At 44.0% G+C, this 144,179-nt stretch overlaps 3 protein-coding genes across 5 annotated transcripts in view; 2 read left to right on the plus strand and 1 right to left on the minus strand.

Annotated features, from left to right (window-relative positions):
• The first annotated feature begins 3,100 nt into the window (after window positions 1-3,100).
• inpp4b (inositol polyphosphate-4-phosphatase type II B) lies at window positions 3,101-70,776 on the plus strand. Of its 3 annotated transcripts, none has more exons than XM_031559494.2 (18): window positions 3,101-3,425; window positions 11,163-11,274; window positions 13,938-14,007; window positions 19,170-19,317; window positions 24,918-25,048; window positions 32,388-32,492; window positions 34,800-34,908; window positions 43,352-43,535; window positions 48,538-48,837; window positions 50,685-50,823; window positions 56,094-56,269; window positions 58,747-58,870; window positions 60,445-60,571; window positions 61,750-61,890; window positions 63,040-63,137; window positions 63,749-63,861; window positions 65,650-65,804; window positions 69,501-69,698. In XM_031559494.2, the coding sequence occupies exons 1-18, from the start codon at window positions 3,340-3,342 to the stop codon at window positions 69,676-69,678; spliced, it is 2,496 nt and encodes an 831-aa protein (XP_031415354.1). In that variant the 5' UTR covers window positions 3,101-3,339; the 3' UTR covers window positions 69,679-69,698. The 3 variants fall into 3 exon arrangements, with proteins under 3 accessions (XP_031415354.1, XP_031415355.1, XP_031415356.1); XM_031559495.2 differs by lacking the exon at window positions 69,501-69,698 and adding an exon at window positions 70,305-70,776 and having other exon boundaries at window positions 3,104-3,425; XM_031559496.2 differs by lacking the exons at window positions 3,101-3,425; window positions 11,163-11,274 and adding an exon at window positions 11,866-12,095.
• A 41,687-nt stretch (window positions 70,777-112,463) lies between these two features.
• Window positions 112,464-117,901, minus strand: znf330 (zinc finger protein 330). Its single transcript, XM_012818867.3, has 10 exons — window positions 117,770-117,901; window positions 117,297-117,462; window positions 116,614-116,633; window positions 116,378-116,448; window positions 115,548-115,624; window positions 114,969-115,095; window positions 114,420-114,524; window positions 114,153-114,199; window positions 113,931-114,048; window positions 112,464-113,009 (listed from the first exon to the last, which is right to left on the minus strand). The coding sequence occupies exons 2-10, from the start codon at window positions 117,414-117,416 to the stop codon at window positions 112,714-112,716; spliced, it is 981 nt and encodes a 326-aa protein (XP_012674321.2). The 5' UTR covers window positions 117,417-117,462; window positions 117,770-117,901; the 3' UTR covers window positions 112,464-112,713.
• A 102-nt stretch (window positions 117,902-118,003) lies between these two features.
• The window catches only part of rnf150a (ring finger protein 150a), a 26,340-nt gene continuing 164 nt past the window's right edge, over window positions 118,004-144,179 (plus strand). Inside the window, exons 1-7 of the mRNA XM_031560513.2 lie at window positions 118,004-119,219; window positions 132,182-132,432; window positions 132,736-132,807; window positions 133,239-133,321; window positions 133,571-133,667; window positions 133,999-134,209; window positions 139,993-144,179. The exon at window positions 139,993-144,179 is cut by the window's right edge and continues 164 nt beyond it. Coding sequence (XP_031416373.1) covers window positions 118,766-119,219; window positions 132,182-132,432; window positions 132,736-132,807; window positions 133,239-133,321; window positions 133,571-133,667; window positions 133,999-134,209; window positions 139,993-140,111 — 1,287 coding nt within the window. The 5' untranslated portion in view covers window positions 118,004-118,765 and the 3' untranslated portion in view covers window positions 140,112-144,179. The remainder of the gene's footprint in view (window positions 119,220-132,181; window positions 132,433-132,735; window positions 132,808-133,238; window positions 133,322-133,570; window positions 133,668-133,998; window positions 134,210-139,992) is intronic.

A 144,179-nucleotide genomic window follows, 5' to 3' on the forward strand; every position in this document is an offset into this window, starting at 1 on the left:
TGAGCGAGGGGTTGTGGAGCATATTTGCTGGTATTTGTGTATTTGTAGGGTCTGTTAGTTTATGTGTGATCTGTGAGTGAATGTGTCTGTGTGTGTGTGTGTGTGTGTGTGTGTGTGTGTGTGTGTGTGATATTTTTGTTTTGTTTTGTTCTGAGAGAATAGCATTGAGGGCCTGTGAAGAGGGTGTTTAATAAGCTCTGAGTCATGAATGCTGACACACAGGCAGTGGAGTCTGCTCAGCCGTTTAGTTTTTAATGATCTCACTCAGAGAAGCACTTAGCGCCCGACGCACTGACAGGAAGCTTCACGCGTAGAGCAGCACACACATTCATGCACAGTCACATGCATGCATTCAGAGACACACACACACTCACATCACCACACACCACAACCCCCCTCCACCCCACACACACACACCTGCTTTTATGTGACATTTATGTTTGGGTCGATACAGACCAACCGGGTCCTCACCACTTGTTTGCCAAAAATAAAACACTGACTCAAACACACACGCACACACACACACACACACACACACACTGCACGTTTTGAGGGGAAATGTTGTGGGCGTCAGGTTACGGTAAACTAGCTGGGTGAGCCGATTTCGAGCACTGCTGAGACGCCTGCCTGTGATGTTGTAGTTCTCAAGAACAGCGAGCCTATTTTAGCTTGCGGGGGTTTCATTTTGAAGGCCACGTCCAGGTCTTGGGAGGATCAGCAGTTTCCCGCGTCCTCAGCACCCGCAGCCAGACACCTGCTGCTGGGACTACCCGGACCGGTCCTGTGGGACACCCGGGTCAGCCGGGGATAAAGATGGAGCCCAGAGCCCAGCAGGGGACTGGCTAGGTCAGGCCCCAGGCGGCAGAGTCCGGAGGGATAGAGTCTACATGTAACTCACAGAGGAGAGAGGGGGCTGCTGCGCCACTGAGCAACGCCTGATCCCCATGACAGCTCCGGGGGCTTTCTCTCTGCACTATAGGCCTTTTCCCAAACCTGCATACTCTCTCATTCTTTCTCTCTCTTTCTCCCGCTCTGTCTATCTCTGTCTCTGTCTGCCTCTCTATCCTTCTCTCTCTCGCTCTCTCTCTCTCTCTGTTCTCTTTCCCTGTCTCATCATGCTTATCAGAGAGTCAGTCTCTCAGCTGACTGAGATCCAGGCTTTATGAGTCTGAGTGATGTTGCTGATTTGATATGTAAGGCGGCACCCATAAGGTCAGTGGTGTTCGTGCAGTTTAAATGGCACAGACGTCATGTACAGCATGATGAATAAATGCATACAGGGACTGTGAGAGAGTCTGAGAGTTCAGAATGGTGGAGTCTAGTGGATTTTTTTTTGTCTCATTATTGCTGTCTTTAACCTTCATCTCTTTTATTTGATGTCTTTCTCTTAATCCCTCATTCATTCATCCTCTCTCTTTATGTGTCTCTCTCATGCACACACACGCGCGCGCACACACACACACACACACACACACACTCACATTCTCTCTCCCAGGATCCAGTAGTGAGGGCTTACAAGTAGGTTTGATGAATCGAGTCCCAGTGATGTATGCCATGAGATGGTTTGTTTGGAAAGAAGGGGTGTGGGTGTGGGTGTGGGTGGGTGGGTGGGTGGGTGGGTGTGTGTGTGTGTGTGTGTGTGTGTGTGTGTGTGTGTGTGCGTGTGGGGGGGGGTGGGGGGTGTACCTTGACAGAATGCTAACAACCCATCTTGTCAATACCAGTGGCCCTTATCACCTGGCGTTCCCCCCTCCTCTCCCGTCACCCCGCCAAGCGTGCGTGCCTCAGGCCACAACCCCAGGCTTCAGAGGGGCTGACAGAGATATCTCTGACATTTCGCATTCAGTGTGGCCATGTGACTTTATCAGGGCAAAGCTCAGGGATGGCCACGGCTTAGCTCCTGAATGTGACATACGGCTACAGTTTTCTAAAGGGCTTCACTGTGTGTTTTGGTGTGTGTCTCTGTGTGTGTGTGTGTGTGTGTGTGTGTGTGTGTGAGTGCGTTCAGATACAAAGTTGATCATTTAATTTAATTTGTATGAGACAGAGAAATTGATAGTGGGGGTGAGTTCAGGAGTGGTGCGTTAGTGTAGAATGAGAGGTGACGTTTTCAAAGTGTTGTCATATTGACGTTTGCCAGTGGTTTGGGTTTGTGCTTGTTTTTTTAAAGCTGAGTGATACATTATCATATGAATCCAAATGTTGATGCGATTAAAATTAAATGGAGAAGTGAGCTGGTGAGAATGGAGGAGGCCACGGTTGTGCTGAAATGCCAGAGCAACAGGTCTCTGTGTGTCTATGTAATAGGATCCCTTCAGGTTCATCTATGTTGATTTCTGTGCATTAGTCTGTTTGCGTATGCATATGAGCCTGTGGGTGTACTTTAGTGTGTATAGGTGCCCAACCTCAAGCCCATATGTATGTGCGTATACAATATACCCAATGTTGGAGGCTATTACAGATATGGGGGAAGTACAGTGACAGAGCAGTGGCTGACTAAGAGCATGATCACATGTCCACCATACCCTACTAACACTTCCGTTTCCTGCCACACATGATCACACACACACACACACACACACACACACACACACACACACACACACACACACACACATACACACACACAATATTTCCCTCTGTTGCTCTCCTTTTCTCACACACTCAAATTGTATTATCTTTGTTTTCTGTTCTCTTACTGCCATATGTGCAAAAACAAAGCAGACACACACGCACACGCAATCTCTCTTTGAAGCTTGCTCTCTCTTTGTCAGAAATGCACTCAAACTCTTGTTCTGTCTCCATTTTATTCTTTTCTTTTTTCTTATCCTCCCTGATACTTTCAGGCACACACACACACACACACACACACACACACACACACACACACACACACACACACACACACACGGGGGGCCTGTGAATGCTTGATTAGCGCAGTGTAAAATATTCATGGCTCTGTTTTAGACGTGTAGCTGCGGAGCCCTCCTCTCCTGTGGGCTGCTGCTGTAAAGCCCCCCCTCCACCGCCTTTTGAGGGTCGCGTAACGCTCATAGAAAACTCCTCCGGGGTACTTTTAGCGCTGCGCTCAACTGCGCTTCTCGTAGCATCCCCCTCTCCCATTCATCTGCCTCTCCCGGGCTGCCTTCCTTCATGCTTAAGATGCTGCATGACCACAGCACACATGTGTAAGCCTTGCACTTGTCACTCAACAGCAGATGGGGCAGCTTTGATGGGCAGCATCGCTATTGAAAAGCTCAACGAGTGAAACCGATAGCAGCTGGTACTCGTGAAGGTCGGTAATGGACAGTGGTAAACAAGAGGCTTTAAGGTGTGTTGATGTGCCGTCAGTGTTTCTCACTGGTGTCCACCAGGCATTCGCAGAGAAGAAGAAGAAGGTTGCTTTGGAGTTTCATCATATGCGGGTAAATATTAGAAACACGTCCTTGCTTGTGTATTGGCATGGCTGCTTGAACTTGACAAGCTTATGGGCTTTAAGGCATACGCTTTAGTCTCAACATCTTACTTGCACAAACACACACGCACGCACACACGCACAAACACACACACACACGCAAGCACACATACACACGCGCACACACGCACACACACACACACACACACACACACCTGAGGTACCTGAACGGTGTGTTGTGGTTTGCGTTTTAGCTTGATAAAGGATGGAGGACATATCACTGCCTTTGATTACTCACGGAAAAGACACTGTCACATGGAATAAGCAAATTAAAGTGTTTATCTTAAGTCAAATACTGTTGCCATAATGTTCCAGTAAATGGAGGTTAAATTTCACAGAGCCAAACGTATATGTTACATGTGTCTGGAGACACCTATGTTGTGTGGGAATTTAGCTTTTTAATGCGTAAATTTAGCCTAACCTGGATTAAGAAAATTAGCTTGTTAAAGGAGATGTCATCGGCTGATTTACTAGCAGTCCACTACCATGAAGAGGAATGAAATTATAGGCTCCTGCCGCAGTTATTCCAGCGTAGAGTCAAACAAACATAGTTCAGTTGAGATAAATTACGTAGAGGCAAACAAACATAGTTCAGTTAAGGTAAATCACGTAAAGGCAAACTAACATAGTTCAGTTGAGGTAAATTACGTAGAGGCAAACAAAAATAGTTCAGTTGAGGTAAATAACGTAGAGGCAAACAAACATACTTCAGTTGAGGTAAATAAGGTAGAGTCAAACAAACATAGTTCAGTTGCCTAACTCTTGCAGTATGAATGCACAGTTAGCATTGCTGTTATTCACATTTAATTTTCCAAGTTGTATGCAAGGGCTTTTTAAATACAGGCTGGCTTGGTTTGTTTTAAGAAGTCTCCAAAGTCTTGCTCCTCAGTTTACCAAGTTTTTTGTCTCCAGATAAATGCAGGTTGAGGTGTGTTTGAGCAGGACATGGAGGTTGGTTGAGCAGGACATGGACAATTCAGTTAAGACGAGACCCTGCCAGTGGTGTTGTCACATGTCGTTTATTCAATAAATCTGTCATATAGTATGGTGTCTATATTTTGTTCATTATGGTCTTGACCAACGAAAGCTGAATTGTTGTGTAGATGTAAATGCTATTATTTTAAAAGGTGTATTTAAAATGGCTGCCTGATTGGGGGGCATGGTGGCTGGAGTGTCCCTCTCTGGTGCTCTCTACCCAGCCTGAGTGATTGTTAGTATGGGCTGGAGGTCAGTGTCTGGGTGCCTGGTCACACACAGAAACAAGCTCATTCCATTGCCATCGATCCACATTTGGTTTTCAAATGCCGCCTGCCAAATGAATCCATCTCTCTCTCTCTCTCTCTCTCTCTCTTTTTTCTCTGTTTCTCGTTTTTCTCTCCCTCCCTTGCTCTCTCTCTCTCTCCTTGAGGTAATGAGAGAGCACATTAAGGCCGGTGCTAGGCTTCATTGTCCCAGCCCTCTCTCCTGAAAAGCAATTTGCTAGTGAGGACCACCAAGCCCCACTGTTGAATAGGAACAGAGAGAAAGCTAAAGAATGAACTGAAGGCGGTTGCAGAATGGGTGTGTGTGTGTGTGTGTGTGTGTGTGTACATGTATGCCTGCATGTCTAGAGATAAATTAGGGACGCACGATATTGAATTCTAGCCGGTATCCGATATGCCGATATTTACAAGCTCATTTTGGCCGATTGCCGATGCCATACCGATATATACACCTCTGTTTTTTAATTGTTGAAAAGTCTCTCTTGTACTAGAATGAATCTGTTATTATGATATGGTATTGCTGTAGATACGGGACATTAAAAACTTGATTTGTATCATTTTAGAAATAGACATTCACTCATGAAACTATTGAAATGATTTCAAATATGGCCAATTTATTTATATTTTCACGTCACAATTTTCATACTTGAACAATACCAACTTGAACAACTACACTCTGGAAATGCAACTAGGCTAACTTGGCAAGCTAACGTTGGTTAACTGACTTACAGTTTAATAACATCCCTTCTAGGATTCCTAGACTAATCTATGTAAGGTTATTACCAAGTTAGCTATATAAATTCCATATATGCAAAAGTAAGCCATGTACAGATAGCGTGGGCTCGTGACATAACGTTTCACATCCCGTCAAATGAGATCATCAACTTCGCTGGTGTCACGTAGCATGCAAGCTAACCAGCTAGTGTTGTCTAGCTAACTAGCAACTTATGAACTTCTATTAGCGTGCGACAGGTAATGTTGCAAAGCGTTTCACGCGGGTGGTCTGCATCTATGCATGCAACCTACGTTACGGCCAAGCTGTCGTCTCCTCTTCCATCTCCTGAAAAGTTTCCTGACAAATAGCATGTCAACATCCTCTGATACTATGAAGTACTGCCACACAGCCGACGTGTTGAATTACGTTGTTGGCGCTCATAGTAACCAAAACATTTGCTTCGCGTGCGCATAATTTGAACGTCACTTTATCGGCCAGGTACATCGGCAGAAATGTTCATATCTGCAGATGCCGATAATTACGTTTTGAAGCTTTTATCTGCAGATACCGATGTCGTGCCGATATTATCGTGCATCCCTAAGATAAATACATGTTGTACATGTATGCATGTGTTAGTATATGCATTACTTACATGTTTGTGTGTGTGTGTCTGTGTGTGTGTGTGTGTGTGTGTGTGTGCATGTATGTGTGTATGACTGCAATTGTGAGTTTCCAGCAAGTTTCCTCCCCAGTGATTTGCGTCACCAGCCAGTGTTGCATCCCTGAAAGCAGCTTTCAGTGTAGGAGCCCAGGGAGCCCACCGCCGGGCAGCCTAATTAGGGCTATTGATTATTTAGTCAGCTTGAGTCGCTCGGGACTCCGCTCCATCACAGAGACAACACGCAACAGTAGTCTGCGCCACTGTGTGGAAAACAAAAGAGATGAAGATAGCCCTTGACAGGGTCCTGGGATCGCAGAAGAACGCCTGACGAATGACCTTTCAAAAGCTCAAAATGCATCTGTCAGCCCCCTCTCTTACCATTCTAATGATGGATAATGGACTGTGGTTAAAGACAAGTTAACGTTACACCGCTTGTCTGTGTGTAAGCTTGTAGGTCATTAATTTAACATGCAAGACTAAATTTAGTCCCCCACTCTACCTCCAGCTTCCTCTCTCTCTCTCTCTCTCTCTCTCTCTCTCTCTCTCTCTTTTCTTCTTTCCAAGCCCACTCCTCCCCTGCCTCTGCTTGTCTTCATAAGAGTTAGTAGACGGCACTCAGTTAGTAGTCCCTGCTGCGACTGGAAGCCGTCCAAAGCCTCCATCTGCTTGACTTGTCTCCTGGTGATTCCGACTCTCGCTCAGAACAAAGCTGGCAGTGTTGTCACATTGATTGAGCCCTGCCTGCGAAATTAAATTATTGCCGAATCACGCACAAAGAAAGAGATGGAATGAATGAGGGGTAGAGAGAGAGAGAAAGAGTTTGGAAAAGGGGTGGGGGGGGGGGGGGGTGCTTGTTCATTTCTGGTAAGAGCTTGCGTCTCCCTGACTGCGGACCCTATTCCTGTGATTACAGCTGCATTGTAACATCTGTCCTCAATGAGACGGTGCTAAATTTAGCCCTGTCCAGCCCTTATATAGGTCACCAGTCAGAGGCAGCCAAGGCGTTATTGGGCTCAGAGCTTCCATCACTGATGAGGTCTTATAGCTTCCTGGCATAAGCTTGCAATTGGCCCGGCTGTGTCGTTGCAGAACATTCAGGACGCCCTGAAGAGTTGCTGCTCTCCTTCCGTTGATGAATAAAGAACACCCTCTCTTTTTCTCTCTCTCCCTCCGTCCAAGGTTTTTCTCTCTGCAGTGTATTTTTACCCTTGGATGTAGGCACCAGTTCTCCTATGGACATTTAAAATGGGCACTCTACCTGCACTCAATCTGTTTGACGTTTGGTGTTGAACATTTCCCTTGTGCACCTCTCAGGCTCAAAAACCCTATTTGTTCTTCCTCAGTAGCCGCGGGGGCAGGATGATGGACTCGTGCTTCTGACTTGCTGATCAAGCTGAAGACATGCCTGCCATCTCTCTTCTGGTCTCCTTTGTTTTCATACTTGACTTTGCTATTTCCTGTGTGAGCTTTGGTGGCATATATGAACTTCCTGCCAAGAGTGTTTGAGGCATCTCTCTCATGTGGAACTGGTATGAAACAAAGCCAGAAGACCATTAAGTACTTTGGTCTATGCCACCGCACTTTGTTCTACTCTTAATGTATATATATATATTTTTTGGGGGGCTGTTCCTACTGTTTTTGGATAGTTGTAGTATTGTTATGTTATATGTTGTTGTTGTGTTATATGTTGTCCCTCGTCACACCAACAGGAGAAGCACTCAAAATTTCGTTGTATAAATACAATGACAATAAAGGCTTTTCTATCTATTTCTATCTATCTATTAAGACCTTCTTGTATCTTGTACAGGCCTACTGCACCTGCACCAAAGTGATTTAATCACGTTAAACCACCAAGATTTTTTATCTTGTTGTCAATATGCCTTTAAAGCACCGCAAGTTTTTGTCCTAGAATCATAAAAAGAACACCCCCAGAATAATTTTATCTTCTATATGCCTCTTGTGCATCAATGTTTTTTAGTTAGAGGAAATATACAAAAACATCAAGGCATGTCAGACAACCAAAAATAGTCTAACAGGCCTTAGTCCCCTAAGGGTTAACAGTCTATCCATGTGTCTCACCAACGTTTATGTCTTTTTGCTGTTAATGTTTTTCTTCCAATATACACTAAAGTCCTACTCCTAATTTCCTTGTTGGCTGTCACACTTCTTACACCTCGCATAAAATGGCAGTATTTAAGCTTCGGTGAAATTGACTGACCTACTTCAATGACACATATATTGCACTAGCACCATATGCTTCATGCCGTTATTAGGTTAGCCAAGCAGTGTGATGTGTTTAAGTGATTTAGGAGTGATTCAAGTCCCACGCTGGAAATGGCCCACCTCAGCTCTCCCCCCAGAGGACCCTCTGAGCAGCTGGCAGTTGTCGAAGTGACTCAGCATTTAATTGATAAACTGAAGTTATAATAGGTGTAGATAGTCACCTCTCATTTGCCCTCCTGCTGTGCTGTAGTTGCAGAGTGATGAATCAGTCTGCCACTTGTGAGCTTGGCACTCCTTGCCATAAATTAGATCTGGCTTCAATTTGATCAATCACTTGCATTCTGTCTCTACTGCGAGCTGTTTGCTCCAGGCTCCATTATTTGTCATTTTCGAGTGGAGGTCAAGAACTTGTTTAATGTAGCAAATTATTGTGCACTTCTTTAATATACTCAGAGGTGAGCATGATGCTGAGCAACGGTGATTTCCTGTTGATGAGTTTGACTGTAAGGCTAACTTTAGTAAGCGGATGCTTCACCTAGGTCTAATTTTGCTCGACAGAGCAACTTTTTCGTCAGTGGACATATTGAGCTCACAAGCCAGGACTATGGTCAGCAAAGATTTGCTAGAAGATTTATCCTGCAAGTCAAACCTTTCAGATGTACTGTTCTTATGTCACTTGCACTCTCTCTGCCTCCCAGCAGCGGGTTTGATGTTTTTTCCTGCATTTTTTTCACTGTTATAAGATTACACACTGCCATTCACTGCAAGAACAACCTCATGACTTGTGGCCTCGCTTGAGGTCCTCTAATAACTGCCTGGGTGATTTTTCTCACACCGCTTGGCTCAGGATGTGGCACAAACCCAGCAAGCTGCGGGGAGAAAGAATGGCAAGCTGTCTCAAAGACAAATGATCTGAGGCCAGTGTTTACCGAATGAGTCCACAACATGTCAAGGCAAGGGCCATTTTGGACACAACTGCCCTTTGACAGCATTCAATTCCACTCAGGCAAAAACACAACACGGACAGGCTAAGGAGGTAAGGCACCCTCATTTCACTGAGGAGGAGCATTGCCCGTAAAGTATTTAACACGATAGAATTAATGTGTAAGGTGCATCACAAATTTGTCCAACAAAATCAAACAAAAAAATTCGCTTCATAACTGTGATGGTATCTTGCATTATGTAAAACTCAAAGCTCTCTGATTAGCTGTTGTCATAAAGGGACCCAGGCCAATTAGATTTGTCAGGGCTACGTGTTTGGGTGGGCAATCTGCTGGAGTCCCAGTCGTGCCAGCTGCCGCAGGGAGGAGAGTGGGAGCCCCAGGATACTCCACAGCAGCTTCAAAGTTAATTTGAGGTCAATCACAAGCCCAACTGACAGATTCCCCTGCAATCCTCCTGCAATGCTGAGTCCTGCTCTGGGCTTGATTTGCTGCCGTTGAACCTGTGCCGGGGCTAATGTTAATCAGCCTGAAACATTCACACTCACACACAGACACCCATTCACACACACACACACACACACACACACACACACACACACACACACACACACACACACCACAACCTACTTACACATACATCCTGGCAAGCACACATGAATGCTAACACAGAAATGTAAATCCCAGTAAGATAAGTGGAGTAGAGGTCTTTGTGATGAATGCCCTTTGCTGAAGGACAGCCTTGATACAAGTAAAAAGACAGCAGAAGCTTTTCTTTTTCTGATGTCCTACCCACCACACACTTCAGTATGCAACTACTCCCCTTTATACCCACTTTACTCTCAAAGACATGTATCAATTACTTTATGCAGACAGCAAATCTCTCACGGCAGGCGTTTCCATGAGATTAAATGGCTAGGGGGTGTGAATGGTGTGCCATTGCATTGCTGTGAAGTGGACGTGATGTGTGGCAAACCGGTGTCCTATTACCTTGCTGTACATAGGCTATAAAATATGATGCATACCACCGATTGACCTGGCTTCTGATGGAAGCCCATCGGGGGGAGGGGGGATTCACTGAGAGTCAGGAGGCTTTATGGTGGTGGAGCTCACTACAGGTAGGAAGGGTGGGGGTCGCCAAGTGCATGAGTAGGATGCAGTATTGTTCCTTGTGTCCGAGTGAAGGATGTTGGAGGTATCTGATGTCAGGGTTTGAATCCATCAGACTGTTTCTCGGGGGCTGTCTGAGAGTGTCAGGACAGGCAAGAGATATGGAAGACAGACAGGACGCGAGGACGAAGGCCTCCACTCCACCTTTCTTTCTTTCTTTCTTTCTTTCTTTCTTTTCTTCTCTCCTCTCCCTTCCTGTGGTGCTCTTCTCAGCTGTGAGTCCACAAACACATTCAGACTTCAGCACCACACCCCATAATTATCCCATTCCAGAGGGGACAGATACAATTTAAAGCAGATCAGTCACAGTAATTGGGGCGGTGTTTGCTTGATGCACAGGGATCATTTTTCTTCATTTGAGGCGGCTTGCCTCTGTGTCATGGATTTCCCATCACCAGCGATGATTAGCGGAAGGATGGGAGCGCTAATATGAAAACTCTGCCTATCTGCTCTCGGCAAATATGTCTGTGCTATCTCACTGTCATTGAAGCAGTAAAACCTTGCTGAATCTCTAACTCAGCCAATCATTCTCTCCTATCCTTTATCTCTTTCTGTTTTTCTCACTCTTTTTGCCTTTTTTCTTCCCTTTCTCCTTCACCTTACCTTTCTGTCTGTGCTGTAGTCAGTTACCTCTGGATGCTTATCGTTTCTCATCTTATGCTCCTTGTTATTCACCATAGGTCATTTACCTTCGGCTTTCTCTCCCTCCATTCAGGTCGTCAGATGACTTGGCAGCAGCTGGTACAGTAGTGGTCAGCCAGATGAAGATGGGAGAGATTGAGGACGGAGAAGTGGACCACATTGCGGCCGATATTCAGGGCCAGAAGGTAGAATGCATTCTCCATAACCCGTTCACTCTATCCCCTCATCTTTGACACATGCGCTCTCTTTCCTAATCTCTCTTTCTGTCGGCCCTCCCTCCTCTTTCTATTCCATCTCTCTTTCTCCCTCCTCCTTCTCTTCCCCTCCTGCCCCCTAGTGGGCTGCCAGGGTAATGCCACCCTTCCTCCACAGATTCAATTACGTCTGTCAGTGTGCACTGTGTACTCCCCCAGCTGCTCTCGCTCGCACTAATGCTGGAGGGATTAGCCTGTCAGCGCTCGAAAGGCCCAATGAGATTCATCCACTTCCCCAAAGCCCATGGAGACAGCAGGCGTGTGGTCAATGTGTGTGCATGTGTGATTATGTGTCTGTGAGTGCTATGAGTATTAAGCGGAGTTGTATCACCGGTGGTGGAGATGTTGAAGGGGCTGTTCTGGGTTTTTGCTCTGCAATAATCTGGATTGCTCTCGGAGTGCATTAACTTCATAAGAGGAGGAGGAAAAAGAAGAGGAAGACCTCCAAGCCCGTTTGTGTCATCACCTCATCCAGCCTGCCATCTGCAACAGGAGGACCCCTTCATGGGTGTTGTGTACGTGTGTTACACTCCGCGACGTGCTGATCTCGAGTAGACTGGGCCGCCGCACCTGCCGAGGAGAGTGAAAGCAGGCGAACGTCAGGGGGCCGTTTCTCCAGTGAACGAGGGATGACTGACGACAGATGTGTGCCGGAGGAGAGCAGCTCAGCGCTCCCTCCTCTCCTCCCAGCCCGGGCCCGCCACTGCACTCAGCTCCTCAGAATGGGCTGCCTCAACGCCAAAAACAGAGTCGTATGTACCTCTTCCTCTCTGCTACTGCCACTGGCTTCTTTTAGACATACAGACAGGTAGATGTGACATCAGATACCACTAGGTCAGGTTGGGGATCGTCTTTCTGTCTCTCGTTTCAGTCTCTCTCAGATACTCTCCCAACTGCCTCTATAAAAACGTAATGTGTCTCCAGCTCACCTATTTAGGTGTAACTTGTGACATGGCTGTATGCTTAAGCATCTTTTTCTCAAATTGTGTCTGTGTGTGTATTCATGTATACAGGTGTGCCTTCACGTATGTATGCAAAGACCATATGTGTGTTGTGTGCGTCTCAGTGTGCAAATGCATATGTAACTGTGCGCGTGCGTGCCTGCATATACGGGAGTATGCAAGCTGGGGGGGCCCGGCGAGCTCCATCACATCGCATCACAGGGAATCGGGCTGCGTCTCCCTGACGATCTGCGTGTCACGCTCGGCGTCGCGTCTCGTTGAGCAGCTGACGCTGACACCGCTGAGCCAGCACAAAGAGGCTCAGCCAGGCTCAGCCCAAGCCCAGGCTCACAGGCATCTCAGCACGGTGCCGCCCGCCGCCCCGGCTCTCCTCGGCTCCTCGGCGCAGAGCGCCATCCTCGCTGGGGCTAAATCCAACCCTGAGAGCGGTGAATTAGTCGATCTGATACGCACCAGAGGGGTCCCAGTGTTGATTTGATCTTACTGAACGTGAACTGGGGTCAGCCCCGCTTGTCTGGCTTTGAGAGTAGGGATTACTGTGACTCTGCTACACCTCCCTCTTTTACCAGAAATGACAAACCAATGTCGGATTTACCCTGCTTTCTCTCCGAGTCAGAATTTCTGAATCAGGCTGAAGAGAGCAGGAGATGATCAAACGTATCTCACATCTGCTTGAAATTCTGACTCAAGCTCACTGCCTTAGACTGACAGGACACAAATCTCTCCCCCACGGAACCTGCACATATAACCCTCTCTCTAAGCTGAACTGAGATCGGTAATAGTGAACTAATGCAATGTGAAGGCTGTCCACCTAGCTGCTTTTAGAAACTGACCTAGGGACAGCTAATGTGTTGTGAAGGCTCCAGTTCCAGTCCCTTCCTCGGGCTGCTGCTCTCAGACGGGTTATGGGTCGCGGGAAATGCAGGTCCGGGTGATCGACGTGTCACCACTCACTTGTTCTAGTCAGAGAGGAAGAAGAGGCAGATAGAGGAAAGAAGAGCTAAACTGTGGGTGGCAGACAATAATAAATGATGGAAAATGAGAGATAGGAAACAAGAGCAGGAATAGAAGGCAAAGGGATAAAAATAAGGCGATGTAAATATTGGATATAGATGAACAGGATGACAGATGAAGAGAGATGGACAGGTGCAGTAGATAGATTCTTCCTGGGTGTGATTGGTGCACACTTGGCCTTCACAGAAACCCAAAACAGTACCTCCGTCGCAACTGGTTTACCACTCTCGCCTCTACACTGTGCCACCATAATGCTGTGCAATTATTTTGACTTCTTCTGCTCTTTAAAAGGCCATTCAGGACATAATGCCGCAACACAAGAGACATAATTAGGCCTTGTTTGTTTGTTTGTTGTTAGAATATGGCAGGGTGGCATGAGGGGGCTTTTGTCACTGCAGTTAAAATTCCACATGAAATCTACTCGCTGGCAGGTTGTGACATCATCTCTCCCGGCAGGTGTTCCCTGCTGGTGGCAGAGTCAGCTACAATTCAAAGAACACGGAGTTGGAGACGCTGTATGATTTTGGGAGAGAGTAATTGCAAAGCAGTCCTTATGCATTCATTTTTTTACATTTTAATTCTCTCTCTCTTTTTTTTTCTCTCTCTTTTCTTTCACAGTGTGCACTGGTGTGTGAGACACTGCACGGAACAACAAATGATAAAGATTACGGCCCTCTGATGAGTGTTGGTAAGTTAGCAATGATACACCCACACACACATACACACAGAGACTTTTTTTCAGACACACACACCACACACAACACACACACACACACACACACACACACACACACACACACACAAAGGACTTGCTCTCATTACACCTTGAATGTTACCCCTGCCCTTTGTTTCCATGGTTACCTTGTTATTAGTGCAAAGTCTGAGCTTAAGTCGCCCTCCACCTTCGATAAAATAGAGAATGAGAATGTTTTCCACCCTCAAGTTTTATTTTTAACACATTTTCAGTAATAACAACTTCAAAGATTCACAGTTCATAGAGTATTTTTTTTGGACTTGTGAAGAAATTTAGATTTCATTATTGAAACTTTTAGTTCATTATTTATTTAGTTGTATGCATGGTGGGGTAAGGGACAGGAAAAAGATGCATTTTGTCTACATCTGCACCCCCTGGGATCTGAAGCTTGTTCTCTCTAGAGTGTGAGTGCATTAGCAAAAGTAGCGTACAGTTGTGACTGCCTGACCATTATAAACCAAACTGTGATAATCAATAGCGTACAGTTGTGACTACCTGACCATTAGAAGCCAAACTGTGATAATCAATAGCGTACAGTTGTGACTGCCTGGCCATTATATAAACCAAACTGTGATAATCAATAGCGTACAGTTGTGACTGCCTGACCATTATAAATTAAACTATGATAATCAATAACGTACAGTTGTGACTGCCTGACCATTATAAACCAAACTGTGATAATCAATAACGTACAGTTGTGACTGCCTGACCATTATATAAACCAAACTGTGATAATCAATAGTATAGCACTACTGTGTACTTGCTTCAAAAGGGTATGAAAGCACTTGCTGAAAGACAACCACAAGCATTGTATGTATGTATGCCATGTTCAGTAGGAGAGCACACACCTGATGTTGCTGCGTCTGGCAGCGCATGTGCAGAGGCGTGCGGGCCCTTGAGTCTGAGTGCATTCAGTTGGGTCGGGCGGCGCCGCCAATGTGTCACATTGTGCTCAGGTGTTGCGCCATTGTGAGTCTGACCCCCATTACGCATTTCACTGGGACCCCAATACAAAATAGTCACTTTGACCCTATTACACAACACACAATCCCACGACAGACAATGCAAGAAACAAACATTTTTTTATACGAGGAGGAGATGGCTTTGGTAATAGACGTCTGCCTCTCTAAAATATCATTTCCCAGAACCCATTTCAAATAGCATGGACATCTGAAGCCCTTCATCATTACACGTCCTTTTACCTGATTTTGCCTCATTTGGTGAGAGAGTATATTGAGAATAGCTTAGGGAAGAAGTAGAATCATGAAGGCAAATCCCCCCTAATGCAACAGGGCTGTACTTTATATCTTTGATCTTCATTGGAAGAGTCTGGAGGGGTTGGGGGGGGGGTCTTCTTCCAAATATGTCATTCTGATAGATCTGTGCATATCATGAAGCATGTAGGTGTTTCGTACTCCTTTTCATCCCTTATCTTTATGTGTGTGTGTGTGGGCGTGTGTGTGTGTGTGTGCGTGTGCGTGTGTGTGCGTGTGTGTGTGTGAGCGAGAGAGTGCTGCCCTTGACCAACTTTTGCAGGAAGGAGATTTAAAAGTCTCAGAGGGCCCAGGCAATTAATTAAAGTTCATATAAAATGGTGATTACAACCAGGGGGCCTGCAGTAAGCGTAGCGTGGCAGATCTGAGTGGGGGGAGGACAGGGATGCTCCATCAAAACCCTCTCTGATGGGTGACCTCCCTCCAGAGCAGCACTCCCTGGCTCCTGCATCTTGGATCCTGTGATGGGGCCCCTTTGGGTTTCCAAAGTTTTTCATGTTTATATGTTTTCTATATTTGTGTGTGTGTGTGTGTGTGTGTGTGTGTGTGTGTGTGTGTGTGTGTGTAGTGAGCAAGCTCTTACCCTTGCTGGTTGTGGCTGTCAGTGTGTCATTGTCACAGAGCATCCCAGGCATTGCCCAGTGCAGTTAACTGACACCGTCCCTGCTGCTGCCGTCACAACAAAGCGCTCCCCGCAGACCACAGATTGACTAATGTAATTGAGCAGCACCAGCCTACGCTCACCACCCTCAACACCACCCCCCCCCCCCCTCCCCTTCTCCTGTGTTTCCCCCCTGTCTGTCATTACTCCTTCACAGGAGTCCTTCCTCTAAGCACCAGTGCTAGCGCAACGCTACGTTAAAGTCATCTGTTTAAGAGCTGCAGCAGCAGAAGGGGAATGCAGGGATCCTGCCACGCCATTGGCTATGGGATTAATGTGTCGGCAGAGGTGGTGGGTTGGTGAGGGGCGATGGGGATGGAGGATAGAGGTCAGAGGTTAATCCTCTTCTCCGGTGAGAGAAAGAGTGCCCGCTGCTCTTGATGAGGAAGCTCACCTGGCTCCTGTGGTGGAGGTCATCGCTCCCTCCATCTGCCTCTCTAATTTCCTCCCTCTGCCTTCTCTCTCCGTTTTTGTTGCTCCTTCGCTCGCTCAGATCACTTCCTCTGATTACTTTTGGTTAACTCTACTTCTCCAGCTACTCTTTGCTGGGTTCAAACCTGCTTTTGACCCAAGTGCAACGTGTCCAGTGTCCTTTTTTATCACTCCTCTCGTTAGAAACTAGTTTGAAACTGAGTAACAGTCAATTCCCCTGAGTTATAAACATCTGTAGACAACACACACACACACACACACACTCTCTCTGGCTCAGTCTGATATGTAAATGCTTGGTGTAAAGAAATTAAACAAAGTTAAGGTTGGACTACGGGTGCCATGGAGTATTGCTACAGCCCTGATATTGCATATGAGGCTCCACCATAGACCAGGTTTAAAAAGTTATCAAGGATGCAAAGGCTCAGAGATAGGAGATCCAGGTGCAGATAAGACCAGCACTTATGTATCCTTGTGTTTTTGTTGTAGTTAGCAATTTAGTTCACTTGCCTCCTGCCTAATTTCCTTCCGGTGTGTCCCAGAGTAAGATTTGTTCACGTTCACATTAAACTGTTTAAAAAAAAAATGTTTTTAACTTTGTAAGTATTTTTGTCAGAAATGTGTGAATGGTCTTCATCTGTGAATACAAATTTTTGTACTGGTAAATGTATGACCAGACATTTCTCTAGTGGCTGATGGTCTTGCAACCTCAAATGGATAGGTCTCGATCAAAGAGCTCCCTTTCCGGTCTTTCATTGAAGACTCACTTCAGTCGATGCAGAACATCTGAAACAAAACTTCATCTAAAGTTTTAGCAAACAGAGCACTTCTCTGAACATGAAGATTAGCTGTATTTTAATTTAAAAGTTTGATTTTTTTTTGTCAGTTATATCCTTGTATCATAGCATCACGCTTAACCCTGACAAAGCATTTGTGTTAAATGCCTGCTTCAATTAAAGCCCTTTTGCTTGTTTTTTAGTTTTGTGTTTTTCTTTTGTTGACTGTGGCAGCCTCTTGCAGTTTGTAGGTATGTATGCCATCAGCTAGGCTAACGGGTGACCCCAGCAGAGCCATGTTTACCTCCACGCGGAGGTATACATCTCAAAGAAAAAAGATTAAGCATCTCGTGTTATTTTCACACTCGTGATCCTCAGTCAGCCCCTCCTGGCAGCTGGAGTTGCCGGTACTGAGTGACTGGCTGCCAGAGAGAGAGGGGAAAATAAGTGAGTTTGAAAGGGAGGGAGGGATGGAGGAACAGAGGGAGAGAAACAGATTGCTTTTGCTTTTTTTCATCGCAGCCTGCGTGTGCTCCCGATAAGCGCATTAAACGCTGGTTTTGCAGTTCCTGTGTTCAGTCGCCATTATCTAGTGACGTTTTGCTGCTCGATGTCTGTCTACCTTACTTGTAGTCCCTGCTGTATGTCTCTGTCTCTCTCTCTCTCTCTCTCTCTCTCTCTCGCTCTCTCTCTCTCTCTCTCTCTCTCGCTCTCTCTCTCTCCCCTCTATTTTAGCTTTGCTTTGACTCTCTTCTCCTCTTTCTCGAGCTTTTTTAAACTTCTGCAGTATAGGGCTGAACTGCTTCTTCAGCAGTGCTATGTTGGGAAATGTCAAATGGAACCAACTCTGAGGGGTTTTTATATTTATTTGTTTCCCATCATGCATCATAAGCAGCCAATTAAAATGGAAATGTATCACCATAGTAATGGCTACCTGTGACGATGTGTGTGTGTGTGTGTGTGTGTTCCTTCAAACTAAATCTCCAAACGCCCGCACGCACTTGAGACAGGAGAAGAGTGAGCCAACAGGCATGCATGTATTAATGACATGAATTCACTCTGCTGCCACCTCTATGATGATGTACCACACACAGCAACAGGGTAATCACCTCCATCAAAGCCCAACTATTCCCTGGTCTCTGTCGTATTACTCCACTGGCGTTTCATCTTCCTCGCTTACATATTACCTGTCCCCCCTCCTCCAGTCTCCGTGTGACCCCTGCGGAGAGGAGGGTGCCAGTTGAAACTGTCAGGAAAGGGTTCGTGTGCTGTTGGCCTTGATGTCTTCAGCTCAGTCTGTCTTTCTCTGCCAACCCCCCTTCTTCCCTTCTCTCTTGTGCTATTGTCTCCCTTTTATGTATCCTCGCCCATGAACCCTGTGTTTAATGTGTGCTGTTTTGAATCTTCTGCTGAATGGGTCTTGCACTAAGTCATAAACCCTCACTGATTACCTCTCTCTCTATGATTGTCTGTCTGTCTGTCTGTCAGTCTGTTAAATCATACCACACACCAAGTCCTTTATTGTTGAATATCTAGTACATACACATACTAGTACCTGCATATTGAACGTACTCACAGCCCACAAATCACTTGCTGTTGCAGTCCACAATATGGTAATGCTTGATTCTTTGATTTGAAATGGTCTTTAATATTTGTGAGTGTTTCTGAAAGACTTTAGCTCTTTAAACCATGTACATAGAGAGAAATCCTGATATATTGCAGAACTGAAATTTATCACAGAACTATGCTATCAAATCCTGCAATCTGTCTATACAGTTCTCTTTTGTGTCACTCAAGAGCTCCTTGTTGAAGGTTTGCTGGTTGATAGAGTTGTTAAATGGTACTTCACGATCATACTACTCATATAACTACTCACACATTCTCTCTCTCTCTCTCTCTCTCTCTTTATCTGTCTCTTTCTTTCTCTCTTGCTGTCTTGATCTTTCTGGCCCTCAGTGTTCAAGAACCCGGTGTGTAAGGTGTACCGGTTCCAGACGGTGGACAGTAAGTGGATGCTGGTGCGTGAGCAGATGGGGGAGAGCACGCTGTCCTTCACCATCCCAAAGCAGCTCATTACTCTCCACATCCAAGAGGACTCCAGGAGGTATGGCCACCCTGATGAGAGAGAGAGAGACAGAGAGGGAGAAGTGGGAAGAGGGAAGGAGACCATGAGGTAGACAAAAGCCAATTAGATTCATAATTTTGGGGTGGTAGACAATAAGGGAAGATGGGGAACGCAGAAAGGAAAAGGGATGCCTCTTTTTTGTTCCAGAACAAAGGGGGCGGGGGGGATTTCAAAGACGGAAATAGATGGATACGAGCTATACTTAGCCACAGCTAAATTATTCAGGTCTATTTAACACTTCAAAAGATTTTTTTTCCCTTTTTCCCCGCACCCTGTTCACTTGCAAAGCGTCAATGTCTTTTGCTCTTCTTCCTTCCTCTCCCTCGCTCTTATCATCTCTCTCCTCCTGATTGTGTGGAGCCCGCTGAAGGGGCTGGGAGTTTGGCTGCGTTGGACTACAATGGCTTTTAGGGGCTAAAACAAGGGCGCTGTCCCAAAGAAGGAGGGAAATGAAAAAGGGGGCGGAAGAGGGTAGGAGGAGAGCGGGGAGCGTGTGCTTCTCTAAGTGCTGCACCTTGGCTAAGTATACAACATTTCAAATATGAAATGTTAGAGATAAAAAAAAGGAAAAACATGACAGAGGGAATGTGAATCGTGTCGGTCTCAGCGGGAATCTTTCATTCTGTAGCCAGGGACAAAAAGAGTGACTGTCTGCTTAAGTCTAACCCTGAGTGCTGTGGTAGTTTCCTGCGAGTAACACATATGTCAAACAGCACTAGAACACTAGAGCAGGGGAACACTCAAAGTCATGGCCACTCTCAGTATGGTGACAACACTGCAAAAATTCAGTGAAATGCTCGAAGCCTGGTAAGAAGAAATATCTTGTCAGACCAAAAAAACAATCATATATTGCCTTGATTTAAGATATTTCATTTCATACTAAGATTTCAATTTTTGCAGTGAACATGTATGATATTCACCTCAGTCTCAGCAGACGTGATCTTTAAAGTGTTCTTTTGGCGTGTCATTTTTCGACATCCAAGCATTTTTGCGATGCACTGACAAACCTGTGTATACAACAGATTTGGTTTTGCTGTAGCTCTTGTCTAGGGGTTAGACATGCAAAAGATGTAACAGCTGTCTGTCTGTGCGCTGTCTGTCATGTTTTCAGCCCCAGGGCTTTCAGCTGCTGTGGTTAAAAGTGTCCATGTAAACGAGCACATGAAAATGAAAATGTCATTAGCCCTCATTTGATCACACCATGGCCAGGACAATACCACTGATTGAAGCCAGACCAAAGAGTGGTTCAAGTGTCGGCCCAGTCCACGTTCATCTGGACTTTTGATGACCAGGAGACCATTTCCTTCAGGCATGGGAGCTCAGTGGTAAATTATGACTACTCTAATGGCTGTAACCGTCATATCTCCACAACAATTCAGGAGTACCTTTGGCACATTGAAATTTTACATGAAGTATAGTACATTTTACACTGAAGTATAACAAAAAAATCAATTTTGGTTGACGTGTTCCATAATACAACTGCTGTTTTCTTTTCTTGACTTCAAAAAGAGAAATGTGTTGGTTTTACTCAGAACAAATCTGTCGAATAGAAGCTCTGCTTTTCATCCCTGCTGTACATTTTTCTAATGAGGCATGCTCTGTCTATGGAGAGCCAAGTGTTACTGATGCAGTCACATGGAGGTGTTTAATGATGAGCTTAGCATGGAGGTGTTTAATGATCAGGTTAGCATGGATGTGTTTAATGATCAGGTTAGCATGGATGTGTTTAATGATCAGGTTAGCATGGAGGTGTTTAATGATCAGGTTAGCATGGAGGCGTTTAATGATCAGGTTAGCATGGAGGCGTTTAATGATCAGGTTAGCATGGATGTGTTTAATGATCAGGTTAGCATGGAGGTGTTTAATGATCAGGTTAGCATGGAGGCGTTTAATGATCAGGTTAGCATGGAGGTGTTTAATGATCAGGTTAGCATGGATGTGTTTAATGATCGGGTTAGCATGGAGGTGTTTAATGATCAGGTTAGCATGGAGGTGTTTAATGATCGGGTTAGCATGGAGGTGTTTAATGATCAGGTTAGCATGGAGGTGTTTAATGATCAGGTTAGCATGGAGGTGTTTAATGATGAGCTTAGCATGGAGGTGTTTAATGATCAGGTTAGCATGGAGGCGTTTAATGATCAGGTTAGCATGGAGGCGTTTAATGATCAGGTTAGCATGGAGGCGTTTAATGATCAGGTTAGCATGGAGGCGTTTAATGATCAGGTTAGCATGGAGGTGTTTAATGATCAGGTTAGCATGGAGGTGTTTAATGATCGGGTTAGCATGGAGGTGTTTAATGATCAGGTTAGCATGGATGTGTTTAATGATCAGGTTAGCATGGAGGTGTTTAATGATCAGGTTAGCATGGATGTGTTTAATGATCGGGTTAGCATGGAGGTGTTTAATGATCAGGTTAGCATGGAGGTGTTTAATGATCGGGTTAGCATGGAGGTGTTTAATGATCAGGTTAGCATGGAGGTGTTTAATGATCAGGTTAGCATGGAGGTGTTTAATGATGAGCTTAGCATGGAGGTGTTTAATGATCAGGTTAGCATGGAGGCGTTTAATGATCAGGTTAGCATGGAGGCGTTTAATGATCAGGTTAGCATGGAGGTGTTTAATGATTAGGTTAGCATGGAGGTGTTTAATGATCGGGTTAGCATGGAGGTGTTTAATGATCAGGTTAGCATGGATGTGTTTAATGATCAGGTTAGCATGGAGGCGTTTAATGATCAGGTTAGCATGGATGTGTTTAATGATCAGGTTAGCATGGATGTGTTTAATGATCAGGTTAGCATGGAGGCGTTTAATGATCAGGTTAGCATGGAGGTGTTTAATGATGAGCTTAGCATGGAGGTGTTTAATGATCAGGTTAGCATGGAGGTGTTTAATGATCAGGTTAGCATGGATGTGTTTAATGATCAGGTTAGCATGGATGTGTTTAATGATCAGGTTAGCATGGAGGCGTTTAATGATCAGGTTAGCATGGATGTGTTTAATGATCATGTTAGCATGGAGGTGTTTAATGATCAGGTTAGCATGGATGTGTTTAATGATGAGCTTAGCATGGATGTGTTTAATGATCAGGTTAGCATGGATGTGTTTAATGATCAGGTTAGCATGGAGGTGTTTAATGATCAGGTTAGCATGGATGTGTTTAATGATCAGGTTAGCATGGAGGTGTTTAATGATCAGGTTAGCATGGATGTGTTTAATGATCAGGTTAGCATGGATGTGTTTAATGATCAGGTTAGCATGGAGGTGTTTAATGATCAGGTTAGCATGGAGGTGTTTAATGATCAGGTTAGCATGGAGGTGTTTAATGATCAGGTTAGCATGGATGTGTTTAATGATCAGGTTAGCATGGAGGCGTTTAATGATCAGGTTAGCATGGATGTGTTTAATGATCAGGTTAGCAAGGAGGCGTTTAATGATCAGGTTAGCATGGATGTGTTTAATGATCAGGTTAGCATGTGCATTTGGAGGGACTTTCGGTTCCTCAACACCCCCTCATATGTTTCCCCATTCACTCCCTGATTCTTTTGCTGTTCTCCTCATCCGAGTTTACATGTCACAGTCTCTCTCTCTCTCTTTTTCTCTCCCTCTCTTCCTATCTCTCTCTCCCTCTCTCTCTCTCTCTCTCTCTCTCCTTTCCTCTGTGTCCCTCAGTCAGATGATAATATTATTATGACCCCTCTGGCTGAGAGAGAGCAGGCCACCCTTCACTTTGCTGCCTTAGAACAACACCACCTGATTAAAGGGATACTACTCCTTCTGGCTGCTGCTGCTGCTGACAGCCATCATTTACACTGTGATTCCAACCCCACAGCCCGACACCGCGCTGGAAAAATGACATGTTTCCTCTGCGCCACGCCGCGGACCATGCTTCCATGGCCAGGGGGGAGAGAAATATTGAGCAAAGATAAAGATGACAGCGAGAAGAAAAGATGGAGAGAGAAAGACAGAGAGGCGAACAATTGTTGGTTTGGATTGCAGTGAGAGCCTGCACACTCCCTAAGAGCACTTCTATCTGACACGCTCAAAGCCACCTTGTCCTAGGGAAGCATTATCCGTCCTGACAGCCTGCAATGACCCCCCCCCCCCCACCACCACCACCACTCTCCCCACCCCACCCCACTCAACTCAGCCAGAGCCGTGCCTGTGATTGGGACCTGACCCAAGAGCTGCCCTCGCCTCCTGTGCAATCCGTCAGCTCAATCACCTCATAACGCCCACAATCTTATTATCTCTCATTCGGCGTTATAAAGAACAAAAAAAAAATCATCTTTTTTTCTTTGAAAGAATTAGGAGCTTCACTCTCATTTTGGAGATCTTAATCGCTCTGGCTTGAAGTATTAAGGGTACACATAGAACTGGAGCCGGAATTTACATGAGAATTAATCATTGTTCTCTATGGAAATTCTCTTCCAATTAAACAGGCGTCTGATCCTCTTATTAATGAGTCACATTAAAGTTGCCCCCTAAGCTGCAATACTGAGACACAGCCCACCTGTTCCACACCGATAAGCCCCTCCATTACCTATGTAAATCTAACTTTAGTTCTGCCCCACTGTGCAACTCCCCGCCGGCAGACCCACAATGCACCCGGCCAGTGCCGCAGCATACCAACAATACAGAACTACCCCTGGCGTGCTCGAGTGTTGTTTTTTCTTTGTTAGTTTCTCTTGGAAGGTAGCTGACAAATTGACTGGGGGGGGCAGCTTAATAGTCTCCTGTCTGCTGAGAAGTTTACTCCCTCCGCTTCGATCCTGGGCTGGGTTTAAGTGATTATTCCAAATAAGCGCAAAAAATGAAAATGAAAAACCATCTGGCTCACATATGAAGGGAGAAAGGGCATAGCATTGATAATACACCGTCAACAAAATCACTATTTCCTAAATATATTCCCACCTCACTTTAAGGAGATGAACTATGATTACTAGCCTATAGACTGGACTGATGTGCCATGAACACAGTAATTAGATTACGGCTCTTCTCATCCTAAACCAGCCCATTCTTTCCTAGTAGACTTGCCCAAATCCACTGTGTATGTGTGTGTGCCTTGTAGAGAAACAAACCAGTGCTTGTGTGCAACAGTGTCAGCTTGCCGCAGGCTAACATTTCCTCGCTACGATGCTTGAGACAGGCCTCACACTGGACCTCGCCATTAATGATAGCAATGTTGTACCACACTGTGCCTGCAGGCTGGAAAACCCACGCAAGAAGATAAAAGACAAACCGGCCAAGTAAAACAAGAGAGACAGGGAGAGAGAAGTGGGACAAAGTGAGCAGAGGAGAGATGACTAAATTGCCTATTACTGTTGATGGAGTCTGGCCGTGTGGGTATGTCTGTGTGGAGCAGGCTGCGTGGACTGAGGTTGTTCACTGGCTTTAGGCAAGGATTTACCCATTGATCTGAATGATTGCTCTATGCTGACAGCGGAGCAGGTACCAACTGAGAACAACACTGTCTCTCCAGCTGAAAGGCAAACTGAAAAAGAAACAGAACTGTGCCACGGAAGGACGTGCCCGTTTTTGTTATACTCTTGTTTACTCTCTCTCTCTCTCCCCTCCACCAGGATACAAGAGCTAAAGGACCTTGGAGAGCTGTCACCGCACTGGGACAACCTGCGTCGAGAGGTCATCACACGCTATGACCAGGTCATCAGAAGCTACCAAGAGACTCTGGAAGAGCTGGACAAGCTAACAGGTCAGTCTGCGCCAATGTTTAAAACCTCAAATGGCCCTGAATTGGATCCTTTGAAGTGAAACACTTCAAAACTGATATGGAGGAAAAGAAAGCATGGGATGGGAGGCATTTAATTATTAAGAATTGAGAAGTCATTTTAGTACTCTCAAGCAGAATGAGATAGGCATCCACTTGACTTGTCAGCTTTAGTCGAAAATAGAGCATGTCCTTTTTTCTTGACTCATCATTTTGCAGCAAATGTTCAGAAATGAGACTGAGTCATTTCAGAGATAAAGTAGAGCCAAACATGCTGAACTCAACAGTTCAGAATGTATTACAACGCCAAAGACATTCTGAACATGAGACAAACAAGGTGACAGTAAACGATAACATCCAAAAAGGAAGGTTGAAAAAAGTTTCCTTTTTAGAGACACTAAGTAGCTACCAATACACACACACACACAAACTCAAAAGCAACCACATAATTAAGCTCACCAAATAAACAAACACAAATCTCATGCATAAACACAAACACAAAAAGCACTCTCTTTTCCACGGCCCAGAACTCCTTCTACTCCTGGTTTTAGATGACAGTGCCTCGCCGGTGTCCTTGGTCGCCAAGCAGAACAGACTCTGTCTTCATCTGCATATCTCGCAGGGTGATCATCTGCGCTGCGTGCCTCTGCACTGCTGCTGCGCCTCTTAACTCGCCGCCAGGCCGTGTCTGGGCTCTGTAGAGATAGGCCAGGTGATGGACACGTCGGCGGGAAGAGCTTCAAAACTCTCGCTAACGTCTCTGGACTGTGAATCTGTGGCTGGCACTGACAGGCGTTTTGAAGTTTGACAGTAGGCAGACGGGGAGGGGAGGGGAGGGGAGGGGAGGAGGGCAGGGGAGGGGGAGGGGAGGAAATGAGACCTCATCGCTTTTTGATGGGCTGGGCTCAGTGCAAAAGCCTCAGGTCAAGTAGTTGCAGAAATGATTGGAGCTGGTCTGACTAATAGGTGAATAATTGATGAGTGTCGATTGGATTGGGATTCCTTGTCTGTCTGAGTGCGGGCTACATGCTCTCCGGAGGGCCGGTGTCGATTGGTTTTGTCGATCACTCTCCGGCCCCCGACTCTCACCTCCCTTTTTATGACTCTTTTCTCTCGCTCGTCTCCAGCGCCCTGGTTGTTTCGGTCTCTCGTCTCTTGTTCTCTGCTTTTTCTTTCGCTGTCTCGTATTCATTCTTTTTCTTTTCTTACTCTGTGCTTCACACTCATCTCTCTGTGTACTTCTTCTTGCTCTCTCTCTCACTCTCTCTCTCTCTCTCTCTTTCACTCTCTCTGTATCTCTTTTCCTGCTTTTGTATATCCTCTCCCTCCTGTTTGCTAGTTTGCTGTTGCTATGGCAACAACGTTTCTATTTGGATTGGTTTGAGGTAACAAAAGAGGGAGCAGAGTAATCTGATAGTTGAAGTGTCCATGCCTCTTAGGCTGTGACTTCCCCCTGACAAAATGTCAGATCATGGTTTGATGCTGTCCAGTGTGTGTGTGTGTGTGTGTGTGTGTGTGTGTGTGTGTGTGTGTGTGTGTGTGTGACACCCAATTCCATTTACCCAAATAGGCAGAGCCAGGCGGCAAGTACGTGTCAGCTTCCATGAGTCGTACATACATACTCACCCATGTATACACAAACATATACAGACACATTCACACACCTGTAAACACAAGCCTTCACAGAAACACATACCCTAATGCCACCTGTCTCAACATTCTTAATAAAGACTCTCTATCCTCCCCCTTAGCCCACCACTCTCAGAGAGCATTAGCATAAATATAAAAACACACACTGGCACGTGCGCATACACACACACACACACACACACACACACACACACACACACACACTCATACTCGAACACAAACACTCAACCACACACATATTTCTACCCATACTTAGACACACATATGTGCACACACAGAAACATGAATGCACAAACAAAGAAACTGAATTACATAGACACCCACACTCTGCTCCACAGTTGGCAAGCCCAAACCAGAAATAATATGTGTTTCATTGAGTTAGTGATTTCTGCTTGGGGCTCAATTGAATGGTCTGACTGTAATTTGCATCCAACCGCCATCGCACTCACACACACACACACACAAACTCACACACACAAACACACAAACACACAAACACACAAACAAACAAACAAACAAACAAACAAACAAACACACACACACACACACACACACACACACACACACACACAAACAAACAAACATACACATACACACACACACAAACACACAGTCATGGAAAAAAAGTCAGCTCCAAAAAAATCTGTCAGATTCAATTTTGTGGAGGAGATGGAATACCGATGGACAGTGCCATCCGTCTGGCCCTGGCGGTGGGGGAAGCTGATCATCTGGGTTGATCGAAGGGCAGGACAGAGCTCTGATGAGGTCTCAGTGAGGGGCCGTCACAGCGCCCAGTGACGGATGATGACGGGAGGGAGGGAGTGGGGAGGGAGGGAGTGGGGTGGGAGGGGGGTGGAGTGCGGTGGGAGGGGGGGTGGGTGGAGTGGGGAGCCTCGGGCCTCCTGACGGCTCCGCTGGGCCAGCTGCTGTGCCCTGCCCTTATCCGATTTGCTGTGTGGCAGCAACCTCACAGCTGATACTCTCCTCTGTCACTCTCCCTGTCTCTCTCCCTCCTCCTCTCTTTCCTGTGTGTGTGTGTGTGTGTGTGTGTGGATTGTTCACACTCTCTTTCTGTGATTTTGTAGGCATTATCCCCTCTCTGTCTTTCCCCCTCTACATCTGCCAGTCTCTTTCTCTCCAAACACTTCTGTCCATCTCTGTAATGTCCCTTTCGTGACATTAGCCTTCTTAAGACATGTCCTCTTCTCCTGCTGTCTCTTTTTTACTCTGTCTCTCCTTCACACACTCCCTCTGACTCCATCCCTCTGCTCCACAATGCACCAGTCTTGCTTTCTGTCTGTCTGTCTGTCTGTCTGTCTGTCTGTCTGTCTGTCTGTCTGTCTTTCTTTCTGTCTGTCTCTGTCTGTCTTTCTTTCTTTCTTTCTCTCTTTCTTTCTTTCTTTTTCTTTCCTTCCTTCTTTCTTTCCTCTCTCTGTCTCCTATGCGATGTTAGCCTTTCCTAAGGCAGTGTCTCCGGTGAGACGTAGTGCTAATCCCAGCCGCCCTGTGTCTGCAGCCCATTAATAATGAAGGCCACTGTTATTAAAGATGAAACTGGCTGTGTGGGCTGGGCGCCTACTGGTGGCTGGGCATTGGTGTGGTTTGCTCACCACTCAACACAAACATAGACACACACACACACACACACCCACACACACACACACACACACACACACACACACACGTTTAAGCATTCAGTCATACTTTCCATTCCATCTCTTTCCTTTTTTTTTCTTTTGTCTTCTCTTGAGTAGATGGGCTGATGACCAAATTGTTGATATTTCTGCTAGTTTTGTTCTGTAATTAGACCGGACTGCTGACCTGTATGCGCATTCGTGCGGATGCCCCTTAATGATGGCTTCCCTCTCCCTCTCTCTCCCTCCACTCTATCTCTCTCTCCCTCCACTCTCTCTCTCTTTCTCCCTCCCTTTTTCTCCCTCTCTGCACCTCCCCGCTCCTCCACATTCATGAATTAATCAGCGCCACTCTCCCAGTTTGCCGGCCAGTGGAATTAGAGTCTCCTAATCCTTTTAGCGTAGCGCGAGTCCCCCCCCCCGCCCGCTTCACCTTGCGTCTGCCTCGTCTCCACAGTCCCCGTTACGCCGCACGCACAGGAGCTGTAATCAGAGGCTGACGAGTGATTTGCCGGGGACTGGCGGACAGTCTGGATAAGTCCTTGGACTTGCAACGCAGGAGCTTTTGATAAGTCTCCACAGCATCCGTACGCCATGTTTTAAATTATGCTAAAAGATCTGAGCAGCTGAACTTTCGACCGGTGATCAATAGCGTTGCGTGTGTCTGTCCCTGGGATGTGGCCCTGTGTAGCACCAGCCCCTAGGGAGCTCATTAAAGCTCACACTTCCCCTCTTTCTCTTTTTACCACTCTCCCTCACCCGCACACTGTTTTAGTTCTACACCATCACTACACCAACACACACACACACACACACACACACACACACACACACACACACACACACACACGTATACACACACGCACACACACACACACACGCACACACAGCCCTAACTCACCAGCACGCACACCTTTGGACATAGACAGCACAGATCCACATGCATTTGCACGCACGCTCACAGACAGAGAAGAAGAAGAAGAAAGATGGCAGGAGAAAGAGAGATCTTTAAAGACCTGCTGGCTGCACAGCATGTGGGTGCTTTTAATAGAAATATAAAACCCTATCAGTGGGAGTGATGCCCCCTCACCCCCTCTCACGCTGAGCCGACTGGAGTGGAATCACAGGCCTCGCACATCCACCGGAGATAACACACCAGCAGGGAGGGCTAGGGGAGGGTTGACCTTCCACGAGTGCATTCTTTAAAAAGCACAGGTCTGGGCGGACTGTTTGCCCACCTTCCGTCCCTGAGGGTTTGCCTCTCATGCCAGACGTGCCCACTGGCCATCTGACCACCTCCTGCCGCTACCCCCCCCCCCCCACTCTCATCCACCAACCCCTCGCTCACCACCCCGTCTTCCCCTGGCCGGCCTCTCGGCTGCCCATCTGCTCCTCTCATGATCAGAGAAGGGATGAAGCCTCTGGAGCAGCGGTCTGATTCTACCTGGAGCTCAGCTCACACACGGATGTGAACTACGCCAGGCACAGATCTGGCACCGAATCTGCCGTGGGTCTGATATGATGTGCTTACTCTCATGAATAAACAGGGTGCAGACTAGAATTTGTCTCCGCAGAAAGGAACCCTCAGTAAGGTTCTTTTTAGAACTCTGAGGAAGGGCCTGTTTACAGAACCTGTCTGTTTACAGTGTTGGCACTGTGCTTGCCAGTCAGGTGAATGTGATGCTACTGCCAGACCTACCTTTTATTTGCTGAGCAGAGATTCCTTCTGGACTGGCTTATGGTGTGGTGGTGTGGTGAAAGCAGTGAAGGTGCACCGGTGAAAGTTCCACAATGCTGAGCCTGGTAGCAGGTTTTTGGACAAATCTTCTATTTGTAGAGAAAGACAGACTTAGACAGACAGAGACAGACAGAGAGGGGAGAGAGGAAAGGAAGATATTGTGGCTATGGCTTGCCAAGTGTGTGGGTGACACTTGAGGCACCATCTTAGCAGCTGGGGGTCACCCCCCTCCACACATACACACCCACACACATCCTGCCCTATCCATGGGCACACACCTGGGCAAACAGATGGGGGATCTGATGGGGGCTAATGTGTCTGCCACGCCTCGGTGGCCCGGCATCATTAGCCAGAGTCCCAGGTGGCTTCACCCCGATGGTGGCTTCACCTTTGCCCATGACTCAGACGTCAGCCTAAGAGGGGTGACATCTTACTCACAGATGGCATTAATATGTTTGCATGACATTGCACTGTTCAACAAAACATGGCGTCTGAAGTGCTCAAAGAGAAGGGTCAGGAGGTCAGCGTCGAGCCCCGTCACTCCGCTTTGAGCACCTGCGCCCATTAAGCTCTGTGAACATGTGGACGCAGGAAGCACACTGGCACAGCGAGAGCCTTGGTGCGCACACTCTCGTTTATGGCATTCCTGTAGATTGGCAGACTGTTTGGCTACAAACACCAGATCTTAAATTACCAAATGACTGCACAGTGACAACTGCTGCCAGCTCTGGATTAGCTGTCCAACACCAAAAGACTTTATAACCTTTTACCTGTTTACAAAATAGTCATGTAATTACCCAGAAGCCTCCCAAATAGAACTTCCACTACACTCTGTATGCTGGAGAAGCTATGACAACTCAGCTGGCAAAATAGCCTGGATAACATTGGGGTAGTGAGTGTAGCATCCACACATATGGCTTCAAAAATGCTACCTCATATATACGTGTGGGTCTCTGTGTGTGTGTGTGTGTGTGTGTGTGTATTTGTATCCGTGCATATATGTGTGTGTGTGTGTACACGTGTGTGTGCACGTGTGGTAGGGTGGCTGGAGGGTAACCAAAAAATGTTTTGGGAGGAATCGGACATTATTACTTCAGTCTACACTACACTACTCTACAGTCATTATTGCAGATGTAACTTCCTGGGTGTGAAGTGCTGTAAACGTGTTGACGGGCCGGTGTAAGGTCCTGAGAGCTTGAAGTGATCCTCATGCCAGTACCTCTCCTCTCTTCTCCTCTCCTCTCCTCTCCTCTCCTCTCCTCTCCTCTCCTCTCAGCTCAGCTCTTCCACTGCAAGCTGACACCTGTTGCACTGCAGTGCCAGCTAATCACTCGGGAAAGACCTCAATTACATCTTTAACTAGCAAGAACAGACTACAAAAAGGAATAAATTTAAAAAAATGAGTATCATTTGCATATGTCAGATATCAGCTGGAAGTATAGGGCACAGAAGGCAGGTGGTGATTTCCAGCCACAAAGACTCAGCTTTATCTTCAAGTTTTAATTGGATGTTTGTATGAAGCAGGTGGTGTGAAAAGCCACCAACAAATAAATACATATATTTGCTTGTAGATTAAACCCATGCCTTACAGCACAAATTAACAGGTCTTTATGGCAGGTTTATCGGAAATCTTATGAAATTATTGTTTTTCGAAACACAGTGTCCATAGAGTCCATAAGGGTATTATATAACTGTTTAACGAGCAAAGACTATATTGGGTCTAATTGGCATCACAGACCATCTCGGGTCTCATATCTTGATGTTGTTGGATGTGCAAGTTCAGTGTCAGGGATGAACACCAATGCTGCTCAACGTGCTGAAGCGGCCGTGCATGCTTTTAAAGCCTTCGCTAAAGCCCGGGTTTGTTGTGTTTGTTCTTTTGATGTTTCATTTAAATGCTTTGTAAATTTAATGAGGCCGTCTTTGGCGGCGCCGAAAAGTGCTAATGACATCAGTGGGATATGCAGTGGATCAGTGACTCCCTCACAGCTTACTAAGCTGTCTGGCGGTCCACCCAAGCTCACACTGAAACACCAGATGCGCTCCTCAGCCGCGTTAGGAGCTCTCTGAAAACATCAGATGGCAACGTTTGGCTGTGTGCGCGTTTTAAAAAAGCCAGATGGTTAAGTAGTCAAAACCCACACTATGAGTGTTTAAGCTCACCTGAAGGCCAGTAGCCACTTCCATGAAATGAATGCCTCGGTGAGTTGTGTGTCAGTAGGGTTAAGAACCTGTTTGCAACGTAATGCTAAAGGTCGCGCCTTGTGCTTAACTGGCCAACTTTTTTCTTGTTTGTGTTCAGGACCCTCGTTTAAGCCCAGCTGCAGCAAAGCTCAGAGGTATCTGGAGTTCATCCCAATCAACCTGCACACCCAGAGGATGAGGGTCACCTGCCCCAGGAGAACAGGTATGCTGCCCAGCTCTCTCTGACCCTCTGTGGCCAGCCTCCTCTCCTCTCTGCTGAACACACACACACACCCATACGGTACACACACACACACACAAACACGCGCATCACACAATGGCCCTGTCCTGCTGTCCTCCTCCTGAGATGGAGAAACTAAAAGCAAAAAGAGAAAGAGGGACCAAGGGAGAGCAAGAAAAAGAAAGAACATAAGAAAATCCTGGGGAGGTAGAGAAGGAACATGACACACACTGAGCATTGTACAAGAGGAGAGAGAGTCGAAGAGCATGTTAGACAGAGGGGAGGAGGGGGAGGGGGGTAGAGGGAGGCGAAACGAGAAGGAAAGTGTCTTGCTGTCTTCTGGAGAGTCTTTTGGGCACTGCCCTCTCACGCCTCACTTCCTGCCTTGTCAAGATGGTGGCAGGCGGCAAACTGTCAGCATGGGAGGGGTCACAGAGAAGGGGTGGGGGGTGGACTCTGTCAGCATGGGAGGGGTCACAGAGAAGGGGTGGGGGCTGGACTCTGGCTGCATGGGAGGGGTCACAGAGAAGGGGCGGCGGGGTGGACTCTGGCTGCATGGGAGGGGTCACAGAGAAGGGGCGGGACTACGGGGTGGACTCTGGCTGCTGCTGCTGCTGCTGCTGGGTGGACTTTAATGAAGGCAGACAGGAGGGCGACTCACTATTTCGGACCCCACACATCTTCTGAACAGAATCCACATGGGATGGCAACTCCTTCAGCAGATTTCACATCACACGCGCACACACACTCAGAAAGATACAGACACCCTCACACAGACAGACACAGACATGCATACACCTCTCTCCCTTTCTTCATAGCCTGCTACTGCAAGTGTCCAGTCCATTGCTGGCTCCGTCCACCTTTTAATTTTTAACAAAACATGCACATGAAATCAGAACCTTTGCTACAAACATTCAAATGAGACAGACTATAATAAATGTCACGAAGATCAAGTAAAGTCATCTCAACAGGCAGAGTGGAGCCCAGAAGTGGCGAAAAAAAAAATCAGGGCTGTCGGGGTGAACTCAAATGCCATCTCTGTGCTGGCTTTAGTCCATATCTGTGTTTCATTCGGATAGATAGTTTAAAGGCTGTGCATTCTCATCAGTCTTCAGGCACTGTCAGCGTAGGGCTTGAAAGTCACAGTGACTGCACTACATTGGATTGTATGCTGCATTGTGTGAAGCTTCTTCATCCTCTGGCTTTGATTGCCAGCATCTGTGGTGGTGTCCTGGGGGGGGGCGCTAAAAGGTTATGAAATCTATGCACGTCAGTCTTTTGATCTCGACCCTCCTCATTTGGCTCCACTGCTCCAGCTCCCAGTAGACCCCCTTTTATTTCAGAGGCGATGCGCACCGCACTCTTGTCTGCGGAGCGTAGGAAAATGACAGACCGTGTGTGAGTGCATCTCGTGTTTTGCCCCGTCTTCATCTACAAATGAAAAGGGAAAAGGGGGGGCGGGGCGTTCTGTCTATTGTCTATTGATCACAAGGAACATAAGACAGGATGAAAGATGTTCACCTTGGCAACCTGCCCACCAACCCCCCACTCTTGCACCTCTCCTTATGAGGAAGAGTAGTCATTAAGTGGTCAGTAAAATGACTAAGTGATGCCCCCTTGTGGCAAAGCATGTGAATAGCAACTCATCATATGAGCCCCCTCGAACTAACTGCTCCATGCTCCTGCCCCTGCATGAACACCCCCCCCCCCCCCCCCCCAGCCCCCTCCTCATGCCATCTCTGACCTCCAGATAGACTCCTCCAACCCAGACTGGGACTGTGCCAGATTAGTGCAGTTGTCTCTGTAAAACACCATGAGAGAGTACACACGGTACCTGGTCCTATATAATTACATCTGCATTCAACTCAACTGAATTGACATGATTGAGGAAAAGCAAAAATGCAGAGTTCATGGTGCTGCAGAGTTTATGAGTCGGATGAACACTGTTGCTCAAGATAGTCTGCTATGCTAACTCACACACACACACACACACACACACACACACACACACACACACACAATGGAGCCAGTTATTAACAGCGCAACACCATTTTACGACATGTAAGCACAATACAGCATGGCATGGCATAGCATAGCAAGGCTGTGGCGTGTCTTTTATTACCTGTGATGAACTATGGGTGAGGTTTTGAATGGGGTTGTATTTAAGTTATCTTGGGAACAGCTGCTCCTGCTACCACTACAGGCTGGAGACTGGGGTATTTAACTATGGGTTTGTGTAACAGAGGCGTCAGGAGGCTCAGCTTGACCTTTCAACCGTGTCCTCTGCAGATGCCTTCTATGACATCATCACAGTGGGGGCTCCGGCTGCGCACTTCCAGGGCTTCAAGAGTGGCGGGCTGCAGAGGCTACTGACCCGTTATGAGAGCGAGAAGAAGAGGTGAGCGCACTCTCGCACGCACACACGCACGCACACACGCACACACGCACATACGCAAACGCACACACACACAAACACACACATTGCCCAACAGAGAAAACGTGAAGGCTTGACAACATGGATACCCGACTTCTATCCTTTTTTAGACCTTTGTCAGGTTTTTTAATGGCACACACGACACACTGGAACACACACGTGCATATATGGAGGCGATATAGGACACACACACACACACACACACACGCAGGTAAGCCTGAGGTCGCGGTGAATTTATTTTCTGCTTTTTCCCATCCTGGACTGTCCTTCCTCAAGGACCCCCCAGGAGCAGTGGGCAGCTTGTAGCGCCCGGGGACCAAGTGAAGTGAACTGTCCATCTTTGGTCAGGGATGGACATGAGTTCTGTTGTTTTGCATGTTTTTTCTGTTGGGGTTCTTAGTGGAGGAAACCCCTTGTGAACACGGGGAGAACATGCAAACTCCACACAGAAAGGCCTGGGAGATAGCCCACTTGAGCACTGTGCACTCTGGGGAGGACCTGCCCCCCAGAACCAACAGCGCCCCATGTGGGAATCGAACCCGTGACCTTCTTGCTGTGAGGCGGCAGTGCAAGCAGTGCAAGCAACTGAGCCACCGTGCTACATACTAATACATACTCACACACATATGCACAATTCTGAGTGGAAGCAGACCATCACACATACACATTCACACATACGGTCCACTGAGCTCAGACACACACAAGGATAGACACACACCAGAGACACATGCTTGAGCAATTTCCATTGCGTACGCAAACTATTTACTGCATGTAAACAACCACACATGAGCACACACATACACAGCTCGGTAAGCTCAGGAGGCTTTTAGAAGACGTGCCAAAAGATGAAGGGATGAGAACTCTCATTCGCACACAGAAAATGAGAAATCAGAAGGAGGAAGTGTGGACACACACACACACACACACACACACACACACACACACACACACACAGATGATGGCAGACGGCATACACACATGAGCAGATGCTGAGCACACAAGAACAGATGACAGCACATGTGCCATCTTTCTGATACACACAAGTGTCATCCTACTCAAGAGTTATGGCGGGTGACCTCTGCGAGTCACCTTTTAAAAGCTACGGCTGGCTCCGATCCCCCAGTGTGTCCTCATCAGGCAGGAAGTACATGAAAAAGCAATCCAAAGAGAGAGAGGGCATGCGCTCAATTATCCTGCCCAGCCACCGAGGCCCCGGCCTGGGCACTGATCAACAGCCCACCTGAGACCCTCCACCCTTCACTTACCCTTGGAACATGCTTATCCTCCACCTCTTCCATCTTTCCCCCCATCTCCTCCTCCTCCTCCTCCTCCTCCTCTCCCCACCGCTTCCCCACGCAGCACACTCATAGTGCTGGTCTCCAACTGGCAAGGTATATAAATATCAGCTCCTTAATATTCCACAGGAACCAAGTGTCATGCTCACAAGTGTGTGTGTGTGTGTGTGTGTGTGTGTGTGTGTGGGTGTGTGGGTGGGTGGGTGGTCGGGTGATTGCGTGCGGCGTTCATATGCTGTAGACCATGTTCTTGGCCCCCTGAGGAGTCTCCGTACACTTCTGTATCAGCCATGATTCAACCAAGCCTCTGATTCAGTTCCTGCCTCCTCTCTTAACAATGTCACCCTCTGCATATTTCTGTTTTTCTTCCTCCTCTTCTTCCCCTCCCTCTCTCTTTGATGGTTCAGCCCTGTTTAATTAGAGAGACAGTGCCTGTCTGTTGGGGGCATGGTGTCTAAATCAGCAGCAGGAGGCTTCAGGAGGAGCTGAGGCAGAGTGTGTGGACAGCCTTATTTTTCACCCTGGCCTCCTCCCGCTCTAATAAGATATCTGCAGTCATAAAGTCTGCCTTTCCACTCCGCTGTTCCCCTATGCATCTCTACCCTTTGATGTAAAGTTTGTGGCAAATGCCACTTCTCTTGTGAGTCGTTATTTATAGCCATTTTTTTTGCCTGTGAACAGAAGCCGCTCCAGTCTTCGCCTGAACTCTTTGTGCTAGACAGTGTTTGTAACTGACTCTAGACCAGTCATTTGCTGGCTGTTGGCTTAAACTTTGATGTTATTTGTGAAGACTTGTGTAATGTCAGGACTAGTGGCTTGTTGCTCCGTGAGTGTTCGTGTTGACGGGATGTGTCTAGACCAGGAGAAAGAGGGAATGGAGCAGACCCTAACTGAGAAGGGAGGCCAGTGTTTTCCTTGCCTGCCCAAGCAGCCCATTTTTGTTGTCTGTTGTCTTTTTTTGGGGTGTGCCCTTGCAAATAGGTGTCTTCAATATAGAGAGACAAGTATGCTGGCCATGGAAGTATGTTGAGTTAACCTGTTGGCTCATACACATATTTGGGGGCTGAAGACATTGACTCTTCATTGGAGTGTTCTGCAAAGATCTGTTATGATTTGTTTTTTTGTGTGAACAAGCTGTAGAAGCCTCAAATATTTTTTTACCTTTAAGGTTATAGCCTGAAGACTTACAAAGGAGCGCCTTAGGACAAACTTTTAATGTTGTAAGTTCAACTTTCGATGAGTTCTTTCATTGTTTTAGACTTTTTTCAAAGTGTGTCCATTGTAAAATAGTGGTGTGGTGACTTTGTTAGTGTGTTTTCAAGCATTGTAGATAGAGGTTCTTTGCACCCTATGGTGCTTTTGCTCATTAGAAAGATCCAATTAGCTGAACAGGAGCAAGGAGTCACTGCGGACCGGGAGAGTTTTGGAGGGGCCCAGGAGCTTTTTCATGCCCAAGTGCTCATCCACAGTGGCACGAGGACGGGCAGTCTATCTCCCAAGCATGCCCCGGCGAAAAGCAAAGGCAAGCATATTCTCCCCAGAGTTCACTGGAGTGAAATCAGTTTTTTGGAGAGAGAGCGCGATTGTATGGGGATTAATGCACAGACGAGATAGAGCGCTTCCTCTTTTGTTTTTATGTTTGACTTGGCTAATGACTCTCTGTGGCTTCAATTTTTCCAATTTTCTGCCTGGCTAGTTGAGTAAGCCTCAGCAAAGCCCAGTTACGTCCAACCCCAAATCAAGTGGTTTGTCAGTCATCCGCCAAAGTGGAAAAATATTGCGTGCCATCACAGGTGACCACACAGGAACACGGATGGCTATGATTTATATTATTCCAAATTAATGTTAGGACTTAACCGTATCTGTATGTATTGAGTGGCCAATAGATTGCTCATAAAGACAAATCCCTGAGTAATATTCATCTACCTCGAGATACAGTTATGTGTAGTGATGTCAGGATTGGATATCTGCTCCATGTATAATGATATATAGTAAGTGCTTTATATGAATGCAGTAAGCCGTAAGCCCTACTGCAGGCGGCATAAACGTATCTTATTTAACTGAGATTTGTATATCTCTTCTGACAGGGTCGTTCTCCTAAAATGGCAACGTGATTAAAAAACGAGCAGTAGGCAAGATGTGAAACTCTGTCCTTCAAAGCGGCATTGATTAATCAAAGCAGAGAGCTGGACCGAGACAAAGCAGGGGAAAAGGCTAAGAGGAGAGACAGGGGAGCAGCGCTGGAGAAGAGAAAGGGATGGTGGAAGAGAAATGAAAAAAGAAAGGAAAGGTGTCGCCACAAGCCTAATAAAGAAGCCATCCATCTTTTGTTCCCATTACATTGTGCAGTTCAGAGGGGTGGAGGTGGAGGGGCCAGGGATGGGTAGTGGTGTGGGTGGGTGGGTGGGTGGGTGGGTGGGGCGCTGGAGCTGATCTCATCACTGATGCATTATGGCCGAGGTGCCATGGGTCACTCGCTCACTGCAGTCCGCCACGCACCGTAGCCATCACCACGGCAGCCGATGGGCCGGCCAACTCAGAAGGACCAATCAATACCGCCACATAAAGGTTCCCAGAAGCCTCGCTCTCTCTCTCTCTCTCTCTCTCTCTCTCTCTCTCTCTCTCTCTCTCTCTCTCTTTCTCTTTCTCTCTCTCTCTCTCTCTCTCTCTGCCCTGAACCTGGGCAGTTAGATCTCATTAATACATGCATATCTCTTTCTAGAAAGGAGGCTTTATTCCCTTTTAATTGTGCCCGGCAGGCATGGCTGAAGAGCCAATCCCTCTTTTAAAAGGCGCCTTCTGCTTCCCTTAAGGCGTCTACAGTCAGATGAATGTTTCTTCTAGGGCTGGATGGGGAGATGGCTGTGTGTGTGTGTGTGTGTGTTAAGGTCCAGGTGCTGAGACTGGTTCATGGTTACAGTACATACAGTGATGTAATTTCACCGTGTGTGTGTGTGTGTGCATGTGTGTATCTGTCAGTTCAGGAGGATGAAGTGGTTTTGTTTGTGTGTCTAGGGGATATTTGGAAAGAACTGAAACAGGCACAGCTCCTCTCTCTCTGGTATATCACACCTGTTATGTGGCCAGCTGTGTGTGTGTGTGTGTGTGTGTGTGTGTGTGTGTTGGTGTGAACTATTAGCGTGTAGTCTAACAACTATTGCAGGCACGGCTGGTCACCCTAGGAACTTGTCCCCAATTTATGAGGTCAGTGTGTGCGTGCGTGCGTGTGTGTGCGTGTGTGTTCTTTTTATGTGAATAATGAACATCAGCAGACACAGCTGGTCACTGAATATATATTGCCTCTGTTTACAAGGTCAAGTTTGTGTGACCGTGTGTGTATGCTCCATGTGTGCCAAGTTGGCTTCAGTCAACACAGGTGGTCATACCAGTTTTGTTGCCCTTATTTATGAGATCAGCAATGTGTAAGAGAGTACTGCACTGAAGGACACACCTGGTCACAACAAGCTTTCCTCACTTTATAAGGTGGGGGTGTATGTACACTAGGTTTCCACGTCAGCACTGTAGATATTCTAAGAAATTATAATTAGCCCTCACTGCAGTCAAATGTAAATACTGTGTGTAAATTGTAATGCTGCACAGGATTTCAATATTGTAGTACAGACTGTGCATACTGTGTATGCAGAACAGCTGTTCTTATGCTTACATCTCAGTGGTTAAGCATTACCCTACACCACCACCATCTTGTCTTCTATCAATAGTTTCTGTTCCTGATTGATCTTGTCTGGGACCTGTACTTTCAGGCTGTCAGAACCATAACAGTGCGATGCGCACTAAGCTGCTGTAGCCTTAGATCAGTGGGCACACACACACACACACACACACACACACACACACACACACACACACACACACACACACACACACACACACACACACACATGCACACTGGGCACCAGGCTGCTCCCATTTGCAGGCTCACACCACACTCTGGGGCTAGGAGAGACCCTCATTAATTCCCTCTCTCTTTCGTTGCTGTTGTCTATCTTGTTCAATCTAAGTTTCCTGCTTCTCTCTCTCTCTCCCTCTTTCTCTCTCTCTCTCTCTCTCTCTCCCTCTTCTCTCTCTCTCTCTCAATTAGTGATGTGCATATGTGGGACCAGAGCTTGATTGCGGAGACGAGCCTGTTGTTTCTCCCACTCATTACAATCATATACAGACTCCCATTGATCATTGATTATGAACACCAGGGGGGCGGTTCTCAGTCTGCTGTCCTTGAATGGGCAGGGCCTGCAGCCGGAGGCACGGAGGGGATGGACGTGCTGACTGCTCGGGTGCGAACAAGCTGCTTGGCCCCCTGAGGTGCCCAGAGACAGGAGGAGTTGCTTTGGTCCGGGTGGGATAATGTGTTCCTTTCATTTTGTAATATTCATCTCTGTGTCTCCCTCTCTCTCTAACTCGTTCTTTTTTTTCTCGCCCTCTTATACAACACTGTGAGAGGTTAGAGGACTAGACAATTAAGTGGCGCCGTGTTCTAGAGCTGCATGATTTCCACTTTGCTGCAGTAAATTGATCCATAAAGTATCCCCCTACTTGCTTGCATGGTTTGCACCCCGTTCCGTTTAATGGCTCTGGCCATCAGTTTAAACAGCCAGCAGTGTGGACTGTGTTGTGTGAGCCGGTTTGTTTCTTTTCCTGGCTGCCTTGCTGTTGCTCCGTCTGAAATCCCGGCCGTGCAAAAGCCATTGGACTGCCAGCCCTGATGATCCCCTCCTCGCTAACGAGACTCCCTGAATGTGAATCCCCAGCCCTTTCCCGACACTCAGAGTCATTATCCATCGTGCAGGTAAAACACTGGCCAATAGACCCAGCTGAATTATTCAGTTCCGACGGGCCCCCGTGAACGTTTTCCCACTCATCAGCTCAGTACTGTGGTGGCATGTTAGCGTGTTTGGTAATAGCCTCGGTGGTGGGCTTCGCTGACGGAATAACTTAGAGGCAGAGAGAGAGAGAGATTGGAAAAGATGGGAAGAGATAGTCAGAGACATGGAGACAGAGATGGCAGTGTGAGGGTACTCTGCTGACCCATTAGAATATTTCACCCCCATTTTGGAATGTGTTTTTTCTCTTTAAGCAAAGAGCTTTGATTTGCCACGAGCAGTGGTGGGTGGCTATCCTCCCGGGAGCTAATTAGACAGATGACTGGCCCGGCAATTCCCCCTACTGGCTACTAGAAAACCCTCATTTTACCCTTCTCTCTCTCTCTCTCTCTCTCTCTCTCTCCCTCCCCGTCTTTCTCCTTCCTTCATCCTTCAGTCACTCTGCTGCTTCCTCTCTTTGCTCCCTCACCATGGTTCTGCAGTGGTGTTGGGCAACAGGTGTGGCCTTTTGTCACATGTTTGATTGCAGCTGTAGGAACTTAAGCCACCCAATCAGAGTGAACAGGATGGCCACAGGCTCTGCTCAGCACGCCGCTTTGTTATTAGTCAGTCATGCCTGAGGGCAAGGCTGCAGGCTCTGGCCTAGATAGAGAGGGAAGGGGAGAGAGAGAGGGAAGGAGACTCACAAAGAGATAAGGTGCAGGAGAGCCAGAAAGATGGAGGGAGGGAAGGAAGGAAGGAAGAAGAGAAAAGCAAGGAAGACAAATAGTTCTTTAGAACAGACAGATTAGGAGAGTGAGAGGGGAAAGACAGGAACTGGAGATCAAAGACAAGGAGATGAGGGAGAGGAGGTCCATATTGAGATGTTAGAGCTGTAGCCTGAATGTTTTCTGATGGCACACCTCAGTCCCACAGAGATATCTATTGGGAGAAGATGAGAACCAGGATCAGTAGCAGATTTGTCAGTAATTAGTCATTGATTGTTTGTCGTCTTTTCTTCATTGGCCGAGATCAGTTCTTTCAGGTCTGGCATTAGGAAGACCCATAGAAAAAGTGTTTATGTGGTTTTATGTTTTTCCCAAAAATGTTGTTGTTGTTGCGAGTGGCTCATCTACCCAGCCTCTGAAAGCGCTGAGGTGTTGAATAGACCTCATGCTTTTGGGAGTTATTTGTGACTTGCCTCCAACCCGACAGATCAATAATCATTACTTTTTCCAAATGGACAACCTGATTACTTGGCCTCCAAAAGATGCATGAACCTTTTATGTAAGTTGGGCCACATCGATCCAGGAGGGAAACATGAATCTATTCCTAGAGTCTACCAGCAAATCTGTGGACCTCAGGAAAGTCAACGGATGGCCATTGATTGGGTCTACACACCACCCATTCGAACCCACATCCTCATCGATTTGGGTGTGTGGACCAATAAAAGGCGTAAAAAATAATCATGTCTCTGCAACATTCCTTGCGTCAGCTGCTGCTGTGTTGCATGTAACATGTATCTTACCCAGGACATTAAAGTGATTTACCCTCATTTAATGTGCACCGTCTCCCCTACAGAGGGCTCAATTAAGGGAGCCATTCCTCCTGCTCATCTGTCATGAGAACATGGCTAAGCCACTTAAACCACAAGCCTCGATTCAGAGGCAGACCCATCAAAGTGATTTTTTCCCTCTAACAAACGGACCCCCCCACCCCCACCCACACACACTCACTAACTCTCTCTCTTTCTCTCTATTGTCTTTCCATTCACAACCTTTAATCATTTGTTCCTTCGTTCTCTACCTTTACTCTTAAGTTTCTTCCCTATCTCTCGCCTACAGTAGGTACACACACACACACACACACTGAAAATGTGCTCATTGACATGTGCATCTACAAATACCTGCCAATACCAGTGTCATTAAACACTACTTTTTCTACAGCTGATATAGCCTCCTATAAGCATTTATTTACTTCATATACTGTGCCTCAACCTACCCAACTCTTGCATTGTGCATTGTATCTGTGTCGCTCTTCACTATTACTACACCTGACCCTCTCAATGCATCAACTTCTCACATTCACCACTGCATTATTTTTGACACATATAACGGAATCTGAATGTCGATATCCTATCTTGACAAGAGAGTAAATGTAATCATCTCTCTCTGTCTGTCTCTCTTTCTTTCTTTCTCTCTCTCTCTCTCTCTCTCTGGCTGTCTCTCTCTCGCTCTGTCTCTCTCTCTTTCTCTCTCTCTCTCTCTCTCTCTCTCTCTCTCTCTCTCTCCACAGCTACAGTACAGCGTACCAGTGTATCTACTACTCTCCGGAGCAGACGGCTAGGGCGAGGGATGTGCTGGGGAACCTGAGCGAGCTGCAGCCCCTCATCTCCAGCCTGGCCGACCGGCTGCTGCAGGCTGCCCAGCAGCGCTCAGCCGATGCCCTGAGGGACACCCTCAAGAGCCTCGCTGAGAAGGTGAGTCCCCCTCGCCCAAACCCACTGTCCTCAGCACTTCACAGCCCAGCAGTCACTCCAGCTAAGACAGGGGGAGAGACTAAGTGCACACAGGAAGTAGAAAGAGAAAAACACTTCCTGTTACATTGCGACCGAAATAAAAGTCCCTAAATGCAAACAGCAGCATGACATGTCACAGCCTGCCATAATTTAAGGGACAGCCACTAAAGAAAAAAAAATATTAAATAAATAACAGATTAAAGTCTTACTATTTTTTTTATCTTCTTTTTTATTTATGTATAGATGTTTTTCTTATTATTTGTATTTATTTATTTTATGCTTACACATATATTTTATTTCTTGCACTATAAAATGACATTACATTACATAAAATACTGCCATGCTGTAAATAGTCTGGAAATGATGGTATTGAGGAAATATACTCCCACTACTACCTACCCAGAAGTACTCTTCACTCCCCTATTCTCTTTACTGTTTCATTCTTTTCTGTCTTCATTCTCCTCATAAGAGAAAGGAACATCTGATGTGTCATCGTGGTTGTTTATGTATTTGTTTCTTTCTTTCTTTCCTTTTTGTCTTTTACATTCCCTTTGCCTTTCAGTTGTCGTTGTTCATCTCATCTCCTCTCATTCTCCCTCCCTCCTCTCCAACACTCCTTTCCTCTCCCCTCAAGCCTACCCACACACCCCATCTGAGGGCCCCTGCAGGTTCTCTCAACGCCCCCCGCGTGTTCCTTTAAAAGCACAATAAGTGTGGTGTCCCAGCTCTGCTGTCCTCTTTGCCCTACTGGTGGAATGAGATATGAGCCCTGCCCCACAGCACAGCAGGCTTAGAGATACCTTGTCCACCTCTGTGTGTGTGTGTGTGTGTGTGTGTGTGTCCTTCTCCTGTCAGTCCTGTCACTGTCCCAGGTGTAAACTGGTGCTTTGTCATGTGTTGCTGAACCCCCATCAGGTGTCTGTCAGCAGCTCATCACTCAGATTACCTCCTCACAGCAGCATCAGCAGCTTCAGGCTCCAGCTGACATTAAAGCCTTAAAGTGTGTGTGTGTGTGTGGTGTGTGTGGTTTGTGTGTGTGCGTGTGATTGTATCTGTATGTGTGTGCTCTGTGTGAGTGTGAGCCCATGTGAATGTGTCTGGATGTGTGTGTAGGACAAGTATGTCTTCATTAGTGTGTGTCTGTGTCTGTGTGTGTGTGTGTGTGTGTGTGTGTGTTTGTGTGTAGACCCCAGCAGCGACTCTTCAGCCTGGCTGCCACTGAGGCTGGGCAGGTTTATAGGCTCTGCTGTTTTTATATCTGCGTAATTAATGGAATCCATCTGGCCCTGTCAGTCTGTGGTTCGCTGCCGAGAGACGGCTGGTGTCACAGCAGAGCGGGGGCCCAATCAACTGCTTTAATTGGTACATTCACTCTATCAATGTCTCCAACACACACACACACACACACACACACACACACACACACACACACACACACACACACACACACACACACCTCTTGATTAGAAGAAGCGCCCGTGAAACAGCGTGGTCAGCGGTTGGCCCAGCTCTGATTGAAATGTCAAGCTGGGTGTTGGTGTGGGGTGATGGTGGTCTATGTGTGTGTGCACGTGTGTGTGTGTGTGTGTGTGTGTGTCTGTGCGCATGCCTGTGTGCGTGCATTCATGTGCATGAATGTGTATGAATTATTGTGTCAATGTGTGTGCGTTTGCTTGCTTGCTTGCCTGTGTGTGTGTGTGTGTGTGTGTGCGTATGTGTATGTGTGTGTGTGTGCTCGCGTTCAGCAGTCTATGAGTGTGTAGCCAGGCTGCTCAGCTTGCAGAAAGTTCACTCACAAGCCCCTGGTGTCCCATCCGTCACGTATTGGAAACCCATGGCCCGTGAAGCCTTCCGCTCGGAATGCAAGCTTGTGCTTTCCCCCACGCTGCCCGAGTGGCGCCTCCCGCCCCGCCCCGCCCCGCCCTGCACACCTGGGGAAGGGAAGTTGAAGGCCATGCTGATTTTCCCACACCCTTCTGCTGCTTGAACTGCAGTCAAACCGGTATCAGTGTCTCTCTCACAGCCATTAGACACACACAAACACACTCTTCTACTATCCATGGGAGGTCTGCGATGCTTTAGTCAGTCATCTTAAAGCAAATCCAGCACACAGCGCTGGAATCAGCATGGCGCTTTCCACCAATTAGCTGTGTCTGTCTGGAGCTCTGAGCCTGCTGACAGCTCCTGGATCAGACAGACAGACAGACAGATAGGCCCTGGTGCTAGCATGCTGTGAGGGGGGGGGTAAGTGGGGGGTTGGGAGCAGCAGTTTGCACTGCGCTAGCCAAAGCTTGGGGGCGGCCAGAGGGGTTTTGTCAGTGCTTGAGGCAGCAGTTTTGGCCAGTGCTAAATGATAAGCGACGCTTTTAGGAGCAAGAGCACTAGGCAGTCACTGGGAAAACACTGAAACACATTCAGTAGAAGTTCAGGAGCAGAGATTTATAGTGGTGAACCATCAACTGTTGGTTGTCCAAAACCCTTTGGAAAGGGTTTGGATATTGTGGTGGTGCTCCTGGTCGGTCCATACAAATCTGACGAGAGGTTCCATGATAACCCTGTTCCAGCTTCCCTCAGAATCCCTGAGTGGTTCTCAGTGTATTAAACACAATCCCTGATTGGTTCTGTGAACACGGAGTTGTTTGATTCTGTGCCACGAATTATGAAATGAATGGCAGCACATGGACAAGGTGTTACTTATTAACACTTGCTGGTTGTCTGGTAAGCAAACTTTCTTGGAGGAAGCCACAGCATAGCATGCAAGCCAAAGTAATAATCAAAAAGGGAGGATCAATAAGAGATTAATGTTTGCTTTTTCCTGAGTTTCTGCCCACAAGGAAGTCAGGGACAGGAAGGGAATGAATATAGACAGAACCCCAGACAGTACTGTGTGTGTGTGTGTGTGTGTGTGTGTGTTTGACCTCACCAGTCACAGACAGGATGCATAGAATGGTGTGCCCTGCTTTTGTTCATTCACCCCAGCAAATGCAATGAATAATAAACAGACTGATAGATTTCAAATTACATTTAAAAGATAAGCCAAGCTGAATTTGAATATGGATTGACACATTCCCCACATTCCATCAAGCTTTTGTCAGGGTTTTTTTTTATTTTATTTTCACCAGTTTCTGATTACTTCTATGCTGTGTGTGTGTGTGTGCGTGCGTGTGTGCGTGTGTGTGTGTGTGTGTGTTTGGTGGTTATGCGCTGCATATTCTCTATTCTCTGCTTTCATCTCCAGATGAGTCTATCAGGAGCTGAGAACGGCTTAATCTCCCTAAATGAAATGTTTGTGTTTTTTGAAAGCAATGAGCCCACTGTACATGGCTTATGGCGCCGGCCGGCTGTGTTCTTGATGGAGCTGAATAGGGCCTAAAGCTGCCTGGAATGATGTTCCATTCGGCTTGCCTCCAGCCTCCTTCAATTCAATTAGACATGAGAGAGCTTTTCGCCATCTTCATCACAGAAGGCATGGAGCTCTTACATTTACATTACATTTAGTCATTTAGCAGACGCTTTTGTCCAAAGCGACGTACAAGGGAGAGAATATTCAAGCTACGAGCAATAGAACCTCTTCTCTGGCGATGGCCATTTCAAAACAGGAAACAATGGGCCATGTTTTTTTTTTGTCTTTTTAAGTCAGGCTGAGTGGCTGTCGTTAATGAATCCAGACCCAGTGCGTGTGGAGTCGGCCGTGACAGGGAGGCCGGTCTGTTTTGAAAGATCATTAGAGCAGAGTGACTGTGATGTTGGGTTAGTTGGGTTAAGCTTTAAAATACGTCCGCTGCATCATCTAGCACTGCACCCTGCAGTTACACAATCAATCCATGTTCCCCTCCCACTGAATGTATTTCTTGCCAACTCTTGTCTCCCGCTCTCTTGTCCTCTATCTCCCTCTATTGTCCTCTATCTCCCTCTCTTGTCCTCTCTCTCTCACTCCCTTTTTTGCTCTCTCACGCATATTTCACACTTGTTTCCTCCTACATGGGGTTAGAGCACATTTTTGTTATGGTGACAAATGTTTGCAACCATTCTATCTCTCTCTCCATATCTCTCTCGCTCTCTCTCTTTATATCTCTCTTTCTCTCTATCTCTCTCCACCCCTAAGCAGCGCGCGTGTGTGTGTGCGTGTGTGCGTGTGTGTGTGTGTGCGTGTGTGCGTGCGTGTTTGTGTGTGTGTGTGTGTGTGTGTGTGTGTGTTATGGGCTCAGTGGTTAGCTTATTGGGATGCTAACTCAATTATTCTTGAGAGCCCTTATCAGTTCCTCCACGGAGCCTCGGCCCCCGGTGAGGATCGTCAGCATACAGTAGCGTATGACTGTGAGATCAAAGGCACTCCTCTTTCTCCCCCTCTCTGTCTCACTCTCATTTTCTCCTCCTCTCCTTCCTCTGCGGAGGCCTCGCTGAGGTGTAATTGAATTGTTTGTTGTTGTTGTTGTTGCTGCTGCCATAATGCGAGTCAGGAGGCTCATCCTCCTTTCTCTTCCCTGCTTTTTCTTCTCCTCTCCTTTCTATCTCTCACACTCTTTTTCTTTGTTGCTATTTTTCTTTATTTCCCCTCATCTCTCTCTCTCCTGCTCCCCTCTGCCTCCCCTCCTCATCTCTCCGTTGCACACGCACGCACACACAGCTCTACATTCTCTTTTATAACAAGTTTACTTTCTGAACAGGAGGAAGAAGAATGTGTGTCCATTGGATTTTCTACTTTGTCTATTTGTCATTGTTCTGTCTGTCTCTTCATAGTCTGGAATGCTTTCTCTCATTCTCCGTACTTCACCATCCCTCTCTCTCTCTCTCTCTCCCTCTCTCTCTCTCTCTCTCTCTCTCTCTCTCTCTCTGGGGAAGTTGTCAATGTTGAACTATGTGTTATAAGGGTGCAGTGATGTAACGGTTTAAATACTGGTTCAATAAACATTAAAAGAGTTTCAACCCCCCCCTTTCTCTCTCTCTGTCCCTCTCTCCTCAGACGGAGCAGTTTGTGCACGCTCTTAAGGATGAGCTGGTGAAGAGTGCTCTGCTGGCCCTGCACGCCGCGAGGCCCGGTTATGTCTCCAAGACCCAGACCCAGACCCAGAACCAGACGCCACTGCACCTGCGGCCCCAGACGCCCAGCCATCCCGGCCAGATGGGCCCGCAGCCAGACGCCGTCGTCTGCAACAATGTGGACGGAGCGCAGACACCCACCAAAGAGGAGCCGCCGGCAGCGGCACCGCTGGAGCGCCAGAACTCCATCCCACACCACAAAGAGTACGACGAGGAGGAGTGGGCAAGTGCTGCATTATGTCTCTCCCTCTCTGTCTCCTTCTCCTCCCTCTCTGTCTCCTTCTCCTTCCTCTCTGTCTCCTTCTCCTTCCTCTCTATCTCCTTCCCCTTCCTCTCTATCTCCTTCTCCTTCCTCTCTATCTCCTTTTCCTCCCTCTCTATCTCCTTTTCCTCCCTCTCTATCTCCTTCTCCTCCCTCTCTATCTCCTTCTCCTTCCTCTCTGTCTCCTTCTCCTTCCTCTCTATCTCCTTTTCCTTCCTCTCTCTCTCCTTCTCCTCCCTCTCTGTCTCCTTCTCCTTCCTCTCTGTCTCCTTCTCCTTCCTCTCTGTCTCCTTTTCCTCCCTCTCTATCTCCTTCTCCTTCCTCTCTGTCTCCTTCTCCTTCCTCTCTGTCTCCTTCTCCTTCCTCTCTGTCTCCTTCTCCTTCCTCTCTATCTCCTTCCCCTCCCTCTCTATCTCCTTCTCCTTCCTCTCTGTCTCCTTCTCCTCCCTCTCTATCTCCTTCTCCTTCCTCTCTATCTCCTTCTCCTCCCTCTCTATCTCCTTCTCCTTCCTCTCTATCTCCTTCTCCTCCCTCTCTATCTCCTTCCTCTCTATCTCCTTCTCCTCCCTCTCTATCTCCTTCCTCTCTATCTCCTTCTCCTCCCTCTCTATCTCCTTCTCCTTCCTCTCTGTCTCCTTCTCCTCCCTCTCTATCTCCTTCTCCTTCCTCTCTATCTCCTTCTCCTCCCTCTCTATCTCCTTCTCCTTCCTCTCTATCTCCTTCTCCTTCCTCTCTATCTCCTTCTCCTTCCTCTCTGTCTCCTTCTCCTTCCTCTCTATCTCCTTCCCCTCCCTCTCTATCTCCTTCTCCTTCCTCTCTCTCTCCTTCTCCTTCCCTGGATCTGCTAACAGAGGAATGTAAATGTGAAGAGGGAAGCCGGTGAGTTCGAGAGAGTGGTTGTATGAGAGATGGAGTGAAACAGAGAGAGAGAGAGAGAGATAGAAAGCAAAGAAGAATGCGTGGAAGAACACAGTGAGCTAGTGACTGTCAGTTTGGCAGCTAGTGCACAGTAGTGCGGCAGAGGATTAGAGGGAAGAGGGAAGAGCCGAGACAGCCGTCTCTTATCAGTGACCGTTCACAAATTCCAGCCCTCTTTCACAAACAAGCACAACCCCACCCCCCACCCCCCCAACACACACATGTGCACACACACACACACACACACACACACACAAAAGACGTAGCAGCCTTCTTCGCCTGGTTATTGCTATGAGGAACACAAATGACTTCTTTCTGCCGAATGGAGAAGGATTGTAGGGCAATCAGAAGTAGCCACTCTGAAGGCCAAAAGAGTCAGCCCCCTCATTGCTGCAGGGAGAGAGAGGAGTAAAGTCTTAACGACGGTTGTTACGCGGGTTTCGCACTGAACTGTTGCTGGACACAGTGCGCATGACCCTTGGAGTTGACCCTTGAAGAAGCAGTGTGTTTGTGATGAAAGTGTTTGCCCTCTATGCAGTGTGGGAGAGTAAACAGACAAACAACCCTGTGAATGAATGTAGTGGAGTGGAGCGGAGCATTAATTGTGTGTGAGAAACAATAGCCCTTTTTTGTGGGCTTTCCTCGAGGCCATAACACATCACTAATGAGCATCACCAGGCAGTGAGCTTCAGTCATCCAGCCTTAGAGAGCGCAGGACGGTGTGTCACAGGTTCAATCTGCACCATCACAGCCTCTCTGTCAGCAGCGTGTCCACGATGGTCACGGCCAGCGTTATATCATTCAGACGTCCGCTTTGTGTGTGTGTGTGTGTGTGTGTGTGTGTGTTCTAGAAAGGAATGCTTTTCTGACTGTAGTTTTGGTTCCTCTAGGACAGGGTGTGGGCAAACGTGGCCAAGTGTCTGAACAGTGTGATCGCCGTGGTGGACAAGCTGCAGGGGCAAGACAACAACAACCAGGAGTCCGCACCAGACCAGGCCCTCGCCGACGTCATCACGTCACACAACCCCAGTATGTGCACACAGGCTGGTGTACACACACCAACGCACACACACACACACACACACACACACACACACACAAACAACACACGCGACAAACACACACACACACACACCAACGGACAGACACACATACACACTCACACACATACACACATAAATGCACACAAAACACAGAGTCACAGTTCCCATCATGTCACGCAACCCTGGAATGCACACACACACACACACACACACACACACACACACTCGCACAGTTACACACCCAAACGTGCTGCTCTTTCAGCGTACAAGGCCAGTAAGCATTAGCGTCCATCCCCTCAGGAGAAAAAAATGTATCTGACATTATGGAGTTGGATTACCACACAGTTGTCATAATATTTGCCCTCGTAAACACTGTTGGGCACAACACATCATCAGTTGTCATAATATTTATCCTCATTAATGCTTTGGACAGAAGTCATTAGCTGTTGTCATATTTACCCACAGAAATGATCTCAAAGTTTGCTTTCCCCTAAACTGACTGACGCTTGGTCAGCTTATTCATTTTACACACACACACACACAACTAGCGTTTTAATCCTTGCTAGTGGTCCATGCACACTCAAGGCGGAGTCTCCCCCAAGCATGCTGTGCGAGCGGCTTTCATTTCATGGCAAAGCGACTTGACCTTCATGGTTGTCGGGGCTTCAGTAGAGTGTGTAGAGAGACAGAGACTCCATCAGAGCGCCCCTCGCAGGGCGGATGACTGAACGGCACCACCAGGCTCCCCACACCCCGCAGAGCAGAGAGCCTGAGACGGATGGAGGTCCTCTGAAGAGCACCGCCATGGAGCACAGTCTCTCTCAGTCTTATTTTAGTTTTGTGTGTGTGTGTGTGTGTGTGTGTGTGTGTGTGTGTGTGTGTGTGTGTGTGTGTGTGTGTGTGTGTGTGTGTGTGTGTGTGTGTGTGTGTGTGTGTGTGCACCTCCATGGAGCACAGTCTCTCTCTGTCATGCTCCACGCAACATCGTGTATGGGCATTTTTTTTATGTCTGTCTGTGTGCATGAGGGGGTTGTATGTGTAATTATTATAATAATAATAATAATAATAATTAATTTTATTTGTAATGCACTCTTCATTCAAAAGAATCTCAGAGTGCCAACATATTAAAAACTAACTATAATAATACAATAAAATTAAAATGAATTAACATAAGCATAATAGAAAACGTTTTAACATTTTAACACACGATTTAACACAAGGCCGGAAATGCCTTCCTGAATAAAAATGTTTTTAGTCCAGCTTTAAAGGAGTCCAGCGTCTGCGTTGCCCTTAGGTGGTCAGGGAGGCTGTTCCATAAGCGTGGCGCTGCCGAGCAAAAGGCCCGGTCGCCCATGGTGCGGAGCTTTGTTTTGGGGACGCGGAGGAGCGAGCTGTTTGAAGACCTGAGGGTGCAGGTGGAGGTTTGGGGAGTAATTAATTCTTGCAGGTAGGGAGGTGCATGCCCATTTATGCATGTATGGGTGAGTATAAGGACTTTGTAGTCAATCCGGAAAGAGACAGGGAGCCAGTGTAGTGAGTGTAATATTGGTGTTATGTGCTCATATTTCCGGACCCTCTTTAGGATCCTGGCAGCGCTGTTTTGGATGTATTGCAGCTTCTGGATGTTCTTGCCAGTGATCCCATAGAAAAGTGAATTACAATAGTCCAGTCTTGAGGAGATAAAGGCGTGGACAAGCTTCTCTGCATCTGATAGGGTTAAAGTGGGGCGGAGTTTGGAGATGTTTCTTAGATGATAAAAGGAGGTTTTGCACAGGTGTTTTATATGGTCATTAAAGGTCAGGTGAGGGTCAAACCAAACTCCGAGATTAGTGACTGTGGAGGAGAGGGGGATGACCTGGCTGTCGAAGGTGAGATGAGTTAAGGAGGATGACTGAACCTGGTGTGGAGTGCCAACAAGAAGGGCTTCGGTTTTGCTACTGTTTAGCTGGAGAAAGTTGTTGCTCATCCATGCCCTTTATCTCCCCAAGACAGGCGGTGAGACATGACATGGCTGCAGTGGGGCTTGGGGCAGTTTTGATATAAAGCTGTGTCGTCAGCATAACAGTGGAAAGACATCCCATGTCTGCTGATGACACAACCGAGGGGGAGCATGTAAATAATGAAGAGGATGGGGCCGAGGACCGACCCTTGCGGAACACCACAGGAGACAGCCTGATTATGTGAGGGGCTGCATCTTTTTCGATCCAGCCATCGGACTTTGTCAGGTTCCAACCCCTTATGTGAGGGGCTGCATCTTTTTCAATCCAGCCATCTGACTTTGTCAGGTTCCAACCCCTTGTGTCCGTCCTCACAACAAAGCCTATGTGCAGACTCTCACAGAAATAAGACAGACGGTCATTCTTTCACACACAAAGCCAACTGGAAGATATGAGGGCATACACACACTCCCACAAGTCAGGCGAGAGAGAGAGAGAGAGAGAGAGAGAGATGACACAGTTGTCAGAGTTCAGCCTTTATCTTTCCACCTTCATAATTACCACAGACCAATGCACTGATAAGATGCGTTAAGCCTGGCTGGGCAGGTGGGAATGAGTTGAGTTCAGACCTGAGCAACTGTGCGCACACACACACACTCCCACACAAAAGCAAACGTACACACACACAAACATGTACACACACACTCTCACACAAAAGCAAACACACACACACACAAACATGTACACACACACACACACACAGACTCTCTCACACAAAAGCAAACACACACTCACACAAACATGTACACACACACTCTCACGCAAAAGCAAACATGTACACACACACACACACACATGCGCACAAAAACACACATGCGTGTTCATGCACACAAATGCGCACAAACAGATTCAGGCCCTGGCTGAAAACACCCTAACATCACAGGTGGACACTGTGAGGAGGATGCAGACAGACACCGCTTGGGTAAACTGTGCATACACACACTGCACACACACACACTGTTCATGCACAACATTAGTTTGGCTGCACTGACCATAATACATTGTGAAGCAGGAAGTACAAAAATAAACTCAGAAAGCGTACACATTCGTTGTCCCTCTCTTGTCATGAGCTGATGCTCTCAGTCTCTTGCTCTCTCTAGATTTCTCTCTTTCTGTCTCTCAAGACCATCTACCAACTAAAGGCTAGTTTGTGGTTTTTTTTGTAGACACCACCGCCCTCTAGTAGCTGTTAGCAGGTATTGCAGGCTGTTTATTGACTGCATTCTCTTTCCAGTTTCGACCAACCTTTTATGTAAAGTCCTCTGAGGGTTGGTTGCTTTCAATTCCATCATGCATGCCTTTGGAGGATGTGGTGAAGAGCCACTCACACTGTCTCAGCACACCAAACCTCCAATGCATCACGTATAGTAGATGCTGTGCATTTATGTGTATTGAGAAACCACACTAAATGAATGTCTGCATTTCTCTGTGCGGATGTTTATCATCAGAGTTATCCTGCACTACAGCTGCCTGATTTCCATGATAAGGGAACAAGAAAAGACAGGAAGAGGGACATTGGCGTTCAAGCTGATCAGTTCATCTAATAAGATCAGATCATTGAGCTGGTGCTGTGGCACAGTCACTGATATTGACCCTAACCCTACACATCGCCTCCCTTCTGATCTCTTTTGATGTACCTGTCCTTGGATATATTTCTACATGTGTATAACACCTGGCATCAAACATTGCCACAGGAATCTTTCCTTTTCACTCTGGACCGCCCAATCAAACTGTGCGAGTCTCTGTGTGTGTCAGCTACTTGCTTTATGTAAAGAGAGACAGACTCTCTCCACCCGATTCCCCTCTATGTACAGTGGGTACGGAAAGTATTCAGACCCCTTGACTTTTTTCACTCTTTGTTTCATTGCAGCCATTTGCTGTGTAAACAAATCTCAGAACTCCAGGATATGTACCGGTTGTGAGCCTCCACTTGTAAAAAGCATTCGGAAGGAAACCCAAGCTGGGCAAGTGTAATCACAGCAAGAATCAGCATGGAACTTTTATTCTCAAGGCTCTTAACAATTCACTGCTGTTCCACAAGAGATAGCAGACTAGGGAGTGAGGTCGTCCAGCCAAGCTGTACATCAAGAGTGATGATTTATCATCCCACTCTTCAGGTTTCAGTCCTAACTTATGTTTCCAGTTAGGGTTTGTGTTTCACGCTGTAATAAAATGCATCTCACACCCTCTGCTCTCTGACCAACCTTGATACCTCCTCATCTCATACCAGAGATTTACATTTAGTCATTTAGCAGACGCTTTTGTCCAAAGCGACGTACAAGGGAGAGAACAGTCAAGCTACGAGCAATAGAGACCTAGTGTAACAATAAATACTACTTTACATAATAAATAGAAAGACAAAAATAGAAAAGAAAAAGAAGTGCAGGAATGTAACTGCTGTAAGTGCAAGTTAAGCACTAGTTGAAGTGCCAGTTAGGAGGGGAGGTGCTCTCTGAAGAGTTGGGTCTTCAAAAGCTTCTTAAAGGTAGAGAGGGACGCCCCTGCTCTGGTGGTGCTAGGCAGTTCGTTCCGCCAAAGTGGAGAGATGAGCAAACCAGTCTCGTCACTTACAGATTCTGGTGCGCTTTTCACTGTCTGTGTTGTTTCACAGGACAAACTGCACCACACATACACACACACACACACACACACACACACACACACAGAGAGAGACACCCCAGAAATTGTTCCAGAGTTCCACTGGCACTCACCCCCTTTCCCAGCTGTTCCATGATAATCTGGTGGCAGGCCCACAAGGCTAGACAGGACATACTACTGACTGGCTGAAAAGAACATGTTTTTTATGAGCATCTACTTTTGGTGTCATCTTCAAATTAATTCTGATGGAATATAGTCATGTGAAGGACAGATAAACACAGCTATTGTTCCCAGTAGCTGCCAAGGCTATGCACTACGTAGTTATTTGTTTTCGGGTCAGAACATCCCATAGAAAATGTATGAAAAGTCTTCAGAGCATGGCATTGCCAACAATATCACCAGAAGACACCAGTTAGCAAGCTTCTATCAGTGCCAGTTGGGCTGTTGGTGGCGTTTTTGCATGCTAGGAAGCTCACTGGTTTGAGACTCCACAATACAATGCTTCTTTAAAGAAAAGTGATTCTACTTTCCCTCTCTTCATTTCCATCTCTCTTTAACCCTCTGTCCCTCTTTCTCCTTTTTTTTCTCTCTCTACAACTGATTTGTTTTGCTTTCCCAAGTGATCATCTCTCTCCCTCCCTCCCTCTCTCTCCTGTTGTAGCGGGTGAGTGGCGTGAGCAGTTGTCTCCTCTGGTGGCGTCTCTGAAGGAGTGCGTGGCTGAGGTGGGTGACCGTGCCCAGAAGTCCATGACCTTCGTCCTTCTCCAAGAGGTGGTGTGCAGCATCCCACAGGGCCTCTTCCTCCAGCAAAGACGTGACGTAGTTTTCAGTCAGGCGGTAGGTCAGACGCCTCAGTCCTCTTACAAATACAAGGGAGCTGGCACATATGTCAGCAAATGTGCTTTGCCTACGTATGATACATTTCAGTCAGTCTTCAAGGATCCTAAACTAAAAACATACAAATTAACCAATGTTGTCCAGATGTGTTGTCCTTCTTCACATGTATGTGTACGTCGTCAACCTGATTCTCACCTGAACCACTCCTATTGACCACAAACTAGAATTATTCACTCAGAGGTGCTGCTGAGTATTAAACTCAGCAGCACCTCTGAGTGAATAATTCTAGTTTGTGGTCAATAGGAGTGGTTCAGGTGAAAACCCTGTAAACCCTGTAACCCTGTCTGTGCCTTAACCAATTTTGTGCGAAAACATTCAAGGTTAATCATCGACTGATATTTGCAGAAACACACGTCACATCTCACACACAGTCATAGTTTGGCTAAATTTGCTGACGTTGACCCGGTCAACCCGGTGTTGTTGAAAAGTGATAATAAAGGTTGAATTTTATAGGCCTATCATGTGAGGTTCAATATAATTCAATTAAATCGTATTTATTTATACTATATTATGTAATGTGGACTCTCTACTGCTCCACTTGTCTTTCTCTGTACAACTATGTTCCATTTAGGATTTCCCACGTAGAAGACTGTTCAAACACCCGTGTGGTATAATAAATATTTACCCTTTTCATGAAACAATTTGTTGAAATGAGGCAAACAAAGAGGATCCTTGGCACACACATAACATTACATGTACCACAGTAAGAGAGTTTCAACCCCATTTTCATGTTTCCACTGCCAAATCTTGTTTTAGTTCAAATACCTCAGTACTGACTGAAAATAAGCAAACAAAGAACTGGCCACCCAACTGGTCAGCCAATGCATTCAAGTTCAAGTTCAAGTTCAAGTTCAAGTTTATTATCATTTACTCATACAGCATTTATCAGTAATGAAATTCTTTGTGCTCAGTGTCCGTTCAACTTAGAGAATAAATAAATTAAATACTGGAGAATGGAGAAAAAGGGTAGGAAAAAGAGAAACAAATTGTAGTGCAAAAAGATATTTCAAGGACAGTTCAGCATCCTGATGGCATGTGGGTAAAAACTATCCCTGTATCTGCTGGTACGGGACCTTATACTCTTGTATCGCCTTCCAGAAGGCAGGAGGGAGAAAAGACTGTGGCAGGGATGACTAGGGTCAGAAATGATCCGCTTGGCCTTCCTCCTGCAGCGCTGGCTGTAAAGGTCCTGGATGGATGGCAATGCAGTCTTTATAATACGCTGTGCAGATTTGACCACTCTTTGTAGTGTCTTCCTGTCCTGGGCAGTGCTGTTGCCAAACCATGTTGTAATTCCACCAGTCAGTATGCTCTCAATGGTGCAGCGGTAAAAATTGGTCAGTACAGTGCAGTCCATGCCAAATTTCCGCAGTCGCCGCAGAAAAAAAAGCCTCTGTTTCGCTGTCCTTGTAACCACACCAATATGGTGTGTCCAGCTCAGATCCTCGCTGATATTGATACCAAGAAATCTGAAACTTTTGACTCTCTCCACAGCCGTGCCCCCGATGTGAATGGGTGCATGTTCTCCCTGCAGCCGCCTGTAGTCCACTATCAACTCCTTGGTTTTTGCTACATTAAGCAGCAGGCTGTTATCCTGACACCAGGATGTCATTGTTGCCACCTCTGCTCTGTAGGCAGACTCATCACCATTCTTGATGCAGCCGATAATGGTGGTGTCATCAGCAAACTTAATGATGGTGTTGGAGCTGTTAGTGGTTGCACAATCATAGGTGAACAGGGAGTACAACAGTGGGCTTAACACACAACCCTGTGGGGCACCAGTGCTGAGTGTTAGACTGGTTGAGGTAATGGTATTTAAGATCCTTAGGGAACAATTCGACAGCCACCTGGTCATTATTGGAAAAAAATTGGGACCAAAACACAGACACAGCTGCCTACCACAGCCAATCCATAATCTGAAATATAACATGAAATATAAGACGTCTCTCTTTTGTCGCTGACTAAAGGGGAACCTTTGTTACAAAACTGAGTAGAGAGAACGTTTACTAGCCTTAGTGAAGAAATGGACATCTCTTTCGAGATTGTGTGTTCTAAAGAGGAACCTGTGATCCCTTTTGAGATCATTTGTTTTTAGGAGCAGGATAAAGGCATGTCATGGGAGTAATTGTAGGCTATGGAACACAACTCACACTCTTCACCCCAACTTTTGTCACATAAAAATGAGCAGTTTGTTTTAAAAGATAGTACACAATTACCTCATAACTGAAAAAAATATGTTGGAGTACAATGCAGGCTTACAGATGACTTCCTCATAGATTAGATCCGGCGTAAAGTCCAGTAATTAATGATGCCGTGTCGAGTGATGGTGTGTGCTGTGTGTAAGCATGTTGGTGTGTCTTTCTGTGACGGTGTGTATGTATATGTGTGCTTCCATAAGTGTGTGTTTCTCTCTGCAGCTGTCATCATTGGCATGTGGCTTTGTGATGCGGCTCTATGCGGGGCTGGAAGATAAGGGCTTCCTGCAGCAGCTGCACCTGGTTGGTCTGGTGGCCCAGTTCGAGAGCCTGCTCAGTACTTACAGTAAGTACTCCTGGGGTCAGAGGTGAAACAAACGCACAGCTCCACACAAGGGTTCTCTTGCCTGATTGCTCGCTGCCACAGGGCTATTGTGGCAAGCCTTAATTTCGCTCATCTGACATATACTTGATATATAGCCACTGTTGCCACAGCTCATTCCATTGAAACTAAACAAGAATTCATGGACATGGGTAACATTTAGCTACTTTGCCAAACCATTTAGTCTGAGGCATTCCCATTCATCAGAGCCCGCTGATGTCCATGGAATGAACTGTTTTGTTATTACCCAAGTGGTAACAGTATTTATGTGTCGTGTATATGTCCAACAACTGAAACGAAGGCTTTCAGTTCACAGCGTGCTTTGGAACTGCCCTGGAAGTGGTGAGCTAAGTGGTTGTCACAGTGAAAAAGCTACATTATAGAACGACAAATGCTGATGGTTGAAATTGACTTTTGGGAGTAAGGTCTAAAGTGCGATGTTAAGCACCACAATAAATGGGCTATGGTTTCTGGGAGGAATTGGTCTCAGTCAGCTTCACTCCACCACATGGAAGATATAGACATGGCATGGAGGAAGGAAAGGAAATGGAAGGGAGGATAGAGGACTGTAAAATCAAAGAAGGCTGACAAAAAAGTTGAAAAGAGTAGGAATTGATGGACAGAGTAATTGAAAGAACAAAGGAAAGAAGAGTGAACAGGAGTGGCTAAGGATAAAGACAGCAAAGAGAGAGTGAAGAGGGCAAATATTGAAAGAAGGAGAGAAAATGGAGTAAAGCAGAGAGATGGAGTCTGAGAGAAAGTAGACTGCGAGGTATAGCAAGAAAGATGGAGAGATGGAGAGAGAGAAAAAGCAGAGCATGGAAGGTAACTCTTGATATTCCTAGTTATACAGTTGAATTGAGAGGGACAGAGAGAAGAGGAGCCTTGGAACCTTTTTTTTCTCTCCTTCTTTCAGTATTTCCCCTCTTCACTCTTCTTTCCATTCTTTTTTCACTCTTGTTCACTCTTCTTTCCTTTCTTCTTCCTTTCTTAACTTTTGCATTTCATTCACTGGTATTTCCTTCAGGAAATGCATATTATAGTTGATTGTTGATTATGCTATGCTTATACATTTGCTTATAAACAGTTTTAATTCTTGGAATGATTCCACCATTTTAGTCTGTTAGGGATTAGTGTCTCAGGGTCTCATGTACTGGTTGGCTGAGTATTCACGCATCATAAGCAGCAGTCTCACGCTGTCTCACGCTCTAGGGGTTTTAAGAGTCTGTTTCAGAGGAGTTGGCTCTGAGTTTGAGACTTGGGGAAGGCTAGGTCTCAATCTCCTTGTAAGTAATGTTTTGGAATATGGCATCAGATTATTGCTGTCCTTGTGCTGCTAGAAGTTTGAGAGGTTTTTTATGTAAACAGAAACAATAGCCATCAAACCATTTGAACAAAATAGTTTAAGTACTAAGTATTTAAGAGTGACAAAAAAAGGTGCAAATGTAAAACATGTCAAATAAATGGTGGTGTACAGCATTATGGTCATGCATATCAGGAACAGTTGTTGTAAAGATGTTTGATGATGTGTGTCATAGGTGAAGAGATTGGAATGCTAGAGGACATGGAGACGGGAATATCTGACCTGCACAGAGTCACGTTCAGAATCACAGAGGCCAAGTCTGACGATCCCTCAGACCTACAGCCGGTTGTCAGTGGCAGGCGGTAAGGCAGGGTATCAATGTGGTGTGTTTTCCCAGAGCTTTCTTAAGTAAGACATAGGCCTACCTTAACTTTTTTGAGGTGTTACCCAGAGCATCTTTAGCTAAGGCATACTTTCTCTGAGAAGTACCTAAGGTTGGACTGGAACACTCGTAGCTATATCTCAACACAGTTTTCAGATAAATGTCAGTGTCTGGAAGTATGCATTGGCTGTGATGTAGGACCAAGATATGTGTTGCATTACACTGTGTGCTTCATTAAATAGATAAACGTCAGTATAAAATGAATTATCCATACATTATGAATCCGTTGTAAATACAAATCTATGAGTAACATCCAGCCTACAATCGTCCTTATTTGGGATCTTTTTTATTTTGACTTGCATAGTATTTCTTGTTGAGGTTCTTTCTAATAATGATCGCATGCACTCCAATCTCACTCATGCTCAAACCTACATGAATGACAGTAATCGATTCCAGAAACATGGATCCAGAAGTTTACATAGGATGGTTTCTCTTAGTGGAACTCTCAAGAGATGGGTTGCGGTGAAATAGAACATCCTATCATCTTTTCCTAACCACTTTTACTTGACCTTGATGAAAAATGTCATGAGGTCAAGGAAAGATGTGAAGAAGTAGTCATAAGGACTTAAGAAAAGACAACCGCAGTGCTAAGAGAATCCCACTGCACTTACACTAAGCTGCATAATTATGTGAATGCATGCTGTTGATGTGGATCGTGTTGATCAGCTGTTGTTGCTGCTGCAAGGAATTGTGGGACAGCTTTATCTCCTGTCTTTTCGTAAAGGATGGTCTAGTGTACCCTATGCCAAAGGAGATAAGAACAGAAGCATTGAAGCACCTTTCCTTAATATTTAGAACATTTGAACGTTTCTTATCATGGCTGCCACTTATATACTTCTGGGTCATTTAAGCAAAAAAGACTATTTAACTGCAGCCATGGTTTGGGAAACACTTGTAGAAAAATAAACACCTTTAGAAGGTAAACCCTCTGGATCTTCGTACAATGCTGTGTATTACATCAGTGTATTACATCATGAAGTATATCGTAGCCATCCAATTAGCCAAAGTCCCAAGCGTCACTTTTCTATGTCTGCTCTTTCTGTCTCTCCTGTTGTTTGTTCTCCCTTTCTCCTCCTCTCCTCCTCGCTCACTCCTCAGAGACCACTACACTGTGGAGGTGCCGTTGCCACGGCAGTCATTCCAGATCATCCCGCCTGAGCTGCGGGAGGGGAAGCCACTACAGGTGTACCCAGTGCTCTTTAACGTGGGCATCAACGAACAGCAGACCATCGCTGAGAGGTATGCCAGCAGCCACTAAGGCACCAGACAGGCCCCATGCAAACAGTCTAGCGACAGTGGTACAGGAGGTAGAGAAGTCGGTTAGTAATCAGAAGGTTGCTAGTTCGATTCCTGTCGAAGCGTCCTTGAGCAAGACACTGAACCCCTAATTGCTCCTGATGTGCAGTGTGCCATCAGTGTAAAATGTAAAATGTGTATACATTGTAAGTCGCACATATGTAAGTCGCTTTGGATAAAAGCGTCTGCTAAATGACTAAATGTAAATGTAAATGTACTGTCTTGAGGATGTCATTTTACAAAACAAAACCTATACATGAAATGACATGTACGAAAATACGGGACAAAACGCGTTTCTTATTGATTCAACATGGGACGCAGCATTTTATTTTTCAACACGGGACGATCTCGTATTATAAGGGGCGGGTGGCAGCCCTATAGTGCGACCTGACGTGGGCGGAGGAATGTGTGCCTGTCATGGCAGTCTTCAGTGGACAGGTGCGTCTTCAAGGCCAATCATCCACAGAAAGTGACGAGGCCCAGACTGTTAGCCAGTGTTGTCGCTAACCACATCAGCTGCGTTCTTCTGTATGTGGATTACTTGTTCAGCTGGATTTCACTGTGGATGATTTTACATTTTCCTCTCGTTCTTTTCATCTGATATTGGAATAGGTGTCAATGCAATGCAAGAACATAAACTCCTTCAGAGGAGCAGACTCCTTAACATACAAAGGATTAAATCATTAAATCAAGTTGTAACCAATCATAGGAAACCTTACCCAGCCATGCTATATATATGCTATATGAACTATTTTTTCTCAGTTATGCTCTGCTGGTTAGGCTAACTATACTATACCTCATCCCCTAACTGAAAAACAGAAAAATATGCTCTCTTGCCATCATCGCCGCCTATCGTCACCGCCAACTAACACATGCTGATGATGGACTTCATGGGAGTGCAGAGTTATCTATTGTAACTGTGGTCATGCTTTTGTTCAAAGAACCAATCTAGCCAGAAGTTGAGGCAGAAAACTGATCTGGTATTTATCATAGTATCTCATTTGTGTTATATGAAGAATGTATGAAGAACAAGACATAACCTAATGTTCAGATCTGTAATAATTTGTTTCCAATTCTGCCACTTTTGTGCAGGTTTGGTGACATTTCTTTACAAGAGCGGATAAACCAGAGGAATTTTGAAATTTTAGATGGTTACTTCAAGACACTGAGTGCCAAAGTGCCATCAGAATGTGAGTCCATGTTACAGCTTTTCTGCTTTAAACATGTATGAAATGTAAACAGTGAAGTGTTGCAGCCTGTACTTTTTGTCCTTGAGACATAATGTTACCATACCAATGCAAGTCTGTCATATTTAGTATGAGGGAATTGCCAACCTCGCCCTCCTCCACACATCTGCCAAGTAGGCACTCCCTGCATACAAATTCATTTGTGATGACCCACGTCACAACCCATGATCTGACATAATAATAAGTCATAGTCATTTGCATGAGAATGTACATACTACCGACATCCTTTAACATAACATTTCAAATCTTTTCAAAAGGTTTGAATCTGAGTTATCTCATTTTTTTTACGTTTGTAACTTTTTTCATGTAATAATGTTTTCCTCATAGTAAAAAATGTATTGCAGCACAAAATCCTGTCAGACTTTGTCCCTCTGTCAAGCTCAGTCAAGTTTATCAAGGCCACATTCTAATGCTAGCACTGTTAGGCCCATGGGAACACCCTGGGAGCCTATCACAAAGATGTACCTTGACCTGTAATTGGTGATTAGGTGATGGTTCATATATTTGGTGATGATTAATATGATTAGGTGATGATTCATATATTTGTGCCCCAGGTCTGCCCTGCTTTCAGACACAGATGGATGTGAAAGAATTACTTGAAACCCTTGGCCAGAACGTTGTTACTAAGAAGAGGAAGAATGTGGAAATTCTCTGGCTTGCTGGAACGGTAAAGATTAAGGTCACAGATATGTTTTGTGTGTGTGTGTGTGTGTGTGTGTGTGTGTGTGTGTGTGTGTCTGCACGCACGCATGCATATCTCTTGGTGTGTGGGTCTGTGTCTGAGACAAATCTTGTGAATCCACAACATCTAAAAGCTGTTTAGTGTGAAAGCTTTGACACAATTGCTGAAACTTGTGTCCTGGAGCTATCAGCAGAGTAAATGAGCTGGCTTCACTTGCACATGTTTATTTTATGAAACAGTCATCCAATCAGTGCACTTTCACTTTCCATATTCAGTGTGTAGTCTTTAGTATTACTACCCTCTGGGATTGTCTGTCACATATATATAGCATTTGAAATATGGGCTCTGTGCTCAGCAGCAGATGTGTTCATGTGCTGGTGTGGCTGACACTAGTGTAATTGTTATGGCAGGAAAAAGAATGTAGGCTTGTTAAGAAGGAAGAACAGGTTGAGGACACTGAAGGAAGAGAATATGACAGGGTGGGAAGCTGCATAGACTACAATGTTAACTTAAGCAAAGCCTTTTCCTCTTGTACACTTGAAATTGCTGTGTAGCTGTATTTCACTTTTCTCTTGTGAACTCTCTTTTAAAAAGCTCCGCTAGCTTAAGAGCCATGTCTGCAACGTTGAAAATAACAGTCCTAAATAGTGCTAAACTAATTCAGGATATGTTTTAAGAAACCCTATTGAAATACTCAGTAGACAGAATAGGCCTATAGTTCCAGGTCAGTACACAGTCATTGGAAAGGAAGATAAATTGGCACGTTTGAATAGTAGTAAAGGGCTCAGTGTTTCAGTGATGAGTGGTGCGTGCTATCATGTTCCATCCTGCAGAACAGGTTTCAGGTTGAGGTTGACGCCAAACATTTCCAGTTGATTGCCTTCTGCTTGGTGTGAATAACACCTCGGCTACTTTGTAGCAGGTTCGACAGGCTGCCTGGAGCGTCAACCAGGAATTTATTGACTTCTGGGTATTATATTAGTGTTTTTTTGTATTCGGCTGACATACGTCAGCTCTCTTAACTTCTGTTGGATAGTGTGCCTATGATTGGTGTGTTTTCAAAATGATGGTCCAAAGTGAGCTTTAGCCTTGATGAAGAGAGATGGTATGGTTCCAATCTGGCCCTCTGAAACCATATAGTTAACAAAGGACTGAAGTGTGTTTAATGGGCGTTTGATTGGGTTTAGGAGCATTTCTGTGGTGCACCAGCCTCACCATATTGACATCAGTGGTGGACCATGTTTTTTTGTGGTTAGGCCTTCAATGTCTATTTGTTTAGTGACAAAAAAAACTATTAGGGAGGGACCCTACACAACCAAACAGTTATTGTTTTGTAAGTCATAAGAATGCTGAAGCCTTCAACCTGAGATAATCTCCTACAGGAGATGATGAGGAGGACTTCCTTGCAGATTTAGTAAAACTATCCATATTTTGGAGATTTGGTGGACAGTGATTTTTCCACAGTCAATAGGAAACTTATCTTTAACAACCTAGAGTTCATTTTCTCCAGTGAGTACAAAAGAAAGGTTGCTAACCTTCCTAAATTGTCAAAAGAGATGTACACTTACTTAGAAATGGTATTCAAACACGAAACACACACCCAGAATTGCTAGATCACATTTGACTTGGACAGGGTTTTCTACATCTGATACCAATCACAAGGGCACTGACCAGGAAACAACTCTGTCTCTTTTTTTCAGGACTTAAGTCCACATTCCTTTTCCTCACATTAATGAATCCTGTGGTGTCTGTTTGTTTACCCTCCCCTGCCAGATCTGCCGACGACTGAACGGCATTCGCTTCACCAGCTGCAAAAGTGCCAAAGACCGGACGTCCATGTCTGTCACGCTGGAGCAATGTGCCCTGCTAAGGGACGAACACCAGCTCAATAAGGACTACTTCATCCGGGCCCTGGACTGCATGCGGAGGTAAGTACTCCCTGAGCTCAACATCATATACGCCTATACACCTCCCATGTCTGCACTGCTCCCTACATCTCCACTTTACTGGTACTACTCATCCACCTCATCTCCATCCCTTCCTCGTGCGTGTGTGTGTGTGGGGGGGGGGGGGGGGGGAGGGTTCCCATCATGTCACGGCTTGGAGATCATCTTGTCCCCAGGCCTGCGCAAGACACACGACAGGCCTGGCCTGAGAGGCCACATTCTTTAATAATCGTTGTCAAATGTTAAAGCCATATGAAGTGACATCCGTTCGGGTATCACCACTTTTCAACTAGTTAAGCAAAGGAAAGTCACCTGGAGGTTGATGGTAGAGTTCAGATTTAGTTTTAAGAATAACCTAGGTGAGTGTTAATTTGTTAAAAGACAAAGACCTAGCAAAACGTTCATTTCCATCGGCCGCAGCACCTAGTCCATGTACTTGGGCACCACATTGTAATGAATCGGCCATGTGGAAAGATGTCCCTCATCCACCTGTGAGGAGGCCCCAGCCTAGCGGAAATGCTTCCAAATGCTTCCTCTCCTTTTGTCTCCCTGCCACTCCCTCCCCCAGCCGTCCTGATAGCATCACATCAGCTGGGGTGGTAGGCAGCTGGAGCCTTCACCAGGGCCCAGATGCACTTTAGATTGTCCACAATAACAACAAGAGATGCATTTCAACCAAGAAAATGCAAAAGTGTGGTTGCTCAACAGTGGCAGAGTCTGTTAACAGTAATACTTGCACTTAAAGAAATCTCCTGACCAGGAATCGAATGTGGGTCAACTGCCGAGAAGGCAGGACAGCTAACCAAACTGCCACTGATGCTGTAGCCTATACCAGCCAACTTGCTGACATTGTTTTCTGTAATTCAGAAATATTGTAATCCTCTAATTGCAAGCCTCCACGATCAAAGCAAATTTTATAAGGTGATGATATGTGAGTTATAGAGACATCAAGATTGTTACATTTGTTGGGACATTTTGTGGCCTCTAGACTCTAGCCAAGGACTCTAAGTCTGTTTTGTTTTACAATGTGATTTTACGATGTGTTCCCAGGACCCAAAGTCACCCAAAGTCTTTATACTGGGCCTTTCGTGTGAGTCTTCGTGTTCTGTGTACCAGTTGTTCACCACACTGGAGTTACTCTTTGCTTACTCTTGGGTTTTCTCTTTGATTGTTTGTTGTCAAGCAGCTTGAGCCAATTTTGGACTTGTTTTCGTGTTTACAAATTCCCTGGGATTATCTGCCCTGTTTTTTCCTTGGGATATCTTTTTGTCGGGATCTTCTGTGCTTTTGGATCAATTCTTGATTTTGGAAATTAAAAGACCACATTTGTTTTCACTAATGTGTGCACTTGGGTCCTACATTCCTCAGCGTGACACACACTGGTTTAGCATTCTAGCTGCCTGCATTCATTCCCCGACTCCATCCTGACAGATATATGTCTAGGGGCGGCAGTGGTACAGGAGGTAAAGAAGTCGTTTAGTAATCAGACGGTTGCTAGTTCGATTCCCTGTCGAAGTGTCCTTGAGCAAGGCACTGAACCCCTAATTGCTCCTGATGTGCAGTGTGCCATCAGTGTAAATGTAAAATGTGTATACATTGTAAGTCGCACATATGTAAGTCGCTTTGGATAAAAGCGTCTGCTAAATGACTAAATGTAAATGTCAATGTAAATATTTTACCATTCATTTAAATGTGAAAAAAAATAGGTATGAAAAATTACAATAACAAAAGAATAACAGGGCAGTGCAAACATTTGTACAAGAGCACTACATGGGATCAGGACAGACACATCAGAGTTGGAAATGTTGATATCTCAAAAGTGATGTCAGAAGCTGAAGCGATGCCAAAAAATAAGTGGAATAAGAATACGTAATAAATAAAACTTCAGAAGATCAATAGTGTTATTGTTTACGCAAGCACACTAAACATAATAATAAATAAAACTTCAGAAGTGTGATGCTGTGTGCTTGAGCACACCTTGAACTACCCTCTAAAGAATCAGAGTCAGAATGCCTGAAATGTTTCAAGGATAGGTTAAACTGACTGAATGATGAAGTTTGAATCAAGTTCGATCAACGCTCTGCTCCTACGACACTAGCGAAACACGGCTGAACCATAACAAATAATAGAAAGTCTATCGCTTCTGTCACTACTACTGCTTGGTCAGTGTGATCCCCACCTTAAGCTACTCTGTCTCTGTAGGCCTACTTACATTCTAACAGTTTAATTGGAAAGACATCACAATTACAAATTGCTGAACATTTGACTTGGACAGGGTTTTTCTACATCTAATACTAATCACACTACCCAACAGTAACTTGAGAAGAGTAATGTGCCACATTAGTGACTTTTGTCAACAAAAGACATCTTACACTGACGTCTTGTCTGTGTACCCTGCTCGGTCTTGAGCCTGGTATAATTGGCTTTTTTAGTCTTCGGGCACTATTAAACTGCCCACATTATATCAGACAGCATTTTGTGGAAGAGAACAGCGGAACTAATGTTTTATGGCAAAATAGCCTGATTTATGAATGGATAAAAAAGGCTTTTTGTGCACGCCTAGTTCCATTTTCCCAATATGCCAAAGATAGTTCATCAGTACTCACTTAGATTCATAATGTCTGAACTTTTCCAGATGAATTAAAGCAGTGGTTCTCTCATGAACTACTTGGATCCTAGTTCTTTAGGGTGTGGCTGTGAACACTAGCAATGGATTATTACACTCAACATATTTTGCTCGGGGGCAAAATTGTACATAGATTCATTTGTCATTGTCTTTTGAGCATCAAGTCAGCCTTTCATTAAATAAAGCAGTGGCTGTTGAGATAAACCGGTTTCCCTATAAACCTCTGAAGGACCTCAGTTTAGTATCTTCTGTAGATATTTATTTCATATAATGCTTATCAGTAGTTTGTGATGCTGCAAGTGCTGTCTTAGACTTTGGATTCAGATGGCTTGTAACCTGATGAACACCACTACCTCTCTGGAGAATTCTGCTGCTGCCAAAGACTCTGCCTGATTCATTATTCTATTATAGGCCTTTTCCACCGACAGGGAATGGGTTCTTGAACCAGTTCCGTTCAGGATTCTTTGAACCGTTCCACCAGTTTTGAGCAGAACCATTGTAATCAAGGATGCGTCATCAGTGGAGTGCGTTGCACAACGCACAATGGAAGTTAACAGTAGTAGCAACCCACAAGATTACCCTCAAGCCTTTGTCCCTCTATTTCAGATATTTTTTTCCCTCCAAAATTTGGTGCGCAAACCAGAACTAGTTCCTTGTTGGTGGAAAAGGGGTATTAGAGAGAAAAAAAAAGAAAAATGAATGTTTCTGCGTGACTAGTCTGAGGGGGGCAGCGCTAGGAGCTCAGCATGTGTTCGCTTCCACCACATCCTCCATACATGCTCATATTGTCTGTGATTGGTCATTCTTAAAATGAGTGGACCTGCCCCATCTATGTGTCATCCCAGCCAGCTTCCTGCTTGCCTGCCTCTGTGTGCATGTGATTATGTATTTGTGTGTATGAGCTGGACTGAGAATGCACTGTAGTACTAACACTGTGTGTGTGTGTTGGTCTGGATGTATGGGTAATGTGTGTGTGTGTGTGTGTGTGTGTGTGTGCGCGTGTGTATGCGTGTGTGTACGCGTGCGTGTGTGTTTCTTCTTGGCTCGCTTAGCAGTCGGCTGGCCCAGGGAGAAGCTGCTCAATGGGATGACCCAGAGGCAGGCTCAGTAGCCAATCACAAGCCGGCCTCTCGCCACTTCTACCCAATTGCCCTTCTGCTCGTCAGCTCTCACCTGCTGGTGGTGTGGCTGATTTTAAGTCTTGTTTTTCTGCTTGCAAAATATCAATAAACTTGCTGATCATGCCATGACAACTGACTCGTTCTGTCATTTCTCCCACGACCAATGCCAGATCTACCGTTGGCCTTTGATACCTCTCACAGCAGGGAGTTTACATGTGTTTGGTGCTAGACACACCAGCAGAGGCTCTGAGCTCCATTCCCCCTCTGTTACCAAACTGTACTCCACCCGCAGGGCTGAATGTATCTGTTGAGTTTTCAGCCACAGGCCAGTCTCTTTGTGATAACTGAGTGAACGTCAGACGAATATCACCGATTTCCACCAATACCAATTACAGATAGAGTAAGGAGATTACACATCAGTGATTCATTCTGACCTGTGAGCTGCTGTACCTCTGCGACGCTGGTGTCACACACACACACACCTGTCATCTATACAGCCTCAGGTATGCATTCAGGCAGATCTTACTGAATACTGACCTCAAAATTCCACTCCAGTTACAGATACAGATTCCATCTATTTTACAATACTAAGGTGTGTACTGGGGCAGGGAACTAGTATTGAAGGTTTCATTTTTAAGTACATCAGACATGAAAAAAAAAAACATTCTTCTTCTTTTTTATTCTTTTTTTCTCATTTTTTCCCCTCTTCCCTAACCCCCCCACCCCCCACACTAGAGAGGGATGCCGAATTGAAAATGTCCAAAAGAATATTAAGTGCCGCAAGTATGCATTCAACATCCTGCAGCTGATGGCGTTCCCCAAGTGCTATCGGCCTCCTGAGGGGACTTATGGGAAGGTGGACTCCTGAGATGTGGGCCCAGAGCTGCATTCCTGTGTCACTGACCACAGCCTGTTATGAGCCGTGTGGGTGGGTGTGGTGGATGTACATTTTCTAATGGCTTAATGCATCTAACACCCACCAGCAGCCACTGTTTCTGGATCACTTCGGTTTAAATCAATTATGTATATATCATTTCTGTTGCTTTTTAGTGTATGTCATTTTTAGTGTATTTGATTGTCTCTACTTTGTTGTGTTTTTGTACAGTCTGGGTTTATATTTCATTGCTTGTGTTTGATGGTTTTTCTTGGCAATGTTCTGAACCCAATCCATTTTTGATTTCACAGTAAAATCATATCTCCCCAAAAAGAGCATTCAAAAATCATTTGTTTTTCATGTTGAGGCATCACACATCTCAACCCATTCCATTTTCAAGTTGTGCATGGTACAGACATGTTATCAATTCCATGAGCACTAAAGCACTTTACAACCATGTAAGGGACTTTGAACATAACAACATTTATTGCTCCCTTGTTTGTTAACTTATAGAGGGGGTTTTGGTTGAATATGGATTCAGAAACACAAAAACAAACCATGTATATATATATATAGTCCAGCTCATTAAACATCAAATGCACACTTCAAATCAGACTTGGTGCAAACCTTTTTCATACACCTTATGAAAATGAATTGAATACTAGATGCTAAATAAATGTACAATTAAACGTTGTTGAGACACTACAAGCTTTTAAGTAAACTATAACCAATTCACCAATCAATTACCTTTTGTGTCCAACTGAAATATAGCTTTGTCTCTTAAATGAAAACAGTATGCAAATATATATATACAAGTAACCCATATGTGACAGTTCAAATGAAAACAGTATGCAAATAATATATATACAAGTAACCCATATGTGACAGTTCAACAGACACCTTCTTATCCTAACCAAGCGCTTGGATACTAAATACGTTGGGGCCCAGTTGTCACGTTGGTGCACATAGTTTGCGCAGGCTGCTGTTACACAGTCCCGTGTCGCTATCCTTTCAAAGTCAGAGTACTCACGCAACCTCGCGCTGAAGATGGCGAAACTCTCGCCAACAGCAAACCAGGCAGTAGAATGATGGCAGGCGATGTAGGCTACTCTCGCTTTGAGATATTTGTTGTCCTCTCGTCCGGTATTCTTCCGCGGCACACTCACGAGCAGCAGGGTCTTCTCAAGCGTCACAGTCCAGACTCACACAACTAGCAATGATTTTGAGCAGATCTGAACTATGGCGAAGACCACGCTGTTGTCGTTGGTCGGAAATCACAGCTTCACCGTCGATGAAAACAATTATTACTCAGACTAATATAGATAAAACAAATATACTGCACATACAATTCTTAACTACTGTATAATATTTGGGCCAACTAAAAGTTTAAGTCTCCAAACACTAATGGGTTTAAGCTGAGCAGGAACTTAGCTGCATAGTCTCTCGGTCTTCCAGAATTCTGGGATACTTAGCTCTAATGTAGGAAACTAGTATTTTGAAAGAAATGTATAATCTAAGTTCTGATTGGCTTATAACCAACCACTATGAATAAAAGGGAGAACGAATTGGTTTTAACATAGAAAGGTTAAAGTAATGCATCATAGCTAGAAGCTAAACTAAAGAACTCTGGGAAACTGAGTCCTGGCACCTGGTTATAGCTTAGTAATGAAAAAGCAGTATAGGCCGCAAGGTGAACCACGAAAAGTCCTTTAGAAATCGAATCCCGCTCCACAGGCGTGCATCTACACAATATTTAGTTCATAAAAAATAAAGAGTCGTGCTTAGCTACCAAAAAAAAGTTCGTCGCTGACTTTCCAGTCAATTTTTGGTGCGTTTATGTTTTATGCCGAACTAGTTTCTTCAGAGCGCACAAGGATCTTGGTCGCGAGTGCTGGCACTTTTCGACACGTGATCATGCTACACCAATGAGGTAGCTGCTTTTTGTCAACAGAATGGCAAGATGGCGGCTCCTGTGGTTAGATTCAACGTTACCGATCAAGAGGAAAACACCCGAACATCCTCAAAAGTGGGCTAAATGGATTCTAAATAGTGCTGTATACATAGCCGCGTCCAAGAAGAACAATGAGGCAAATATACGATAATGTTATGCTTATGTTAAGTCATATAGATCAAGTTTGACATACCTGGGAATACACCTTACTGACGATCTAACATGGACTGTGAACACCCAGCACACACTGAAGAAATCAAGGCAAAGACTGTACTTCCTACGTCAGCTGAGGAAGTTCAGAGCATCAGCACCCATCAGCTGTGTGTCCTGACAGCATCATCACTTGGTATGGGAACTGTACAGCCTGTGACAGCAGTACCGCATCATCAGAGCACCTCTCCCTACAGACCTACAAGAGAAGACTACGTACCAGGGCCCAAAGTATTGTAAAAGACTCCTAACATCCTGACCATGGACTTTTCTAAACACTGAGGTCAGGCAAACATCTCTGCTGCTACAAGACCAGAACAGAGAGACTGAGAAGGAGCTTCTTTCCTCAAGCATTCCGTATCCTGAACACACACAATGACTATATAAACAGCAATTACACTTTTTTTCACACTTGCACATGGACTGTACACACACTGCACTTTATACTCCCTCTTGCTATTTATGAAAAATATTTCTTGATCTTTCTTTCTTCACACTCGCACAGAAAAAGCTTAACACCAAACGAAATTTCACTACATGCTTTACGTAAGTATTTCTATGTATGTGACAAAAAAACCTCCTTCCTTGTATCAATAAAAGGCAGTAATTGTACTTATACCAATGACCATTCATTCATTCACAAATGAAAATATGAAATATGATATATAAAACTGTACAAAACTAAATAAGAAATAACACATTAAGGACACTCAGTCCTCACTGTCAGTGTCAGGACGGTTATCTTCCAGTTCCTCAGTTTCTTTTGTGTTGGCACAATTACAGCAACGACATAAGTTTGTGCAACACAATCCTGCAGAAAAACAGGAACATCTGCCTGTCTCACAGGCACCTTTGCAGCCGCAGTCAGGGGCAGGGTTTCTGGTCATCCAGGTGATGTGCAAGGTCCCATCCTCTATTTGCCAACCATATCCAGCAGGTGATGGAGCACTTATATTTTGTTTGAGACAGGACCTCATTATTGCAGCCTAGTAGTTTCCCCTTTTGCAATGCTGATGGAGGGCATCAGCAGTAGGGGGAATGCATAATTCTGGCAAGGCTGATGATGCTATACAGAAAGCCTTGTACCTAGCTTCATTTACATTATCGGCAGCTGGCTGATCATATAAGTGGCATACATACTGGCAAAGAAGTGCAAATGTTGACTGCTCCAAGTTAAAGTTAGTACCTAAACTTGTAAAAGCCTTTAGGTACTCATCTTTCTCACATGCAACAGAAAATGTCTTTCTTTTTCCTTTGCCTCCACTTGTGGAGTCACACCCAGAGAATGTGTGAATTCCGATCAAGGCTGAACACACACTGGTTCCGAGAGCTGATGACACCTTGGTAATGTCAATGATACGTGTCCTGTTGCCAGTCCCTGTGAAAACATATAAACTGCATGGCAAATCTGTCTGCACACTTACAGCAATGACTGCCACATCAGTGTCAGAGCTCTTGATAATGACAGCTTTATGCTCCCGTGCAGCATGTTGTGCATGTAAAAACACCCTTGTGTCACATTCTTCATGATCACACTGCAGGTCTTCAACAACACAAACAGACTGTACACCCTCCTTAACAGTCACACAGTGACATTGATTTGTATGTGCAAGCAGAGGTTTTTGCCCACTATTGTAAGGTCTGCATTTTTCCATACAACATACAGGAATTCGGTATTTGTTCCTTCTGAGAGAAACTTTTTCCATTGGGTTGGGGTCCTCTGATCCGGGCCAAAGATTTGCATGCGTTGTGACCCTGCATCAGCTCTATACATGACCGTTCTAGGTTTTTGATACTGATGGGGGAAATCACGAGTCAGCCTCTTCTTCAACATATCCTGTCTGCAACACAACAAAACAGTGACAATTAAGAGTCACAGGAGTATCATGAAAAGCAGAGAGTGGTGGAGGTGGTAAAAGACATTACAGGCTAGAACCTATCTGCCATACAGCACATTTAACACCAAAGATGCCCAAGAAAGGCACACAACGTCACAAACCTCACCACACACACACACACACACACACACACACACACACACACACACACACACACCTTCTCTTTGTTGCCAAGTGGTACATGTCTGTGCAAACAGCAAGACTTAAAAACAGTTTCTCAGGCCTGTCACACACATGTTGTGTAAAGCTAGACTTGCACATGACAAATAATAAGACTTGAGAGAAAAATGCATTGCAGTTACCTGTAGTTTGAAGCTTCAAGACCTTCATTTGCTTTCACCAGTTCAATGAAGGCCTTCCTCAGCTGGCCCATTCTCTGCACCTCTTGGTTGACAAGCAGCCTTTGGCGAATGATCCTCTCACAGAATAACTTATAGCTGACATCAAACGTGGGCTCATTCCTAGAACACATATAAATGAGAAGGAAATAAATGAATAAGGGTTGTGATTGTGTGCACATACAACAGAATGCAGATTGAATGTTTACTTATATAATGTTAAGTTAGTAGCTCCTTGAAATGCAATTTAATAAATAACTTACTGTTCTTTCTCTGGTTTTTCAGGCCTCGTCAAAAACCTGGTGTACTGATTATAACAGCCTTTGTGGTACTGCACCTCCAGAGCCGAGCCACGTTTGTAGGCTTGTCCTGTATGTATTCCATCGTGTAGTGGTGAAATAATGTACCTCTTCGTGCTTGACTGAAGTAATATGCATAAAACAATGTTTGTTTTTTGATTTATTAAGACATTCCGGTGTATTTTCTTCGTCTGCCGTACTACTCGATGAAGGCAAGGTGGACGCCATCTTGCAACTCTGTTGACAAAAAGCAGCTACCTTATTGGTGTAGCATGATCACGTGTCGAAAAGTGCCAGCACTCGCGACCAAGATCCTTGTGCGCTCTGAAGAAACTAGTTCGGCATAAAACATAGACACACCAAAAATTGACTGGAAAGTCAGCGACGAACTTTTTTTTGGTAGCTAAGCACGACTCAATCTTTTTTATGAGCTAAAGATTGTGTAGATGCGCGACTGTGGAGCGGGTTGAAACGAAAACAGTGTTCACCTTACGGCCTAGTAGGACTCTCGCAATAAGCACATTTCTAGAGAGCCCTACACGCACAACTGCGAAAATGTTGTAACTTAGTTTGTCACATGATCTTTTTCGACAATCTTATCGTATGAACATGTTAGTCTACTTCTAATTTGTAACAGTTTCCTACCTCTCCCAGATAATCTTGTATTTACAAGATGTATCTGTTTAGCACTTGTATCTGTCTAGCACTTAAAACCTCTGTGTTACTCCCCGGTTTAAATTCTGAACACCGCTGCAAAATGGAGTTAAGACTTTGCTCATTTGTTTTCAGGAGTCACTAAAAGCTGATGGTTGCTCTTGATGACGTTGACATTTTTTCTCCATATTTCAACATGCCTTTAAATGTCCAGTTTCACAGGTCTCGAGCAATCACAGAGTACATCAGACACTATTTTGACGGTGAAAAACGGCAGTCTGAAGCGGCAGCACATGTTGTGCCCTGTTGCATAAAAAAGGAGCGAGCAGTAAAGGCATTAAATACGCAGATCCAGGTCGAAGGTAATCAGTGAAAGATTTGGTCAAAACCTGCCACTAGCATTGTCAGCAAATCCTTTAAACGGAATGCATCAGACGAGATTACAACGTGTCGTGGCTAATTTCAAGTATTTTACAACTTTCACAATCAGAGACTTAAACCCAGGACGTGTTGTTGCAACAGATTTACTGTAGTAATTAGGCCACAATAAAGAGATGAATTTCCAGGAAAAGATCTGCCAGATACACTCGCGCCAACATATTTAAACAGTTACCTAACACCTCCCACAACCGCCCTAGTTGGCTAACCCCTTTTTACAAATGAAACCTCTGACCTCTCATCTGACCTTATCCAATCAGAAGGCTTAAACTGTACCTAATGACCCACCCATTATTTCCCTTAGGTCAACCCCCTTATTTGAAATCATCTTGTATACTATGTGTGAATAACCCTCAAACTAATTAAATGGGTTACCGGGCAAATCCCTTACTCATATTAAAATATCCCACAAATGTAAAATGGAAATATTGCATTCACCAGGAATAAACCTTATTGCTTATTCTGTTGTTCAAAACAATTAAATTAGTTTGACACATAAATGTAGCTTGTTATGCCTGGTTTAAAATCCCCTTGCCACATCCCTTCGAACTAACTATAATATTGTTTGTCAGGGTGTTTGATTTTTGAGCTCACGTGTGTTTTGCTCACTTAGATTCCATGAAAAATTTACATATTATTTTGTCGAAATCAATATTACCCATCTCAAATCCAATCTGAAGAATTTACTTAGGCCTAGAACGTGAACATGTGACACATATTAAAAGGGGAACAAATTCGTCTATGTAATATATGTGCAACTTCTGAGCTAGGAACTGAAACGAAAATGTTCTTGCTGAAAGTTTAAATGTTTCAGCAGACATTCTGACACTTGCTGTGTGTGACTTGTGGAAGCAGAAGAGATCAGTTCTATTTTCTATGGAAATAAAGTTTTTCAAATGGAAACTTGGGTTTTCTTAGAAGGCTACGTTTACTCCTTTCCCCAATAGTATAGCCTACGTATTGTGTGGTTATGCGAAAGAATGATCTTAACCTTTACTGCAACAGCTTATTAGATTCTTCTCAAGTATTCAACATTAATTAGGTTAGATTAAAATCCTTTACATGGCATTTTTGCCATGCTATTGTCTTGGGAACAACCTGAAGGCTATTTGGTGCAGTCCATGCATCCAGAACCCCGTCAGAATCAAACAGGTGAGTGAAAGCCTATTAGCTGAGCATTAGATCATTTGCGTAACACGAGACCACTGGTGAATGTATGTGTAAATATACTGACGATATGGGATATCCCAGAGACAGGGAAAGAAACGGATGTGTAAAACGCAACAGCAGCAGTGACCAGTGGGAAAAAGCATAAAACATTGGAGGATCTTTATGTTGATGGATGTAAATCTTTCTCTGTATTCCGTTGTGGCCAAGAAAAGAGATCTGGAAATGCACTGGTGTAGCGCGGCATCTCTTCTTCTCCCTTAGTCTAAAAGACCACAACTGCAAATTTTTCTTAAAACAGCATCTCTATGTGTATGGCAGCCATTCCATTCCAGTGTCTGTTGAATTCCAATACAGGCACACCTGATTCTACTTAATGAGGTACTGATTAGGTGATCACCTGAACCAAATCTTATTTAATGCAGAAAAGTATTAAAAAAAAACAGTGCTGTGGTCGTCACTATCCTCTTGCAATAGGACCAGCTGGATGGCAGAAACAGTGCTAGAAGTACCTCAAAAGTAATTGGAATAAAAAAAGTGTCTTGACCATGCCAAAAGAGTTACAAAGAAAAGTTTTGAGTGAGGAAAAGAAGGGTTGAATTCTGGTTTTCCTGGCAGAGGGATACAGTGAGCGTCAGGTTGCTTCCATCCTTAAAATGTCAAAGACGGCGGTTCATAAGAACAAGGTGAAGCAGCAGACATTATGGACAACAAAGCTACAATCCGGCAGAGGACGAAAATTACTCTTCCCAAACCCGAGATGACCGCCAATTCATTTGAATGTCACTCAACAACCATAGGATGACATCAAGTGACCTCCAAAAAGAATGGCAAACGGCAGCTGGGGTGAAGTGCATGGCTAGGATGGTTAGAAACAGGCTGGTCAAGGCTGAAGTCGTGCAAAGCTAGAAAAAAGCCCTTCATCAACAAGAAGCAAAGAAGAGCCAGGCTGAGGTTTGCAAAAGACCATAAGGATTGGACCATAGAGGACTGGAGTAAGGTCATCTTCTCCGATGAGTCAAATGTTCAGCTTTGCCCAACACCTGGTAATCTAATGGCTAGACGGAGACCTGGAGAGGCCTACAAGCCAGTGTCAAGCACCTACTGTGAAATTTGGTGGAGGATCGGTGGTGATCTGGGGGTTCTTCAGCAAGGCTGGAATTGGGCAGATTTGTCTTTGTGAATGACCCATTGAATCACAAAGTTGTCCTGGAAGAAATCTTGCTTCCTTCTGCTTTGACAATGTTCCCCAACTCTGAGGAGTGGTGTTTCCAGCAGGACAATGCTACATGCCACACAGCCAGGTCAGTGAAGGTGTGGATGAAAGACCACCAGATGGATGGTCACAAGCCATCAAACAAAGCCTAGCTGCTTGAATTTTTGCACCAGGAGTGGCATTAAGTCACACAACGGCAATGTGAAAGACTGCTGGAGAGCATGCCAAGACACACGAAGGCTGTGATTGAAAATCAAGGTAATTCCACCAAATTTCTGAACTCTTCTTAGATTCTGAAAACATCTTTTTTGTTATTTTGACCAGTTGCCATTTTCTGCAAATAATTTGTTTGTAAAATTTGGGATAAATGTTGTCAGTAGTTTATAGAATGAAACAACATTTTTTTAATTTTACTCAAACACATACCAATAAATAGTAAAACTAGAGAAACTGATCATTTTGAAGTGGTCTGAAGTGGAGTTGTATGTGAATATTTCATTACTGATAAATGCCCTTTTTACTACATGACTAACTTGAAACTTGAATAGAAATAACATGAAATGTCATTATTTACATCATGTATGACATTCGTTTACTGCTGACTTACCAGGCGCTTTCAAGGTGTTTGACCTTAAACAAACATTTAATAATTTTTTTAAAGCCTGCCAGGATATGTGTACAGGGACATTCAAGATAGAGTAAGTACATTAACCGAAGCCCGCTTCCTTGCCAAAACAAAAATATGTAGGCATAATGCCCCACTATTCCAATAAAGGGAAAATAGTATTTGCCAGATAGATAAATCAGGCTTGGGTAGTGATGGTTTGTGATTGGCGCATTAAAATGTTACCTATTGTTAAGGGTAGATGTGTTCAAAGCGGTTGAGAAACTCTAGATGGAGAAACTCTCAGGAGTACTTAGGAGGTTTAGGTTAGATGATGGGAATCTTTATTTTTCCCAATGATGGCCAAAAAGGCAGTAAAAACAAGGAAAATACTAACAACAAAAAAATACTTTACAATACAAAAAATAAAGTTGACATGATAGTCAAAACAATGAATCAAATAAGCAGTCGACTAGTATAAGCATATTCACAGGTCAAAGGCAAATTCACACAGCTCTAGGACTTACGTCCACCCATCAGCAGCCCTCTGGGAAGACTAAAGAGCCCAGCCTAAATAGTGCCTGCACAGGCCCCTATACAGCAATATACAGGGGTGTTTCCGGCAGGCAAAACCATTAGGCTTAAACAGCTACCAAACTTAATTCCTAATAGAAGTTAGTGTCTTTTTAAATCTGCGTTAAGGCGCAGACCGTCTTTACACGAACAAACAAATACAAGACGAGACACTGACCGTAAGACAAATGCTATGAAATATGACATTGTGATGTATGATTTTAAACTAAATAAACGGAACATTTAAGAGTCAAGACATTGTATGGTGTGGTTATTATAACAGAAAAAAACGATGGGTAAGGATGTATTTAAACTGTAGAGGTGTAATGGTTGACAAATGCGCTAATATAATTCACGGTGTGTATGATGAATGACATGGTTACCAAACATATAAAAACTGCATACGGGCACGGAAAACACACATAAAACACACAGAGGCAAACATTTGCACTTGTACATTGTCCGTAAATGGAGGCAGCGCAACGCTGCCGTGACGGTCGGCATGCATACCGTCACACCTATCAACGAAGAACTTGTCACCTATATCCAAAATCCACGCCTCGGGGGAGAAAAGTTTCGTTTATCGCTGGAGTTTAGACAACTCGACCGGGCAGAATAGGCTGTTTTCACCTTCAAAATAGGCCCATTAACTTTTAAACAGCTTCAAAGTGTTTTACAGTGGAGTTTTAACTTCATACACACATATATGTCTACAACCAAACTAGTCTTCTTTATAAGGTCCCAAAGCTTCAAAGTTGGTGTACGTTTGTTTTGCCTGATGCAGTGGCTTCACCATAATGGCACTTTTTCACATTGTTTTTTTTTTTTACCATAAAAGCTGCTGAAACATCTCTTATTCAGGCATCAAGTATTCAAACTCATACTTGTTTGGTAAATAGTTTTGTGTACTTTACTGTTGGCTTCAGTGGTCTCACAGGTCACAAGAGTGCATACATACTGTGACACAAGCAAATGAATGAATGGATGGCTGACTGAATGAATGAATGAATGAATGAACTACAAAGACAGGTGGCTGTTTCGAAAAAGAAAGGAATATCATTATTTAAGAAAAGAATAAAATACATTTGGCTCTGACACAGAGATATAAAAGCGGTAGCATTTGAGGGGCCCTGAAAGGAAGAGAGAACTGACCAACCAAACTGTTCCATGATCCATCAAAACAGGACCAAAAAAAAAGTGACAGTTGTGGACCCCTGGGAGTTGTGGGGCGCAGAGGAACAGCTGGAGGTCCAGGGAGAGGTTCTGGAACGCCTCCGATCCTTTTTCTAGCCGAGCGCCACTTGGACTTCCTGCGTTCATTGCATGTTCTGAGACTTAAGGACAGTGAGGACATCTGCAGTCATGCCAGCAGCGCCAGGAGGGCGGGCCGAATGTTGGAGTCCCGGGTCTAGACGCCTCCGCTTTGCCAGTCTCTCATAACTCAGATTGCAGCTCCACAGCGGAGATGTTTTTTCAGGGAGTGGTGCGAGCAATTGTAGGGTAGGGTTGTTTTTTTATGGGGGACTGAACTGGCCAGCTCCCCATTAAGCAAGCTCAGTAGTGTTGGCTCCCTGAGACTAGGGATCATGAGTCCCCTGCACCTACTAATTGGTTCCCCTTAAGCCTACACGCATGATTAAAACAAACTTATGGTTTAGGCTTTTGGCTGTAACTGCTGTTACAGACAGATTCTTCACACTGTATACCGAAGCCATTGTCATTGCTACATTTAATATAGAAAGTGAAAGTATTGTAGCAAGTCAGTACACTGAAAGTGGAAGCAGTTCTTACTCAACAGTACCTCTCCTTGTGAACTATGGCTTCCTTCCTGTATCTGTCGGACACTCACACTTAAAAGTTTGTTTCAATCATGCAGCACACACATATGCGTAAATACTTACATAGACATACATACATGTACTAGATAGTGCAGTCTAGTTTCCCAGACATCATTTTACTCTAATAGATCTGAATACAGTGCATCCCCGCCAGTGCTATCTCAGTTCCATGACAGAAACAGAAGGCAAACACACCCATGTCTGAGGCCCTTCAGAGGCAGGCACCCTTGATAAGTGAGTAAGGCGACTTTCCATGCCTTGTAACATAGTGGTCTTTACATTCAAAGTATCATTAGCTGTTGTTGGCACTGAACTAGAGTGTCTCACAACAGTGGCGGAGAGAAGGACCCTGAGTAGGTTGCTGACCATCTTGGACAATGTCCACCACCCACTACACATAACTCTCAACGGACAGATGAGCATATTCAGTGGCAGACTCCTGTCACTGTCATGCTCATCGGACAGGCTGAGGAAGTCCTTTGTCCCCAGGGCCATACAGCTTTATAACGCCATGCAGAAGGGGAGGGGCAGGGAGATGGACTTCTCTGCATGAGTCTACCTCAGTCTGCCCTCCTCTTCTCATCTCATTATATTCCATCCCACTGTCCATCCTTTTACTGGCTATACTAGCCCCTTGCACAGACTTCACTATTTATATCACTTTGCGCTATCCTCACACACAGTTAAGTTAAGTGTATAAGCTACTGGATGACCTAAATTTCCCTCGGGATTAATAAAGTATCCATCTATCTATTACAAATACACATATACATATAGAATTGCCAATAAACAACTTGTATCACAATATAGCTTATTTTAACCACAGAAGATACTCAGCAAGAATCCCTTTGGTTACTAAAGCGCAGTCTTTGAGTCAGTCAAAGCACTCAGTGTTCTCCGAACTATAGCGATCCAAGGTCTCACTCAGACTTGTAAAGAATGTGGAAATATTGGCAGCAGGTTGAGCCTCACATGGTGAACAGGTTCTGATCTGGGAAAACAAACAAAAATGTTAAGGGTACGATCATGATTGTTTCAAACATACTAACACATACTGTGTTATGTCAAAACACTGTTACATTTTGCAGCAAAAAAGTTCAGAAGTGTTTTCTAACAAAAAAGAAGAAATTAGCATAAGGAGCCATTTTCATTTCATTGTATTGACTTACATCCTGTTTTATGTGTTTAAGGTAGTCTTTTGTTGTATTGAAGTCCAGCTCATTTTCTGCCTGGTAGACCTGTAGCTCCATGAGGAAGCACTTCATGAAGAAGCACTCGCAGCCTTGCTAAGGAGCACAGCAAATGCAAGTGTCTTTCACAATCAAGTGTAAACATGCTGACAGTACTAACAAATCAACCAAACTAAGTCAACCAAAGCCAACTAGAAGCTACATCCAAAGAGGTATGTGACTTCCTTGACTTAATCCAAGGATGTGTAACAAAAGATCAACTTTAAAACAACATTGTGTCTCTGCTGGGCCAAAAATAAAAAACATGTTCTATACATCGTTGAGATGCAGCATTTCTTGTCTACAGAGAGATCATCTAATGCAAGAGTAATATGCAATACTAACGGTCATATCATTTTTGCAGCTTGATTTAGATTAAAGAAATGTGGGTTTGAAGTCTGAAAATATTATGGCGGTGGTGAAATGGTTAACAATACATTATTAATTCAAAAAGATTCCTTATTCTTTATCCTTTTTCTTTCGTTCTGTTTGTTTTTGGTGCCGTTTGTTTATCTGAATTCTGCAAGAACTACTAAGCCATTTAACTTGGTGGAAGGCTGAAGCATGTGCCAAGGAAGAACCCATTACATTTTGGAGAAGATCCAAATTACGGGACGGATCCACAAAGTATTCCCAATAAGGATCACTTATAAGCAACTTTTGACTTATATAGATATATATTTCACTATGGAGAAGCTGTGCATGTAAAAAAAATACTGTAAGAAATTCAGGAAATGGAACATGACCATGAGACAAAATAGTACAGTATCGCTATTTATCGGAAAACCGATGCCCAGATAAAACTTCCATTTTTGTATGAAGTTATATTTTCAAACTACATGGTCAAATCCCAGAAATGGATTAGTATGTTTATATAACAGCATAGTAATTGACAAACACACTACTTACTTCTTTTGCAATAATATCTAAATTTGGAGTGTACAACATGACATCTGAGTCCTGTGAAAAAGACATGACATGTTAATAACACACATACATGGACTGGATATAATATGTGCTTTATCTTAAACAATAAATTAAATAACATTTGACAGAATTAGGGGTCGACCGATTATCGAATTGATGCATTGATTCCATTCCTTGCCTTCAGAGGCCCCTGGCCATCTAACCTTTGGTTTTTGTCCACTACATGTTTCCTTCTTAGTCTGCTTGGTTTGTCCTTGCTGTTCGCCAGCTGCATGAGGCCCACCATTATGTGCAATTGTGCCGAGTCCTCCTTCCGCTGTAGCATGGGTACTGATATCCTGTGGTCTTTGGTAAATGGTAAATGGTAATTGGACTTGCATTTACATAGCGCTTTTCTACTCATAGAGCACTCAAAGCGCTTACTATCAAAGCTACTATCTAAGGTGCCAACCTGAACATCGGGAGCGGTTGGGGGTTCAGTGTCTTGCTCAAGGACACTTTGACACTTGATGAGGAGCAGTCAGGATCAACTCCTCTGCCTCCTGAACCACTATCGTCTCTGAACCACTATTGCCCCTGACAGGAAACAATGTTAAATTCCTTTTGGTAGGGCTAGTTCAGGCACAACCACCTGCTGGACTTCAAATGACTAACTTGAGCTATTTCTGAACAAGACGTGCTGAATGCAGGGCCCCTGTACTTCATCCAAGCATTTATTCCTTCCCTGGTGGATCCTCAAGCCTTGCATTGAAGTTTTCTTCCTCCATCCACATATACAAACCTGAACAAACTACAAACCTTTCCCCTTTATACCCTGAACTAGCCGTATTTGTGTTCATAGTCTTTCTCGTAGTCCAAGTTATGCCAAAGCCATGTGGTCTGCCTGTGAGTAATCTTCCACCCCTGCTCTCGCTGAGTCTAAGGGTATTCTTTTAGTTTGTTCTTCTGTAGCTTACTTAGGTGCAGTTACTTGGCTGTATTTGCCACAGATGCTGCTGCTGCAGGTTGCTAGCCCAAAGCAGCCCCAGCAGGGTCTATTCCCTCCTGTCAGTGGTTTTTCCAAGCCGTCACATGGTCTTTCCTTTGTTGTCATCTGTCCTATTCACAACAGTCACTAGGGTATTATAGATCATTTTAGTTATACTATTGGTTGGGGTCTTCCCACAGCAGTCCATCCTTTCACTCACGGGTAAGTACTCATACCCAACAACCTAACCTAACCAATCTAACAACTGCCTAACCATACAGTCATAGCCAAATTTTGTGGTGGCGATTCACATTGTTTCTAGATGCATCAGATGCATGTGATCAGATGCATTTTATTTAACTGCGAAGAGCTTCATTGACATAAAAAAATAACCGTATCACAAAAACCCAATTTTCACTGTATTTTGGCCCTGGCACAAAATGACCAGCTAACATAATTTCCGTAATCATATCATCAGAACAGGGTAAAGTGTGAACAAGTACAAGTCAGGTGAAATCACTCTATAATTCTGATTGGATTATAAGAGCAGATTGATTGATATAAAAGGATGGAAGAAGTGCTTGAAATCATTATCTTCTTGTGTTAGTAATGGTTGCCTCCAAAGAAACATGCGCAGCCATCATTGATTTGTATCACATGCATGAAAATTGCTGCTAAGAATATTGCCCCTGGAGGAACCATTTACCAGATCATCATGACGAGATCAAGAAGAGGTTCAGCTGCAGTGAAGAAGGCTTCAGGACATCCAAGAGTGTCCAGCAAGCCCCAGGACCGTCTCCTCCTGAGGAGTCAGCTATGGGATCGTATCACCACCACTGCAGAGCTTGCCCAATATTGGCAGCAGGTGGGTGTGAGAGCATCTGCACAAACAGTAAGGCCAAGACTTTTGGACAATGGCCTGAAGTGAAATAGGGCAGCAAAAAAGCCACTTCTCTCCAAGAAAAACATCAAGGACTGTGAGTCCTGTGCTGTGCCAACAGTGAAGCATCCTGAGACCATCCATGTGTGGGGTTCCTTCTCATCCAAGGGAGTGAGCTCACTCACAATTCTGTCCAAAAACCCCGCAGTGAATAAAGAAAGGTATCAAAACTGCCTCCAATACCAACTTCTCCTAAGGATCCAGGAGCAATTTAACCTTCAGCTACCAGTTTTGCATACTTTAGCTCCTTCCTTTCAAATGCATCCTCAAAGGGAATCGTTGACTAAAGTTGAATAAAGTAAACAATGCACTCACACTCAGAATACACCACGTCTAGTCTCTGGTCACAACAATACACCGTGGAACTTGAAGTTGTCTTCTGACTAGGGTTGCCACCTTCTATGTGGAGACATAAGGGACACCCGTTTGACATTTTCACTGCATACTGATTTGCCGTCTTTATAGAACTCCTTTCTCATGGTAGCCTTGCCTACTTTTGTATGAGATGTCCGTACTCAAATAAATGAAATCACTAGCATCTCCAGTCTAAGTGCATTCTCGATATGTAGCCAAAAATGACTACCAAAATGCAATACCTTATGCAGTGGTTAACACTATTTGTTTGATAATTACATCCTTTTAAAATACATGCTTTTAAAGATATCCTTGGAGATATTTACCAACAATGTCAGTAGTTACTGATATAAGAAAAATAGGAGCAGTCTCACAGCAGAAAATGCTTCAGGAGGGCTTATGGGTGTTATAGCAATTTTTAGCTAATTTTTTCTCTTTATTTTCACACCAAAAGCATGGTAAAATCATACAAATATTAGCCTGAAATATAGGTTATCTGCCACAAATAATCATTATGGTATCAGCCCAGCAAATCACTGTATTGGTCGACCCCTAGATAGAATAATCACAGTAAGAGATGAAAGGGATGGCTTACGCCAATGGCATTCTTCTTAGGGACCATTGAACGAATTTCCTCGATATGAGCATCAACGCTTGTCAGCAAGGCACTCAGATAGCTGCAAAGACCAACATCATATCTTGCTTTACATGTCACATATCAAAGAGGAGGATTTTCACAAAATCAATATGTCATAATTTATTTATGCCGCTAGTGCAACATACAACATATTCAGGGTTTTAGCACTTTGGAAACGTAATGCGATAAAGTGGGAGTTCCAAATAGAGCAAAAATACATAGTAAACAAAAATATAACACTTCATGTTTGTATAAATTTGATTCTGTGGGCATAACCCTAAAACCTTTTTTCAATGCATTTCCGTCAGGTAATTCCACATAAAATCACTGTTAATTTTCTTTACCCTGTCTCACTGTCCACTGCTCCTGTCCTGAACTAACCCAAGGCGTTACAAGGTTTGACTAATGTGCAGTAAACTGCCACCGTCCATAAAGTGACACTGCCTGAAATTGTGGTTGAGGAGAGGTCAGAGATAAGCCAAAGCCTGCGGGAGAGTGCATCTGATTTGAGCTGTTGCTAGACCGCTAAATGTACAGTATCAGGTAAGGCATGCCCTCCAGGCAGGAAGTCTGGCACTAAAGGCATGCAAACACACACACACACACACACACACACACACACACACACACACACACACACACACACACACTGCTAGCTATCCACATGCCACCTAACACCATGCCAGATTGTAGCCTCCTTGGAGCTGAGGTATGTTACCCCGCCTATGTGGTGGCTACGCATATATATTTTTGTTTGATTATTAATACAGCCCTCAAAACCTTCAGAATGTGATGGTACATAGCTAACACTGTGTTCACAAATGTACCATGGTATTTCTAGTAACACTTGAACCCCTCCTCATAAGACTGTCATAATTATAACATAAACATGTAATGGTGCATGCTATAAATTAAATGTTCATGACAAATTATCCTACTTCTAATAATGTAATGCTTTACATTTATTATTAACAGTAATTGTCATGTTGACTCCAATAATGTTTGATGCAATGACAACTTAATTACAGTGCATGAAATGCCCTGTATTGTTATTCCTAGGCTTCTTATTACAGTGCATGAAATGCCCTGTATTGTTATTCCTAGGCTTCTTATTCTTCTTCTTCTTATTATTCTTTTTACCGACTTCTGCGCTTAATTCAGCTCGAACCGCTTAACTTAGAAACTTCGTTCAAACTTTGGCACTTAGGTCTTATAAAGGACACTTATGCTATGTATTTTTCACTTTTCTAAACTTTATACTTTTTAAGATATTAAAGAAAAACTAATACAAATTTTTCCATTGACTTACATTGGGCCATTATGACATCATAATAGGGTCATTAAACTGGCTTGCACCTGTGCTTCACTGACACCTGCGCCAAGGTTCCAAGGCTCCTCTTCTCTCTGTCCCTCTCCATTCAACTGTATAACTAGGGATATTAAGAGACACCTTCCATACTCTACTTTTTTTTCTCTCTATCTTTCTCTCTATCCCTCTCACTCAACTTTCTCTCACACTCCATCTCTCTGCTTCACTCCATTTTCTCTCCTTCTTTCAATATTTTCCCTCTTCACTCTCTCTTCTTTCCTTCTTCCACTCTTCTTTTCTTTCTTCTTTCCTTCTTCCACTCTTCTTTCCTTTCTTCACTATTCTTTCCTTTCTTCTTTCCTTCTTCCACTTCTTTCCTTTCTTCTTTCATTCTTCCATTCTTCTTTCCTTTCTTCACTCTTCTTTCCTTCTTCCACTTTTCTTTCCTTCTTTCACTCTTCTTTCCTTCTTTCACTTTTCTTTTTTCTTCTTCTTTCCTTTCTTCACTCTTCTTTCTTTTCTTCTTTCCTTCTTCCCTTCTTCTTTCCTTCTTCCACTCCTTTCCTTTTTTCTTTCCTTCTTCCACTCCTTTCCTTTCTTCTTTCCTTCTTCCACTCTTCTTTCCTTTCTTCTTTCACTCTTCTTTCTTTTCTTCTTTCCTTCTTCCACTCCTTTCTTTTCTTCACTCTTCTTTCCTTTCTTCTTTCACTCTTCTTTCCTTTCTTCTTTCCTTCTTTCACTCTTCTTTCTTTTCTTCTTCCTTTCTTAACTTTTGCATTTCATGCACTGGTATTTCCTTCAGGAAATGCATTTTCTAGTTCTTCTTCTTATTATTATTCTCTTTACCGACTTCTGCGCTTAATTCAGCTTGAACCGCTTAACGTAGAAACTTCGTTCAAACTTTGCTGCATAGGTCTTCTAAACGACACTTATGCTATGTATTTTTCATTTGTCTAAACGTTATACTTTTTAAGATATTAAATAAAAACGAATACAAATTTTCCCATTGACTTACATTGGGCCATTATGACATCATAATAGGGTCATTAAACTGCCTTGCACCTGTGCTTCACTGACACCTGCGCCAAGGTTCCAAGGCTCCTCTTCTCTCTGTCCCTCTCCATTCAACTGTATAACTAGGAATATTATTATTTCCTTCTTCCACTCTTCTTTCCTTCTTCCACTCTCCTTTCCTTTCTTCTTTCCTTCTTCTACTCTTCTTTTCTTTCTTCTTTCTTTTCTTCTTTCCTTTCTTCACTCTTCTTTCCTTCATTCTTTCCTTCTTCCACTCTCCTTTCCTTTCTTCACTCTTCTTTCCTTTCTTCTTTCCTTCTTTTACTCTTCTTTCCTTTCTTCTTTCACTCTTCTTTCTTTTCTTCTTCCTTTCTTAACTTTTGCATTTCATGCACTGGTATTTCCTCCTCTTCTCTCTGTCCCTCTCCATTCAACTGTATAACTAGGAATATTATTCTTTCCTTCTTCCACTCTTCTTCTTTCGTTCTTCCACTCTTCTTTCTTTCTTCACTCTTCTTTCTTTTCTTCTTTCCTTTCTTCACTCTTCTTTCTTTTCTTCTTTCCTTCTTCCACTCTTCCTTCCTTCTTCAACTCTTCTTTCCTTTCTTCACTCTTCTTTCCTTCTTCCACTCTTCCTTCCTTCTTCAACTCTTCTTTTCTTCTTCCACTCTTCTTTCCTTTCTTCACTCTTCTTTGCTTTCTTCTTTTACTCTTCTTTCTTTTCTTCTTTCTTTTCTTCACTCTTCTTTCCTTCTTCCACTCTTCTTTCCTTTTACTCTTCTTTCCTTTCTTCTTTCCTTCTTTCACTCTTCTTTCTTTTCTTCTTCCTTTCTTAACTTTTGCATTTCATGCACTGGTATTTCCTTCAGGAAATGCATTTTCTAGTTTACCCTCTATTGTAAAATTAAAGCTCATTGCTGATTTGAATAGTCATGATTTTTACAGGATATAGAACACTACCAAACTCAGGATGAAGAGTTCACGTTGTTACAGCATTATTCTTAAAATAATTAAATGTTATGAAGGCAGTCTTACTGTGGGTGCTATACCTCAAAATTAAGAAAGAATTCCAAACCTCGCTGCTCAAAAGCTGGGCCGGACACACAGCACTCCTGAGGCACAAGTAGCTCAAGCCTGTCTGTAAAACATTAAGCGAAATCATGTCCTGTAAATTCTGTCACGTTAGTATCAATTCTTTACTTGACTTTTGCAGCAGTGATTTTTCTTTTTAATACCTTCATATAGTTTGAGATGCGACTATGCATGGCACATGCCCTGGGAGTGCGCGTGTCTGAATTGTGGCTGCGTTGCGTAGCGTTGCGTTGCTTGCGCCGAAAGTTGAGAAAAGTTGAAAGGCAACGCTTGTGTCAGCCAATCAAATCGCATTGGTCATTCGGTCCTTTCGTATACCGACTATTTCATTATATATTTGAAAACCTCGTCCAATCATCATGTAAGTATTTTTTTTTTTTAAATACACCATGTCTTCACTCCACTAGACTTTAAATAGACTACACATTTGACACTCGATAACAAAGCAGACAGCGCAGTAAACAGTGGACAGCAGACTGCTGCTAAGCAAAAAAAAGTCAAACAAACTACTTTTATGTACAAATACGACCATCTTCAGAGTTTGGTCCACCGTCTTTTTTTTCCCAGCGTTGCGCTCTTTAGATAGATAGATGGATACTTTATTTATCCTGAGGGAAATTTAGGACATCCAATAGCTTATACAACTCACAAACACAAATACACAGAGGGAGAACATGTTCAAAAGGAGTGGGGTGGTAACGGATACAAGAATGGGTCTGACCCTATGGTACAATATGCATGATTGTAGATGCCAAGAAGGAAAGTGTTCCTGTGCTTGTGTGGATAGTGCAAAAAGATGCAGAATATAAGAGATAAGGTTTGTGCAAAGGGCTAATATAACCAGTAAAAGGATGGACAGTGGGTTGGTATAATAAGATGGGATGAATGAAGGGGCAGACTGAGGTAGACTCATGCAGTGAAGTCCATCTCCCCTCTCCCCTTCTGTTGTACAGCAGAATGGCCCTGGGGACAAAGGACCTCCTCAGCCTGTCCATTGAGCATGACAGTGACAGGAGTCTGCAACTGAATATGCTCCTCTGTCTATTATAAGTTCTGTGTAGTGGGTGGTGGTCATTGTCCAAAATAGTCAGCAACCTGCTCAGGGTCCTTCTCTCCGCCACTGTTGTGAGACACTCCAGTTCAGTGCCAACAACAGCTCCCTTCCTCACCAGCCTGTCCAGTCGCCCCGCATCCCTCTTCTTTATGCTGCCTCCCCAGCACACCACAGCATAAAAGAGGACACTGGCAACAACAGACAAAATGCAAAGAAGTTTGTTGAAAACTTCTGGATGTGGCATGACTCCGTGTTGTAGGTGAAGTCAGACGTGTACAGGGTGAACAGGACTGGTGAGAGCAAAGTCCCCTGTGGAGCGCCGGTGCTGCAGACCACAGTCCCGGAGAGGCAGTCTTTCAGCCTGACAAACTGTGGTCTCTCGGTCTGGTAGTCAGTTATCGGTGTGATTGGTCCAACCCATCGCTGTTTACCTTGTGGGTAGTAGCATGCTAACATTAGATAGCTGGCTCAGACACCTCGCAAATCCCCTCAGACTTATGACTGTCTTATTTTTCAGTTACAATAATGGGGTTTTTACATTGCAGTGTCAATTTCTCAGTAACTTAAAAAAAAGTCAAACAAACAACTTTTATGTACAACTACGATCAAACTATGAGTTTGGTCCGCCATGTTTTTATTTTTTGTGGCCACACAGTAACGCAGTCGTAGAACTCCTTTGCCTCTTTCAGCATGATCTCCAGTTCTCCCTGCACGCGCTTCATCTCTGCCTGGGCCCCCTCTTTAAATGCCCTCCTTTTCTTATTGAGGAGATCTTTGAACCTCCCCTTTGGACTGTTTTATCAGTTACGTTGCACTGCCCCACCCTAAACCTGCTCTGGTAACATCTCATGATGTTACAGCATATATTGAGGTTGTAATAACCAGATTGTGATCAGAAGTGGAGTGGATGGTGTCACACGCGATTTCGGCCGTAGCTCGTGGAGGGATATAAACGTAAACAACAATGGCGTGCGAGAATTCCCTGGGCATGTAATACGTACGGTGGCCCACGGCTAAAGGTGTCGTTATACTTCTACGACACCGTTAATCCGTGGTCACGCAGTTGCCTCGACGGACTCATTTTCATTTATGGTTCTCCAAAAGTTGTGGGTGTTGCAAAACTATTTTTTTTTTAAAAGATGGCGGCGGACCCAACTCCGTAGATGGTCGTATTTGTACATAAAAGTTGTTTGATTTTTTTAAAGTTACAGAGAAATTGACACATTGAAATTGGAAAACCCCGTTATTGTAACTGAAAAATACGTCTGAGGGGATTTACGAGGTGTCTGAGCCAGCTATCGAATGTTGGCATACTACTATCCACAAGGTAAACAGCGATGTATTGACGGATTGACGGAGTCGGATAGTTACAAAATTTGGGAGGTGCTCAGAGAAGGTTTGCCACGACGGAAAGGGCTCTTCGTGTCTCTGTAAACGGACGACCATGAATTGCGCTTAACAATTAAATGTCTGGGCAACAAATAGATATTACCATAAACGCGTTTTGATTGGCTAGAGCCTGCGCTGCCGTATTTGCATGAATGCGATTTGATTGGCTGATGCATGCATTGCCTCTCAAAAAGTTGAAATGTTTTAGCTTTCGGTGCAAGCAACACAACAGAATGCAACGGAACCATAAATGAAAACGAGTCCGTCGAGCCAACTGCGTGACCACGGAGTCGTAGAAGTATATTTCGGCCTTCAGTTTGGCAATTGATGACGTCGCCCCATTTAAAGTGAGCTTGGTTGCGTCGACGGATGACGGTGTCTGGCGCAAAGGGTTGAGTTGATAACGAATACATTTATAGTGAGATTGACTGGTCAACGCAACACTTATGTCTCAATATCATGTACACTTTTTCAAAATACTTAGCACAGTCACCATATCTGTAGACTATGTGAACTAAACACTTAGCACATTCACCATATCTGTAGATTATGTGCACTAAAAACTTAGCACATTCAACATATTAGTACACTATGTGAACTAAACACTAAGCACATTCACCATATCTGTAGGCTATGTAAACTAAACTGAGGATACTTTTGCATTGCTTTAATACAAAATGCATTTAAATGTCCACTTCTTCCAAAATGTATGGATACCTTGTCTCAGTCAATGTTCACCACCAGTAAAACATGAAACTACAACCATTTTTGTTGACATTTAGATTTAACTAAAGAGTTAACTTTCGGATTCTCAAAACCGACTAAATTTAAATTGCTGCAGATGGAAAGATGCTTTAGACGAATGAAACTATACACTATTATTCAGATTCTTGCAGAAAATGTATTAGTTTTCTGCTTTGATTTGTTTTTTACCATCTATACAAAAGTGTCAATACAGCATTGAAATGTGCATGTATGAAGGGAAAATATAGATATAGTTGTCCCTGAAGAGATCGTTCCACTATAACAGCTGTTTGTGTACGTTATGGGCTGCCAATGAGACAAAGTGACCTAAAAATGCCAACAAAGGTCTGGTATTTAGCATCCAAAGTGACTTGCATCTTGTATTGCCCAGGAATTTAACTATAAAATGTTTGTACTATAATATACAACAGAAAATTAAGTATAGAGCTGTCTTGAGGCATATAGCTGAATTGTAATATTTACTGTATTAGTATTTGTATTACAATATGTACAGTAAGAGGTGTGCTCTGGTGTGTGTCTGTAAAGCACACTGTGACGAGTTTTAAAAGTGTACATGGTATTAAGACAAGTGTGAAAATTATTGTAAAAAAAAAAAGAAAAGTAGTACGCAACCCCTTACGGCTTCAGAAATGGTTTAACCCCAGTGCTCAGCAGTCCATGGACAGTGTTGGGCACGTTCACACTTCTCATGAACTAGTTCAAAGTTCAGTTCATACAAGTAAACATGAATCGTTCACGTTCATAGTTCACAATTTAAATTCTGAACTAGTTCATAGTTCATTTCATTTTCATTTTTTTTTTAATTATTGCTAATTTTTCAGGAGGACATCATTTGCACAGAAAGGTGAGATTTTTACTGTCGGAAACTTTATCAGACAGTGTGTAAAAATCCCGCACATAATAATAAGGTGGATCGGATGTAGGCCTACTCGGTGAGTCTGCGTCTGTTTTCGCTTTCACTTGCCATTTTTATGTTGACACCGAGAGCTGTTGCCTTGGAATACGTTGCTTGTTTGGTATGCATGTGTGTACGATGATTCATGGGTAATGTAGGGCGAAGTCGAGTTAGTTGGTTTAGGTATCGCAGAAATTATACGGGTACAGTTATAGACGGGGTTCGGGAAATGTGTAATCACGAGGGTCATCCGATTAGAATGGAAAAGAATGGAGACTTGGATATTCAGTTTGATTCTTCACTCTTTGTATTGCATTAACAACAATGAAATGGGATACATTGTAGGTGGGTGTATGTTTGTATGTATGTGTGTGTGTGTGTGTGAAAGTAAAGTACAAACAGAAAATATACATTAATACACAGCCCTGTAGTAGCCTACCATTTAAATAATGAATTATACAGGGAACTAAAGGTAATAGTTTAACCTCTTCAGCAATGACATGCTACTGGCTTAATCTCAGATCAACAAGGGCATGTACACTAAATGAAAGACTGCTCAAAAGTTAGCATAGGTAAACCCTGTAACACTCGTATTTGTACATTAGCAGCTTATGCTAAGCGAGTTCACGAACAGTGCATCATGCTAGATTATTAAGTGACAGTGCTCGTAACAATTATGAGAAAGCTAAACTATAACAAACACATAATGACAAGGTAGGCTACAAAGTCAAACTCACGTGTACTTGGACGCACACAACTTCAACAAAGTGCAACGTTCAATTATGTGAAAATATGCCCGAAGTTAAGTGCTACTCCATCTAAATATGCCATGAAGCGATATCAAAACATTGCACCGTGAGAAGTGGAGTGACATGACCAACGCAATTACCAAATATGGTCATTTACCGAAACATGGTCTGTCTGGGGAATTTAACAAACTATGGCCAACGACATGTACTGAGCAACGACATGGTACAGGCATTCGATTTAGACAGTGTCTTTCCTCAATAGAAGGAAAACATTCCGTAATGTTTTAGCTAGACCTCAGATAATATGAACGTGTTCACCGTTCAAATTCATTATTTGTCATGAAGTTGCGTTCAGTTCATCGTTCTCATAAAAATTAACGTATTCAATGAACGCGTTCTTTTGAACGCGTTCATGCACAACACTGTCCATGGAAACGTATAAAGCAGCTTCCACACTGCCCCGACAAACGCCAACATTCTCCAACTAACGCCAACATTCTAAAGTTGGCAGTTGTTGGCAGTAGTTGGTACCTGTCTTTAGAATGTCCAGTAAACCAACTGCCAGCTCCACACTGCTCAGACTTTTTCCAACTAGCTACTTATTTTTTCAATTGTGTGAAATTATTTTAAGATGGATGAGGTTGATACCTAGATTAACGTTTGCTTGTCAAAACATATTTGGAAAACAAGTAATTTGATTAGGGTGCCTAAATATTTGCACAGCCTAATTTTCACATTTGATTTCATTTCACACAACTAAACACTGCTACACTCAGTGGTTAAATTGGCTTTTGTGAGGAGGGGGAGCCCTTGTGTGCGGTCAATGGTCATCTTTCAAAAGCATCTTTATTTATATCGCTCTCACATAAATTCTGAATTAATGCATTATTACACTAAAGGGGCTCTTTTTCCACTTCGAATGTGTAGGGGTTGAATAGTTCTTCAGACAAACAGGCTACAATTCAATTTATTATCTTTTTAATATCATTTAAACAACATTAAGAAACCTATTTATTATTAGCACATAACAAAGCTGCATGAAGAATATCAAATGTATGTTCATGAGTACATTAGTGCAGCTATCATTAAAACAGACATTGGTATGTATACAGTATATCATAGGGTGACCAGATTTGAGTTTGTGAAAAAGAGGACACTTTGTCACGGGACCCCACCCCCTCCCCCGCAACAGAGTTTTTGGACATCTTTTTCACATGCAGATGTCATGTACTATTGTAAACAGGGCTGTAGTGGTAAAATTAGAGGTGGGTAAACTATGAATTTTGTGATCAGACAGACCTCGACGCGAAGCAACGCAACACAAAGCGTTGCGACTCTGTAAGGCTGTCCTGGCTATATTCCATTATGTTCTCAGTTAAAGTCATATTAAATCAATGACAGTGAATAAATGTGTTTGTAGTTTATTCAATTTCAAGAAAACAGTAAAGAAAAGTTTGTGTAGGCCTCACAACAATGAAATGGGTGGAGGGGGAGACAAAAGAAAGGACCTCTATAGGACCTAAAAAAAATGTAAGGCCTCTGGAAACAGGCCCTGGGTGTTACAGCTGAAAAGTATAATATAAAAAGAAACCATGCTGCAATTAAACACTTCCCCTGTTCTTTAACCATTGGAGAAACTTCCAATGTCAACACAACACAACAACACAATTGCTATACTAAGACGTACGGGCAGGGGAGGCTGTGCCTCATCTCAGATTGCCAATCCCTCACAAACTGGGTTGAGCGCATGCGTAGAACCTTCTTAGTATTGCTGATCTCACATAAAAAAAAAATCACGGAGGGGAGGCAAAAAGTACCTCTGCCTCACCGGTCGGGTTTATGCTTGTTCTGCTGTTTCTTTTCTGCTACACTTATATTTGACATTGACCGCGAAAATGGAAGATTCTATAGCTAAGCTAAAACATTTCACTTATCAATTCACTTAGCTATGTCTAACTGGTTTGCAAAGAATCTGTCTACAATTTTCAATGAATTAGCCTAATCTACAGCGATATGCGTCAGGATAATTACTCATGCATCTTCAATTACTGAAATAATTGACGTTTTATTAGGCCTATTTAGATGGCACCGGGAAGGCTGGCTTGTTACCTCCATCATCGTATTTGCAAGCACGTTATTAATAGAGTTGGTCCCTGTCTTAATGCGATGTTGTCCAAACCATAACAACGTTTAAAAACGTGAATTGATCTTCTTCAGTCTGACTTTGTACTTGAGGCCTTTTGCGGGCATCTGTGGGAGTGGGAGCACTGATGGTCTCTTCAAAAAACGCCTGATATCCATGGATAATTAATCCATTCCGAACAGGTAGGCAGGCAGGCTAATCCACAACGTGTATGTGTTTACATACTTCCTGGATCCTGATTGGTGTCGCTGCCGCAGCCAAGGCACCGATTGGAGGGTCACAGACCATAATACAGCGCAGATGAAAATGATTCAGACTACAGCGTTTGTATGTTCAACAATTTGAAATGTATGTGTTTTAAAATGACACCAAATTTATTTCTGATTATTCCAACGGCAGAATACAAGGCCAGGGAACTTTGAGGTGCGTAAAACGGCACTTACAGGTGCGTAAACGATATTTAGAGGTGCGTAAACGCTATTTCCAAAATTCCAGAGGTGCGTAAACGGCGTTTACCCTCCACTACAGCCCTGATTGTAAACGATGCTACTAGTGGAGGCGGCAAGGTGCTCAGTGTTGCCAGATTGGGAAATGGCGTAATGTATGAAAGGGTCAAATGATCGTATTTGGGAGGATAATTATCATATCTGGCAAACACTGGGAAGGCGGTCGACCAATGACAGTTCAGCGCTACAGTCAGAGCTCGCGCAAGAAGGTGGAACGTAAGGGAGATACCCTTTCATAAACTTGTAAGGACGTAATAACTAGTTTGTGAAAGACCAAGACAAACACAAATATCCTACAAGGCAAAATCCCGGACGATTTTAGAATCCCTGCCGGACGCATTTTTTAGGTCTCGAAAAGAGGACATGTCCGGGTAAAAGAGGACGTCTGGTCACCCTAGTATATCATCACTTGTTTCAGGATCATTGGAATCTATTACAGTTTTTCAAAATTACTTTGCACCAACAACCTTAAGTTAGCCTATGTGAACTTAAATATTGTGTGTAATTCAGAGCTGAAACCACAACATAGGGACACATTATACACAGTATTTTAGCTAAACTGGTATTGTCAAAAATATATTTTTAAGCAAGTATTGGAAAACTAATAGTTGAGTTTGATTATTTCAGTTAGGCCTATATTGCAAAGATCATAGGAATCTAGGTAACACTAAAGACCTCTTTGTTAGTCAATGAACTATGAAATAGGCTAACTTAATTGGAGACTGTAAACAGAGGCTATATTTTATTTATTTGTCAAAATTGGGATTATTGGCCTGATTATACAGTATGTGACAAGATCATTACGTGAAGATCCCCATCAACATGTAAACTGGATAATTTGATGATGCTATGCTGTCTTCAGAGTGTCAAGAGAACACGTAGGCTACAGGATCTGACATTTGCTAGCGGCTAGCTAGCCAGTGGTTTGTATGGTGTTGCTTGCTTTTTAGTGCGGACGTCATTGGCCATCATAGGCGTTTGGCTGTGCCCTTGTTCACCTATGGATATTTGCTCCTTGATGCGAGTTCAACTGCACTTTGTCGCAAAGTTGTGCCATGTTTTTTCTTTGGGTTGGGATAGCTTGGCTAGTTGGCTATTAGGTTCTGTTCTGAATGAAGGCTAAGCTGCTTGGCTGCGTCCCTTTAAGTTAGGTTAGTTTATTTGTTGTTTCAGGCTGAAATGTCAGTCTGAATACCAAAAACAGATCATAGAACACTAACCTTCTTCACACATTCTAGCGGTGGCGCTTTGATGGACAAATTATTAACAACAACAATGATCCTTTAGAAAAACGTCTTAACAATCACAAAGATTATAGGTGTCGATTTTTGACGTTCACTGACGTGCACTTCACAAGAGAATCAGTAGAATGCCTCTCATAATTCCATGTATCATTGATGGGCTACAGTGTCTTTGAGTAGTCTTGTGAGTTATATAATATCATATTGCAATGCGTTTGGTCAGGAGATGAAAAAATATTAAAAGTAGTATATGATTATTTTACACTGAGGGAGACGGGTCTGAGCTCCGGCGGGGTTTGTTGTGGATCTAAGGAGTCGGAGCGCTCCAATTTAACCTCTGGCTACACTAAATATCTTTGTCTGGAAAACACCCCAGTACTCAGTGTTAACTAGAAAATGAACAATATACCACTGTGATCTTTTTTTTGGTGAAGACAGAGTAAATTATCATTCAGCAGCCTCAGAGGGGTGCCAAAACTTTTTCATACAACAGCATAAAAGCAGGCGGCGTGCATATTAATATTTCGAAAACCAACGCGGTAAGTGGAACGAAGTGGGAGTGGCCGATAGCTAACATAAGTGCAAACGTACTCCTGCAAAACGTAAAGTGTCAACATTAATATTAATATTTAGAAAAACGTTTTCTTGCAGTGTTAAACGAGTCGTAGAAGTTGAAATACCGGTAGACATATATGTCTCGAAAATCGTTCGTTTGGGGAAGCTAATACATAACGTTAATCTATAAATAGACTAGGACAAACTGGCTGATAACCATCATAACTTCGACATCCAAGAGAGCTCGAGGATGTAATGCACGCAAGTTGAGCCTAGTTGTCAAGGTAATGAGCTGTCAGAATGTTGGAGTTCGTTGGAAATGGCTCTACATTGGTCAGACAACTTTACCCGATCCGACTGAACATGTTGAACTCTTCCGACAATACCCGACTAACGCCAACATTCTCCAACTAACACCTGTCGGTAGGAAAACTGTATGATCAGGGAAAGTGTATTAAAACCGGATGTCGTCACTTTAAGCCGGTCTCTGGTTGGATAAAGCTTTTCAGCAGAAATGGACAAGCCGGGCATGCAAACGATCGGTTTTCTTTAAATTATTATTATTTTTGTGAAGTTATACGGCTTATGTGAATAAAGCTATCTACACAACTTTTTATAGGTCTACATTGACTCGTTTAGTTGTTCATGTGGTACACGTAGGTCTTAACTGAAGCTAACGCTTAGACCAACAATCCATTGGAACACATAGTAGCTAGCTAGCCTCGCTGCTAAGAAGTCTAATGTTAGCATGCTAATATGAATAGACCCATTATAGTCAGGTGGCTTAATGCTCAATTGACTTGTTAACCGAACTTTTACGAAGTCATACAACTAAACACACAAGTGACTTGTTAACTGAACTTTTACGAAGCTATATGACCAAACACAAAGCTAGCACTGTTAATTCCGCTATAGCTAGCCAGGTCAATTAGCTCGCCTAAGATACTGCAATTTAAGCTAACCAATTACCTAATTTCCCCCAAAACCCATCGATTACATGTGTTTGTGATGTGTAACATATATCCTTAATCAGTCATTCAAGTTATTAACGTTTATTTACCGCTAGCGATTACACGACACAAGGGTAATTCAATCGCTATTAATGTTGAACTTGAACTTCAACAACGTCACACAATATTAAGAGTCAGGCATCGGCATGGTTCCTACAGAATAAATCAAAGGTCCTTGTCCATTTCTGCTGAAAAGCTTTATCCAACCAGAGACCGGCTTAAAGCGACGACATCCGGTTTTAATACACTTTCCCTGATCATACAGTTTTCCTACCGACAACACCAACTGCCGGCCCACACTGACCCGACTGTTGGAGAATGTTGGCGTTTGTCGGGGCAGTGTGCAAGCTGCTTAGCGGAGCTGCGTCAATTACCGGCATGCGTCAATTATAGGACACATTCGGCGTTGTCATGTTTACATTCACTCTCGTGATCAACTTCGGGCGACTATGGCAAGAAACGTAAGCTCCCACAAAAATAGGGCATTTAAGCTTTACTTGTGAAAAAAAATTAACTCTGTAGATCTAATTTAAGCTTGTGAAATAGTGTTGTACTTTTGCGTGTACATTATAGTGTGGAACACTTAGCGGCGCGACGAATATTTTATTTGGTCTTAAAGTTGTACTGTCAGATTTATTCTCTCCAGATGAAGTTTGACTGTGATTTTAAACTGTCATTTCAAATGCTAAAAACAGCTAGCATGATGTAATGTAAGTACGGATGCTTACAGAGACCAAATGCGATTGCTCTGGTCGTTTAGACCTATGTCAATATGAAAGGCACTTGTTGAGAAATTGGGCGGGAGAATAACGCGATTTGGTGATGAAGGTCGCCTTCCGTAGTTGCGTTTACAGTTTAACTTAAACAAAGTTGAATTAGATTAAAATGTTGTATTTCCACGAACAAAAGTACAATTACAATACCGTTATGATAAATGTCTTCATTTTTAATACATAACATACATAATCATGCCATGTTTGTTTTGTGCATGTTTAAGTGAATAGACTGCACCTACAACTGAATCAGGTCAAAGAAAGCCCACAAATAACCCAAATTAAACAAAAATAACACTAGTTAGATTAACATTTGCTTGTCAAAACATATTGTGACAAAGTCATTTGTACAGAAATTAGACCGGTATATGTCAAAGGAGGAGGAAAGCATATTATTATCTCGAAAACCAACGCGGTAAGTGGAACAAAGTGGAAGTGTCCTATAATTGACGCAGGCGAAAACGTACTCATGTAACGTGTCACCCTAAACATTAATAGAAATTTTTAGAATTACGTTTTCTTGCGGTGTTAAACGAGTCTTACAAGTTAAAAAGGACAAATATGTCTCTCGAAAACCGTAAGTTTGGCTAACCTTATACATAACGTTAATCTATAAATAGACTTAGCATATCGATTTTTCAACAAACTGTCCGATAACTGACGCATATACACTCACCTGTTCAGAGTGGACGGCTGGCCAAATGGGTTAGAATTATGGCGTCTAACGAAATTGATGTCTGAGATCACACGTTAAGAACGTGTTGTACACGTGATGAGAATGTGTTTTGACATGTAAACAACACGTGTGGTCACCCTAAGTATACGTCAACATCAGTAACAATGTCACCATAATTCTTGTCACTCAGATTTTTGGTGTACAATCTAAAAGCCTACAGGACCCCAACACTGTCAGAGCCGCTCTGACAGCACTTGTATAGCCTAAACACGAAGATTTTGGATGTCATAATGCCTTTTGATATAAGCTTTGTGGCTTTGGAGCAATGTTGTCATACACTAGCGCATCATAAAGATGTAAAGATGACAATCGCTGGCTTGTTAGTTCACTACATACCTTTCCTCTGTGTTTTCTTGGTAAAAAGCAGGTGACTGAAATGAGAAAAGACGTCGTCAGGGAGATCATCTGTATAATGCTGCAGAATGCGCGCAAGGCAGCAAGATCCAAACGCATTTTTGAATCATATCCGATAAGTAATTCCGTGCATCAAGAGCTGTAATATCCCAGTTTTAATTTAAAGAATGCATAGGATTTTCCCTTTCGACTCCTTAAATCCACGAAACATGCGTCGTGGGTAAAAGTTGCGGGCGCTAACTTTCACTTTCACAAATGCAACCCTCTAACAAGGGTGTGGGGTTTGAAGGAGGGGGGCTGATCATTTCCAATAGTAGCTGTTTTATTCTGCTCCTATTCGCATAAAAGGACTACAGAATAACTTTATAACAGCCCAATTGGGCAACGCTTTATTAATTTACTGACACGCACAGTACAACCTACGTGCATCTCACGTCCAACTCTCACTTCAGGTGTCACATTCAAAAAGGTCCGTGTGGACACAATTAATATTGTTACTTCATTTCTCTTTTTTTTTTTTTTCTTAAGCTGTTTGACTCTTAATGAACTGTCAAACATGCACACAATAAAAATCATCTCTGAATGACAGAACTCATTACGAATCCTCTTCACAATTTAACTGGAGTGATATTCCTTGTTACCATTCACACACATTTGCTGAAATCAAATCAACATTGTAAATTCAAAATGAAAAGTTATACGTACTCTATTCTACTGCATTTCCTATTTCAGTCTTAAACGTAACTACACACATTACTAAACATGTTGTGCTTTTCTCAACATTTGTCTTTAGTCCCCCCAAAGTCCATGAGTGGTCCACAACTATTAGTTCACAAAGTCTTTGTAGCGTTGTGGCTTCACCACTGTGCGACCAGCCCTTATGGTCACCGGTAAGACCTTGTTACGAGGTGGGTGTCACCTGTGTCTGTGGCTGTGTGTGGTTCAGGAACAGTCTGTGGAAGAACAGTCTCTATGTCTATAGACTCACTGAGGGTCTGTCCGTGGGCACGCCTGAGGTGTTTGTGATTCCTCAGCAGAACACCACCAGACTGCAGCTGGACTTCGTAGGATCTCGCATCCACAGCCCTGAGAACTTTGCCTAGTCTCCAGAGAGTGTGAGGTCCAAATAGCTGTAATTCGCACACAGTCCCCTGGTTTTAATGTGTCCAGATCTCTGGCTGATCTGTTGTAGTAGGCAGACTGGCGTTGTTAGTTACTTCTTAGTCCTTGCTGCACCTGTTGGACTTTTGGCTGCAGAAGGCTTGCTTTTGTGTGTTCTGGTGCGGCGACTGAGAAGTCTTTGTGCTGGACTGGTGTCCAGGCCTTGTGACGGTGTGTTACGGGTGATCCAAAAGAGCAAGGTAAGCATCCTGTCCAGCCATTTTAGCTTTGTGCAAAAGTCTCTGTTTTGACGGCTGACTCCGCTTTGCCATTGCTCTGAGCGTGTCCAGGTGACGAAATCTTATGCAGGAATTCCCACCGTTCGCTGAATCTTTTGGAATTGTATTGTGGTCCGTTGTCCGAGATGACAACATCAGCGATGCCTTGTCTGGCAACGTGGGCTTTCAGTTTCTTTATCACAGTTGTAGATTTTGTGTCTGAGAGAGAATCTATTTCCCAGAAATTTGAATAATAATCTACAGTGATGAGAGAGTCCTTGTTGTCAAAAGAAAACAAATCTGTGCCTACCTTAGCCCATGGTCTGTTTGGCATTTTATGTGAGATCAGTGTTTCTCTTTGTTGCTTATAGTCCACTGACCTGCAAATGTCACACTTGGCTACATAGGTCTTGATCTGGTCATTAATGCCTGGCCAGTATACGCACTCTCTGGCTCTTCGTAGGCTTCCTTCCACCACAAAATGAGAGGAATGTAGACGGCGCGTGATGTCTCTCCTTAGCGCATCAGGTATGACAACACGTTCATCCAGGAATGAAAAGTATGGTCTGATTTCGCTTGGTGTCTTCGTCTTGTCATTTGGACATCTTTGTTGTATGGTTTCAATGAGTTTCTGCAGTGTCGAATCAATAGTGGCTTTCTCACTATGTTCTCTAAAGGTTTGTGGTCACTTTGTGCAGTTACCTTGCGTCCATACGTGTACTGATGGAATTTCTCCAAACTGAAAATCATTGCTAAGAATTCCTTCTCTATTTGGACATAGCCCTTCTCTGTTTGTGTGAGTGTTCTGCTTGCAAATGCTACGGGCATACCCCTCTGGACCAGTGCTGTGCCCAAACCTGTGTCTGAGGCATCACACTGCACAGTCAATTCCTCCTCCGGGCTGTAGTACTTCAGCACCGGTGTGTTTGAAATAGTCTCTTTCAATTTGAGAAACGCCTGGTCATGCTGCTCTGTCCACTTCGATTCACCGTCTTTGTGTGTCAGCTGCCTGAGTGGCTGTGTGTGTGTGTTGTGTGTGTGTGTGTGTGTGTGTGTGTCAGCTGCCTGAGTGGCTGTGTGTGTGTGTGTGTGTGTGTGTGTGTGTGTGTGTGTCAGCTGCCTGAGTGGCTGACAGTGGTCAGAGAGATGAGGACAGAACTTAGCCAGGTAGTTCACCATACCCAACAGCCTCTGAACTGCTTTCACATCTGTTGGTTTTGGCATATGTTCAATGGCACGTACTTTTTCTGGATGTATCCTTAGACCATCCGCTGTCAGGAGATGTCCTATGTAAGTAGCCCCTTTTTCCCTCTTTTTCTCAAACGTCACAGTATGCGACAAAAAATGCATCCCGTCATGTGAGCGTCCTATGTTTACAGTTAGTTTGCTTACTGATAATGGATGCTGTTAAGGTAGTGCTCATTTATACGTTAATGCAAACGCTTTAGGCCTGTTTGTATTTACAACACAACACAACTACTTTTCTATACCGAGGAGCAGAGGCGAAGAATTGCACGGAGGTCAGCAGTCTTTCTACTGCTTTCACTCCCAAGACGTACATTGCCTGCCAACCTCGCCACCGCCGGTTTTGTGGAGTCAGACCCAGAGAATGTGTGAATTCCGATCAAGGCTGAACACACACTGGTTCCAAGAGCTGATGACACCTTGGTAATGTCAATGATACGAGTCCTGTTGCCAGTCCCTGTGAAAACATATAAACTGCATGGCAAATCTGTCTGCACACTTACAGCAATGACTGCCACATCAGTGTCAGAGCTCTTGATAATGACAGCTTTATGCTCCCGTGCAGCATGTTGTGCATGTAAAAACAACAACAGGTCTTCAACAACACGAACAGACTGTACACCCTCCTTAACAGTCACACAGTGACATTGATTTGTATGTGCGATGTACAAGCAGAGGTTTTTGCCCACTATTGTAAGGTCTGCATTTTTCCATGCAACATACAGGAATTCGGCAAGTGCTTCCTTATTTGTTCCTTCTGAGAGAAACTTTTTCCATTGGGTTGTGACCCTGCATCAGCTCTACGTGACCGTTCTAGGTTTTTGATACTGATGGGGGAAATCACGAGTCAGCCTCTTCTTCAACATATCCTGTCTGCAACACAACAAAACAGTGACAATTAAGAGTCACAGGAGTATCATGAAAAGCAGAGAGTGGTGGAGGTGGTACAAGACATTACAGGCTAGAACCTATCTGCCATACAGCACATTTAACACCAAAGATGCCCAAGAAAGGCACACAACATCACTAACCACACCACACCACACGCACACACACACACACACACACACACACACACACACACCAGCTATTCTCCTTGTTGCCAACTGGTACATGTCTGTGCATCAAACGTGGGCTCATTCCTAGAACACATACTGTATGAATGAGAAGGAAAGAAATTAATAAGTGTTGTGATCAGGGTAGGAAATTTACATATTTTTTAGGGGGCAATTTTTGCCCCCACTGACTTAAATCCAGGGGCATTTCAAATCAAATTGGGGGCACTTTTTGAAACTTGTGAAATAACATTTAACTATGTTCAAAATAATAAACATACTTATTTAGGCTTAGAGTATATGGGGATTGTCATCAAAAGGCAATAATAAGACTATTAAGCAGTAGGCTACTCTACAAATTCAAAGTGTTTTCTTAGATTTTTTTGAACAAAAAACAAACAGAAAACATAAATCAGACAATCATATTCAATTGTATTCTTATTTCTTTGTGGTTATTAACAATTATAAGTTTTGTCTTTCTTTTTTATAATAATAACTTATTATATTTCTTGATTTTTTTGTTTTGTTACCTTTAATCATCTCCCTACCATAGTACAGGAAATACCGATAGGACTAGTTAGCTAGCTTGCAAGCAAGCCTTAACGCACTATCAGAGCTAGCTAACGTTTAACTAGCTGACGTTTAACTAGCTGACTATTAACTAGCTAAACCGAACTAAATAATTAAAATATATATTATTACTAGTTATCATTCACCGTAGGCGATGGCGTGTTGCTTAGCGCACAAAAGGCCATGTATTTCTTTATGTTTTCGCTCCCCTTGATGAAGTCAGTGTGACTGTGCTGGATTGACAACGATTTGGCAACTCGTTGTCCACAAATCCGACATGCCTTGAAAAAAAATTGCGTCTTTTTCTCGTCGTCGTCATCCTCCACCCCAAGCCAATCTAGCTTCCATTTTTCGAATGAAAATTTGATCTTTTGGAAACTGAGATGGTGACGGAGACTGTGTTTGCTGATCCTCATTTCTCCTCACACTCGCAGTCACAGGTCTGATTAAGAAGCGCTCCATTTATATTTTTTGTTAGAACGTTCGGTTCTTCACGCACACGCAGTCAAGGCGAACATCAAAAACATTTTATGGCAACTGCACCGGGTCATATAGGCTACGATGTTTTTGACAAGTTCATTAAATTATTATTAGAGGAAATTATGGGGGCATTTTTTTTCTTAGGGGCAGTTTTGCCCTTTGCCCTCGTGTATTTCCGACGCTGGTTGTGATTGTGTGCACATACAACAGAATGCAGATTGAATGTTTACTTATATAATGTTAAGTTAGTAGCTCCTTGAAATGCAATATAACAAATAACTTACTGTTCTTTCTCTGGTTTTTCAGGCCTCAAAAACCTGGTGTACTGATTATAACAGCCTTTGTGGTACTGCACCTCCAGAGCCACACAGTCTTTGTCTTTTATATGCAAAAGAATACTTTGGTCATCCTTCAACTCTGCAGCTTTCTGCAATTGGCCTTAACAAAACAAAAAGGATAACTCAATGAGTTCTCGTACATAATTGTACCTTTCAGTCACTCAACCACAGTGTGTGTGTGTGTTTACCTGCTGTTAATGTTTCAGCCTTTGACAGAGGATCCCTTTGTCGTTTGCCTGCTCGGTTGATGAACTTCTCCTTTTTTTGGCAAATTATGCACAGGGCAGGAAGAACGGGGCCAGAGCCTGCGATTGGCAGCCCTGACCTGGATCGCAGTTTCTTTGTTGGACTCGCGCCCCTAGAAGTCGATGGAATGGCCTCGTGGTCTTCCGTCGCTTCTTGTCTCTCACGTGCGAGACGTCTTTCCACCTTTTGCGATGGATTTTTGTCCGTAAATCTACGGTAGCATGTGTGATGGAAGCCAGCATCCTCGGGAATATTTTCAAACTCCACATCCACAGTGTTTGAAGTTCTCAGCCATGTCTCGAGACTCACCCTCCAACCCGAGCCACGTTTGTAGGCTTGTCCTGTATGTATTCCATCGTGTAGTGGTGAAATAATGTACCTCCTCGTGCTTGACTGAAGTAATATGCATAAAACAATGTTTGTTTTTCAATTTATTAAGACATTCCGGTGTATTTTCTTCGTCTTCCGTACTGCTCGATGAAGGCATGGTGGACGCCATCTTGCAACTCTGTTGACAAAAAGCAGCTACCTTATTGGTGTAGCATGATCACGTGTCGAAAAGTGCCAGCACTCGCGACCAAGATCCTATTACGCTCTGAAGAAACTAGTTCGGCATAAAACATAGACGCACCAAAAATTGACTGGAAAGTCAGCGACGAACTTTTTTTTGGTAGCTAAGCACGACTCTTTCTTTTTTATGAACTAAATATTGTGTAGATGCACGCCTGTGGAGCGGGATTCATTTTCTAAAGGACTTTTCGTGCTTCACATCCTATTTTTGCCAAGCAGTGGCACTGTATCTCCTTTATCCACAACTGTCTCATTCTTACTTTCCATTTAACTCCTTCAAACCACTTTCCTTCTGTCTATCCATTGTCCTATTCCCTCAATCTATAAATGCATATGTAATTACCCTGTTTTAAATTTTATTTCAAGAAATGATCTAATGTTTTAAACCCTCATTTATTCATTTAAAAGTCCTTATCCATAGTCCATTCTAACTTTAACTTTTCTTAGCCTCCTGCTCTTGCTTATCAGTTAACCCCTTTGTCATATTAATTACTTCCAAAACTCTCTTCTCAACCCCCGCTAGGCTCGATCAATCTCTTGTTTTCTCACTCTCTCCAATAAAATTTCTCTTAACCCTTTCCTGACGTCCTGTTGCTAAATAACCATACTTCTTACCTACCCCCGCCTTTCTTCCCAACCCCAATACAGAGGGGGCTTCCCATGGGCCCAGTGCCCCACCTGGGCCAACAGTCTTATCACTTCTAACACAAGGGCCTTTTGTGTATGAACCAGAAGGGGACGCAGGGGTCCTTTCTTCAACAACAGCTGTCCCAACCAATACATTCCTTAACCCTCTCTCTAAATGAATTACCCTCTGTGCTATCTCCTCCACTCTCTCTCCTGCTGCTGGCCTGCAAACAAAGAACTTTCAATGCAGATTGTTATTAAACAGTTATCAACCAAGTACCTATTCTATATTTTTGTTAGAATAACATGTTTACACTCCAGCTGCAACTATCCAACTCTCAGCATTCATCCACTACTTAATCAACCTTTCAACCCAATATGCATCACACATGTATTTTTTTACCAGCAAACCCAATTTCATATTCATAAACTGTAAATAATCCCATGTGTGAAACTCACAGATTACCACCAGCCAGGAGCAATTGCCAAAATGTATTATATGCTATCCAATATACATATAACTGTGCTTTATTCCATTTGTCAATTCCTTTATTTATTTATTCCCACTAAGTCCTATACACAATCTAATTCCACTCACTTCCACCAAGCTACAATCCTCAAGCAACACCCATGTATTCAACATTTCAATACCTATTCCTTCATACCCATCATATATACAGTATGGATTCCCATAAAAGTCACCCACTGTATATTCCTCCTCTGTACTCTCTCACTCACTTACTTCAACTACTTGAGGCTCCCCCGTTAAGCGAGATGAGTGTCTGATTCGCATCAAGGTGTTATCCTGTGACACCTCCACGTCACCTTTCCCTAATTCTTTCGCAGGCAGCCAATTGCTGACACTGGCTCTTTCCATCATTCTGGCCACATCTCTTGCCCTGAAATCTAACCCCACTTTGAGTGTAATGTGTGGTATTATGCCTCCCACCTCACGTGCCATAGTGTACAGTAGTGGATCCAGTCTAACCTGTGCGGCCACGCCTTCAGGTCCCACAATTACACACTTGACCTTCAACCAGACCTGCGTCCTTCCATGTAATGTCTCTCTCCATTTCTCATCACTCACTCCATTCCCTTCTACTCCCGTGACATCTTCCACCATTATAGTGCAATGAGTTGGACACCTAGGCTTTCTGAGCCCTGCATGCCAATTGTCTATCAGAGGACCCCACTCACTCCAGATCCTATCCTCCCATTCCAATCCAAATAAACCTATCCAATATATCTGTCATGTTCCCTGTATGTTTTAACTAGATGCAATCATCCACATACACACAGAGAGGGACACGAAACCTTGTAGCTTGTTCTACAACTTAGCAAGTCTGGTTTATTAGGAACGTGAATTTATACAGGACAGAGGTGCCACCTGGTGGTCACCATAAACGAAGCACATTCTGCTTCGTACATAACAATATCTGTTTAATTTGATATGCAATGGGTCCTTGCAAAGCCATAACCTGGTGTGGTGCCTCTCTCCCATCAGACTGAATTAAACCTGATTTTAACAACGGCCCTTCATGCAGGGAAACAAAGCCACTGGGGTTACCCATCTGTGGACTACTATCTCTCTGCTCTCCCATCTCCTTTTGCATCAAAGAATGTTTTAACTTCATAAACTTACTCTCAACCATCATTCTCTCTTTCTTTTGTGTCTAGTAACCCATTCCAAATCCCAGTTGAAACACCTCTCGATATCCTGCGGTCAATTGGTCATAATTCACAGCTTCCTCTACCATCCCTGACAAAAAAGGAACTTCCCCCACTGCTGAATTAACATTCTTAAGACTTTGAAACACCTGGCCAGGCAACAGGTCCTCTGCCTCTCCCGCATTACCTCCTGCAAACAAAGCATTCCTTGCACCCTCACCCAGATCAATCAGTCTCCGGGCCATCTGCTCTTCTCCGGCCTCCATTTCCCCTCTGCCTCTTTCAAACTCATCTGCAGATTGTGAATGCCTAATGTTAAATTTAAACTAAATCTACGTGTTGGTTTACAGAGAATCAAGTGAAAGACCGCCACGAAGCAATAGGTTTGAATTCAGTTGAGTTTACTGAGTTTTAAGAGATGTACAAATAGTCTTAGGTGAGTTCACAAAGAGCTCTGTCACCCACGACTGGAGAATGCATTCTGACATTCACATACGCAATTCAATCTTTTAACCCCTCAGTCGCGACAATGTTGCTTAATCATGGATCCCCTGTGGAGCTGTAACTAACTCTTTAACAATGGGGCCTCAGTGTGAGAAGTCCAATTCTCACAGCTCAACTATTAATCTTATCTCGTACATGTCCCGTGGTGATCTTTCTGCCCTAAAAAGTTCTAAGTTACGGCCACTGTCACTGCTGGCCCGTGCTGGCCCTGTCAATGTCACACCAGCAGCGACACCTCAGGGTTTTCTCTTACACTAATCAGGTGGATTTCAGTAATTCCACACAGTTGCGCAAAGATCACAAGGCAGATTTCAGGCCCTGCGCTCTGTAAAGTGCCGTGAGAATTTTATTGTTTTGGCCTTATATAAATAAAACTGAATTGAATATGTTGTATTGTAGGCTAGCATATATTTTATTGATGAGTGCAAGTCACAAATCCAATCACATCCTACCAACGACACAGTGGGATTACTGTAGAAAGGAAGAGAAGGAACATAGGATAAAATCCGTTTTCTCCTATCATGTTTCGTAGCCTTAGTAGTGCCATGGAAAATCCCACATTGATTGTCAAACACATAGGCTCTGTCTCAAACCGAGCACTTGTGCACTTCGAACACTGACTTTCAGTGCTTAGGGCGTTGACACTGACAGAACCAGCAGAATTCAGGGCACTGAAAGTACCCAGATGGCGCACTGCAAATGGTAAAAAAATGCCATCTTGGCTACGTAGCGGAAGAGGAGCCCTTCGGCAGCTTTTCAGTTTGGAAAGTTGGCTGACTGACGCCTCGCAAATCACTTCAACCATTATTGCTGGTTACAATAACTGTGTTATTTGATAGAACAATGTCTATTTCTCGGTAACCTAAAAAAATCTAAGCAAGAAAACGCCAAAAGATGTACATTTACATACAAAACACGGCCGTCAGCGGCGTTTGGTCCACCATCTTTGTTTAAAATTTCCAGTTGGCCTGGAGAAAGCTGGCGCCCAGATTTTTGGGTAAAAGGCTTGCACATTTGCGTCAGTCAGTGTTCCATTTGTGACAACACTAATCAGCAACAGAACGCACTACAGATGTAAGTGCACTGTATTGCAGTGTACTTCGCAAAGTGCGAGGTTTGAGACAGAGTAGTAGTAGTAGTAGTAGTGATCAGCTAAACCAAATCGTCCCGTCCCGTAAAATTCAATCTTAAACAGGTTACTTCGCTAGGTCTGTTCTGTTCGCCTCCACCAAGTTTAGCTGGTTTTACAAATATAGGATGTATTGGCTAGAATCTGGAGTTGTTGCTTGAATGACTAGGGCACTCGGAGAGCGTGTTTATTGAAGTGGGATAATACTTTGTGTATCCGCCCCATGGTTCGGGTTTACTTGAAACGTTTAATGAGCTCTTCCTTGGCCCATGCTACACCCTTTCACCAAATTTCATGAAAATCAGGCAGGTCGTTTTTCCATAATCCGGCTGTCAACAAACAAAACGAATTTTACAATAAAATGACAGAAATTACAATATGATGTCAATGAAATCCATTTCTCTTTTGTTTATTTCCTCACAAAGGGGCATTAGGTAATTACATGCAGTGACAGTCAGGAACACCAGTATCAAGGATACTTGTGGGCAATAAACCCAAAATGTACACACACAAACAAATATGCTGGGCCTTTGCCCTAACCCTTCAGAGAGACCTGACCGGGAAAAAAGGAGCCAAACAAATGCTCCCAGTATTTCTACACCCTCACTGCCATCAGTGGGCATTTCCCCAGTGCTCAGGTGGTGCCTACAGAGAGGTTACCCACTGCCTCAGTGACCACTTCTTCGCCCGCCACCTTCTCTTCGCCCGCCACCTTCTCTTCTTCCTCCTCGTCATCGTCTTCCTCATCATCTTCATCGTCGTCATCGTCGTCGTCATCGTCCTCTCTGTAGGGGTATTCATATCCCTCCTCCTCATCATCATCCTGGTTCGCTCCTCCATAACTTGACCCATAACTAGATGCCCCATAACTATAACCATAACCATAACTCTCCTCGTCCACACCCTGCCGTCCGAACTTCAGGGTGCGTGCTGCGTGGAAAAGGGAAAGGGAGTTGGAGAGGAATGAACGGGAGAAAAGACAGGGCAAACAGAGGGTGAGTACGGAAGATTAAAAGACAAGGAAAGCATTTCAGGTCAGGGCCCAACTCCTCCCAACCACTACCACTCACGCAGATACACATCATACATTACAGGTATAACAGTGGCTTCCTTCCTGTAGGGCTTTCCTTCACACTGTGTTTAGCAGCCTGTAATTAGTTAGGTATCCACTCATATCCAGTCATCCTCCAGTGCTGGCCACAGTGACAGGTCACCTCTGTAGCAACATAGCCTCAGCAGGAAAACATTTCTCTATCCTAATCTGAACAGTTGTAAAAAGCTTCGGCAATACATTAAAAAACCGTCTTTCAGATATGACTTCGGTCTTCACCATTTCTGTAGGGGAACAGGAGTCATCCTATCTTTCCTGTCCTGATCAGTAGATAGGATTTCTCTTTCCTAAGAAGTTTTTTTTAATTTTTTTTATTAATGCTGAAATGTAGTCGAATATCTGTCAAATGATCTATGTTTGAGGTATCCGTCATATGATAGAAATTGTTTAGCTTATTTATTTTTAAATCATATTGTTGTTCTGGTGCAGTTTGCAATACTGAATTTGACACACAAGTACAATGCTTGTCAGCTTGCCAAAACTAAGCACCATGATTTTCAATTCAAAAGGCAAAAAAATAAAAATCATGCTTTAATCGCTCAACTTTTTTTCTTTCTTTTCTTATATATATATATATATAAGAAAATATATATATATGTGTGTAGCCTTCAAGCCACGTTCACACACAAACTCAGACAGGCTAAGAGATGAATCATTGGTACGCTAGGAGTAGGATCCCTCAGATCCACACTCGCACTTACGGTTCTGTGAGTTCACCGCACCTTACTGAGGGGACTTACTTGACATGCTGAGGTCTTTGGTCTCCTGTGTTTCATGTCCACACTTTGGACAAGGGGGCGCCTTGCCTTTCTCTTGCTTGAACACTTTGCTCCGTGCGTGGTCGTCACAGTAACATGCCTGCAACAATGGATAAGCCCTTCAGTGATTGTGCAACAGTAAATTAACGCATCATCAGTCATCCGTCTCCACTGAGAATTGTGTTTGTCTGCCAGAGGACTCACCTTGCATCGTAAACATGAGTGCTGTCCAAGACGGTTGCAGGAAATGCCTAAAAAAATATGATTTTACACTCAATGGTCTGGTATTATAGTCATTATGTTTCAGAACTTGCATTAAGACTCTTGTTTGTTGCCATGTCTGCTGTTTTCTGTCAATGCATGCATTTGCCCCAAAGAATAATGGTGTTTAGCCTCAAGAAATGCACCACCCAACACAGCAGACAGCTCCACAAGGTGACAGGACATGGGGGCATGATGCTGCACACTCACATTTATAGGTCTCAGCCTCCAGGACCTGGCAGCTGGCCTGGTGCTCAAACTGGTCATCCTCACACAGGAAGTTATCACAGAAGGAACAGCGGAATATGCGGCCCCCTGCAATGGAGGAGGAAGAGAGGTGGTAAGAGTCATGCGGGGCTTTGAAATGCAGGACGCAATCTTACTCTGAAACATACAATAAGATCATGCTGATATTCCAATGTTTTGATAATTATGTTTTCATGGTTTTGTTGACATTCTTTTTTTGCCCCAATGATGGTGTGAATGCAAGACATTTCGTTCCGCTTTCCAGACAAACATCGTGTCCACTAAAAGTACTCGGCAATACACTTCAGATGTGCTCATTTACTTTTAGCAATTATTCTGAGACCGATTCTTAATCACAAGAGGGGAGATTTTGCCCTTAATTCAGCCGCTACATCTGGACAGCTCACGCTTCATCTCCCCTTTAAGTATGAGTGCACAGGCTTGGGCTCTGCATTCATTTACAGTCCCTGATATTCGGTTCTGATTGGAAAGTTCATTGCAGGTAGTGTTTACCATGCTCCATTACGCTGCGGTCACACTCGATGCAGTCGGCGTCAGAGAGAGGGCATATGCAGGCATGGGTGCTCAGGCACTTCCTCCCATGGCACACCCAGGCCTCACAAAAATCACACACTGCCCCCTAGTGGAAGAATACATCCAATCAAAACATGGACAAAGCACACACTGGCTAGATATGGCCAAACAAATTAAAGTGAATCGTGATTTCCAGTAGTGATACTATCTTCATGAATATTTTACAACTTTGTACTTTGAACATGGCTATTTATAGGGTAGTGTCATGAATGACAAAAAAAACACACTTTGCTTTTTTTTCTCTTCAACAACTAGTAAGCACCTGTGGACAGGTGTCCAAATCCTGGGTCTTAGAAGTGGGGTAGGAGAGCATGATGTAAAAGATCATGAATTTCTCTGCCATGTGCTTGTATGAAATACCAAGCCAGCTCTTCTCCCACTACACATGAGCTGGAGACCCTCCAAAGCCACAAAAGACTTGAGCTTTAGGCCCTAACTAACATAGTAACTTAGCCAGTCTCAATAGATTAGATATGAACACAAAATAGCAGGTCTTACCACCATGCCCATTCCCGTGCTGTGGATGCCAGGGTGTTTGATCACACAGTCTGAGGACTTCATACACTTAGTTTTGCCTTTTGTACAAAGGGAAAAAGCACAATTCAGAAAAATAATGTCTGTCAACTGGTTTCATACTCAGATGTGTCTAACAGCGAGGTCTCATGCACTCCTATTGTCAAAATGAATTGTTACCTTCCTTTGTGACATAAATAATCTTGAAATATCTTTGTTTATATTTTAACAGTTGACTAAACAGTGCTGCATTAACATCAGCTAAATCAGTGGCTCCCAAAGTGTGTTTTTGTTCTTATTTTCAAAGGGTGGCCTGCCATGAAAAGTTATGCAACCACAGAGCTAAATATTAAGATAGTTGTATTACACTTCTTTAAATCTTCCTGTTGAGGAGAAAGATGAGGATTAAAACAAATAGACAAGGTCAAAGGCAAGGGGAACCCATCTGGGAAAGAAAGGAGGGGCAAGCCTGAATATTTTATAATTAAAATAGTCAATTGCAGCAGTATCTGATAGCAAGGAACAACAGAAAATACAATGTACTTATGTACCAAAGTATTAAAATACCCTGCAAGCATCTTGTTCCCATTGTATTCACACATTTATCACAGTGTCTTGTTGCTAAGCAATGTGGTCTTTAATCAATAATTTTTCATCCACAGCTATTCACACAGTCAGTGCCAGCAATGTGAGCAGATATGTTGGTATTAAGGAAGACCTTTCTGACAGGTTGCAGAAGGTTTCAGAGAGTGCAATATAGCTATGAATGTGATTACATAGGTCGGGTCCAAGCTCAATTCAATCAAAACACTCACCACACTGAGCACACATGGGCAGCTTCTGGACTGAGGCACAGAAGTAGCAGAAAGCTCTGTTTTTCTGTCTCCTGTGAAGACATTACAGTAGAGACAGGACAGATATATATATATATATAAAAAAGGAAATGTTTGCAAAAGACTTCATCTGGATGGTGATGGAGAATGGACGTGAAAGTGGGAAAAAAAATGCTATTAATGCACAATACAGACATCACTGAAGAGGGCAAACTCACCTTTGGCATTTGTCACAATCCTGTGAAAATACAAGGCACACAATGAGAGCAGGAAAGCAAGATAAGATCTACAGAGTTGTAAGCTTGAAGAAAAGGGCTGTTTGCTCTTTATTGTGATATCCAAGGGATTCCGTCTGTTTCTGGAGGTTCAGATAAATTGGGTTTGTAAGTGATGTTTAGATCAAAACCATGCGTAAAAAAAAAAAAAAAGATGGGGCAGGACATGTTACTTGTCCTGTGTCTGTTTGCCTGCTACTTTGCTTTTGTCAACACTTGCTACCAGGACATGCACGTTTAGCCTTTTCCAAAACGGTTCAATGTTTTCTGAGGCACCCTCCAATGTATTTCTGAACAAGCAACAAACCAACACATTTAAACAACACTGGTGTTTCAACTAAAGGGTCTATCGAAAAGCAAACATAACCTCCTCAGCATATTTAACTACCCAGGTGGACTATATGGTGTCCATGTTAATGTGACTTTTCATTTAAGTAGAAGGCAACATTGATTTGCTAAGGTTTTTTTTATCAGAGGTTATGTAGAAAATCGATAAAAGATGTCAAATAAATGTGGTAAAGGATGTTATTCATCATCCATTCATTGGTTTGATTCAATAACTGTAAGCAGCTCTGTTGTTCACAAAAGAGAAAAGCAACGATAGCTCAAAAGGAAACGGTAACTACCATGGATGAATTGCACGGTTGCTTCGCCACATCAATGTGATCTTTGTTGGCCCGAAACTGCTTCTCTCGTTCCTTGCGACTTTCAGCCTTCTTACGAGCACCGGTCTTCTTTTTAGGCATCTTTCGCTGGTGAAATTGGCTAGCTAGCTAGCTCAGTAGGTGTAACCTGAGGTTGAAGGCAGAAACTAACGTTAATGTTAGTATTGCAAAAGGTTAAACATCGTATCTAACAAAAAACTAACGTTTTTTTCCTGTAGTGCACTGCTTAATACTATTATGATAATAGTAACATGCTGTTAACTTATTGCTAAAAACTAATCGTTAAGTTGACACGGATGCTGAGAACAGCACGATGTATGACAGGACAAACTGGTAGCAAGCTATTTAACGGACACAAAAGCACATTACTTAATTGATTATATAACAGTAATATTCTTTGTCTTGATAAACATCTCTGGAAGAATGAGACATACCCAAAAATACTGAGATCTTTTCACTCTCGGACTTCAATATCTATCTGCTAACTGGAAGTTAGCAACTTGCATACATACAGCCTCGATCTAATTCCGGGTAGAAAAACGAGCATTCGTAATCTGTTCCCCTGTTGCATAGTTCACTGCGTGGTGCTGGCTTTTTTTTTTGTTTACGTCGACTACAGAGGCCGTGATGGAATTAAGAATGTAAAAATATAAAACAGCCTACCATTCCCTATTATGCATTACGGGATATTCATCTTAATTCTTTGTTTGCGGTGTTTCAGTGCATTTGTTTACGTATTTGGGAGATGATTCTGATTAATATTGTATTCCATGCCAGGTAGATATAATTATATATACCGACATGTGGATATATTTAAGTAATATTACACGAGTAATGCGTGGTTGGTAAAGGATGTGATTCAGCAGTAGACAGATTATCTCTCTTTTTTGGAACACATACATGTGCAACAACACATGAACTACTTCCCCAAGGATTTATTTTTGATTTCCAGTGACGTCTGTAGAATGTGGTCATCATCACTCCGAGCCAGCAGGTGGCAGCAGCCGTTCTTCCATCTGTTGTGGTTTAAGCTGCTGTTTGGTTGCCACTACAGACAAAAACTACCCTAGAAAACAGATTGTGTGGGTGCTGCACTACCATATGGGATCACGGGGAGAAATATTTGGCAACTTCCTTGGAGTCTCACAACATTGCAGGCCACGGACAGCTGCATCGACATAGTGGAGGGCTTCAGCGATCAACTGTAATAACATCTTAAGACGACCAGATATTCTGGAACGTCCGTAAATTAAAGCAGTAACTAGTGTTAGTGCTAGTTTAGTTAACTGCTTCAGTTTATTAGGGAAGATAGCCAGATACCGACGTGTGTTCCTGGGGATTAAGCCTCCAAATAGCGGGAAGCTGCTCCTAGCTGGTAGCGAGCGAGCTAGCTTGGCGAAGGGGGAACATTCTCTAACCTCCCTATCAACATGGCAATGTCCCTGATACAAGCCTGTCGCAGCCTGGCTCTTTCAACATGGCTGCTATCTTTTTGTTTTGTGCATTTGCTGTGTCTAGACTTCACCGTGGCGGAGAAAGAGGAATGGTATACCGCCTTTGTGAACATCACCTATCTGGATCCCGTGACTTCTGAGATGAAAACAGAGAAAACAGAGTGCGGCCGCTATGGCGAACATTCACTCAAGAAAGAAGCCAAAGGGGTGGTGGTCATGCCCTCCGTCCTGCAAGACAGGCAGGCTTGTGACCCCAACACTAAATTTCCAATTCCAAACACCAACAGTGCGTGGATTGCACTGATAGCCCGCGGCAACTGCACGTACAAAGATAAAATTCGACATGCAGCAAGCCACAACGCGTCTGCTGTAGTAATATTCAACGTGGGTTCGAGTAATGCCAACGAAACCATAACAATGCCTCATCAAGGTAAGTGTCGTGCAGTTCTCCACTCGGCGCTGCCAACTGGCCGCATTCATTAAATGATGATGTGATCATTGCCTTACCCTCATAAACACATCAACATTCAGCGACGCCTCCAGCGACTAGCCGTGTTATCTCTTTGTTCGCAAGATACAGGTAAACAGGTTGAGGCACAAGTTCAGCAAATCCTTAACTATTCGGCCATTTGTGTCTTCTGTATTAAATGTACCCCTGATCTTTAAAGGCCTAGCATTGTATCTGTATTTACATTATGGTTGCTAAAAACATGGTGGCGGTGTTGTCAACCGAGGAAACTACACGAATAACACAGTTTGTTTTACAGAACATGTAGTCAGTATTAATGGTAGGGGTGCTACGTTTTGCATAGACGTTATGCAATGCTGTCCCCTCTGAGTATATGTAGTGGCCAAATACACAACATGCAGACATTATGGGATTTAAATGTAGCAGGAACCGTGCTCTTGAACCCCTTCCCCTCTGCAGTACTGTTTATAATTTCTTCTTCTCTCTGTTCTGCTGCACCAAAACTAGTCTAATGGAAGAAAGAGAAGGATTTTCTCTCTGTCATAAATAATCATGCGGTATTACACTGTAACTGTTCTGTTAAGATTCACTCCTGTTGAATTCCTTATTTGGACTGAGAAAACTGGAATCTGTTCAAGCTGTGGCCATTCTTCCATCAGTGTTCTGTGGTGTTTGGGATAGTTCCAGGTTAGGCTCTGTGCACACACCAGGACTGTAAAGGGAATTTACACTGGCTTGGGAGCAGTTAGTCTTCAAGGTTATAAATAATATTGATAACACAAGCTGTCAGATCATGCATCAACCCACATGAGTCCTAAACCTAAGAAGTCTTCTCAGAAGCAACATTGCAGTTTAGTTATAGTGTCTACAGCCATACATCTATCACTGCAGTTTAGTTATAGTGTCTACAGCCATACATCTATCACTGCAGTTTAGTTAGTGTCTACAGCTATACATCTATCACTGCAGTTTAGTTATAGTGTCTACAGCCATACATCTATCACTGCAGTTTAGTTATAGTGTCTACAGCCATACATCTATCACTGCAGTTTAGTTATAGTGTCTACAGCCATACATCTATCACTGCAGTTTAGTTATAGTGTCTACAGCCATACATCTATCACTGCAGTTTAGTTATAGTGTCTACAGCCATACATCTATCACTGCAGTTTAGTTATAGTGTCTACAGCCATACACCTATCACTGCAGTTTAGTTATAGTGTCTACAGCCATACACCTATCACTGTTTATAGTGTCTACAGCCATACACCTATCACTGTTTATAGTGTATACAGCCATACACCTATCACTGTTTATAGTGTCTACAGCCATCTATCACTATTTGAGTTTTGAAGGAATTCTGTACCAAGCTCTGACTGGGACTGTAGAACCAAATTAGGAGAAGATCGACGACTGAAGAGGCTTTGTTGAGCTTATCAAAAGATTAAAATAGCCAGGTGTTGCTCTTGTGCTCAAACATTACACAAACTTGTAACCCAAATACATTTTTACTTCAGGGATAAACTGCATGGGTAGGTTTATACGCACATTAAGGAAAAGGCACATTTGTAGAACGACATAGTGATACACTTCAGTGTTTACTCCTCAAAAAACAGTTAATGATGACAAACTATAGTGGTGTCACCACCCTAACCTCTGGTGCCACACGGCATCCTGCATCCTTTTCTGTGTTCTGACGGATGAAAGTTGTGGATTTATTGCATCTCTCCCTAACCACCCTGTAGATATTCTCTTTCAAGGTTAATCTTATCCTGGATCAGAGCTTGTGTGTGTGTGTGTGTGTGTTAGCCTGTGCTAGCAGTAGTTTCCTCAGATGACTCGTATGCTGGAGGGTACCTGTGTTTAATGCTCTGATTGCCTACAAAAATGAACATAGAAGACCATGTGGGGGAAGGGATATAGAGGGAGATTGAGTGGCTTGTGGAGTGGGGTAGGAGGGTGTTGGTGGTGACGGTGCATGGTGGAGATGTCACCATGGCAACCCAACCTCCCTGAGTCTGCCGGCCCGATGGCAACTCATTAGTGTGGCGGGCGGGGATGTCTGGGACGCTCGGTCAGCGACGTGCGTCTGTCTCGTCCGCACCCCCACAGCGTTGCCATGACTAACGCGCATTTAGTGATGTGCAGGATCAGTGAAAACTCTGAATGTTCTCCCGTCTCACCAGTAAGCATAACATTATGACTGATTGTTATGCTTTCAAAGGCTAAAGATGCGTAGGGCCATTTTGTAGGACATCAAACAACTGCTACTGAAATGGAACTAAATGTAAATGTATGGAAAAATGTAATGGAAATTTTGTTAAAAGTTTCTGATTGTGTGGCATATATTTAGATTTTTTTTTATATCAGGATACCGTACAAATAGAACCTGGCAAAAGTTAAATCTCTAATCTAAACCACTGCTCTGGACAACGGTAACTTTAGATAGTGACTATGCCAAGGTAAGACAATAGCTCCTATTTACTTTGTGTAGGGTCATTGCCTCATTTTCATATCTAGAGACCCAATTTTTTGGCAATGACCAATAACCATTAGCTGTGCAAGAGTTAGGTTACCTGTTGGAGTCTTGATTATTGCTCAAGGCATGCATCGGTCAGTGACATTTGGGGATGAAGGCTTTAGTCGGATTCATAAGAGAGGATAACAGCTTTAGAGGGGTCTAATTAGCCAGCAGACTAAGCTACAAGCAGCAACTTCACCATACGCTTTGAACATCCACTGAACACAACCATTTAGTTGAAATTTGTCTACATTAGGATCTTTTTAAGGTCATAAATCACAATCCTTTATCTAGTTTGTTTGTTTGTTTGTTTATTCGTTTAGTTGTATGTTTGTAGATGTCTAGTTAGTGCTGGTACAGTGGTCTGATTGGTGCTCTGGGCTTCCCTTGGGGGCCTTGATGTGTGGTTGTGATGCCAGGGAGGAGCCCTCAGTCTAATCAGGCCAGTTCTGGCTTCATCGTATGGAAGAATATAAGAGGATGCTGGATTACTTTCAATTAGCAATTAATCCTGACAGGGTGTTCATGATGCATCCCCAGAGTGCGATTTGTGAAAAAGTCAAGGGGAGGATGTTTTTGAAACCTTTTTATTCATGAAACTAAATCACGAGCCACAGTGGACTATGTACAATAGACTATTTTAGGCTATTTCTTGCAGCTGTTAAAGCATGCAGTGGCTTAAATAGCTAGCATAAAGGCCAGGTGTGCATTGCAAGCACTAGCCAGCTGTTGGTTTATGGGATCACTACGAGATTTTTTCTGCACTAGAGATGGCTGAACTGACTGATCAAAAGAGTGCTTTCTTTTCACCCTCTGCAGATTGTTGACCAGGGAGCTCGCTAGACAGCAACTTGAATAAATCCAGCTAACCGATTTGGTTACAGCGGTTGTCAGACATTCCAACCATTAACTTAACTTTTATTCGATAATGCCATACAAACAAAAACACACATTGTGGAATCCTCTCCAGTGACATGCAGCTCTCTCTCATATTCAGGCATGGCGAGCTGCGACAGGCTGGCCTGAGAGGAGAGATAGACAGCATCAGGAGACAAGGGGAAGGGAAGAGGATGCAGTGAGCTGGGGTGGAGGAAGTCAGGAACACTAGTCAGTGAACAATCTCCAGACCTCCATTGCCCAGCTTACTTAGATACATTCTAGGAGTTTATTTACTATATAGAAGAATGCCAGATGAAGAAATGATGACCAGGAGTGGGGTGGGGGCAGACACTCGAGAGCAAAACAGACAGACTTAAACATCAGAGACAAAAAGAGGGAGAGGGAAACACACAGGAATGTGAGAGACACCGAGCAAAAAAGAGAAAGAGGATGCTAGCAATCCTGAGTGATGAATGAGGCAAAGAGTGAGTGCGAGCAACAAGTAAAATAAAATCAAAATGTTTTTACAAGTCTATAGTGCAAACAACAATAAAATCAGGCTCCTCCTTAGCATCTCAACCACACATCAAGGCCCCCAACGGAAGCCCAGAGCACCAATCAGACCACTGTACCAGCACTAACTAGACATCTACAAACATACAACTAAACGAATAAACAAACAAACTAGATAAAGGATTGTGATTTAGGACCTCAAAAGGAATGATCAATACTAATCAATACTCCAACAGGTAACCTAACTCTTGCACAGCTAATGGTTATTGGTCATTGCCAAAAAATTCCTGAGTGATGAATGAGGCAGAGAGTGAGTGCGAGCAACAAGTAGGCAAGTGGGGACAGAATCCAACCCCAAAACTTCACCAAAGGACTATGCAAAATAAAATGACAGACAGACGGAGTGTGTGTGTGTGTGATTGGAGATGGGGTCAGAGTAGGGATAGATGGGTGTCTCGAGGATGTGGTGATGGGTATGAGAGAGTAGGTGTTTTGTGTGAGAGTGACAAGGCAGTTGTACTTGTTGCGAAAGTATTGCTGTGGCTCAGTGTATGCCTACGTTGTGTGTGTGTGTGTGTGTGTGTGTGTGTGTGTTGTGTGTGTGTATATGTATGTGTATGTGTGGTTCCACCACATGCCAAGCAACAGTCAGTAAGGCCTTTCCCAGGATGCACCTGGGACAAAACCGAAAACACAGGACCCCTTCTATGAATGCTGCACAGGGCCTTCTGTGTGTGCCCCTCAGGTATCCCATCAGACCTTGCTTTTATGCCCGTCTGGCTATGTGTGTGTGTGCTTACTTGCACTGAGAGGACTCTGTCTGCAGTCAGCTGCAGGTCTCCCAGGCTTGCTCTCTGAACACCGTAGCCTATCCGTGACCTGATCTGGGATCAGATACTTGAGTTCATGTACTATGTTGTGTTTTGCAGGACCAGATGGGCAAAGCCAGCTCTTGAGGGATAGATTTAATGGTCCCAAAGTATTAGGCTGGTTGGATTCATGGAAATAAATGCTGTTTGTGTCCGGCATACTCTGTAGGGCGAGTCACCGGTCTGCGTTTGTGGTGATTACAGGAGCTTCCTCAGGGAAAACAGACCTGACCTCTCACCCTTAAAGCTAAAGGAACGCAAGTAGAACAAAACGAGGCCGGAAGAAATGCAGTCGTCTGCATCAGACCTCCTGGGGGAATTAGTGGTGTTTGGTGTGAAGGCTTTTCCGATGGACCACCGCCACACCAACACAAACACAGGCAGATTTGCTCAGAAACCTTCAGTTGGTCAGACATACCCATACACTGTCACAGAATCTTATCCACACACAAACACAGCCGCAAACATTTAGGGCTGCATAACCAAATACATTACAAAGATTCATAGGACATGTGCACACTCCTAGACACCCTCACTGAAACTGACAAACACACACGGTCTCTGTGTTCAGAGATGTGGCTCCCATCTACAGCCACACACACACCCTCCATCGATGAAGTAGTGAGCATTTTTATTTTGTATTTAGTACTAATCACAAAGGCTCTGCATAATCCAGGACCCTGCGGCAGGCCTCTCCCTCAGCCAAAGAGAGAAAGCCCCAGCTCAGCACTAAACACAGCCACCAGGGGATCAGTCGCCTGAGCCACACGCACACGCACACACGCATGCGCCTCACCACCAAAAACGTGCAAACACACACAGTGTACAAGACACAACCACCAGTGTGTATGGCAACCATGCCACATGTAGTTTTGGGGCTAAGGCTCAAGTCATCTTGGAGGAAAGGAGATGACCCAGTTTGAAGGAGCTACTTTCAGCCCTGTTTTGCGTCAGCGTGAAGCGTCTGCTATTTTGGTGTTTAAAATTCCTGCAGATCTGAACATTGAGATACATTCTCTTGAACTTAGTCATGGAAAATGGGGAGTATAGAGGCCTGCATTGCCTCAGTTTTTATGGCTTCTGTGGGACTGTCATGCTAGTAATATGAGAGGAGGGGGAAACTGGGCTGTGTATAGAGGCTGAGGCCTCCATGTATGCCTTTTAACCTTTACAAACATTTTGGTAAACATCCACAGCCCTCCCTTGTCATATACAATCCTAGTGTGTCTGTGTGAACTGCCCTGTAATGCTTTCCGTTTGGCGTTTTCTCACATGCAAACGTGTACACAATGCAAACCCCAAGTTACTAGCCCTAGTTTCCCCAGGTTACTAGCCCTAGTTTCGCGGATGGGGTCTGTTCATTGTTAAACCTTGGATGAAGGACCTCCATAATGATTACAAATCCAGGCAGACGCTTCACACAATAGAGCATTCTCTCTACACACACACTCACACACACACACACACACACACACTATCTCTCTCTCTCTCTCTCTCTCTCTCTCTCTCTGTTTCACTCACACACACACACACACACTATCTCTCTCTCTCTCTCTCTCTCTCTCTCTCTCTGTTTCACTCACACACACACACACTATCTCTCTCTCTCTCTCTCTGTCTCTCTCTCTCTGTTTCACTCACTCACACACACACACACACACCCTCATTCTTGTTTAGAAAAGCTATTGTATCTGCAATTGTAAGAGAGCTTATGTTGAGGTCATGCTTATTTAGTGCTTAGCAAATGTCCCCTGCCGCTCATAAGCTTCCTGTCTGTCTATACAGTCCCTTTAGCCAACTTGGATGAGTGACTCCCCTCTGGGATGAGTTTGGGAGTTACAGTGGTGTGACAGCTGCACGATGTTGATGTTTGTTAAGTTTTTATTTTGTGTGCCCAATATATTTGTGTATTGTGTGTCTTATCGTACGTTTGTTTGTGAACTCTATTGTGTGTGGGATTTTCATGATGTTCTGTCAGATTTCTCTCTCTCTCTCTCTCTCTCTCTCTCTCTCTGAGTGTGTGTGTGTGTGTGTGTGTGTGTGTGTGTGTGTGTGTCATGTTTATGTTCTGTATGCATGTGTGTCTGTGTATGTTATAGTATCCGAGCACTCTGATTGGTTTAGGGTAGAGAGGCACCGATATGGAATTTTAGGACCGATAACGATAACCGATAATTATTGGTTTATTGTGGCCGATACAGATACGATAACCGATATTTTTTTTAATAACAATAAAGGGTACAAAAGGTTTTTAGATTTACCTTTTTATTTTCTCACATGTAAACACAATATATGTATGAAAGACTCTGCCTCCTGCAGGTTTAGTTTTCTTGGTCATGGTAGCGGCTTTATATTCTTTGAACACGTATTGGCTATGACGAGATTTGAGATGGCTGATAAGGTTAGTGGTGTTGAAGCTCTTTGCCTTGTTTCCTCCTCGTTGTACCTCCGACGAACATTTATTGCACACAGCAACTCTACTATCATCTTTTGATATGGTGAAGTAGTTCCACACAGCTGACATGATTATTTCAAGGACTGCACACCATGCTCAAAAAGTTTAGTGTAGCCAGCCAACGGGCCTATGCGTAACAGGCTGCGCTGGAAAGAATAATTGGAGGGAAATTAGACCTTAAAAATACCGGGCGAAATTACGATATCGGTATAATAATAATATTTTGTTATTTGCACTTATCGGCCACTAATATATTGGCCGCCGATATATCGTGCATCTCTAGTTTAGGGTGTGTGTGTGTGTGTGTGTGTGTGTGTGTGTGTGTGTGTGTGTGTGTGTGTGTGTGTGTGTGTGTGTGTGTGTGTGTGTGTGTGTGTGTGTGTGTGTGTGTGTGTGTGTGTGTGTGTGTGTGTGTGTGTGTGTGTGTGTGTGTGTGTTGCTTGTTTTCTTCTCTGAGAGAGACCCAGCCATCGCTCTGGAGGCCGTGGCTCCCCACTCTCTCGGCCAGCGTTATGTAACAGCCAGGCCTTGGCGCTGGGTGCAGGATTACTCTCTGAGTGTGTCTGTGTGTGGGTGCATGTGTGTGTCTTGTACGTTGTTAGAGTTCGTCTCTCTGCAGCTCTGAGGAAAGCTGGACTTGATACACTAATTCCATTAGAATGCTGTTTTCACTCCCTTTCAAAGGGGATTTGGTCACATTCTGTTGTGTTTTGTCATCCCAAAGGCATATTGGAGCCAGAGCACACCTCAGTTTCGGCACAGACATTTTCTGTCCGATTCTGCCGTTAACTAACGGTTGCTGGAAGAGTTTATGAAAAGACTACATGAATTACTCTGTTCACTTGTCTTCCCTGCTGTTGTGTGTGTGTGTGTGTGTGTGTGTGTGTGTGTGTGTGTGTGTTGGCCTTCTCTCCTAGTGCGGATGGTGTCCATTTGGACTCTGGCATTACATAAGCAGGATTTTCAAATGCAGCATGATTAGGCTGGAACAGCAGTCTTTCTCGGTGGGGAAGGAGAGAGAGAGACCACAGTTCATGGTTCATAGTGAGTTAAATATAGTTTTCAGGCCAGCAGCTGACAATGAGGAGCCCAGCTGGTGGTGCCCACCTGGAAGCAGCTGGGTACACCACACACTCACACTCAAGTACTCACTCTCAGTCTCATGCATATTTACATCTGTTTTATTCCAGAATAAACCTACATCTACATAGATTCAGTGCCATATATACACCCAGTTCGTCTCTTTATCTCTCTCTCTCTATATCTCACGCACGCACGCACACACACACACACACGGTTAGTCCTGTGTGCAGTGCACTAGATTCAACTTGTTCGTACCAGGCCCGCAAAGTTGTGAGTCATGGAGATCAGAGATTAAACAGAAAATATAAAAAAGAGGACAGATTTAAGGAACAAGCCCATTCAAAGCATAAAGCATAAGAAGTCTGAAAAGCCTGTGGATTTGTGCTCCCCCTCTCTCGTCTGGTCTTTTAGCAGGAGCAGCAGCAGCAGTGTAGCCCATCTGACACTCCTGTATTATGGTGCTACACCATGAAGCCCTTTGTCTCATCCCAAAATGCCTAGCAGCGCTTAAGTGCTACTGTAAAGGCAGAGATATGCTTCTACGACTGCACTACTGTGTGGCCAGGCAGTCACTTTGACGGAGTTGTGAACCTTACGAAGTTCTCTGTCGGTTGGTGGGTGTCGCAATGCAATTCACCGCCAGAACAGTAGGGGGCACAACGTTTTTTTCCGGAGATCAGCCAATCAAATTGCCACGCTGGGAAAAAAAAAGATGGCGGACCAAAAACGCCGTAGATAGACGTATTTGCACATAAAGGTTGTTTGTTTGACTTTTTTTGCTTCGATTTTTAAAAAGTTACAGAGAAATTGACACTGCACAATGTAAAAACCCCATTATTGTAACAGAAAAATACATCTGAGGGGATTTGCGAGGTGTCTGAGCCAGCTATCTAATGTTAGCATGCTACTACCCACAAGATAAACACTGATGGATTGGATCAATCACACCCCTGCAGTCTCCGTCGTTTCGACGTATAGTTACAAAAATTTGGAGGTGCACGTCAGGCCACGGAGAGGTGCTCAGAGAGGGTTTGCAACGACGCAGAGGGCTCTGCGTGTCTGCTGAAAAGGACAACCATAGATCAGGCTTAAGTCAGGGCCATGGGAGTGAGTTGGCTGTCTTAAGGGATGGGCCGGTTCCATGTGAGGTGGTAGGCTTTAACTCTGAGCTGAGGTTTGGGAGGATCAGTGGTGTCGCCCCCAGGTCTCCAGCAGGACCCATTGATGTGCGGGAGCCTCTCATTACTGCTAAGTGCAGCTCAGACACTCGTCCTCAGCCCTGCCCCCAGGGCCTCTCTGCTCAGCCGGGCTGATAAAGAGCCTGGTGCCTCAGCAACAGTCCAGTCAGTGTTTTCGGTGTAGTGTACTATAATTAGTTGATAGATGGTTTTAGAAATACAGAGGCTCAGTATTCTGGGAGCGCATTTAGTGGTAGGATCTTCACCTTTGTGATGGCTTGGCTTAAAACCCACCATAAACATGCCCTCTACCCTAAGCAGCTGAGGTGTCCTTTACTTTAGTTTAGTGCAGATTACACAGGGTGCTCGGGCTGTGTTCGATGTGCAAGGGTTAACTAAATCAACATGCAAGACCGAGCAACCTCTGTATTTTAAAGCGTGGGGGTGTGTTTGTGTGGTAAAGGGTGAGTGAGTTCACCTCCCCTTAGGTTGCAGAGGCACACACACCATCACAGTAGCAGCCACAGTCATAGGAAAGTGCCATCGCTGGTGTTCACTCGGATCAGTCCTGCATCAGCACCTCTCGCAGTGCATACACCTAGACTAGAGAACAGAGTGATCGTAACAGCTTCAAAGCATGCACAGCTAAACTATTACTGCATGTCAAAATGATACATAGTTTAGCTTTAGCATTAGTTGTTTGTGTTTAGTTGTATTTGTTTTTATTACACCACCATTGTCCTCACCACACTGTGCTCTGATGTGGTGCCAGACCAAAGACCACCCCCCCCCCCCCCAAACTTGCAGCCCTCCCATGGCGTCTCCCTGCCTGATCGATTTGCTCTTCCTGGCAGACAGGCCATTTGGAGCTCAGCAGGTCGACCTCTCTCTCTCTCTCTCTCTCTCTCTCTCTCTCTCTCTCTCTCTCTCTCTCTCTCTCTCTCTTTCAAAGTGGCTGAATGTGGGGGGAGTCCAGCATGTCTGGTGTCCCTTTTGCAATTTCCTAGCAGCCCCTAAACAAGGAAGGAGGGGGGAGATGAAAAACGCAAGACCTGTGTAATTCAGCATCCACGCGTCAGGTTGCCAAAAACAATCTACATGTGACGTACAATCTCCAGAAGACCTGCATCCAGGCACCCAGACAGGCTCGCATTGTCACATAAAATGCCAAAGTTTTGCAAAACAAGACTTAAATGTCCTGACTACCCTTCTAGAAATGTAATTAAGAGGAAGAGAAGCCCAGAAAATGCAAGGTCACAAAGCAAGGCATCTGAGCTGGATGTGTCTGAACTTCACAGCTGCTCCACTAAGCTGCTCCATAGAGAGAGCAGAGGCACACCTGCAGAGGAGGCTGTAATGATGGAGTTGCCAGCATTCCTCAAGGTCTCCTCTAATTAGGTCCAGTCCTGACATTGCATGTTGTCATCCATGTTTTGACACATTTCTCAGTAAAAATGCAACTTTTCAACGGCATGTTTTGTTCCCACTCTTTAGTGGTGATCTAAGAGGTGTCAGGAGACTTGCTAGTTGCTGGAGAATTTTCGGCTGTGTATTCTGTATTCTTACTGAAATGCCTGCCGACCCGAGTTATAACTTGTTCATAGATTCACAGCTGTAATGTTCTATCCTGTTAACTGATTTAGAGAGTTTTCGAGGTAATTTAATTACGTTGTAGTGGCTAAATGGATCTGCAGGCAAAGAGAGAGAGCGAGAGAGAATGAATGCTTGCATGCAGTTAGATCACAAACAACCAGATTTTCGCTGAGTGTGTTTGTGTTTTAGAGAGGGTGTGAATGGCTTTGTGTCTAAAAGACTTTACGGGGTGAAAATGTGTTCGACATCATGAGTGCATGAGTGTCTGATGCTTGTGCTATAGCCGCCTGTTCATTAAACGATCACCAAAATCGAACGTCCCCGCTGGCAGCCAGGATATGACCTGACTGTGACTCTGCGTGTTTATGTGTGCTTGTGCTGACTCAGAGTTGTGTATTAGTGTGCGTGCCCGTCTGACTGTCTGTGATGGCTTTATCTGGCTGGTCCAGGGGCCTCGGCCCTTGCAGCTACCCACAGCAATTATTTATGGTAGTGCAACAAACAGGTAGCTGTGAACAAGCCTCTATTTGGGTATGTCCCTGTCCGAGCAGAGAAGCAGGACACTGCAGAGTTTCATCTGTGTTATCTGGATGGGGCAATGGCAGGTTTGTGGGGATATACTGTATGCATAAACGCTTTCAATAGATTGCATACAATACCACACAACAGGCCATTTATTGGAACAGAATGGATTGGGCAATATATGGACATCTAAAGGCTAGCAGTGGACCCCACAGTGAAAGTTTGCTCTCGGTGTACAATACATATGTGACATTTAGCTAAACCAAATGGTGTTTAAAAGACTACGGATTTATCTTTGCAGCTTTCTTTTTTTGTTGTCGTTTTTATATTTCATCTAATCATGGCACTTTGTATATTGTGAACCCATAAGATAGGCCTTCATGCAGGAGAATTTCCGCTTTTGCTGTTGGCTGGCTGTATTTTACACAGACCTTGTAGAAGAATCATGGCTTGTACAAGAATCCCATTATCTGTCCTCGTTTGTGTTGCATACATTTTGACTTGCCAACACACTGTCTGATCATGTGATTGCTACTGGTGCCCTTCACCCTTCATCATCTCGTGGCTAGTGTTCCTGAAACCCTCCCCTGAGCACTTGTGGTTCATGTGGTTAGAAAGTGGTTCATGTAGGTTGGCCAGTGGATCATTCCATTGATCGTTGAAGGAACCCAGCAGGGTGAGTGTTAAATATGAATTGGAAGTAGTGTTGCTTTATTGAAGGTTTTAAATAATCAGGAAAAGGAAAAGCACAATTCTTTACTTTAGCATTTCATTTGGGTGCCTCTGAGTAAATGGTAAATGGACTGCATTTATATAGCGCTTTTCTACTGAGAGAGCACTCAAAGCGCTTTACACATCAATGCCTCAGACATCTACCCATTCATACACCGATGGCAGAGGCTACTATCATCGGGAGCGATTAGGGGTTCAGTGTCTTGCTCAGGGTCACTTCGACACTTGGTGAGGATCAAACTAGCAATTTTCCGATTACTAAACGATTCCTCTACCTCCTGAACCACTGTCGCCCCGAGTACATCAACATCTTTGGAAACATCTAGACTACCCTTAATGATTTGTTGGTGAAACAGACTCTTTTATTTTGTATGGCCTCTTATATAGATGGAGCTATCCCTATGGCAACACCCATTTTTTTCAATTCATTCTCAGTAGTGATGGAGTTAACGTGCTCTTATATACTGGCAAATCACTTCATATTTTTGTCAACACTAACCTCTGTCCCTACATTTGGTGTTAAACTTAGGTGGTTAAATGTTACATCAATATCCATTCATATATTATTTCCCCTGCAGGCACAGGTGAAATTGTGGCCATCATGATCCCGGAACCCAAGGGCCGGGAGATCATCGCCCTGCTGGAGCGAAACATTCCAGTCAACATGCACATCACCATAGGAACGCGGAACCTTCAGAAGTACGTGAGCCGCACCTCGGTGGTGTTCGTCTCCATCTCCTTCATCGTGCTCATGATCATCTCCCTCGCCTGGCTGGTCTTCTACTACATCCAGAGGTTCCGCTATGCCAACGCTCGAGACCGCAACCAGGTACACTCACCTCCCAACACCAACCACCTGATTTGGAGGGAGGGGGTGGGGGGGGTGGTGGTGGTGGTGGTGGTATTTTGAAGCAGCCAATAACTTTTTAAAGCTTTGTCAATGTGATTTTAAAGGGGAAAGTTTCACACTCTTAGAGAGTAAACACACATCAGCAGCACTTGGAGCAGAAGAGGAGCTCTGTGCTCTCTGGCCAGATGTGCTGCTGGCCCAGATAATGAGAGAGTGGTGCTTGTTGGGTTTTACGAGTCCCTTGTTGCTTGTGATGCTTGCTTAAAGCTGCTTCCTCCACAGAGGCGCCTGGGAGACGCTGCCAAAAAAGCCATTAGCAAGCTGCAAGTGAGGACCATCAGAAAGGGAGACAAGGTACTGACCTCGTTGTCTGCCTCATGTATGTCCATCCCCTTGCCTAACAGATGTTTCTGTGACTGATCATCGTAGTCTGTTATTTTAATACTTGATATGTTCAGTTCACTTTTTGTGGGGGGGAACTGGTCATTTTTAAAGTCAGAGATCTAAAACAACAGGTGCTGAAGTGCATATCAAAAGCCAAAAAAATCTGCAGGATAAGTGGAGGTTGATGTGAACATAACCATAACAGGGTGATATAGTGCCTCTGTGCCTGTTGATAAGGAGTCGTGCCTTGCCTAAGGGGTTGCTCAGTCCCATCAGACACGCTCACTGCATTTTACTGCCCCTGTGTTCCTTAATGTTCTTTTCATTTTCCTGGAAAGCCATTGCCAAAAGGGTATGCTGCCTCATCCGCAAATGCCTCTTGTTGGTGTTGTTTTTTGCAGGAAACCGAGTCGGACTTTGACAACTGTGCGGTGTGCATCGAAGGCTACAAGCCCAGTGACGTGGTTCGGATATTACCCTGCAGGTAGGTTTTCTTCAGACAGAAAAGATTTGCTGAATGTCTTTTGACATTAGTAGGTGTCCTCTTCATGTGGCACCTATTGTCCTGTTCATTGAAAGATGTCCTACCATTTAACTTGCATTGTATGCTGGCCAATTCTTTATCCTACTCTCAGTGCTGCTGCTGCTTATGGGCCCTAAGTAAAGTATAAGTGTGGCTGAATTGGTGGCTTTTGAGTTGGGTTGTGTTTCACTGGTGTTTCTCCATCGTCAGACATGTCTTCCATAAGAACTGCGTGGACCCCTGGCTGCAGGACCACAGGACGTGTCCCATGTGCAAGATGAACATCCTTAAAGCATTAGGGATTCCGGTGAGCCACTCCCTGTCTTGCCCTAAACAGGCCACATGGCTATCCACAGGTCCCAGGAATTCCTGCTCCCAGTTATCCCTCTCCGACACTGCCCCCCTTTCCTCACCTCTCTTTCCAATGTTGCATCTTCCTACTCACAGGCGTCTACATCCGACCCTTACTAAGGATCAACCCCACCCCTACCAGGTCCTACCATCACATCACACACCCAGGACCCCCCCTTTCATGTCAGGCCCACTTTCAGCATCATTCAAGAAGGTTAATGGATAGGTCCTGTTTTTGACAATACTCTATTTCCTCAAAAAAAAAAAAAAATGTCTTCCCTCTGTAGCCAAACGCTGACTGCTCAGACGACATCCCTCCGGACTATGAGGAGTCTGTGGGAGGGCCACCCACCAACCCAGTGACGGGGGCAAGTGAGGTGACGGTGAGCGAGAGCTCGGTGGTGCTGGACCCCGCCGTACGCTCCATGGGTCTACCGCAGGTCTACCATGACGCCGATCCCCTTTCCCTGGTTGGAGAGAGCCGCCACATCGCCAGCAGTGAGTAATATACACACACACACAAAGGTCCGGAAAAGTCATGACAATGTTTTGTCATTTCTTGATTATCTTTTTCCAGTGAACTTGTTGTGAACATTCATGTATAAGGCGAATGCAGTCAAGAGGGGGCATACATGTAATGGTCATGGAAATTTGGAAAAATTGTGGAAGAGTTATGGAAATATTTTGGGAACTTTGACTCCTGCACTCTTGCCATCACTATTTCTCCCACCTCAAATTCATAGTTGCTGTGATAGATTTCAGAGTAGTAGCATCCTTCTCCCAGTCAGACACAGATTCCTCATAGCTAAAAAGAATATGCCATAATCAACCTAAGTGCACAGAAAATATCTACCTAGTAATCTATATAGCAAGATTACTATCTAATCTATGTAGCAAAATTTGACCGCATCCATTGATTTTCACAAAATTGACCGCTTCTAAAACAGTATGGTTTCTATTCGATATTATAGATAAATATCTAGCAGCTAGGGATGGGCAAGAACCTTGCTTGATTTGGACGTCGGTATTAATTTAATGTATAGACTAATCACATCTGTAAATTGAGTCAGTTTAGAGTCCAACTTCTGTCGTATGTTTTTGTCACGCTGGTTGTTGCCAAGGTAGTAAACCGCTCTTCTGGTGTGACTGATGGCAGTTAACATTAGCTTGTGTTAGCATGACAGCATTAGCCAGCACTAGTTGGGATCACTTCACTGGCTGTGTGTCTCAAAAACGTACAATAATCCATCTGCACATAGACCACAGAGTATGAATACAAATACTCGAATGTTGAAATTACTTAACATGCCCATCCCTACTAGTAGCCGTGATAAATTAGTTAAGGTTAACTAACTTTAGCTGACGCTCAATGCTTTTTGGCTTTTTGAAAATTGGCCAACTCTGCATTCATCTTGAAATCCTTCTGGGCTCTAAGCTGCCTCCATCTTTCAAATGCATCTCCAGTATTTACTAATATTTTACTACGTCTCTGGTCATAGAGCTTTTCAGAAGGATGGCGAGGCTTTTTAGAATCAAATTGTATCTCTGTTGATCCAGTTTGTTTGTTTGTTTGCCTCCATGGCTCCAGTTTCACCGGCATATTTGTATCATATCTGACAACCTGTGGTGTCGAAATGGTACTGGGAAATAGGCAGTGGACGTGATCGCCAAAACACAGACGTTCCGCTCCACGACGGAAATTTCAAAGAGAACATACTGGCTATAGCATTGTTATCAAAGAAGCCAGTATTTCAACTTAGTATGTCTGATATATCATGGTATTTTTATGAATACATAAATATATTACATATTCTTCCTTCAAATTAAATGTTGTTTTATTCTTCACAAACATGTCATCCTAAAGATGAGTTATAAAACGATGCGAAACACTGTCTGTGGGTAGTAGTTTTGCTCACGGTCCTTTTAATGCTCTGTATGGGAGCTCAGACTAGCACATTTTAGTTCGGTGCTGCTGTTGCCTCCATCATGTAAACTGGGTCAGCAGTCACCTGCTCTGTGTTACCCTAACCACATGAGTCTGGGCACTCTAGGGGCACTGGACTAAACAAAAAATATATACCCAGCCCTTCACCACTTTTTGTAGGTCATACAAGCAATTCTGAATCCAGTCTGCTCTGGTTTGCTTTTAGTTAGCATGCCAAGCAATGTTAGCAGTTTAATTGGTGGTGCTATTTTATTTGTACTAACTTTTCAGGCAGAGTCACTCTTGGTGTAACCTGCTGTAACCCTTGCTAATTCAGTCAAGTATAAAAACATGCTAGATGAACTTGCTAGGCTAACTAGCCAGCAATCCTGAATAGAACTAGCCAAAAGACTAGCCAGTTCTGAATAGAATTAGCCAAAAGACTAGCCAGTTCTGAATAGAATTAGCCAAAAGACTAGCCAGTTCTGAATAGAACTAGCCAAAAGACTAGCCAGTTCTGAATAGAATTAGCCAAAAGACTAGCCAGTTCTGAATAGAATTAGCCAAAAGACTAGCCAGTTCTGAATAGAATTAGCCAAAAGACTAGTCAGCAGTCCCCAGAGTAGGCCAGACCTGTAAACCAGCCCCCAGTCTTAGCAAAGATGGGCAACTAGTGATCACTCCTAAGTATGACTTGCTGTACTAGCACAGTGAGGGTGTGTGTGAATGTCTCTGTGTTTTCACCTTGCCTGGGTGCAGTGGCTCAGGCCTGGAATTATTTGCTCTGGCAGCCCCACCGCCACTTCCTGCTGGTGGTACTGAAATTCCAGTCAGAGCTGGATCCGTCATGCAGGACTGGGAGGGAGGCAGGGGGTTGCGAAAAAAAAAAAAAAAACCTGTGCCAGGGAACAAGTAAATGCCGCCTTTGTGAGTGGCTCACTCTCCTCTGCACGCTGTGAAAACACCCTGTGAGGCCTGAATCCACCAAGGAGCTCTGCTTTAGGCCTGGAGGTGTACGGAGTGTGCCTGGGCAAGCCGCACAATAGCGACCAGTCTGTTTCCCCAGCAAGCAAATGGATAAACCCCCTGTCTTCCCACCCTGCTGGTTACAGCAATCAGAACCTCAGAGGGCTTGTTCTCCAACTCTCCATCTTGGTTTCTGCATCTATCCCTTCCTTTGTGTCTCGCTCTCGCTTTCCCTCTCAGGTTCTCCTCTACCCCCTTGCAGTCTTTCTCTTAAACCGTTCCTCCAAAGCTGTGTTTCTTCGCTGGAAACACAGGAACAGCATTCCTGAAGGGGGGACCCAAGCCAAGTGTTTAATCCTTGGCTGAGAGTTTAAGTTTGTGTGTGTGTGTGTGTGTGTGTGTGTGTGTGTGTGTGTGTGTGTGTGTGTGTGTGTGTGTGGTGGGGGGGGGGCGGTTGTTAGTTGTGTGAGAGAGCAGCTGGATATTGCTGACTGCTCTCATATGTGTAAGCGCTGATGAATCCTGCTCTGGTTTTCTCATACGTCCCTCTGTCCTGCAGGCTGTGTCCTCACAGGCACATGTTGTACCATGCTATCCCACTGTTGAGGCAAATACCACTGTGGGCTGCCTGTTTGGATTTAGATTTAGTCTAACCTAAGATGGCTTCTGAGTGATGCTGTGAGAGAAGGGCTTAGGTGTGTGTGTGTGTGTGTGTGTGTGTGTGTGTGTGTGTGTGTGTGTGTGTGTGTGTGTGTGTGTGTGTGTGTGTGTGTGTGTGTGTGTGTGTGTGTGTGAGTGAATGTGTCCACTGGTGTGAATATATGTGTGTTCATGAGTTTGTGTGCCCACTGGCATATGGGTCTAATGTGTATAAATAAGAAAGGTGGCAGAAGTATGGAAGTGTGTATGCGTGTGAGGGCGGAAAGGAAAGGGAGTGGGTGGAGGAGATTTATAAAGGGGGTGGAAAGGTAGAGATAATGGTGGCTAGCTAATGGAGTCACTCAGGCAGTAGGAGAACGAGACTCGCTCTAATGGCTACTGCTGTATCTGACCCCACCATCGAACCCAGACCTACAGCGGCCACAGCAGCTGAGCTGTTACCATGGACACACACACACACACACACACACACACACACAAACGCCTGCCTCTTGGGCATTGAGTCATGATTGGATTAAAATGAAGCGCCACCACTTTGTCCCCTCATCATGTTCCATTACCTTATGAGCGTCTAGGGTGGGACAGAGGAGAGGGGGGTTTAAAGGGGAGGGGTTTAAAAGGGGAGGGGTTGGAATGGGAGAGGGATGGGAGTAAGGCAGCTGTGATCGTTTAGCACTTGGATGGATCCCCACTGGTTCGGTGGTAATCATCAGAACGCCGTCTGAGACGATGGCTTGTTCTCTCCCGTTGAGCGGTGCTTTTATGTAACCCAAGGCAAGGAACGCCACTGCTCAGATTCACTCTTGTTATAAGAAGTGAGGTGGTTTTGTGCAGGTCAGAATATGTACACAGACCTAACCCGTCTATTTTCTCATTTGAGTTCACTTTCTTGATATGGTGGTAAAAATGCCTCTTTTTCATGTTAATTGTTGGATTCTGTCTGTCTGTAACACTCAAGAACATGCTTCGATCCAGCCAAGGAGTAGGGCCTTGTTTAACAGCAGGGCCCAAAGCTTCAGACGCTCATGAGTTATAGCATGGCAGTCAAACGCGCTACAAGGCTATGATAACCTTTATTCTGCTAATTGTACCAGGCACTTCGAAAGTTACACGTGAATAACTTTTCTTGACCCCTGCCGGGTGTTGATTGGAGAGGCGAGGAACTTGATTTCTTAGACGAGTTGCCAGTTTGTTTTAAATCAGCTATACTCGAGTCAGGCCACAGCAAGAGGGTTAAAAATAGCACTATGGGCTCAGCCGTCGTTATCAGCAAGCGGAAATCTCAGCCCTCCGCTGTTTGGATCACTGTCTGCGAGTTCTGAAAGTGTTCCCATGCTGCATGCAGGTTTTGTAAGGACTCTCTGGAAGGGCAGTGTCTGGCCAAATGTCCAAGAAAACATGTTGTGTAAAGAGTTTTAGCGAGTTTGGAATAAGCCGTTAAAGCAAATTAGATGCGCCCTATGGGGGGGGGGGGTTATATCACTGTTGTTCTCATCTCTCCCAGTGCATACACGGCCACACTAATAAACTCAAAAGGTTGTTGCGGACCTCTCCCACTTAATCTACTGTTTCGTAATCCAGCACATTTAACACAGACTGTAGCCTCTTTCTTTCCTATGATGAGCGTTAGGCACCTGCATCTCTTCTCTGTTCCTCCTCTAGTTCTTGAAATCCTTTGGGGTGCAGATTTTTCATGTAGTTTCGTGTGATTCTTGATAGTAGCTGTCGATGAGGTCTGACCGACGGATGTTTCTCAGTTACATGTGTGCTGTCAGTTTTTATTACAGAACTTTTGGTTCTAAATCTTGAGGTATGCTAAACCATAAATTGGCTGTCATGCTTAGTTTTCTTCTATGTAAATCTAAATGCTATGCTATGTCATGTCATGATAATAAAAAACATTCTGATGACATAGCAGTGATTTCATGTGGTAGTTGACTCATATAAAAATCAGTTTGTGTCCACCTTCTGGACTCATGTTGAAGTATCCTTGAGAAAGACTGTCCATGTGGTTCCAGCTTCTCAAGTACTTAGTTGTAGGTACAGGACTAAATAGTTCACCATACTAGTGCCATTTTCACCTTAAGTTTCTATAATAGACGATACATAGATTCAGTCCTAAACGTGTATAAACAAATAAATGTTGATCAGCAGTCTCAGCTTTGGGAGACTCTACTGCAGCAACACAGCTTATTTTCCCTGCACTTCAGCTTCCTTTATGCAGTGGTCATGCACCACCTCCACTGGTCTCTAGCAGCTGGTCACCATCTGCCATTGCAGGCTACATCTGGACCACGTATTATGCTATTCTTCTGATTCTCGTGTGTATGCAGAAACCAGTTAACCTTAGCAGGTGTTCATTTTTGGTGGTTCCCTAAGGCAACCCTCATTCTGTCTCCTAATGCATAGTGATGGCTTTCTACAGTTATGAAACCCAACCCAGCTCCATGCTATGTAGAATCAGACATGGTTTAAGTGTTTCAGCCATAACATCCTTGCAGCCACGAGTGTTGTTTACCCTGGTCTCCATTCATGCCATATCTGGGTCAAAGCTGTAAGAGAAACTGTCCTCTCTAGCCTCCATTTATGTCGACTTCTTCAGCCTTCGTTGTAACTGAAACCGTTCACCTCCATTTTGTGTCTTATTTTAGCTTTAGCTTTAGCTGAAACTGTTATTGGCCAACATTTAGTTTCTGATCAGGCTGTCTCCTGTGTGTCTCTCCTGTTGCAGGTGAACACCAAGCCCCGCTGAGCAGTGACTCGGACACCTCACTCATCCTGGCTGTGGAAGTGGGCTTGTCCGATGTGGAGCTGTCGGCCGAGCAGGAGCACGAAGAGGTCAAGTCCTGAGCCATGACCCACATCTCCCCGGTGTTGCCACGGAGACAGAGGACCAGGACGACAGAGAGGAACCAAGGCCAGGATCAGGAACCAGGAAGCCTTCTTAAACTAAAGGGGAAGAGAAGAGTAACAATGGAACGGAAGCCCGTTTTGCGCAATGTCCTTTTTATTTTTGTCCCCGTGGTTTCATCGGCTACAGGAAAAGGTTCGGAAAAAGAGAAAGATACACTACTTGTCATCTTTATAACTCAATGGCCACAGTCACACCTTGATTTTCCTCCTCCCTTCTTTCTAAGCTTCTGTCAATAGGCAGAGGAAGCATTTAGCCAATCACTGTCATGTTCTTTGACAAACATTTCACACTTTTTGTTTTTAATGTGTTTTCCATGAAACATTCACCTCCCCTGACTCTGTGGAAATGTTGACTGTTTGATTTCCTTATACGAGATCACTGCCAATGTATATTCTTGATTGAAACACAAGTCTTTCTATACATATATATATATATATATATCTATAGATATCAATACACACATGCAGCCAACAGCGTTTGCTTCAAGTGTCAAAAAGCAGTCTCTGTGTGATCCAACCAGCAGCAGTAAACTTCCTGTTCCCAAACACTAGTACACATCGAACTTTGACCCTGGGGCAAGAGATGTCCTGCTATCCTTTCAACATGCCATGTTTCGTGAACTATGCACAGCTTCCCACGCATCCCGGCAGTTTTTGTCTCCCCCAGAAATGACTTCTCTGTATTTTTGTTTGTATTTTTGTTTATAAGCTTAGTCTCTTCTCAAGTACAGCACCCTGACCTGTCTTGTCTTGTATTCGGCATCCTTGCTCTCAGTGGCAAGACCCAAACTTGATGCGATTGCGAATTGAATTCCCCACAATCAATCCCAAGTGACAATCACTTTCCAAGGATCGCATCCACAGAGACTTTTCCACCCCCACCTTCTGAAAAGATGGTCATCATCTGAATGTGCGTGGCAAGGCTGGAGGGCGGAGGACTGACTTCAGAAGAACTCTGCCATATTCTCCTGTATGATGAATGGAGCCCTTAGTGCAGCCAGAGGTTGGTCTTCCTGTATCTAATTTCTATATGTGCCAAGTTAACTCTAAAGAAATACAGGTATAATTTATGCTTAAGATATAGGATTTTTTTGTATTATTTTTGTTTGTTTGTTTGTTTGTTTGTTTGTTTGTTTTTCATTGTGTCACAGTGAGTCTGGATAGGTTTGATGTATTGGGATCATTGAATTCTGCAAGTCCAAAGAATGTGATTGGGGTGAAGTACTATTTCAAAATGTCAACAAACTTAGTTGCATCTAAGTTGCCCTACCCAATACTTCATTAAAAAAATATTAAGGTTCGAACAGTCAAAGAACAGCACACAGACTGATTCTCACATAATACAAGGCGCCTGGAATGACAATTCTCCTTGTTGTTAAAACTTACAGAATGGTGAAAATCTGCTGGATGACTTTTATTTTAATACGTATTGAAGAAAAAAAGTTTATTTTTCTAAGAAAAAAAATCAAAAATGAATATCAAGGAAAGTTTACAGTGGAGGAGAAACTGGGCTTACGTGGAAAGTGGCTACATTGCTAAGCTATGTCAGAAATGTTGGCTTTTTGACATGGACTGAAACTTTAACAAATAAATATTGTGCATCCCTCTTCCTTCCTGAAGTAATTGCAACAGAAAGGCACCTTCCCTGAGTTCCCTTTTTTTCCCCTCGTCAAAGTCTTCTTGTTTTGCTTTCAGAGCAATTTCTGCGATAGGACAGCTTGCTGCCTCAATAGTATTTGTCAAATGCCTTTCCCCCTCAACATTTTATTCACATCGGACTGAACAGGGGTCTTTTTATAGAAATGTCAATTCCCTTTTAATGTAAAAGGACAAAAAAAGCACACATACCCCAAAAGCCCTCTTTGTCACATCCTCTTTCCCCCTCCCGCTCTCTTCATGTGACTCTGAAAGTGGGTGTTGAGAATGTTGAATCCATGAACCAAAGCTTAGACACATTCCCTCTTCAGTCATTGTGTTCACCTTTTTCTTGCTGATCTGTGGAGATTTCTTTACATCTTTAAATCATTATATAGATTATTTTGTTGGACTCTATCTCTCTGTCTCCCTCTCCCTCTCTCTCTCTCTCTCTCTCTCTCTCCCCCTCTCTCTCTCTCCCTCTTTCTCGCTCACTTTCTCTCTCTCTCTCCCTCTCTCCCCATATTCCCTCATGGTTCATGAGAGACGACTTGGCTGTGCGACAGTCATGTCATGCTGGTCAGTCAAGAGCAAGGAGTCAGGCTGAATGATCCGCAGGGAGGGGGGTTATGTGTGCAGCGGAACAGGGCCAGGGGAGGTGCTGAACAGGACCAGGGGAGGTACGAACAGGGCCAGGGGAGGTGCTGGATGCCTTCAACTCCAGCAGTATCCAGAGACAAGCCATGGAGAGGATCCGTCTCACCAGCCAAAAGACTAAACTGAGAGCAGAATAAAGCAGTGTATTGCAGAATTGTGTTTGCAATGAAATCTAGGTGTGTGCGGATGCATTCCCTAAATCCTGGATTTCAAGTTGGTTGCACAAGTCGGTGACCTTGCAGTGCCACATGCTGGTTAATGTGTCCCATTTGTACGTTTGTATGCAGTATTGATTGAGGTGTGCGCAAGATATTCACACGTCATTGCTTTTCTAAACTCAGAGCTTATTGAAATACTTTTCACCACATCACTGACCTAACAGACCCCAATGGAATTTGAACAATGGAAGCACATTTTGTTCCTCTTTCCTTTTTAGCTTTTTGACTTCCTGAATTTAGCCCCAATTTCATCATGTAACTGCAAACAAAAAGTTGGCCTGTTTATTTAGTCATTCTGAGTTGTGTGTGTGTGTGTGTGTGCGCGCGCGTGCGTGCACTCTTGCTCATCATGCAGATGTGTGTTCTCTTCTAAAGGTGGTGCTGAGGTAATCTGAATCATGTGGACCCTGCCTGGTTCATCTGACTAACTGTTTACCAGCTAGACATTTTAGCACCGATTCCTGTTGCCACTGAACACCCCCCACCCCTGTCCCCAAATCCATCTCCCCACACACACTCTCTATTGACCTTCAGGAATGGATTTTCCTTTTGATCTACCCCTCTTGTTCAAGGCCTTCTTGGTGTTCATGAGAAGCAATGTGCTTTTTCATGCATCGTTTAGTGTGTGAGACCTTTACAGTGCTTCATTACACCCCTGTACTGAGTAATTGAGATGATGAATGCAGTCTGAGACTAGACTTTTCAAGAGGGAGAGAGGGAGATGGGAAGATGGAGAGGGTGGCTCTTTTTAGGAATGAAATGCACTGACTTTCCCTTGATGGCATGTCCACTCATTTCAAAGTGCTACTTGAAAGCATCAGTCAGTTTTCCACTATTTTACTCTTCATTTTTGAGACTTCATGTAGTCTTCTAATGGCACTTACTCCTGACCATTTGGTAGATCCCCTTTCTTTCAAGTCAACCAAAAGAAATAAAAACTACTTCTGTAGAATAGGGTCTGGCATCATAAAGATAAAGACATTTTATAAATGTTTCATAACACTGTTCCGGGTACTCATTAAGCACTTATACATGTTTGGGTCGGCATTCTCTGTTGTGTTTAATGCCTATTCTTCATGGTGAACCCGAGCATTCACAGCAGTACTTGTTACGACATCTACATAGGCTCTCCTTTAAGGCCCTTTTCACAAAGTGCTACAGATATTAGCTGACCTGTTCCAGCCCTTTTGAACAGGCCATCTCACTCACAGCCAGGCGGGCACAACTACCCAGCACTTTACCTCTCTACAGGGAAAAATAATCAAATGTGAACGTGAAGAGTAGGATCCCTTTTCAGCGCCCCTAGTCGAGGCAGAAGGCCCAGGGTCCCCTGGGTGATGGCCTCTGGGTCGCCCCAACAGTAGATGAACTAAGTCGAGGATCTTTCTCTCTGGCTTTCCTCTTTTTTCTTTCCTTCCTCTTGAACCTTTTTTTTTTTTTTTTCTCATCTTTTGTCTTAAACGATCATGGGCTGGGGCGGGTTGTTACATGAGAA

Source organism: Clupea harengus, chromosome 22 (assembly GCF_900700415.2).
Source record: "Clupea harengus chromosome 22, Ch_v2.0.2, whole genome shotgun sequence".
Lineage (NCBI taxonomy): Eukaryota > Metazoa > Chordata > Actinopteri > Clupeiformes > Clupeidae > Clupea > Clupea harengus.

Coding starts and splice junctions, on each gene's coding strand:
- znf330 (XM_012818867.3), bottom strand. CDS start 117,416: ATGCCTAAAAAGAAGACCGGTGCTCGTAAGAAGGCTGAAAGTCGCAAG. Junction 116,634..117,296: donor AACCGTGCAATTCATCCATG/GTAGTTACCGTT, acceptor GTATTTTCACAG/GATTGTGACAAATGCCAAAG. Junction 113,010..113,930: donor CAAAGACCTCAGCATGTCAA/GTAAGTCCCCTC, acceptor TTTTCCACGCAG/CACGCACCCTGAAGTTCGGA.
- inpp4b (XM_031559494.2), top strand. CDS start 3,340: ATGTGCCGTCAGTGTTTCTCACTGGTGTCCACCAGGCATTCGCAGAGA. Junction 43,536..48,537: donor TCAAGAGCCTCGCTGAGAAG/GTGAGTCCCCCT, acceptor CTCTCTCCTCAG/ACGGAGCAGTTTGTGCACGC. Junction 58,871..60,444: donor GAGCCTGCTCAGTACTTACA/GTAAGTACTCCT, acceptor TGTGTGTCATAG/GTGAAGAGATTGGAATGCTA.